General features: G+C 48.1%; 5 protein-coding genes across 10 annotated transcripts; 2 read left to right on the forward strand and 3 right to left on the reverse strand.

Moving 5' to 3' along the window:
- The first annotated feature begins 13,195 nt into the window (after positions 1 to 13,195).
- Positions 13,196 to 34,695, forward strand: LOC149348503 (uncharacterized). The gene is made up of 9 exons (XM_089585847.1): positions 13,196 to 13,288; positions 13,775 to 13,984; positions 15,344 to 15,569; positions 22,319 to 22,472; positions 25,058 to 25,170; positions 27,027 to 27,165; positions 29,505 to 29,675; positions 32,681 to 32,803; positions 34,486 to 34,695. Exons 1-9 carry the CDS (start codon positions 13,204 to 13,206, stop codon positions 34,693 to 34,695), a joined length of 1,431 nt encoding a protein of 476 aa, XP_089441973.1. The 5' UTR covers positions 13,196 to 13,203.
- A 4,694-nt stretch (positions 34,696 to 39,389) lies between these two features.
- Positions 39,390 to 67,689, reverse strand: LOC149348504 (uncharacterized). The gene is made up of 12 exons (XM_089541778.1): positions 67,560 to 67,689; positions 64,986 to 65,048; positions 64,031 to 64,037; positions 62,622 to 62,716; positions 61,493 to 61,612; positions 54,640 to 54,868; positions 53,130 to 53,289; positions 45,231 to 45,358; positions 44,105 to 44,231; positions 42,207 to 42,386; positions 40,921 to 41,049; positions 39,390 to 39,650 (listed from the first exon to the last, which is right to left on the reverse strand). The coding sequence occupies exons 1-12, from the start codon at positions 67,687 to 67,689 to the stop codon at positions 39,456 to 39,458; spliced, it is 1,563 nt and encodes a 520-aa protein (XP_089397904.1). The 3' UTR covers positions 39,390 to 39,455.
- On the reverse strand, positions 62,486 to 80,579 carry LOC149348505 (uncharacterized). Of its 3 annotated transcripts, XR_016292767.1 has the most exons (11): positions 80,512 to 80,578; positions 78,925 to 78,973; positions 78,456 to 78,569; positions 76,920 to 77,078; positions 75,059 to 75,230; positions 72,530 to 72,696; positions 70,866 to 71,008; positions 69,909 to 69,988; positions 69,217 to 69,377; positions 64,986 to 65,048; positions 62,486 to 62,716 (listed from the first exon to the last, which is right to left on the reverse strand). XR_016292767.1 is itself a non-coding variant. In XM_089588132.1 (9 exons), exons 3-9 carry the CDS (start codon positions 78,558 to 78,560, stop codon positions 69,304 to 69,306), a joined length of 882 nt encoding a protein of 293 aa, XP_089444258.1. In that variant the 5' UTR covers positions 78,561 to 78,569; positions 78,925 to 78,973; positions 80,512 to 80,579; the 3' UTR covers positions 69,195 to 69,303. The 3 variants fall into 3 exon arrangements, 2 of the variants coding, with proteins under 2 accessions (XP_089444258.1, XP_089444257.1); XM_089588132.1 differs by lacking the exons at positions 62,486 to 62,716; positions 64,986 to 65,048 and having other exon boundaries at positions 69,195 to 69,377; positions 75,059 to 75,212; positions 80,512 to 80,579; XM_089588131.1 differs by lacking the exons at positions 62,486 to 62,716; positions 64,986 to 65,048 and having other exon boundaries at positions 69,195 to 69,377; positions 80,512 to 80,577.
- On the reverse strand, positions 80,527 to 100,684 carry LOC149348506 (uncharacterized). 4 transcript variants are annotated; one of them, XM_089588134.1, is made up of 6 exons: positions 100,450 to 100,684; positions 91,014 to 91,166; positions 88,611 to 88,689; positions 86,064 to 86,183; positions 84,994 to 85,149; positions 80,527 to 80,625 (listed from the first exon to the last, which is right to left on the reverse strand). In XM_089588134.1, exons 1-5 carry the CDS (start codon positions 100,475 to 100,477, stop codon positions 85,092 to 85,094), a joined length of 438 nt encoding a protein of 145 aa, XP_089444260.1. In that variant the 5' UTR covers positions 100,478 to 100,684; the 3' UTR covers positions 80,527 to 80,625; positions 84,994 to 85,091. The 4 variants fall into 4 exon arrangements, with proteins under 4 accessions (XP_089444260.1, XP_089444262.1, XP_089444259.1 ...); XM_089588136.1 differs by lacking the exon at positions 80,527 to 80,625 and adding an exon at positions 81,772 to 81,992 and having other exon boundaries at positions 91,014 to 91,163; XM_089588133.1 differs by lacking the exon at positions 80,527 to 80,625 and adding an exon at positions 81,772 to 81,992.
- Positions 99,776 to 115,388, forward strand: LOC149348507 (uncharacterized). Its single transcript, XM_089588130.1, has 3 exons — positions 99,776 to 99,923; positions 110,222 to 110,414; positions 112,960 to 115,388. The coding sequence occupies exon 3, from the start codon at positions 113,030 to 113,032 to the stop codon at positions 115,208 to 115,210; it is 2,181 nt and encodes a 726-aa protein (XP_089444256.1). The 5' UTR covers positions 99,776 to 99,923; positions 110,222 to 110,414; positions 112,960 to 113,029; the 3' UTR covers positions 115,211 to 115,388.
- Positions 115,389 to 127,784: the final 12,396 nt, after the last annotated feature.

Below are 127,784 nucleotides of genomic sequence, written 5' to 3' on the forward strand. Positions count from 1 at the left end.
CAGAGCGGCGCGCAGACACCGGATGCCACTCTTCTGTTGTAGTGGTTGAGTGCAAGCCACATGCAGAACCAACTCTCGATGGATACAGCTTTGCAGGGGGCTAGTTGGTCGTGTATACTGACACTGGGGGGCGCTAGGTTCTGGACAAGGGAACAACACTCGCTCGTGTCTCGTGTTGTTCTCCTTTGTGTGTGTTGTTCCCTTGTCTAGAGCCTAGCGCTCCCTGGTCTCGGTGGATACTGAACAGCAGATATGGAATAGAAGTCCAAGCGTGCAAGGGAGGAGGTGGAGGAGGAAAAACTTTTATTTAACCAGTGGCAGATTTGTAGTACGTCGCCATCCTCTCCGGGCGGTGTCCTTAGTTCAGAGCTCCGTTGTTTGTCACTATTCTGCGCGCACGCTCGATCAGCTGTTGCTGGCTTTGTGGGTCTGTGCTGGACAAAGCTTCCTCCCAGGAAGACAACGCGGGTTGGAGGTTGGTATAGGTTTGGGGAAGTGTGTGTCTGAAGCTTTTTGTAGGGATCTGTTGGGGAGGGGGGGGGGAGGTGGTTGGAAGTGTGCCTATGTAGGGTCTGCAGTGTTCAAAGATGAGTGTGTACGTTAAAGGATCTATAGGCGGTGGTGTTACGTTGTCCCCTTCCTTTCTTAATCGCTGGTCAGATGTCCTGGCCTCTCCCCCTTTTGCCCGTCGGGACAGGTATCAGCGAGGGCGTGTGCGCGCTCGTTGCCAGGAAATGAGGCGTGTCCTGGTGTACAGACGATTCGAATAAGGTGAAGTTTGTTCGCGGAACACAGTTGGAGCCTCTTCGACTGTATTGCTCGAGCGCGTGTTTAATGAATCTGATATTCATTGGTCCCCTGTCCGGTTCGTGGCCTCTATGCTGGAAGCTTCTGGGTTGTTTGGGTAGCTTGCAGCGTCTGTGTAAAGGACATATGGATCTTCCAGAAATTTGAGCTTGAGCACCTCAACTCGGGCTTGTCAACGGCCGCCCGAGCGCAGGGCTACCGGGTCTGATGGTAAGGGGGTAAGGAGAGAGATATGCTTTTTTTCGGAAGGCGCTCTAATCCGTGAGTTCCGTGAACCTTCCGTGAAGCTTCGACTTAAATCTCGGTCTATAAAATGCAGTAGTAACTTCCCAGCGTCTCATCTAGATTGGGTTGGGTAGGCACCGTGTCGCTGCGTGCGGGGCCGACCGTAGCAAAAGAGAAGGGCGAAGTGCGCCACGCGCCTCGAGTTGAGCGTGCTCTCCGTGTTCAGCAAGAAGACCCCGTTCCCGGCTTGATTTCGCCGCTTCAACTGGTTCGCTCTACCGTGCCCTGGTTCACTTATCGACTCGGTGAGTCACTTGCTTACTGGTGGCTCCTTCGCACTCTCCTGTCCTCCACTGACTTGTCCACTTAGCCTGCGACAGACGCAGCGCAGCGCTACCAGCATCTGGCTGTAACGGTTCACAAATCTTTGTCTCTCTTTTGAGTGAAGGCTATGCGCACAAAGGCGTGCTGACCAATCAGAAGGGCCTTGCGTGCGACGAGTTATTTGACGATGCCTACTTGAAAGTCGCGCTTTTCAATCTAGAAACCGCCATTGGATGTGTATTTGCCAGCTGCAGTCTGTACAGACTGCCGGCTGCCATGACAGGGCAGAAGAATCTTTTGGATGTCAGCTTAATTGTATTCGCCGAATGACGCTGGTGAAGTTTGAAAGCGGCAACTCAGTGACTTGAAATTCGAACTGTCGTCTTCTACATCGTAAAGGCGTGGTATTAATCCGCAACGGCTTATTAGCAGCGATTCCTTGAAATGGTTAGTGGGTTGTTGTTGGAGATGATACCGAGAAAAATTGACGATTAAAACACCCCCCCCCCTCAATTTTTCTCTCTCTCAAAATTAGTCCTACAGTGGTTGACACCCTGTAGTCGTGTCAGGCGTTTTTAACTTATTTTAGAAACGATATTGCAGTCTAGATGAAGTGGCATGGGGTGGTGGATAGAAAAAGGTGGTAGTGGAATGGCATTTGGTTAATTGCTTCTGTTTGAATATCGCAGACGCAAGTAACTAGAGAGTCTGCGATATTCAAACAGAAGCAATTAACGGAAGTAGCTAGCGAGGTGGTCGAAATTTCTGGAACTCTTCACTACGCCGTCTCTCATAGCCTGAGTCGTTTTGGGACGTTAAACCTCCATAGAAAATAGAGGACAAGAAGGATGGTTTTCACAGGGTGCAGCGCTAGACATCAAATGAAGTTTTTCTACTTTGATTATTAGGCAGACCGAGCTACCCTAGAACATTAATGCAATCATATTTGTGAGGATACCTCTGTTTTCTTCGGCTGTCAAGAGCAAGCAGGTAGTATTTTTCCTGACCAAACATGTGAAATAACAATCGGCGATTCCTTGGTGGGAAGTCTGTGTACTGTGTGCAGTTAACTTCCATAAGCCCCCAGCGCTGGGTTCCTTGATATCCCGTTTTCCCATCTTTTCTGTTTTTGCGTGCTAGGACGTCGTGACTGTGAGCCATTCACACAGGGTGCCGATGTCCATTATTTAATACATTTTCATCACGCGCCACTTATTCCTTCTTACGTAGGGCAGTAGAGTTGTCAGCTTCAGAGCAAAGAAACTAGTTATTGTGCAGGCAGTTGCCTCTGCTTGCTCCGAACCACCGTTTCTTGAATCCAGCGCTATGACCAGAGGTCCTCGCTTTCATCGTGTTCTGTTCTCTGTAGCGAGAGCTACACTACACCAGCCACCTCGCCTCTTCGGCATGGTCGCACTTTCGCCATGGTTGCACCTCGGCTGTGGTCGCACCGACCTTGAGCGTTGCCTAGCAACTGCCGCAGCTGGCGCGCGTCGCCGCTCGGCGCGCCATCTGGCATGACGTCACTCCGCCGTTGCAATCGTCGTGGAGCAGACGCCACTCACCTCGCCAGTTGGGCGCATGCGTAGTAGAGGGAGAGGGCGTGTCGCTGTGTGTGTAAATATCACGGTGGAAGAATATACTAGGTGTCTGAACGACGGCGCCTTTCCAGCAGGCGATGTTGACGACCGTCGGCTCGTGTTTTCTGTGAGCGTCGTGAGATGGCGCTAGCAGGTTAGGGGGTCAGCGGGCGCGTGCATTTGAAGGAGAGGTAGGGATCGCTGCGCTTGTTTTTGTGCCACGTGTCTTTTTTTGCCCATTATATTTTCCGTCATACACTCATGTGTATTGCGTGATGGGTAAAAGCTGTTTCGTTCCTCGCTGCTCTACAGGATACAAATCCTGCCGCGAGAAGTACTCTCTCTTTTCAGCACCTAGGGATGACGAGCGGCTAAACGCGTGGCGACGCGCCATCCCAAGAAAGGATCGGCTTCTGCAATCGACAGACTATGTGTGTGAGCGACACTTCGAGCCTCACCTCGTGTCCAAGACTTGGACAGCGGAGCACAATGGACATATAGTGGCAAGCACTCATCGTCGCGCATCATTGGCAAAGGACGCCGTGCCCACGAGGTTTCCCGATTGCCCTGCTTATCTTTCTAAAACACTTCAGAGAAGAAAGCGGCCAGCCGAGCGACAGCTTCTCTCCCCAGCGAAAAAGAACAACGACTCAACGTGTGTCAGCCCCAGCTGCGACGAGATCCAGGAGTCTCACATGCCGGTACCAGTGCGTGGCGGTGGCAGCGCCAACGCAACTGAAATTCAAGACGAAGCAGGGCCTTCTGTGGCAGCCCTTACAAAAATGACTTTTGAGCTTCAGTTGACGCCTTGTTGAGCTCCTGTTGAATCAACTGGAAACCAACATGAACTCAATGTATGTTGAGCCTACTCAACACCTGCTACACGGAATTTTTGTTGAGCGCAGTCAAGAGATTTACTGTTGAGCAATTTCTGTTGGATTTAAGTTGAATCATCTCAAGGCAGCCGTTTCTAAGCCTAACTAAATGAAATCATTTCGACATCCATCGTGTAAACAGAACCTGATCACATTACACACATTAAGAACGCATGCAGCACCCGTTAAAACTCTCATAAACCGCTCAAAGTCATTTTCTTGCATAGAAAAAAGTGCACTATGCTCATTCAGGCATACCTACTTTGGAGGATTCGTATGTGCTCTCATAAAAAGGGCGCTTAATTAATGCTTTAATTAAGTTGTTTACGAATAAATCAAGGTCGTCAAATAATAGACCGTTGCATATGAACTTCATTACTTCTACTACACATAAAATAAATAAATATTAAGAGTAATAACTGACATAACTTTGCTGATCGGCAGGCCATAACCTGCGCAGGTCCGGACACCCCTGAGTAGGACTATATAAGGGCGAAGCCGAGGTTGCACTAAAGATCAAGATGAACTCCAGCTGTCAGTTCTTCCTATAGCCTCGTGTGCAGTACTGTCTCATGCTCTTTATCTGATGGATGTGTATGTATATGTATGGATGTGTATGTATATATATATTTATATACATAAGTGTTTGTGCGTATGTGTGGAGCGCTACGTCACAGGGGGTGATGGCTTCACGTTAACGAGAAATCGCAGCAATATGAATATACCGCCGAAAATTGCATTGGTAGTCGGTCCACCTGGCGCAATACGAATGCATTCCCAGGATTTTTTGCTGTTTTACCCCAGCCAAGATTCAGAATGGCGTGTTGATTCACTCCCGTAATTCCAACATGAATTCAACATGAACGCAAAGCAGAAATTTCATTGAGAATGCTCAACTCTAGCACAGTGGCCACTTTTCCAATGAGTTTCAACTCTGCCTCAACAATTCACCAACACTAGCCAATCCTGGTCACAACAAAAATTCAACATAGCATGTTGAGTCTGCTCATGAGAACTTCAACACTGTCTCAAGAAGCATTTTTGTAAGGGAGGGGCAGCTTCAACATTCGAGATGTTGTTTGGCGACCCGTCACTCGTATGCCTTCCCTCCAAATCATGGGGATACCATCGCATTGAAACTGATGACGCAAAGAGCATCGTATTCCTCGAGCTGACGCGCACTGGAGCCCCTCAGAAGCACTCTCCCGATTCGGCAATTGCGGTTGCAGAGCGAAACACAGCGGAAGCTTGTCCTCCAGGGAGTATAAATGCCGCAGGTTTGTTCGCCGCTCCACGAATTGTTGAGATCGACGAGAGGATGGAGGTCCAGACGGTGTTGATGGGCAGGTCTGTTGCCATTGAAGAGCTTCAATGGGCAAACGGTTTGGCAACAGTTGACGAGGTGAAGTCCTTTTTACAGCACGTGCAAAATGTCAAGCTTTGCGCTGGTGGGCCAAGCACTGCTGAATACCCCAAAGCAGAACCAAGGAGTGCCTTCATCGACTTTAAGGGCAAGTGGCGCCACAAGAAATGTGAATTCTTCTTGAGTGTCGGCGCGTCAGTTTGCCAGAAATGCCTCAGCCTGTCAGACACGCTACGGATACATCAAGCACGGGCACTAAAGAAAAATAACAGCTCGAGGCCTGCTCGCATTCAGTTTTCACGCTCCCAACAAAGCAGTGAGAGACTTGCCACTCTGCGGCGGGCAAATTACGCCTTGAAAAGATCAAAAAACCGCCTCCTTCACCGCTTTAAGGACCTTTCTTCACAGCTTAAGGAAGCCCGTGAACGCTTGCAAAAAATTTCAGAGGAAGAGCTCGAGACCAAGCTTTGCAATCTTGCGCTTCCAAGTGTGCAGCTAACTGCGATCAAGGAATGCTTAGCTGCAGCAAGGCTTGCAAACAAGAAAAATCGTCGCTACACTGAAGATTGGCTCCTAATGTGCCTCTTGTTACACATACGAAGCCCATCAGCGTACACTTTCCTACGAGAGAACAATGTGCTTCCTCTCCCATGTGTGACAACAGTGCGAAAAATCTCAGCATGATAAGGGTGAAATGTGGTTTTGATAGCAGGTTTTTTGCTGCATTTAAAAGAAAGATGGCCACAAAAGATGCGTATCAGCGGCACGGCATCTTGGTTTTCGATGAAATGCGAGTCTGAAAGGAAATGCGTGTGCATTCTAAATCGATGACCTATGTCGGTTTCAGTGACTTTGGTGATGGTGTGGGTACCAGCGATGACCTGGCAGACCACGGGCTTGTGTTTGCATTCCGTGCATTCGGAGACCAATATTCTCAGCCGATTGCAGTGTTCGCGAGCAAAGGACCGACGAAGGGAACCATGCTTGCGCGCCTTGTTTTAAAAGCAGTTTTTATGCTAGAGGAGTCTGGCGCTTTAGTTGATGCAGTGGTGTGTGACGGAGCAGCCACCAACCGCTACATGTGGAAAGAGTTTGGTGTAAGTGGCAACCTAAAATGCACAAAGAGCTCCTTCACACACCCTGTTGATGACAAGCGTAGCATATTTGTCTTTTCGGATGCTCCGCATCTTATGAAGTGTGTGCGTAACCGTCTGCATTCCCAAAAGGTTCTAAACTTTCCTGGTGGCCGCGTCCAATGGGCACACTATGATAAGCTTTTTGTTCAAGACCAAAAGCAACCTGGACACTTGCGTGTTTGCCACAAGCTCACACATGCCCATATTAATCCGTCGAACACGGAGAAGATGCGCGTAAAACTCGCTACCCAGATTTTCAGTCGAAGTGGGGCCAGCGGGTTGGAGTTTTACTCGCAAAGAAAAACAGTGGGACTGGAGAACGTTAAAGGCACGGTAGAATTCACCCTGAAATTTAACGATCTCTTTGACGTACTCAATCGCAATCATCCCAAAGAAGGCATCAGTGCAGGCAGCAAAGATCTCAGAGTTCTCGCCTCCTTCTTGTACTGGCTCAACAAGTGGGAGGGGGAAGTGGTGGCCGGAAGGATATCTCGAGATCATTTTCTGACAGAGCAGACTGCAGCAGGCTTGCGTGTCACTGTTTTGTCAGCTTTAGAGCTGACAAGATATTTGCTCAAACAGTGTGGCTTCAAGTACGTATTGACTGGAAAATTTAACCAGGATGTATTAGAGCGTTTTTTTGGGACAATCCGCCAAGCAGGCGGTCAGAATGACCATCCCTCCTTACCCACATTTCTTCAGCTATATAACATGCTTTCAGTGTATAGCCTGATCAAACCACCCAAGTTTGGGAACTGCGAGGTTGAGCAAGCTCGAGAAACACATATGCTTACGTTGGCTGATCTAAAGCTTGCGTTCCAAACGGACGGAAAACAGGAGACTCGTCTTCAGCAGTTAAAATGCAAACTGGATGGATTGGTTGCCGCGGAGGTTGAGTGTGATGAAGCGTTTGGTGAGGTATGTGCAGAGCCAGAGGCTGCTGACTGCATTGTGTATTACTTGGCTGGGTTTATGTGCAGAAAAATGTTGAAGAGCTCAACTTGCCCCGCATGCCGACAGAGCCTTGTTGAAGAAACTGAGGTCCATGCTCAGCCTGAAAGCACACTTGTGCAATGTAAGACAAGAGGTGGGCTACTGCACCCAAAACTCAGGATTTTTTCTTTGCTGCAGATGGCTGAAAAAGAGTTTCAGCAAAATGCCACCCACATAAATGCATATGAGGTAACAATTGAAGCTATGCCAGCAAAGCATACATTCTCGTTCCCATGTGAGGAGCATAAAGAAGATATGATGGCAAATTTGTTGCACTACTACATTGCTATGCGAATGACGCAGGTCTGCAAACAGACAAAAATTGACTCGAAAGCGAAAATGCAACATCTTAGGAAGCTTTCAAAGCTTGTCTAGAATGCCAAGCACGTTTAAAAGCACTGCAGTCCTGAATTTGCATGGGACATTGCGTTGGCATCGTCTGCATGAGTGTGAAAAAATAAAATCTGTCTTGTTGTGTAGCCGGTTGTTTTATGAGACATTTCGAGAGCACGGCCTTCAAAACTTTGCCTCGCGTGCCTGTACGCTTGTGGCGGCAAAGCAGAGGTGGAGACAGTGCATTTCGGGAACACGCGGCAGCCCGCAGTTTGCGTGGGGCCGCTATTTTCGCGCAGATATGGAATTGGAAAGCGAGCAACTACGTGAGCAATAATGCCCGACACAAAACCAAGCGGGAACCAACGATCACCTTCCGTTATCGAGAGCTAGCGTATTTAACATGCGTGGCTAGGATTTCTTTACATCTTAATAGCGCGTATTTGGAAACTTCTTTCTAAGAATTCTGCATTCCGCACAAGCCAGACTACTTTGCGTTTGTACAAGCTGAGCACTAGTATTGAAGAAAATAGCGCCAGAGCATGCAGACCACGAAAAGACAAGGACGAGACACAAAGCGCTAACTCACAACTAATTTTATTGAAACCAGGCAGCGCCTTTATATGGCGAAGTTTCACTGAAAAAGAGGGAGGAGGGCAGGAAAGGTAAAGATATCAAAGCGACCATCACAGCGAGCACACATGAGGAAGCGGTAACTAAAACAAAAAAGTTAACAAAGATTATTTAAGGGCGGCATCTAAGAATTCGAACTCGGATGAAAAAAGTGAAACAGATGGGGTGCTGACACACCTATTGCCAAGTTTTCTTATGTGAAAAGCCTCCAGACATTCACGTGCCTTCTTATCTGCGCTTTTGCCAAGAATCTTAGTCTGACTGAATCCCCGCCCCCAACAAGCTGAAAAAGCTGTGCCCCCGTATTTGCAGCTCAAGAAAGCGGGGTTGCCAGATAAGGCACGACTCTCCATTCATCATGTGTTCCGCAGGAGTGGTCTATGCTATCCCCTTAACGTGTGGGAAGACCTATGTCGGCCAGACTGGGCGTTGCATCAACGAGCGCTTGGGGGAACATGCCCGAAATTTATCAGATTTAAAGGATAAATATGCACATTTGGTAGCGCATATTATGGGTTGCGACGGATGCGAGGCACGATTCAGTCAGACTAAGATTCTTGGCAAAAGCGCAGATAAGAAGGCACGTGAATGTCTGGAGGCTTTTCACATAAGAAAACTTGGCAATAGGTGTGTCAGCACCCCATCTGTTTCACTTTTTTCATCCGAGTTCGAATTCTTAGATGCCGCCCTTAAATAATCTTTGTTAACTTTTTTGTTTTAGTTACCGCTTCCTCATGTGTGCTCGCTGTGATGGTCGCTTTGATATCTTTACCTTTCCTGCCCTCCTCCCTCTTTTTCAGTGAAACTTCGCCATATAAAGGCGCTGCCTGGTTTCAATAAAATTAGTTGTGAGTTAGCGCTTTGTGTCTCGTCCTTGTCTTTTCGTGGTCTGCATGCTCTGGCGCTATTTTCTTCAATTCAAGTATGCACCAACTCGCCCAAGAAGAAGTGTTAAATAGAGCACTAGTAAACACGCGGGAGATTCCACCGTGGTCGATATATTGGACGTTTATGAGTATCAAAGGACGCTTAGGTATGGATAGCATTTCTAAGCTGAAATATTCTTAAGCATACACCTAAGCTTGCTTCCAAAGGCTTGCCGGACGTTTAGTCTAGTATACAGGCATATATCGGGCAATTTACTTGTCATTCTTACGCGCGTGCGAATGTTTGTGGTGGTCCGCGCGCCGTGTCGCGTGCTACGGTTGACCCCCCAACGATCCACGCCATCTGCCGAGAGAGGCGTGAACTACGAGCAAAAAAGTCGCCGGCGCGGCAGCCTCGTTCAGACACCTAGTCTGTTTCTTCCACCGTGGTAAATATATACGGTTAGGCGTAGCGGGAGGCGAGCCGTTATGGAGAGCCACGAGTCGGCTAGGCTGAAAGAAGCCAGACTTCGGCGTCAGAACGAAACAAGGAGGAGACAGTGTGCCGAAGAGACCGAAGAAGAGCTCGTCAAACGTCTCGATAAGCGTCGTAATGACGATGCGGCTAGACGAGCTCGCTTAGCCTCCGACAGTAGTGATGGCCTGTAGCTCTCGCTACGTACCAGGTTTAACCAGAGCTAAGCCACAGCCAATTTTGAGCTGTCGAGCCTTACGAAGGGGCAGACTGCGCACAATTCACTGAACAAGGACCGATTTTTATCATTTTCAGGTTGCCAGTCTCCTGTTAAGCATGTCTTACGAGTCTTCCTACTTTGACCCTGCGGTTGGCGGCCAAGCTTACAGCCGGTATGGATATGAAGAGACTGCGTACGGACAGTCTACTTACGGTACAGAAATGAGCATGCAAACCCTCACGTCGAAACCTGAAGGTAAGTATAAGAGCAGCAGTCTCCATGCCCAAGGACCGAGTACCCGGTCTACCAGAAAAATTGACAACCTGTGGTCGACAAACCGTAGTTATAGCACCCTAGGATCTGCATCCGAGAATCTGCAAAACATAGACAATTAGTAAAAATTGCGAGGACACTTTGGCAACTAGTGTTGAGAGGCGAAAGCCGAGGACACTATGCCGTGACAACTTCCGGTGGATGAGACGTCACATCGTTCCCGTGGCTATATCGAGTTCTTCGTTATTTTGACGCAATTTTTACATATTTGACCATAATTAACTAATTACTTTGCAGTCATAAAACGTGGCTCCTAGGTTTATTTTTTCCTCCTCTATCTGATGCAACCATTCGTTTTCTCCTATTCTTTTATTTCCCGACTTAATACGAGTTAAGCGCTACTATAGGTGTGACACCCTCTGCTAACGGGCCAGAGTATGAGCCATTAAAGGCTTTCGCTTTAAAACTCCTCATCCTAACGACAGTAGGGAAGGAAGGGGTGCTATCAGCGTCAAGGGAAAAAACTGTGCCCTAAACTATTGAGAGATTTTCTCTCATACATCCGACTGCCGACTTGCCTTGCATGCCCGATCCAGTGCTAAAAAAATTCAGTAGCTGCACTGCGAATAAGAGCTGGGTATAGATCCCTTGGAAAACTTTTACGATATTTTGTTGGTGCATATATTTGTGCACGCAGAGTGAAATGTGAACGAACGTCTGAGCCCACATGAAATACACATGAGATGAGTCTTGGACGATGTCGATGTCCATACTGTATTAAAACGCGCTACTTCGTCATAAAACATTCAAAAGCCCTTTTGAAATATATTCGTTCTGCTTTTTCAGACACCAAGCATACGTCGTAAGTAACCCTGTATTGCTGCTTTGGTAAAGGCCAGGGGGAACTACAGAAGGAAGTTCACTCTCAAAAAAGCGAAAACCTTTTCTCGCATTCCGGTAGCGCCTCTACGCTTTGAATTCACTTTTTCTGGGCTTACGTTCGGAACAGGGCGTTAATAAAGCTAAGAAAAGGACAATAGAAAACAATAGCTGCTCTTGCTGGGCGCGGTGCAGAAAGGTGCAGAGACTGTTAGAGATTTGAAACTATCCCTTAATAAATAAATGCTGGCTCTTTCACTGCGACAGGCCCTGTAATGAGGCACCTATGTTTTCTGTGCGTAGCGACGATGACGTAGCAGCCCATTGAGCTTGGGAATATACGGAACCCTTAGAAGAGTTCATTCTCTAATTGCAAAATAGCACGTAGCACAGCGCTCGTCCTATCCACTCTGTATATGTGTTTTCGTCCTTGCTTAGCGCTCTGGGGCATTACATATATTAAAAATGAAGCAACTAACCCAGCAACTAGTTTTATTGCAGCATAAGTTGCTGTGCTGCTTTTGTTTCCTAAAATGCCATTGAACATACTTCCTATGTCTTGCAGTAGTCATCGTAACATGGCTGTAATTCTTTATTTTAAAATTCAAGTTAGACTTCTGGTTGCGGTGTTCTCGTTCTCGTGCCGAGCTCTCAGATGTGACTGCTGATGCACCAGCTACCTAACTCCAACGTTGCTTCATCAATAGTTAGCTCAGCTAGGCTGTAACTTTACGCAACGTATGAGCTGCTATTCCCGACTGACCTTACCTGTCTCACAGACAAAACCGCTACGTGGTACTGCTTAACCACAAGCTGTAGGACTCTAAACCTGAAAGAACGGAATCATGTGGGCAGGAGCCCAAGTCTGTATGCGGGAGAGTAGTGGACCAAACTTAAGCCCTTCCATTATATTTGGTTTGGTTTGGTTTATGGTGTTCAACGTCCCAAAGCGACTCAGGCTATGAGGGGCGCCGTAGTGAAGGGCTGTGGAAATTTCGACCACCTGGGGTTAACGTGCACTGACATCGCACAGTAGAGGCCCGCGCACTGTGCGATGTCAGTGCACGTTAAAGAACCCCAGGTGGTCGAAATTTCCGTGGCCCTTCGCTACGGCGTCTCTCATAGCCTGAGTCACATTGGGACGTTGAACACCATAAACCAAACAAAACATATTGGAAGGCCTTAAGCAACCCTGTAGAGCGCATGTGAGGACACTATGAATAAAAAGGAATCTATACAGTAACACTAAAGCATTTTTTTAGCAAGGCTGAGCCGCCGTAGATTGTTGAGGCTGTCTAAGAGAAGTACTCAGTACCCAATATATTATATTCATACGCAAGTTCGCGGACACATCTGAAAATACGCGAGAGCTGAGAACCTTACTCTATGCTCGTTCAGCAGCATCGAGTTTCATTGGACGCAAGCACTCTAGGAGTACTTGAGTCTACATATTGATTCATAGTCTTTTGGGAACTATGAAGCAGCCTTCTTGAACTTTTGGAATCCCTTGCGTTTTGTTTGGTTCTCTCTACTGTCTTTCTCAGACTGAGGCGTTACACTTCGACTCCTGCAAACATAATTACGTTCACTCAGCGTCACAGTCTCACAGGTTGCAGTTAAGTAGTACCACCCAGTGGCAAATAGTAACTTTATAAGAAAAGATGAGGGCACAGCTAAAAAGAGTTGGTTCTCCTAGTTGTGTGCCGCAGTCGATTACAGCAAGGTTCCTGGACGCCTAAGACAGCAGCTCGAATCCGCATGTTCGAAATAAATTTTTCCCCTTGCTTTATTTTCATTTTAAAAACAATGCAATACTTCAGTATATCAGCTAGGTGTGTATTACATTTAGGTTGCATTAGGAGATGCCTTCGAGTAAAAATACCCCTTTAAACAGAAATCACGAAGTTAACAAGGGTGAGGAAAGCCTCAACATGCTTGCCAAGGTTTCGACAAGATGGCTTGTTTTCGTCCTCTTGTCAAAACGTTGGCAAGCACACTTAGGCTTTTCGCTTCCGTGTTCGCTTTGTGATTATCAAAAATCATCTACCCAGCCATGTTTCAGCAGCAATGAGATGAGCCAGGGGGTGAAACAGGAAGTTTGCTTGCTGTACTGTTCAGGGAACATAATTACCCTCATCGAAACCCTCCATTCTTCTAGTGTGTTTGTTATCAGTCACCCTGTTACATTATTTGCTGTTTCCCCTCCCGCAGGAAGCGCCGAATGGCCGCAACCATGCTTATAACGTGCTGCTTAGTCGCCATCATTGCCCTTGCAGCCATCATCGTGCTGATGCTTCTGGTATTCGGTAAGCACTGTCTTGTCGCAGCACTGCCCGAAATGCGTTACTTCCCTTTCCATCCGTCACCTCATCTCTCTTCTTTTGCTTCACGCTTCCGCGCCTCTCACCCTTTCATTCCTCATAGCCCTCGTGACGTCATAAATGGTGAATACTACATACAATGCTTCACTCTAAGCACAAAACGCACTCCCTTTTATAAAAGGGACTGCGCTTGAGGACAGCTTACTCCCTGTTAGCTCCTTTATGTTTATATTTTACCATACCTAGCAAGCAGTGCTATACCACAACATAAGGTACTGCGATCTACTATACCGCACAATGCCATATGGAGGCGTAGCATGCCGACCCGCACCGCTCCACCACTGGCCAGGAGAACCCGGATGTTTTAAATCACCTGTATATTGCGTCAGTACCACGTGACCGTGGAGGTTCTCGCGTGTATAGTGATCAGTGCACACGTGACTAACTGAACAACTGCACCCCATGTACCAGGCACAGAGTTTGGCTTCGGCACCGAAAGCGTGGTTCCGGACGACACGGGGGTGCCCCCGCTGCCGTCCCTGTATCCCGTAGTGCGGGTGCCGGGCCGCCCTTCTTTGACGGTGACGGCGGCGACTCATACCACTACCACTACCATTACTACGAAGACGACGACTGACACCACCATCACGCCGACAGCGTCGACCCGGTCGCCTAGGGCAGGTCAGTCGGTGATGCGGCGGCAGTCCACCCACGCAATCGTACTAAGGGTTGTTGTTATTTCAACTCTCTTTATCCAAACACCTGGTTTATTAGAAGTGACGCTTTGGTCTTTCCTACGAAAAAGGGTATTACAGAGGCTTCCTTTTAATCTTGTTTCCGTGAAATTCGAAGTAATCTTCGGTCCTCTGCGAAGTCGAAATTTGAGAGTTGATGGCGTAACTTGCTCAAAAACATTGTCTGTCGGTCTGTATGTCTGTTCGTAACGGCGGAGGACGCAACTTCGATAGATGAGTGCCCGTAGCCGCCATGCCCGGGGTAAAATAGAGCAGTACTATTAGGCTGCAGGGCAAGAACGCATGTCGGCTGCACCTTTCCCGTCCCTCCTTCTACCATTTTTGAACTTTTGACAACGTACGCCAGTCCCTGTGTACATTGCTAAAAGCAGCGACTTCATTTAGCTACCTGGTTCCACGAAACAAATAATTTTGTTGCTCTTTTACCAGGAGGCCCTTGCGCCACTGAAAAATAATATTCAGGGATCCCGCTGATGATTATTGATTCCTGGCGCTCAGTGGCTGAGACTGCATGCGAGCGAAGAATAAAAAAATAATTCACGGCCTTTTTTTCTCGACAAAGCAACGCTATGTGCGAGTAGGTTGCCAGAAGCATTTGAAGCTAGTAAGCTCGCTTTGGATGGTTGGCGCTCTGTGACTATAATACAAGGAAATGACGTAGATATAAAACGACAGCTGACGACAAACAAATCACCACTGAGGTTTGTCCGCATCTGTCTGCGGTCTTCCGACTTCAGGAAACGTGGGAACGGCTTTGTTTAGTATGTTAAGGTAACGCTTGCACATGGACCTGTATCTGGTGCTTAATTTCGGTTCTCTCCCAAATTATCCAATCGCTTTATTGATACGACAGAAGCAGTTGCATCATCGGGAGAAAGATGTGTCTTCGTTCATAAAATTCGCTTGATTGGCTGGAGCGAAATGACGTCTCCAGACAAGCTAATTCCATTAGCTACAAGGAAGGGACGTCATCAGACCAAATAAATCCCATTGGCTAGAGAGAAATGACGTCACCAGAATGGATAATTCCTATTGGCTGGAGGGAAGTCGACACCAGATCGAAAGTGACGTCACTTCAGGTAAAAGCATCAACAGGTTCTAATGCTATCGCATTGTCAACGCATTAGGCGCCCTTGTAAATTTTTTGTACGTCCTCTTGGAAATGCATTTTAGTCGCCACAAAAGTTCGCACCACAAGGACTCGCTATAGACGTGTTGCACCCTGATGGGCTGGGCTAGCACACAGCAGCAAGATGACAATAGTTATTTTCACCAACTGGCGCAGTCATCGACGAGCAGCCCTTGGTCTGCACCATGGGCTCCAAGACCAGCTTCGGGCAGATGTTCCCACCAGATGGCCTCTGCGAATACATCTTCTTCGACTCTGTCGAGAAGGATAACCGCAACCCACTGGCCGCGCCCCCTCAGCAGTGGGGCAATGACCTGCGCATCTTCATTGCGTCCTATGCCCAGTACAACACCACGGCCTTCGGAATTGGCTTCGCCTATGAGTAAGTGGCAGCCATCTTGAACCATCGAAATTAGGCTACCCACTCGCACTGCGGTAGATCTACCAGTTTCGCTCCATCCCAAGGATGAGCATTGAGACGTCTAGAAGTTTCGTTCGTTTTGTGTTTTCCGAAAAGTGCCCTCACTGAGTACGTCCGTAATATTCACGTGCTCAGTATGAGCTGAAAACTCACTTCGACACTAGTATTAAAGGCAGGCTTAATTACTTGAGTGAGGTATTTCTTGATAGGAACTTTTGTTTTGTGTGGTTCTGTCTTCAACCTCAAATATTTTATTTTGTTTACATCTGACCCATTGTTAGAAAAACAAGAAAAGTTAAAAAGCTGATCTTTTTTTCCAGCTTTACCTTAGGGTTTCAAAACTACGGAGGTAGAAGGGTAGACGGCTAACCTCTACGCTTTTTTAGGAGTTTTTTTTTCTGCAGTTAGCAAAAAAATTTAACGTTTCAGTTAAAAACAGCCAAATGAAATATCGAATGCTATTCAATAATTTTGCTGCAGTTAAAATCAAGGAAACGGGTAGTAAAACAGAACAGACCACAATAACACCATCTGCCAGGCTAGTTGGTTGCGATCCATATGTATCAGTAGCGCGAACACAAAACAGCAAGAAGAAGAAGAAGATAGTACAGAGTGCTGTACTATCTTTTCCTTCTTCTTCCTGTGTTGTGTTCGCGCTGCTGATACATATAGGCCACAATGAGCTGTATGCAGTTGTTCCTGAGAAAAGGGTCTTAAATATATTGTTACGTGCTTAGCACGCACGGGGGGTTATTCACAGAGGGGATCGGTCGGAGCAGGATGGAAGCAGGAAGCCTACCAGCGTCCTTCAGCTCTTTCTCTTCCTTTCTCTCTGCTCGTCCTTCATCTTCTGCTTCTTCCGTCGAGGTTCTATGGAAGCACGTTACATTTCCCTCCTCGCAGACGAAGCCCGTCGGGCGAGTTAAACAGACCGCCGGGGATGGAATCGCTTGAGGCGGGCTACATGCACCACCTGAGACTGGCGTGACCGTCGACCACTAGCAGTTTGTCGCGATATAACGTAATTAACGTCACTAATGCACTCCAACACAACAAACGGTCCAGTGTAGTGGGATAGCAGTTTCTGACACAGACCACGCTTGCGTAGAGGGGTCCACAACCACACAATGTCACCAGGAACATAAGAAACTTCTTGGTGTTGGACGTCGTAGCGGTTCTTGGAACGCTCTTGCGAAGATAAAATTCGAACGCGGGCAAGCTGGCGAGCTTCTTCAGCTCTGCAAAGTGTGGTCGCAAGAGAAGGTTCGTCGTGGATGAAAAATGGTAGAATGGTGTCAAGGCCACAGCGAGGCGAGCGAGCATAGAGCAGGTAAAAGGGGCTGTAGCCAGTTGTCTCATGTTGCGCTGTGTTGTATGCATGAGTAACGAACGGGAGGACGCCATCCCAGTCTTTATGATCTGCAGCGACGTACATAGCAAGCATGGTGGTGAGCGTCCGATTAGTGCGTTCTACCACACCGTTCGTTTGGGGATGATATGGCGTGGAGTGGCGAAAACTGCAGCTGCTGAGGCGGAGAAGTTCTTCAACAACGTCCGCTGTAAATTGGCGTCCACGGTCGCTAATGAGAACTGCAGGAGGGCCGTGCCGAAGAATGACGAAACGAAGTAAGAAGTTAGATACTTCAGACGCAGTAGCAGCTGGTATCGCGGCTGTCTCACAATAACGGGTTAAGTGGTCTACGCACACAAGAATCCATCGATTTCCTTTCGAGGACCGTGGGAAAGGTCCAAGGAGGTCAATGCCAACTTGCTCAAACGGGGCTGTTGGAGGTGTGATTGGCCGCAGTTTGCCAGGTGGACTTGAAGTCGGCAGCTTAAAGCGCTGGCATTGCACACAGCTGGCTACATAGTGCTGGATGGTTGAACGCATGTTAGGCCAGTAAAATCGTTGCTGTGTGCGGTGGAGTGTGCGTGTCACTCCCAAGTGCCCAGACGTGGCGTCGTCGTGCATCATTTCAAGAACTGGGATGCGTAGGTTTTCGGGTACGACAAGAAGCATGCGTGCTCCTCCAGAAGCGAAATTCTTCTTATAAAGCAAACCGTCGCGAATGCAAAAAGTATTCTTTACAGAATCTTGAGCGGCATCAAACAAAGAGTTTAATGTTTGGTCTTTGCGTTGCTCAGTTCGGAAAACTTGAAGATCGGGGAAGGCTTGTGAAAGTGACGCCAAGTATTCATCAAAGTTGTCTGCGTCGTCATCAGTCGTTTGAAGCGGCAAACGGGAAAGACAATCGGCATCTGAGTGTTTACGGCCGCTTTTATGCACCACAGTGAAATTAAATTCTTGTAGGCGCAAAGCCCATCGAGCAAGCCGGCCACAGGGGTCACGAAGACTCACTAGCCAGCAAAGCGAGTGGTGGTCGGTCACGACGGTGAAAGCATTCCCGTACAGATAGGAGCGGAAGCGCTGTACAGCGAAAACAACGGCGAGACATTCTTGCTCAGTAACCGTGTAATTTCTTTCGCTCTTACTCAATGACCGGCTGGCATATGCTACCACGTGCTGATCGTGACCATGGCGTTGTATAAGTACAGCGCCGATACCGATACCACTTGCATCAGTGTGCACTTCAATTGGTGCAGATGGGCAGAAGTGGCGTAGGATGGGGCCCGAGGTCAAAAGAAATTTCAGATGTCGGAAAGCTGCGTCACATTCGCTGGTCCAATTGAACGGTGCATCTTTATGCAGCAAACACGTCAGTGGGTAAGCGATGTCCGCAAACCTAGCTATAAAGCGTCGAAAGTACGAGCAGAGTCCTAAAAAACTCTGCAGCTCTTTCACTGATTGAGGCACCGTAAAACTTTTGACAGCTTCAATTTTCTTTGGATCTGGTCGAACACCTTCTTTATCAACTAAATGACCAAGAACAATTGTTTCACGGTTCCCAAAATGACATTTCTTGGAATTGAGGATATTTATACATGGGAGGCATAGCGCCTGCCCTGTGCCCTTAAGCGAGTAGTTTGTAACCGTGCTCCATCCTGTATTCAAACAGCCGTGACCAAACCAGGTGACGAATCGTTAGTTCATGCGACTATTCAACACTAATGCTGATAATTGCCTTTCCTCATCATCTCGGCTGGATAAATATAATCGAAAGTTTTTCATTTGTGTCGCATACCTTGTCCTGTGTCAGACATGACAGAAGTCACCGAAACCAAGGAGCATAGGGGATGTCATTTTTCTGTTAAGTTGGAGCTTTTCATCTACACGATATTAATAAGCGCAGAACAACCACATGCCGCCGGTGGGACCCCAACCTACGACCTCTGAATTTCGCGACCGGTGCTTTACCAACTGAGCTAAGGCGACTTTATTCTTTACTGTACTGAGCTAAGGCGACGTCTATCCAATCTTCTGCTTTAGGGGGTACAAGCGCCACCCCCGTCCATAGCGGCGGACATAGGAACTTGGCCGGACAGTGAGGGCGGAAGCGGGGGGAGAGCCCTCTTATGCTACCTGTGGCATCAAGATTGCCAGATTCGAGGCCCTCATTATTAGTTCATCCGACGTTATCCGGATTTACTTCTTACGCTGTGCAGCCCTTCAGTGTCCGATGAACCGCTGGTCTTTATGTACACGTGTAACGCTGGCAAGAAATCATCGCTTTTGTTACTTTCTGGTCCTTCGCGTACACATTTCGTAGATGCCGAACATCACACCGGAGCAATAAATGAACCTCGTACGTTATTCAGTGAATCGATATCAGGGAAAGGAGCGAAAAAAATTATCGGGAGTGAATTACAGGCCGTCTTGGCGACTTGCAAGTATCGCCACTGTTTCTGTTAATATTGCGTAAATATCGTAAGAGTGCCCGATGTTAGCGTATGAAATCTCAGTCCGTACTGATAGTTTCTATATATGACCAATTCCACAATTCGATACGTTTCCATATGAATTTTATGGGGCCAGTATAGTGCCTATAGAGCCGGTATGGACTATATGGAAGCACGTTGGTTAATTTACGGACTCCACATGACGTCATGTACACTGTTTAGAAATCGTGTAGAAATTATGTTGAATTCTCATGGACTTCGTAGAGACTAAATATAGATTTCTATGTATTTTTACATAGGTTGAATGCGGCGTGAGCTTGCAGTGCGGAGGCAAAAGTTCGAAACAGGTGTCGTCACTTTACGGAGTCTACGGCAAAGGGCTGCGCTAATAACGGATACAGCAGCGCCCGTGTCTACAAGGGCGAGAACGGCGACGCCATCAACAAATACTTCGATAACATTGGCTGGTGAAGACGGAGGACTTGGGCAGTTCGATGGAATCGCAGTTCTTGCCTATGGAACTGCGGCTGTTAGTTTTCCTCCGGACGAGAGGGTGATCGCCGGCGCATGGGAGAGATAGATTAGCGACGGGGAGAAGGCGACCGGCGTGAAGAATATGAAGAGCGGTCATGATGGAAGGAGTCCGCAGTGGTGCCGGAGGGAACTGGTAGCGAAGGAGGCGCAGGGTCGTAGTGGAATGGGCTTGCCTCGTCCCGGAACCACGGCGTGTGTTGGCGACAAAGCCGGGCGACGTGGCCCGGCAAGCCACAGGCGTAGCATATGGGGCGGTTGTCGTGGGTGCGCCATGGGTTCATGACGGCACGGCGAGGCGGCAGGCGACGACGGATAGGTGCCGGCGGAGGTGGTAGCGGCGCGACAGATGGTTGGGACACATAGGCGTCGTGGCGTCGGGGTCTGGCGGCGACCTCAGCGTAGGTGAGGGGGGCAGCCACAGGCGGAAGCTGAGAGCTAGAGGGCAAAACGTCGGCGACCTGCTCTGGTTCGTCGCAGTGCGGGAGCGAGGGCTGGCGCATGGTCGCCAGACGCAGGCAGGAGGGACAGTTGGCGGGCCACCTCTTCCCGTATGAAGGCCATGATCTGGGGAAGCAGTGAGGCCGAGTCAGAGACCAGACTGCAGACCGCCGGCGCAGGAAGGGTCTCGTCGAGCACGCCGGGTCGGCGACTAGAATTCCTCTGCTTCCTGAGGACGTCATAGCTCTGACAAAGCTGAATGACATCCACCACTGTTTGTGGATTCCTGGCGAGCAACACTTGGAACGCGTCGTCCGAGATGCCCTTCAAAATGTTACTAATTTTCTCGGCCTCCGGCATGGATGGATTGATGCGTTTGCACAGGTCTAGGACATCTTCTATGTAACTGGTGAAGGTTTCAGTGGCGTGCTGAGCGCGAGCGCGGAGGCGTTGTTCTGCGCGCAGTTTGCGCACAGCTGGGCGGCCGAATACCTCCGAGAAGCTGGTCTTAAAGGACGACCAGGTAGGCAAGTCGGCCTCGTGGATGCGGAACCACAAGTTGGCAACGTCGCTGAGATAGAATAGTACGTTACCAAGCTTGGTGGCATCGTCCCACTTGTGGGCGCTGACGCGCTCGTAAGTCGCCAACCAGTCGTCAACATCGTGGTCGTCGGCACCGCTGAAGACGCTGGGATCTCGCTGCCGGAGCCCGCCAGAACAGATGATGGTAGGCGACGGGATGGGGGCTGTCTGGCTGGTGACTTCAGGAATAACTGGCGGCGGAGGTAAGGTGCGGCTACGGAGCTCCAGGATGAGGAGGAGAGGGGGATCTTACAGCTATCCACCAAATGTAAGATGGGGGTTGACTCAGCAGAACCTAGGTCGCTCTGCAATGTTCAGCAAAGGTTCAGCCAAACGTTCGGGCTGCGAGCGAGCTTCACACCTAAGGATCGTCGTCGTCTTTCACTACCACAGTTCATCATAGTGAGAGAGCGCGGCTGCTACACTACAGTATCATGGACTCTATAATCTCATAATTACATACGAGCTGCTCACATGAAACGTTTCAGTAGAGGTTGGCAGGATGAAGAGTGGAGATAGGGAGATACCCTCTCCACTTTCAGGGAAGATGAAGACGGGTGAGTGAAAGTAGGAGAGGGTAAAAGGAGAAAGCTGGGAGGCGGCGGATTTATTTTTCTTTTAATTTCACCCCGCGGAGCGCAAGACGTTGGTCAAAAAGAATCACAGTGTTGCGCAATGGATGAATTTCTCGTAGTATTTGTTCCGCGCAATTTTAATGGCCATCTGGTGAGGATGCTACCTGTGCAGGCAGACATGGAGGGGAAAATATCGCTCGCCACGAATGAAGGAGCAGTAGCGCGTTCGACAAAGATTTCTAGGAGAAATCGAAGCAAAAATACAAAAGTCGGAGCAGAAAAAAAAACGCTGAATTCAAATAAGACAGAAAAATATCTAAACTGTGAATTCAAACGGGAAAAGAGGACTATGTCCAGTCTGAAAAGAAGAAAATAGCAGAAAAATGCGGATGGGAATGTACTGCAGATTGCGGATTGCATTTGATGTTATTGAAAGCGTGGATTGACACCCGAAATTTAGTAGGGTCTGTGTATAAGTAGCGGTATTGAGTGGTAGATATTTGCTTTCCCTGGCTCATGCGTGGCACAAAAAATTTAGAGGGAGAATTTTTTAAAGGCGGACCGTCTGCCCTGATAAAAAAATTCGCGGCGTGGGAAAGCGGCTGCAGATATCTGAAAGAACACATGGTGTCGCTTATGGTTATTTGTGGTTGGAATCAGTGGTCTCATCGCACTCCTATCCCCATTAGGCTCACAGTAACTTTCCTTCGACTTTAATAATTCCACTGATGCAAGTGTGAGTAGCAGTACCATCCACACCTAGTGGTTACCGCCATGATGCAGCAAGGTGTTCAGTCTGGCACGGCAGCTGAATACGACCAATTCTTCGCTGCTGGAGCCCTTCTGGAGCAAGAACATCTTCCACTTCGGCATCTTGGACACGGCCACCAGGAATGCTCGGCAGGTTGACGTGGAGCTCGCCCTGCAAGTCTTGAAGGTAATTACCACGGCGACATACTTTTCGCTTCCTACACATCGCGCACACTGCATCAAGCGTGGGCCCATAAGTGTGTAGAGGAGAAACGGAGCGGGCACATGGGTCAGGCTGCGATTTCAGTGTGCGGTTCGTAGGCCGGAAGAGAAAAATTCAGGGGCCACTTTCACTATCTGAAGTGCGCGAGGCGGAAGCCTTTCCACGCAGATTTGGCTGCTACTGTGACTTAGATTGGCTAGTCATGACTAATTAGTCATGCATGAGCCATGGCTATTTAGTCATCCCTAACTAGTCGTGTTTGGTTTATAACTAGTCATGACTAACTAGTTATGACTGGTTAATGACTAACCTGTTATGACTGGTTAATTACTAGTTAGCCATGACTAACCAGTCATGACTAACTACTCATGATTAACCACTCATGGCTAACCAGTAATGATTATCTATGCATGACTAACATTCATGAATAACTATTCATGACTGGTTGATGACTAACTTGCCATACCTAACTAGTCATCACTGAGTAATGACTAACTAGTCATGGCCAACCAGCCATGACTAATTAGTCATAACTGGTTAAGGACTAACTTACCACGACTAACCAGCCATGACTAGCTAGTAATGCCTGGTTAAGGACTAACTTGCCATTACTAACCAGCCATGACTAACCAGTCATGACTTGTGACTAGTAATGACTAGTTGCGACTTCAACTTCAGATGTAACGATCGGACGGGCAGAGACATGGCCGCGAGTATGAGCGTTTTCGCCTTGAAGGAAAGATGCCGAGAGGGAATATTTGTGCTGTTGTGTGACTGGAGGCTCGCATACACTCAACGACTGAAAGTACGCATAATAACTTAAAGGGCATAATACAGTTCCTTGTAGCGTCAACGAAAAACTCTTCTGCAGTCGTATGAACTTTCATATCGTTTCCCGAGGAAATGTTGACGAAACGATCCATTGCGTCCGACCGGGTATCAATTTTGAATGATGCCTGCGATGTAAACATAAACCCTTCAAGAGCGCAAAGAGGGCGTAGAGAGCCCTCTAGCGCATTTGTTTTTATGAACAGGGCGTGCTGCCCAAGTCCCGGAGTCGATTTCGAACACTCAATTGGCAACGAAGGCACGTCCCCCACTCTCAAAGCATATTAACTTCATGAAGTTGGCAGTGGAAATAGTCTTTTAAACGAGGCAGTTGAGGTGTTAGCTCTATTTAGACGCGATCGACACCTAGGCTAAAATCTTGGCTACAAAGAGCGTCCTATGTTTTGAAGAAGGAATCTGTTTTTGTTGCCAGCCGTATGTATTTCGTATCTGTAGTGATTGAAATCTGTCCTAGGCTTGGGCAGCGTATCCCGCCTCTTCATGTCCAAAATTGGACAAATTTTGAATATTGACATATTCTAAGCTATTGTTGTGGAAGTATTGACGGTAATTGTCCGTTATTCCGATGTGAAGCAAATCTTTCTTTTAGAGCGTTTCCATCACTCGCATCGAGCACTTAGGAGAGCCATAAAATAATTGGCTTAGCTCGGCTATGCTAGGATATACGTAGCGAAAGCGAGCGCAGCGACGAGGCAAGCGGTGTGACGTCATACCAAACGGCGTCGGCGGCTCCGCGGCGAGGCGCGCGGTGTGACGACATGCCAGATGGCGCGGCGAGCGCGCGGCTTTCGCCAGCTGCGGCGGTTGCTAGGCAACGGCTCAAGGTCGGTCTCTGTGCCTCCTCGGAGCACCGCCACGGCGAAATCGCAAGTTCGTGGCCAATGTAGCTTTCGCTACAAAAAGGAAAGGGGGACACTTTTGACGACAGTAAGGACGTTAATAGCAAAATAATTCAAGCCTGCCGACGGGAGATTTGCGGGTACATTGATTGTTGTTGTGAAATCTTACAATATATGACAATATATATGACTCCTGCTTGGGCCTTAACGGCCTGCAGTATTGTATAAATAAATAAATAAATAAATAAATAAATAAATAAATAAATAAAACTGCGTTCATGAGTGCTTTATACAGAATTGTTGGATTGTTAGGATGATTGCTAGAGGGCCATTTACTCCATTTTTACTTTCTTACAGGGCAATTCACGTTTACAGTGTGCCAAGTGACAAGTTGGGACAGTGCCCTTTTGTTGAAGACCCGCAAGGCATTGAGTTATACTTCGTAGCGAGATAATATAGCGCAGAGTAGGACAGGACACAAGAAGACATGAACAACACGAGCGCTCGTGTTGTTCGTGTCTTCTTGTGTCCTGTCCTACTCTGCGCTATATTATCTCGCTATGATCATGCACCAACAAGCCAAAAAAGCTACGCTTTTGAACTACATTTATACTTCGTGTTCGTTTCGAGGAAATATTCATTGTCCAGAGAAAGAATGCCAAAGGTGTACCCACCTTGTCTAGTAGAGGTATCAGAACATGGTGTGAAAACGTCCTGAGAAGCGCAGTCCGTATTTGTGACCCTGTCTTGTGGTATTGCATTTAAACTGATACGGAAGACAGCCTGATGCAAGATATCCTAACGCTGGTGCATGCGACTCTTCAGTGATCGATCAGCTGACATCGACAACGAATTTTTCAGGCCCTCGACACGCATGCCGAGAAGCAAAGGCAACAGGGCAACCCGTCTTTCATATTCTTCGCCGGAGTAATTTTTGATGACACCTGGACCCACTTCTACGACGACAAATTTACGTAAGTAGCGATGCGACTGTTTTGTTTATACTTTGTCGCGAAACAGTCGTTGGAAACGTGGGTTACAGGAGACTACCTGTAACTAACGCCGGCTTTCAGGAATGCTTGGCCTAGTACGATGTCGGAGCGTTGCTCAACCGCTCATTGTTCTTCGTGGCAGAAAAGTGAACAGATCGCGTATTCTGGTCCACTTAACGTTCCGTATTTTGCATGCAGTGACCGAAGATCCGGACCACGATAATGAAATAATTAAATGTATAAGAATGAGGTGGAGTGAATTTGGCTGGTTCTCTGAGATCACGAATATAAGTTTACAAGTGTCCCTAAAGAAGAAACTATATGATTATAGTTGTTGGAAACAAGAAGGGTAGCGAAAGAGGAAATTATTATTAGGGCAACTCAGAGAGCTATGGAAATAAAATTGGTAGGTGTAACGTTAATGGACCGGAAGAACGCAGAATGGGTCAGGCAGCAAACGAGAGTTCGCGACATCCTAGTCGAAATCAAGAAGAAATGGGCAGGGACAGGGCATGTAATGCGAAGGCAAGGTAACCGATGACCGTTAAGCGTAACGGACTAGATTCGAAGAGAAATGGAGCGCATAGGGGAGGGTTAGAAAAAAGGAATAAGGTGTCCACAGCTGGCACACGACAGGGCTAAGTGGAGAAATATGGGAGAGAACTTTTTCTTGCACTGGACGTACTTAGGCTGAGTATTATTACTTTGCAGCACAAATCCCATGGAGAATTTTATGACTGGCATGTCCGAAAGACACTGCGCGTATTATGACATATATTTAGGCAAGTAGAAAACCAGATACTACTTTGTGCTCAGACATCGCGCTCACCTGATGCCAAATAACAAGCAGCGCTGAAAGCGGAGTACAACGGCAGTAATTTGGTGATGGAATTTATAATTTCTCCGCATCCTTCGGGATAATTCAACCATTTACCTCAGGCCAGTAATTATAAGCGTTGTCGCACCGAGGCTTTGTTTCTGTACTAGCATTTTTGGCTTAGTAAAACCAATAATTAAAGTAATATTAAAGGGGCTAAAGGCAGTCGTATATACAAGCGCTCAAAGAGAGGAATTTCGTATAGATGCGCCGTGATTGGAACGCTTGGGTTATTGGCCAACCTAAGTTGCTTAAATAGCACTCATGATATGAACCTCAACGACTTACATAACTTACATTTTACTTAAGAGCTCCTAATCCTAAAAGACACGACAGGTGACCGGCTATCCGATGACATTAAAGCCCAACTACCCGTGACAAGTCTACTTTTCTTTTGATTTGACAATGGCAAATTAACTGTGTCTAACCAGTCAGTACTCTCTTTATGAATGTCAGATTCACGTGGACGTTTCTGTAGCGGTGCTTTCTCTGAGGTCAGTAGGATGTGCGCATGCATTCGCCCGGTGCCGACGCCTTGTGGCAGAACCGGCATCAAAATGTAGTGGTGTTTCAAGACTGGTCACAAACTTTAGAATGCAGAAACTTCGCCTTATACACATCCTTCGACGATGACATGTTGACTGATACGCAATGGAGGACACATTACTTGCGGAATGTCCGTTTTAATTCGAGCGTTGCCACAGTACGTCAGCCCACTGTTCTTGAGCGGGTGGCCAAACCGCGCGATTGTGCGATAATGCAAAGCTTGAGTTAAGCATGTCTTCTGCTTAGGTCTCTCTTTTGGGACTTTCCACATTTTCCGCACAGTACCCGCTGGTAAAGTGAAAAGTTCACCGCTTATAACTTTTAGACTGAAGCCCTGGACACTTCCGACACAATGTTTGTAGCGTGGGCGAGCCCTGGACAATGGCGTGCGTAAACACTCGTTATGCATACGCAGGAACTTTTACAAACCAGACCTGTTCATCGCCCAAGGCCATTACTTCTACGGCGACAACACCCTTCCGGATTGTCGCGTCATGCCGCCTACAGCACTCGTCAGACCGACAGGGCTACAGATCAGTTACCAGCACGACCTGGTGAGAACCCAGTGCATGGCAATCACGTCATATTTGCTTGGCGTTTAATCGTTGTTGAGCCACTGCTGTGGCTTAGCAGTTATGGTGCTCGAATGCGGACCCGAAAAACGCGGATTCGATCCCGCCTTTACAAAAAAAGTTTTAGACAGTCTATAGAGTGTCTATAGACCTTTGTCTATAAAGTCTATAGACTGTCTATAAACAAATCCTAAAGAACAGTGTATGGGCAATACAAATGCCATAGACAGTCTATAGACAATCTATAGATTTATGGCCATACAAAAACAATATCTGTAGGAAGTCAATACAGTCAATAAGGAGTCAACAGACTGTCTATTGACCATTTTTATAAGGGCGCGGTCGCGGAGGTCGCATTTCGATGGGGGCGAAATCTTAAAGGTCCGTGCATTGTGCGATGTCAGTGCACGTTAAAGAACCCCAGGTGGTCGAAATCACCCGGAGCCCTCCACTATGGCGTCCCTCACAGCCTGAGCTGCTTTGGGATGTTAAACTCTGTAAAACCAAACCTTAGTCATTGCTGAAGCCATAACAGTATATCTTGGCGGACGCCGTCGGGGAAATTGTTTGGTTTATGTTTGGCTTATGCGGTTACGAAAGCGATTGTGGATATGAGGGATGCCGTAGCGGAGGGATCCGTATAATTTTGTCCACCTGCGCAACTGGCTGAAAGGCACTCCACGCGTTGGTTTACTCCTCCTACATCCGGAGGTGAGTTCAAGAAAAAATGGCGGGAGCCGGTGCGTTTAATTCGATACAATAGGGAAATCGACCCCATAAGACAATAAGTCGAGGTTTCTAAGGATGCTTGGAGCGTGTAGATCTAGTTCCCGTGGTAAAAAGACGAGCTCAGAATCCACTTTAGTGCACCCTTAAAAAAAAGATACCACCTATGTTGCTGGGTCATATCTCTCGCCCAGTACAGACGCAGATCCCCACCGGGAAGAGGACTTCAGAGTAAAGCGTGTTTTTTTTTCCTGAGACGCGTATTGTGACGCTGAAGCGCCACCGGTGTCACGTGGAAGCTTTTTTATTCTGCGAGTTATTTTTTCAGGCCGGCAAAAAAATTAGTTCACGCGAACGCTATATCGGTTCAAAGATTTCAGCCAGCTGTGCTCCGAGACTGCCTACGACTTCTGAATTGACACTTCGTTTCTGAAAGAAATAATTCAAATGTTTGGTACTGTGCGATGTCAGTGCACGTTAAAGAACCCCAGGTGGTCGAAATTTCCGGAGCCCTCCACTACGGCGTCTCTCATAGCCTTAGTCGCTTTGGGACGTTAAACCCTATAAACCAAACCAAACCAAAAAATACTGCACAGAAGGCCGCGTGGCTCATAATTGCCCTAAATTATTTTCACTGGGCTAGAGCACTCAGTATTTCCTACTGAAACGTTCCACACCAGTCGTTCATATGGAATTACGGGAGCATGGAGTCCATATGATGTGGAAAAATATATGGTCATCCATACGTTTTTTGTATGGAGTCCATAAGCATTCTGTTATATATCCACATAACTTCTATAAAAAGTGCATCACGTCATATGAAGACCGTAAGTTTCCATACGCGCTTTCCATAAAGTCTAACCGACTCCATACGCTTCATACTGCCTCTGTATAATCCATATTTCATATATATCATATATGGAAAAAATTGCGAGGACGCTTTGGCAACTAAAGTGTTGAGAGGCGGAGGCCGAGGACACTGTGCCGTGACGACTTCTGGTGGATTTGACGTCACACAGTTCCCGTGGCTATATCGATACCCAAATTATACATGTTTCGGGGATCTTAAATGTTAATTACGCTTAATTCCATATTTTTCCGTCTAATTTGACACAAATCTGACGTTTTTCTGACCATTTTGTGATAATTTTTACTATGCCGTGACGACTTCTGGTGGATGTGACGTCACACCGTTCCCGTGTAAATATCGATGTCCGCGCTATTTCGACGCAATGTCGACATTTATGCCTATAACTTATTAACTAATTAATCTACAGTCATAAAACTTGGCTGCTAGTTTCATTTTTTCCTTCCCTATCTGAAAAATCCGTTTTCCTTCTGTCGTTTTTAGTTCCCGAGTTTGACGCGTGTGACACGCTGTAACGGGCGACAGTATGAGGCATTAAAGGCTTTCGGCATAATATGGGGCTCGCCTTATGGAAACATTCGGCAGGGTACTACTGCTAGTTCCGAGAGCCTGCTGACTTTTGGATGCAGTGCAATGAAGAGTGAAATCAAACCGAGAGTATTGGTACTCAAGTAACGCAAGGCAGCTGAGAAACACGCAGCCGCAACTTATCCACGCTTTCGTCCAGACCATGGCGGTTGACACCTTTAGCAAGTTGTCAGCGCTGGGACAGCCAATGATCTGGGCGCTCTCGGTGACCATAAAAGGCCGCTGGACGACGCCCGTTCCAGGGAACGCCGACTTCCTTGCGGGCTGCGTGCACAACACAAGCGCCCCTTCCTTCGGCAGGTTTTCCGAGGTGAGCCGCAATTCTGGCGCCCTTTGGGTCCGGAAGCAATTGTGGGGTGTTGTCTCTATGTACACAATGATAGTTCAACAGCGCTCACACACACAGACCAAGAAGGAGACAAGACACACACACCAGCGCTAATGTGTGCGTGTCTTGTCTCCTTCTTGGTCTGTGTGTGTGCGCGCTGTTGAACCATTATTATGATCTACACCAACTAGCCCAATCTGCAGTTCTTCTATGTACACAACGGTGAGCTGTAAAAGGGAACATGCAATTAATAGTCATGCATCTAGGGAGGTGTTACTGAGTTTAAGGGAAGAAAATATTTTGCACATATAACCCCCCCCCCCCCCACCCCCCCAGTGTACTTCTACACTTAGAACAAAAACCGGCCTAGGGAGGAGCAGTGTCCACATTAGTCCTCAATACCGCCGTTAGTCCCTAAGTTACACTTGGGGGAAAAAAAACGGGCCTATGGGGGAGCAGTGTCAACATTAGTCCTCAAAACCGCCGTTAGTCCCTAAGTTTGCACATGGCACTACATTGGCCAGAAATGCGTGCCGTGCGCAATCTGAACGGAATAACTTCTGAGAAGGAAACTAACAGGGGTACGAACCGCATCACAGCAGCACGCGGAAATCGCGTGAGAAGATTTGGACTGCAATAGTACTCAATTTTTCGATGCGAAGGATGTCGTCTAAAGCCAGTGAGAGCATCGCCATTGTCCGGGCCGAAGCAGAATGACCCTTTTGCTTAAGAAAAAGGCTTCGGGGAACTGAAGTGACCGGCAACTGAAAAACTGCACCAACAGGTACTACGAGCTTGAATACGCGTCGAATGGGAGTTGTAAGGGCTAGCGTTAAGCAAATGGACGTAGTTTCGTTTCATTGTAGTTTGTTTGCAAATTTATGTGATGCTGCGTAAGTTTCGGTGACACTTAGCTAAACGATGAGTGGCAAACATTCCATTCCCCGTCATCGCTGCCTGCAAGTAACAGAAAACTGAGTGAACCACGGCCTTCTATATTGCTTTTCAACAGCCCCTAATGTGCAGGTGCTGGTTGCTACCAATAAGACCAACTTATCGACAAAAAAACGAAAACAACGATTTGTGGTTGTGAAATACCGGACGCACGGTATATACGGTGTGGCACTTTTTCAGCCAAAAACGCAATTTACGCCGTTGTGCATATGCTCTAAGACTTACGGTAGCTTGTTGCAAAAGCAAGAGAGCAAGGTCCCCATACTTTGCTCTAAACAGCAATACGTTCGATGAAACCGAGCGGTAAACCCAAGAAATGTGTGTGCTTCGTATATAAGGCTTTTATTTTCTGCGAATCGTCTGCTGTGGGGTCTTGGTCATATCCGCGCTCGGTTCCCAATCCAAAGGTAGTGAGTTTGAATTCTGTTATTGTCATGTACATTTCTCTATCCTTTGTTGTTATTATGTATGATAATTAAGTGCTGTCGGAAACTATCCCGCCCTAAATTGTGCTGGAAATCGCACTTCGTTTGCATTTTTTCTTTAAACGGCTGCTCCTGAGGACTAACTTTTGCAGCTCATACCTTGGGGACGAACATTTGGACCCTTTGCAGTTAGTCCCGAAGAGGACTAATGGTTGTGAAGAATCAGTCGCCGAAACGACTAACCGTTCGTCCCTTTTTAGCCCGTTTCTGCTTAGAGTGTATTCGTCTTAAAGATGCACTGAGCTCCATGCGTGAAGTGATTTTATTTCTCCCGTGATACACAGCCTGCAGACGTGAAGCAAAAATAATAATTCGCATTAAAGGTGCGTCACATTTATCACGACACTGGTGAATATGACGCGCCCTATGGACACCTCTTGGGCTTGAAAACGACAGCACGCCGAATCGAATCTGGACAGTGCTCTAACATTGGTCTTAATTGAAGTTTTTTTGTCTCATCTAGCTATGCACATGTGTGGTCGCGGAAACAGGCAGTCGCCTCTTTCTGAGGCTTCCTTCCTGGCAAAGCAAAGGAGGAGGAGGATAAAACATTTATTGCAGCACTGTATTGAATTTGGCAGGGAAGCTGTGGACGGACGTTGACCTGGGTGGCAGTCCCTATTCCGGGACGCCATTGGCTGCCGCCGCTGCCCGTGCTCTCTGCGGCAAGCTATGAGGATTGGGCCAAAACGCTAATTGAAACAAAAAATCGCTTCAAGCGCAAATTGGAGACCACCGACGGCACCCCGGCAGTAGACAACCACCTCTTGCACTTATGGGAAGCCAGCAGATGTCTAACTAAGAGATGGAAAAAACAAAAACATAACCGTAAGCTTAAAATTAGAATTGCCCAGCTAACAAAACAAGCGGAAGAGTACGCATGGTCTCTAGCCAAAACCAACTGGATATCTAAATGCGATTCCCTACAAGGAACCCTCAGCACGAAAGGTACATGGAGCTTCCTCAGGTGTCTCATTGAGCCTAATAAAACCAATGGCGAGCAGAGCAGAACTTTAAGGAGGGCACTCCACGACTTTCAAGGAACAGACGAACAACTCGCCGACAAACTGAGAGCAAGGTACTTATGTACGACTGTAGACGATGAGGAGATAAGGACATACACCGGAGAGGAAAATTCAAGGTTGGACGCAAAATTTACAGTCGACGGCAAAGAAAAGCAAATGTTTATCGGAAGCTTTCAACCCTACAAGCAAAGAGAGAAACTCCGTCCAATCTTTATTCCGTTTGTTGTGGTGATGCTTGTCCTGAAGCGGAAGACGGGTTTGTCTGAGGAACTTTGATTTAAAGTATATACTCCGTTTTACCCCTCGTGTGTCTTAAACTGTTGTTGTCAAAATGAAAATGTTCACTGGGTCACATTTAAAAATGGACTGCTCTTTAGCCGTGTCTCAGGCATCCGTGCGTTTATACATTTGTGAAATGTATAAATAAACCGACATTACTGCCGTGTTCATACGAGAGATTCAACCGTTTACACAGGGAAGGTGAATTGTGAGCGATTTTTTTGGTGTTCTCGCAATGTCCCAGATTTGCAAGAACTCGGGATACCTTCAGCGCAGCTACAGTCAGGCGTTCGATGCCATCCTGGCTGTCCATAGCACGGACAACGTGCTATTCGCCTACGACAACGAAGTAGGCCTCTGCAACAAGGTGAGATTGGTATTAGCTTTTATGAAATGTACTCAACGCCTGTTAAGCACATCTTATTCCTATGGTACGTGCGTTGTCGTTCATGAAGAGAAAGTGTTTAGCTTCCAGACAGCGATAGAAATGACCTTGTTGCAAAATTGCAGGGCCCAGGGAATAGAACATTGTCGCAGTTGCCTTTTTAATATCATTATGCATTCTCCGAAACGGGAGGAGAATATCGGCTTTGATGGAACAATCTACAGTATGCGAAGAAAGACATGGCGGGAGAATGTGTAATTTTGGGGCTTTAAAAAAATGCAAAAGAGGCAGTCTGCGTTTGTGAGTGAAGAGTGGTGGTGAAAGAAAGACAGAGGAAGAGTCGGCACAGTGTAATTGATTTTCATTGATGAAACTTCGAATGTTCCTCGCGTAGAACTGGTGAGCAAAGATATCTTAAGACAGATAAAAATGGCGATGTAGAAAGTGCACATATCTTTAATGCAAAACATCTGGACAGAACGTCTGGGCACCCTGCTGCGAACACGGGAAGTATTTTTAGTGCAGGTGGATTTATTTTCGGGGACATTTGCCTTTATATCCTGGCTCCTTGAATTGGCGTTTAGTTTGCACTTCCGAATTTTGTTACCTCTGTGTCTCTTTTTGGTTTATTTGCGTACTTTAGATTTCGGCAATGCGCCTGTTACTTCCATGGAGGAGGTTGTCTAGAAAGCGCTGTTACGTGTCACTTATTTTTGTTTCCTTTACTTTTTCGTATTTTCCGTTAAAGCTCTGATATCACGAGGCAGTTGATTGTTCTTTTTTTCATTTAAAAGCTCTTTAGTGGTCAGAACATTTTATATTCTTTTTTGGGCTTCAATAACTACGTTGATTGTTTATATTTGTATTTGACATGTTTCTTTTGCCGAACGTTTTCCATAGGTTTAGCGTTTTCTAGCATAGCCCGAACAATAATCCGTAAATATTACTATTCCGATATACTGTATGCGCGATATGGGAGAGGCCTTTGTCCTGCAGTGGGCGTAGTCCAGTTGATGGCGATCACTATTCCAGTAGAGGTTTGTTAATTAGAGAAAGAACTTACCTAGGGATTTATTTAGATGGCAATTTTCAAGGGAGTACAAGAACATGAAATCTTGTAAAATACGAACACCATCTGTGTTTGGGAACTTAATTTTTAATGCAATTCATGTTTGGGAGATTAATTCTTATTTTTTAAGTTACATATATCGCTATCCTATATTTGGAATTTTATCAGGGTGGTAATTTTTATTTTTTAAGTTATAGATACCGCTATCCTATATTTTGAATTTTAGCAAGGCGTTAGAAAAAAAATATCAGACAGAATACAACGAGAAAGCACGAATAAATGGTGACTGACTGAAGCAAAGTAACAAGGGAACTGACGGAAAGGAACTGATTAGTCGCCACATGAGCTGAGCTGTTTTAACACTGCAAAACACTAGATACTTTCGGATTCCAACGCGATGAAAGAATCTCCTACCTCAATTCGTCGAACAATTTCCTCCTTTAGTCAACAAACCCCTGCAAAAAATGCTAACATTTCTTGCCTCCTTCCTTTGCTATGTTGGTAAAGGAGGACGATACAAGAAGTCGCCTGCCAACAACAAAGGTTTGCGAACGATTCGACTGAGGGTTTCAGGTTCTTCCTTTTTCCTCGGCAGCTGTGCGCCGTGAAGACCCTTCACCCGGCCTTGCGTTTTGGCCTCGCCGTGTACGACCTGGAGTACGAAGACTTCCTCAACACCTGCGGGGGGATGAACAAGTTCGGAGCCTTCTCGCGGCTCCACGCTGTCCGGGGCATCCTCAACTACTTCAGGACTTCGTTCAGCAGTGCTGCAGCGGCGGTTGGCTGCCACCAGATAGTCACGTGACACTCCCTCGTCGACTGCTGGCTACGGCACTGATGACTATTGCAGATTAAAACTGTTGAATTGAGCGATGAATACGCTTTCTATTGTAATAAAAATAGACAAGGCGAAAAATTTCAAAATGATGATTACATCTGTGAAATGAAAGATTCTGCGACACATACGTGATGGCCAGAACAGCAGCTTGGGCTTGTTGGTGATCCATTTCGAAGAACAACGCAAAAAACATAGACAGGACACAGAGAATAAGAAGACACCACGAGCGCTGACTTACCTGAGGTAAGTCAGCGTTCGTGGTGTCTTCTTATTCTCTGTGTCCTGTATGTTTTTTGCGCTTTTACTTCGAGATACATGATGGGCTTAAGTCGAAGACTTAAATTGAACGTCCTGTACAAAGAAATCTATATTTTTAGAAAAACAGCAGTTTCAGAGTAGATATTAGTGACTAGTTAGCCACCCAAAATAGCATTTTTATGCCACCACAAGATTATAAAGTGCAATGGAATCATGATGAAAACAATATGATGAAAACAAACTGATATGATAATGACTTCTCGCGTTTGTGTGTATTAGCGAACCATGACTGCCGCGCCTGATGTTGATGAGAAAAACGAAGTACCGCTGTGCTGCAAAAGATAACTGCTTTTCTTTTTGCGACTTGCATCTCTGCACTTGCTTACAAACCCCCTTTCACTTTTCCAGCGACCTAATAGACCTCCAAGCATTTCACCCCAGGAGAGCCCAGCACCAGGACGAGGGATTTTTTGTGCCTCTTATAAAACAATGTTTAGTGCGTGATCAAGCTCTCTACAGCATATCAATGGTTCTGCCAGTCTGGGATGCAGCTATGGACACCTTGTTCCAACTAAGATAAGCAGCGCCGAATGCAGGTCCCGTATGCGAGCACAGCCCCGATTCCCGTCCTCGCTCGCGAGACACCCTAGATGTGTGCTTTAGGATTTGCACATTAAACAACTGCTGAGTCAGCAGTGCATGTCATGAGTGCACCATAAGTACAATGGAGTGCAGCTGACGGGCAAAACGTGCACATAAACAGTGATTAGCGCCTTTATGTGCACCAATCCTTTCTCTAACCACATAGAATCTCGAACCAAACACTACCATTGTCGCTCCGTAACCAGCACTTGCATGCTGGTTTTAGTTGGTTTTATGGGGTTCAACGTCCCAAAGCGACTCAGGCTATGAGGGACGCCGTAGTGAAGGGCTCCGGAAATATCGACCATCTGGGGTTCTTTAACGTGCGCTGACATCGCACAGTACACGGGCCTCTAGAATTTCTCCTCCAAAGAAATTCTAGCCGCCGCGGTCGCGATCGAACCCGCGTCTTTTGGGTCAGCAGCCGAGCACCATAACCGCTCAGCCACCGCGGCGGCGAGCACTTGCATGCATAGCATATTTACGCTGTCTTGTGCACAAAGAAAATTTGCGTGACACTAATGTTCTTTGACACTGCGTTTCCTCTCTGCGGTCGCCTATGGCTGAGCTACCGCAGCAGCTGCGCTCCAAAATCGCATTACCGATAAGAGTAATCGTCGCAAAATTTTTGCTCCTTTTGTTCTGTCTTTGGCGACTACGTTCTTCGTTTCGATGTCTACCGCGTAGGCGGGCTGTTAACCGAAGACGTTTCTGCATAAAGCAAGTAGCGAGTAGTGCTTGTTTTGTACAGTTCTGTCGTCGTTTGTTTTCATCTGCGCTTTCAAAATTCGGTGAGCGCACAAAGTAAGCCACGAAATTTTTCTATCAGGAATCTGCATGCGTTCCCGGGATCACTTGGGTGCGTCGTTAGAAATCGCAATACCAATGGAGCTTCCCAACTCGCTTCGGCGAGCGCGGCTTCGGCCGCTCATCTGTCTTTTGAGCAGCGTCCGCTCCGGCGGACGCAGTTGTTGTTAACAAGCGTCTTTTCTTCCTTTCTCTCTTCCTCTGATCTTTTAACACCTTTCTATCTGCACGTGGCAGCGGTGATGGCTTGGCTCGAGCCAGTAGGCAGTCCCGTGCAATTTCCTTTTCTTCCTTCTCTCAGTCACGACGACAACAACAACAACAACAACGACAACAACAGCAGCAGCAGCAGCAGCAGCAGCAGCAGCAACAACAACAACTATGCTTGTTTTGTCTGTCTCGTAGTATGTATGCCAGCAACCTTCCTCTAATTAACTACCCGGTGCTTGGGTGGGCCATGATAATTCGAGTGAAAACCTGTTGATCAGTGTGATTCTCTAAGTGTATTTAATTGCTTTTATTTATTTATTGGAAATACCTGCAGCGCCCGAAGGCATTATTGCAGGGGGGATGAGGATACATAACAGGAGATTAGGCCGGAAAAAAAAAGAGGAAGAAAAAAGAAAAAAAAAAGCAATACAACAAGGCATGACACAGCAAGTACAAAATGAATGAAATATGAAACAACAAAAAAGACATGACGAAAAAAAAAAGCCAACTGCGCACTCATACATCCGACAGCAACGCGCGGAACATAACTCAACAATTTCAAGGGGCAGGCGATTCCAGTCATGAATGGTAGATGGGAAAAATTCGTTTTGATAAGTGTTAGTTTTGCATTTAATTTCTCTAATCTTCCACCCATGGTCAAGTCTGTTTGACCTGAAATGCGGTGGAAGTAAATAATTTTCTTTATCTATTTTTATTTTTCGGTGAAAGATTTTATACAGCATTTCTAACCGGGAGTTGGTACGGCGTTTCCGTAACAGCTCCCATCCCAGCGTTAGTTTAATGTTAGTAACACTGCTGTTAAAATCATAATTACTTGAAACAAACCGAGCGGCAAAGTTCTGAACACGCTCAAGCATGTCTGTTAAATTTAAAGTAGGGGGGTGCCAAACAACACAAGCATACTCCAATATTGGCCGAATATAGGTAAAATAATGAAGCTCTTTAACTTTTAGTGGTGCCATTTTAAAATTTCTTCTTAGAAAATTTAGCATGCCATAAGCTTTAGCAGAAACGTGCTCGACGTGCTCATTCCAGGTGAGATTAGACGAAAAGTAAACGCCGAGGTATTTATAGTTAGTAACTCTGGAAAGTCGGGTAGAATCTAGTTTGTATTCAGCCAAGAAAGGGTGATGCTTGCGCGTGAAAGAAATGAACTGACATTTTATTGGGTTCAGAAACATCTGCCACTTCAAACACCATTGTTGTATGCGGTCCAAGTTGCACTGCAAATGACAAGAATCTGAAGAACTGTTAATAACATGGTAGGCAACACAATCGTCAGCATATAAACGTATTTTACAGGTCATATATTTAGAAATGTCATTAATATAAACTAGAAACAGCAGAGGTCCTAAAACAGACCCCTGCGGTACCCCCGAAGATACAGGAACATAATCAGACTGGGACCCATTAATCAATACACGTTGTTTGCGTCCCTGCAGGTAACATTGAAGCCAGTTTAGAAGGGAAGTTGGAATCTTGATCAAAGATAATTTATACAGTAGTAAATCATGAGGTACCAAATCAAACGCTTTCTTGAAATCTAAAAAAATGCAATCCGTTTGTAGACCCTTGTCAAATGATGAAAAAATATCATGGCTAAATTCTAAGAGCTGCGTCGAACACGAGTAACCTGATCTGAAACCATGCTGAGCTTGAGTGAAAAATTCATTTGGTTCCAAATGCTTCATCAATGCGCTATATATTATGTGTTCAAGCGTTTTGCAACTAATACTTGTAAGCGAAATCGGCCTGTAGTTAGCAACTATGTTTTTAGGACCACCCTTATGAATGGGCACCACGTTAGCGTTTTTCCACTGCTGGGGTATTATTCCTGTATCTAACGATTTCGAGTATAGAATAACTAAGTAATGAGCAATGCTTTCAGCACAGACCTTCAAGACATGACCGGGAACATCTTCGGGCCCGCTTGCCGAAGACACCTTTATGTTATTCAGCAGGTTTAACACACCGTTGTATGTAACTGTTAGCTCAGGCATTGTCTCTTGCACATGGGCATCCATGACTGGCATTTCATGATGCGAGTTTGCTGCGAAAACACTTAAAATAATCATTGAAACAGCATGCCTTATCAAAATCATCAGTTATAGGTTCAGCGCCGTTATTCAGTGCCGGAATACCAACTGATTCACGGCCATTAACTTTAAGAAATTTCCACAGTTCTTTTGGATTACTCTCAATTTTAGCACCTAACTCATTCATGTATCTTTTTTTCGCAGCTTTATTTTCAACTTTTATGTCTCTTCCAAGAGCACGTACCTTTTCAAGAACTTTTGCGTCCCGGTATTTTTTGTACGTGTTTAGGAGACGACGCTTTTTCTTAATCAATAGTTTAGTTTCCCGAGTTACCCACGGCTTGTCCTTGCGCCGCTTAGCTGATATGTTTTTGAAAGGAACATATTTGTCGATGAGCACATCAAGCTTCTGCTTAAATATGTCCCACAGCGCAGTAGCATCGAAACGCTGGCTCATGAATATGACGTCTTGTAAATAGTTGGCAAGCTCGCTAGATAGTGATTAGTAATCACCTCTATCATAGAAGAAAATTTTCCTTTCGCTTTCCAGCTTACCCGCTTTCCAGCTGTTGTCTGAAAGTTGTGGACGTTTATGCATAAGTAAAGAAATAAATTAATAAATAATAAATAAATAGTAGACTTGCACGATAGTATATTAGAAAAAAGCAAGAGAAAAGAGAATAGGTTCGAGGTCTAATGCGGACACGTTTCCTTCTTTCAGTCCAGCAGTAGAAGCAATCGAGATTATCCCGTTCAATCGGGTGATTCCGCCGTCCCCGTGTCGTTGGCCAGCAGGAGCTCCTTGAAGCGGTCCGTCAGCCAGCGCACCCCGGCCACGCGGTCGAAAGGCCCGTACACGCTGCCGGGGCACTCGTCGTGCACGTCTTCGAAGTCGACGTCGAAGAGCGCGAAGCTGAGGAGGGGGCTCGCGTGGTGGGCCAGCACAGCCTGCGAATGCGCGCGTACGCAGATCAGAGCAAGGCAAAGAGAAAAACGAAGTCGAACTAGGCTGAAAACAATTTTTAAGGCGAAAGCCTTTATGGCTCATACTGTTGTCTGTCCGTTAACAAAGCGTGTCACACGCGTTTAACTCGGGAACTAAAAATGATATAAGACAACCAATGATTGCTTCAGATAGAGGAGGAAAAAAGGAACCTAGAAGCCAATTTTGATGGCTCTAGATTAATTAATTAATTATAGCCAAAAATGTCGAAATTGCGTCGAAATAGCGCGGACGTCGATATAGCCACGGGACCGGTGTGACGTCACATTCACGGGAAGTCGTCACGGCATAGTGAAAATTGTCACAGAATGGTCAGAAAAAAGTCGGATTTGTGTTAGATGGAAAAATGTCTAATTAAGCGTAACTAATACTTATGATCCCCGAAAGGTGTATAATTTGCGTATCGATGTAGCCACGGGAACGGTGGGACGCCCCATCCACCTTGAAGTCGTCACGACATAGTGTCCTCGGCTTTCGCCTCTCAACACTTTAGTTGCCAAAGTGTCTTCGCAATTTTTCCTTGTTTTTACTAACAGCCACACAAGCCGGTTTCGGCAAATTCAGTCCTCTTCAAAGTTATTCGCCACCTTCCTGAGCTAAGGATCTAAAAGTTCAGCTCTCCTCATCGGTAGCCGCGGCGCTTTCTCCAAGTCAGTGAAAAAAAAAAAAAAGCGCCGCATAGTGTGAATGTAGTATGGGAACGTAAGGAGCAGAATTTTATTCTTTTTAATCGGAAAGCATTATATGGCTCAGCGGCAACAAAACCCGGCAGCGTTTCTTAGCAGCAATGACCTGAAAACTCCCTGTGATGTCACCATCGTTTCTCATGACGTCAGCAGTAGACCATTAGATAGTGACATCTGCAGTAGAGAAAAAGAAATTTCTTCCGAAGGCGCGGGACACTGAACCAAGGACCTTCAGACTACGAGGCAAGAATACAATTTATAAGCCACAAAACCGCGTAGCTTATTGGCGAATAAAGGTTAGCCTAATGTATGCGTTTCCTTATGACTGTATGCTAATGAGCAGGTATGTCACTGGGAAGGAAGGAATCTTTAATGAACCTCGCAAAAGTGCTTACGATAAGAGACATGATTGGCCAGAGCAACTGCTATGGCCAGTCATGATGTGTGCCGGTATATTTTGAATGGAATTCCAGCAGCAGAGGTCTCTGCTCCATCTCAATGTCCTGTAGTCCGTATGCGCTGCACGTACCTTCTTCGTTATAGTCTGCAGGCTGTCGAAGGTGAAGGTGAGGCTCTTCTCTTCGTTGAACGTGTAATTAATGAAATGGCCTTCGTCAATGGCCGTAAGATTGTCTCGGTAGTCGGGGTGGCTGCAGACCTGTAGAAAAAGTTGCAGGCATAAACTGACGCTGTCCCCGTAGAGAATACACATGCTTCATCATTGCGTATGCGCTGAGAAATAACACCATGCCTTCCTGTGAATCGCAACTGAAGTATGGTGGTATAAGGGCAGCTTAACTGGAAAGAACAATGGCAAGAAATACAAAACCTCTTCTACGCAGTCAAGAAACGGGTTCTTGTGCTTCTTCGTGCATGTTAACTTACAAGGCAGCTTAGCTTGTAACATCACAAATATTTTTCCCGTTAACAAGCTAACCTGTAGAAAGAAGCACAAAAACCCGTTTCTTGATTGCGCAGAAGGCGTTGTATATTCCTTGTTATCTTCGTGCGGTAAAGTCTACATAGGCCAAACCGGGAGGTGCTTAAATGAAAGGCTACGCGAACATGAGAAAAATATAAAGATGGCAAAAGAAACCTTGCAGGGCAAGGTGCGGATTGCGAGCCAGGTGCATGAAGTCCGATTTTCAGTCAATGCAATGAAACTAGCAGGATTAGAAAGCATCCAACACGGAGACCATGCAAGCTAAACAAACAGGAAACTGGACAGACAATTGTGCGAGCCTTCCCTCGGTACCGCTGTCGAAGAAAAAGGTGGCTTTTCTTGATGGCGTGGGCAAAAGTTTGAAGGTGCGGTGGAGTGGGAGATGCTCTGTGGTTGCACTGTGCAAAGTTATATTCATGCTATCGCTGTATATAGACCTGTATTTGCACTGAATAAAAAAAATGCTGTGGCTTAGCTCAGCTAGCCCAGGATATACATAGCAAAGGATACGTTAGGCGCCGAGCACAGCATGTTCGGCGCCTAACAACTATGGCAACCGGTTGCCATGATTACGGCACATGCGCAGTACTGGCCTGGGACGACCGCCCGAAATGCTCTGGTGACTAGCATAGTGTAGCTTTCGCTACAAAATAAGTCGAAAGTTAGCGGCAGTGATGTCCTCTTCGTTTCCTTCTTGTGTTACCAGCTCTACGTCTGTCGTTATGGTGGCGCATGTTTACGACAATGAACGGCATCGACGCGCGCAGTGTAGCACCAGTTAACTAGTGCGAACTCCGGAACCTAAGTAGCATCGCTTTAGATGCGCTTTGCCTGAAAGGCTGAGTGAAATGACCGCGCGAGCGAGAGTATACCTGGGCGTAGCTGCCCAGGGAGCCACTGATGTTCACTCGGCAAGGGCTGCCCGGCGCAAAGTCCGAGTCCTGGTCGCCTTTCGTAGGCGTGTACCAGAAGCCCTTGAGCGAGAAGGACACCGACACCGGGAGGCTCAGGTTCAGGTAGCCCCGCTCGGAGAGGAGCTCGACCGTGTCACGCTGCACAGTGCCGATGTATATAAGCCGATGTTAGTACGGTTGAACACAGTAGGAAAGAGGATGGGGGAGTTTGAAGTCTCGAAGGGAGAGCTTGAAAAAGCGAGCGAGAAAGGAAGACAAAAATATAGCTTCCCTTAAATTTATGCGAACGATACTGCACAACACATGAACGCGTCGCGAAAGCGCTTTGTATGGAAAACAGAGGATATTTATGGCTTGATGCTAATAGATGATACTTGGTAGAAAAGCATCCGCGTATAGCCATAGTGGAGGTCTCCGGAATAATTTCGACCACCTGGGGATCTTTAACGTGCACTGACATCCCTCAGCACACGGGCGTCTTAGGCGTTTCGATGGAGGCGAAACGCAAGAGGCGCCCGTGTGCTGTGCGATGTGAGTGGACGTTAAAGATCCCCAGGTGGTCGAAATTATTCCGGAGACCTCCACTACGGCACCTCTTTCTCTCTTTCATCTTTCACTCCCACCTTCCTCCCTTCCCTTACGGCGCGGTTCAGGTGTCCGCCGAGATATATGAGACAGATACTGCGCCATTTCCTTTCCTCAAAAACCAATTTTTTTATTATGTATTATAGTCGATGCTGCTAGTGGTGAAAATTTTGACGCGTAGACTTAATATATGAAGCTTCTCCAGGTCTGTTTTTGGTAAAGCGCGATCAGGGCTCTGGAGTAGTGAATTTCAGTGGTTACGAAACCAGGCTTTAGAGCGCGAATATTTTCTGTGCTTGTTTTGTTGTAATTAGGAGATATGTGGCATACTTGTGGGCTCAGGCACGACCGTTTCGTGGAGATTGATAATTCTTATCTTTTCAGGCAATCTTTGTAGCAGAACATAGGTGGTCCAATAGCTTAGCCTTCACTTGAGTATCACCGAGGTCTTGGAGTTGAAATATTGGGAAGGTAATGCGAATTAATTCGCATAAGTGTCGGTAAACACGATTGTAAGTTGGCGGCTTAAAAACGAGGCAGAGACCTTAACTTGGAAGTTTGGCGTTCAAAGCTGATATAGACTAAATGTCCTTCGAATATGCACTTAAAAAAGGAAAGAAAATCAGGATGATTATTTTTGTAGAACACATGAAAAACTAGCGAGGCATGTGGCGACCGCCACCAGTGCACTAAGACGGTACTGGCGTATATGGATGCATCGTCACGAAGATTAGTTAGGACGGTAGTTTAAATGTTTAATTTATTGTTTTGTGAAACGGACTCTGAGGTCTACATCAACCAATTATAGTTGTCAGTAAAAATTTTTCCTGTGATATTTACGGCAAAAGCCACATTTATTGCTGAGAAAATATCATTTAAAATTATTTCCGCTAGTAAATTGAAATTTCTGCCACCCTTACCGGAAAGAACTGGTTGCCACCATTTTTAAGTGAATGGCGGTTTAACCTGGTTTCTGGCATCCGCGTCCCAAAATCAGTTTCTACGCACGAACTTCACTTGCGAAATGGGCCGTTGACTGCGACACCTTTATTTCGTTTTCTGATTTTTTGCAATTTATAAAAGCTCCGTTTTCGGTGCATGGTTTTTTTTATTATAACGCGGTAACTTAACCAGAGAGGCCGACTTCTGTTTCTCCTTAGAGTCACTTTAAGACTTGGGGCCGGTATGGCAATTCGGTGTAGCTGTAACCAGACAGACCATCAAGCTTTCATGACTGGGATTGAAAGAAAGCCTTCGGCCTCGCCACTCACAATGGGATGTTCGTAGCGCGAGTACTTGTGGTCCCAGCTGGTGGGCCCCGTGATTCGGCACGGGACCTCGGGGCCCTGCGGCTCCCTCCGGTGCGTGTTCGCCACCAGCATGTCCACCTTGAAGTCCCTGCGGAACGAAAAGGCGAAGGCCGTTGGCAGTGCCGTAGTTGCGTGATGAGTAGGTTGTACTCTATAGACAGAGAGAAATGTTGGCTAGACGTATCGACGACCGCACCTAGATCTGTTGAGACCGAGCACAACAGCATGCGCATTTTTACGGCATGCTCAACGACCACTAGTGTGTCGTCTAGGTTGCGCCTCTTGTAAGCTTGTGGCAGTTACTGCTTTGTAGCGATAACTGCATGCAATTCTCTCCGGCTTCAAAATAGAGGTACCGTTGATGTAAGCATCACCGTAGAGCGTCATAGAAAGTAATTTCTGCGTCCTGTAGTTGGCCAAACGGAACGGCACGTCATGGACCCTGACATCACGAACTTGGCTCAGTGCTGTCATGTGCGTTTAATAGAGAGGTCCGTGTCTCACTTTCCCCGGACAGGGGTTCAGTATGTATCGTAGTTTTTCTCCTTCATTGATAGTCGAGAAACAGTGAAAAAAGAAAACAACGCTGTAATAGGCATAGAGGTGGGGCTAAAGGTTCGCTAAACTCTGGAAGCTTTTTTACTCACATCCTCTTAATCTTATCACAATGAATGAATTCTGAAATAATCATTAACAATGGCATATAACTGATTATTCGACTGATGTCATTTTGCGTGCCAAAAAAAGCCTGGCAACCCGTGGAATGGCGTCGGGTTAATTTGAACCACCTGAGCTTGTGTAACATGTGCACTTTATAGCATGGGCACCTTTGCGCCTCTATGCCTTTGTGATGCCGCCGCTGCAGCTCGGAGAAAACATGTAAGCTTGCGTTCACGAGACAAACGCTGCAGCCCCTCATCCATACCGGCGACTAGCGAATACCACCTGATAGCTGGCAGCCAAATGGTGCACGACAGTGAAGAGGCCAATGTCTAGTCAGGTGGTCGTACTTTTGCTACGTTCTGCGCTGCCACGTAAGTTAGCTAAAGGTGACGTTCTAACGTGTCGACAATGGCTAAGAGCTCACATGATAATGTCGTTGATTAGGTCAACCTGCGCCTTCGTCTGGTAAGGCGTCATCCTGACACCGAACACGATGCCACCCTGGAGGTACTGGGCGTCGGCGTCTCTTGCCCGCTGCAACTGCCTCAGGATCTAGAGAAAAAATGTGCTCTACATGAGCAATCACCCTAAAAAAGAACCTGCAACCCATGAGTTATGCAAGCGCCCACACTCTTGGAACCAGTATGCGCTTAAGCGGTGCGTTATGGAAAAAATGAAAATTAAGGTACTCTGTATAGCATATAGGCGCGAAGTTTTGTCACGTTTGTTTGTTCATGCGTGAGACCGCGGACGCGCGGCCAAGATTACTGCCACCAGCAACTCCTTCTGCGCGTTGCTTGAGAATGTTGTAGCTGCCTTCTGCAGATAAGATCAAATTTTTGTTGCGAAAGCAACACTACGCGAGTCGCCGAGCCATTTCGTGGAGCTGACGAAAGGCCATACTGCGCATGCGCGAGGAGCAGTGACGTCACACGGCGCACAGCTGGTGCGCCGCTGGCGTCGCTGCGCGGGTGACTCAGAGGTGCCGCCTCGCTCGCCAGTTGCGCATGCGCAGTAGCGGCGCATAGCTAGCGTGCCGGGGCCACCGCCGCTGCCGCGCGCTCTCCATCGCCCATGGAGGAAGGAAAAAGAGAGGAGAGGCCGTCACGTGAAGCCGGAAACCAGCTCGGCGCCATCTTGTCCGGACAGACGTCATCGCATAAGTTCCGCCCTCGATTACTGCGCGCGCGTTTCAAAGCCAACGAAGGAGCGTGCTACTGCAGGGGCACAGATCCCCGCGCTGGTGGCGCTTGGCTGCTTACCTTCCGGTTTAGGGCGCCCTATGCCGGTGTTCGTCAGCGGAAAAGTTAAAAAAGCGGAAATACCCATGTGAGACAGGCGGCTACTTTCAGTTAAAGCTTCGTACTGCGTCGTCTCCGCGCCGTTTCCAACTGCTCGGCCCTGGTCACAATTAGTAGCAGCCGAGAAAAATACTTATCTCAGCTCTTGCAAGCGCGGGAAGTGACCTTCGCTTTCAATTACTGCGGTGGCCCATCTTGCGGTGGTTATCTGCGGTGGCCCCCCTTTGGCAACGCCCGTCCCTGGGACTCTGAAGTTGAAGGCTGCATTCGATGAAACTAGTATACTTGCTTGTTTAGCTCAGCGCTCGAAATTAGCCTTCACCGGGTGAGGTGAAGGACACGCGAGAAACGTGGGCCCCTCGTCGCGCGAAACCACACGACGGCCACCGATGGACGCGTGTTCGCCAAATGCAGCCGGTACAGCCAGCGATGACAGCGCCGCCCACCGGCAGGTAGCAGCCACATTAAGGCTGGTTATAAATATTCATTCAGAACGAGGGGTTGACGTCGCCGCTATGGCGCAGTGGATTAGAGGCGCGTGTTGCGTATGAAAGGTCGGACGTTCGACTCCGCTCTCTCTGCACTGTAATTTTATTGTTTTTTTCATTTCATTTTTTTCCATTTCTTCCCTTCTAGGTCGCAAATCGTGATGCTTAGTGGCATATAACGCCGTTTAAGAGGATTTATTATCCCTTTTAGGTAAGCATTTGTGACAATCTTCAGTCACCGTGATCAATTCACCGTGGTTTCAAGCCATGTGGCTGTACAGGCTGCAGTTGGCGAATACGCTGCCCGGGAAGGGCATTCGTCCGGTATCGAAAATCTCCCTGTTCCTCAACTCTTGTAAGCACGGGAAGTGACCGTCGCTTTCAATTACTGCGGTGGGCGAAGGAAAACTAAGCACACGCGAGAAACGCGGGCCCCTAGCCGCGCGAATTCCACACGAGCAGTGGTGTAGCCAGAAATTTTGTTCGAGGGGGGCACATGTTTCATTTATTTATTGGAAACGAAAATAATGGAAACGAAAATAAATGTGGAAACGAAAATAAGAGTGCCCATTTATTCTTCACCGTCGCACGGCGTATGGCACTCCTTTTAATTCTATGCACAGTTCACCCCATTATTAACAGACCTTTTTAAGTCAGTTTACTTTTTAATCCTTTGCATTCTCCTCAAATGAATTGGTATCGCGAAAATAAAAAGTGCTTTTTTTTAAAGGACCTGCAGCCGAGCGCAGGTTTGCGTATGGGGTTGAAGTTTTGACAAATGTCATTTGTTGGCAGTTGATGACTTTGTTATAGGCACCCTGCACCCGCCAGGCACCGCCACCGTCGAGGCTGCGTTCAGCTCCCCCGCGCGGCCAGTTTCTCGTCCCTGACAGGAAGGCTCGCCCCGCGACAGCGATGGGATGGCATCTGCTAGCGGCTGCCGCTGTTCGTAGAGGCGGGATTTCGACCTATGCATTCATGAGGCTGAAAAAGTCTTTCGAGGAGCGAATGTCAGGAAAGGAACGAAGCTTTTTGAAGCAGGCCATGTACACAATGTGAAAGACGTGGTGTCGTGCGACGGGAGCGAATCTAGCTCCCCGGTGCATTGCGCAGACAAGCATCACTGCGCCACCGAAAACGATCAAATCAACGCTAAGAAATATTTCTATCTAATACCTGTCAGCGCTGCACCCACTCAATTTTTTTTTTATGTAGCTATCTTCCCGTAGACAGCGTGTAGCCGCCAGCTGCAGTTGCAAGGCAGGCAAATGTAAACACGCTGCTGCCGTTGCCGTGTTTTTGGAGCGGTGTGAAACGCTCTCCAAAACGAGCCACCTGCAAGCCGGGGGTGTTCCTGCATTTAGAAAGGCTTACCCTGAACTTTTAAAGGCGGCCAGGCGGCATAGCATTGAAGGTAATTAGAAAACTGCAGTTTCTGAGCGAACGGCGCAAACCTGACTTCATAACATTCTCGTTTGTCGCACCTCCGGTGTTCGATGTGGAATACCCTGTCCAAATTACGCCTTGAAATGATGTGCCAATTGCGTAATCTGCCACTCATATTTTCTCTTTTTTCAGCAACTGCCAGGCCATTATCGCTACAACACGTGCGTCAGTATTTTGGTGATATGAAATGTGGTGGTGGTAGTGGTTTATTTAAAAAAAAAAAAGTGAAGCAAAACAGTGTTGCCAGCCGCGGCAATTGGTATCTAATATCTTAAGCACCCGAGCTGCAGCCGGCGGAAATGAAAGGGAAAGGGAGAGGATAGTGAGGAAAAGTATAGACGGGAGCGACAGCTAGAAAGGATAGGGGAGAGCTTTGTACACTATTTACAAAATACAAAAGTAATCAAGTTCGCGCCGCTCGCGCGCTAATGTCCAAACATTGTCCGAAAATAAGTGCGCGCGAGCGGCCACTGCGCACAAACACAAAAGATGTAAACTCTATGTACATAGCCGCGCGCACACATAGCGTCCTGTCTCGGACTAAATGAACGATGTTTTGCAAGCAGAAGGGAATGCGAGCTGCGGCGATGCGCCTGGGCGCACTGAAACTCCTGCGGAAAACAAAGCTTTTTGACTGGGATTCTGCAAAAAAGGAGTATCCTGGCTATTTCATGCAGGATTCTTGCAGAAAGCTTGTGCTCAAAAAGCAGAATTTCATTGCAAGGTTTGTTTAATTTCTACGCATTTAGTACAAGTGCCCTGATTCTTCGACATTAGGATTTATGATTATTGTACAAAATTATCATCCAGTCGTTCAAACGTGGAGGCAAAGATTTATCAGGAGCATGTTGCCGTTGCCCCTGAAAACGTGCCTTTACTGTCGAAAAAGACGCTCGACGACAAGGCGCAGTGGAAGCGAGCAAGGATTCCGCGCATAGCTGAAACTAAGGTAAACGATTCTTTGCAGCGCAAAATTTGGGCTTCTTCCTCTGGTGTGACTGCGGGCGAGTTTCGGCGTGCCTTTTTGAGCCCACATATTGTTGACAGCCAGGTCAATGGCCGAAAATCGTGGGTGCAAGAAAAGGGAAGGGTTCCCAGACCATTAGCATTCCTCCGAGTCTGCTGAATTTGCCATGAGTCAAAAACCTGTCTAGGAGGTAATGCATGAGTCAAGTAAGCGTCTTCCGCATGGGTTTGACCAATGTTTGACCAGAAACCGCGCGCGCATGTTGTCCGTCGCGAAGGGTGGGCCGTCTCCCAATGTCGCGTTGGAAATCCATAAAACCTTGTCCGAGGCGAATTTCTATATGTATTATTGCATCCTGCAACACAGCTATGTGTCCTGCTGTTGTTATGTGCCATTTTGAGCTCGGGAAGGAGGCGCACAACTGCTTCACGACGGCGCGTGCAACACAGCGAGAGCTGTGAGGCTGCCCCCGCCTTCCTGACAGGGACGCGCGCGCCGCCGGCAGTGGCGCGCGCGTCGCGCGGGAGTTAGATGCGCAGGGTGCCTATAGAGCAGAAGCTCTTGTGTTGTTGTATATGATGTGAAAATATTGTAAATAGCCACGTTTTTTCGTGCGAGTTGTTTTTTGTGAGAAAATAAATGTTTTTTTACAAATGAAGTTCTCGGCATCCTGTGTGCATTCGTATCTTTATGTAGATATTGCAGTGAACAAAACTAACCCTTCGCCTTTATTAAAGAAAAAAAATCTCTAAGGTATTGTTTAAGCGCAGGGTCTCTTTCTTTTCATTTTTACCGGCGGCGTATAACAGGGGCGTGCAAGCATGCAAAGCGAGCGCAGCGGCTTCCTTTAAAATATCGCCCTCCACCGATGTCATGGCCCCCGCTGCTCACACAAGCGCAATCGCGAAAAACGAAAATAGTTACACTAACACCAGTGACGATCACTAGAGCGTTGCAAGAGCACGCCTAATAGCAACGAGGTTTCACTGCCGATGGAAACGGGAGCGCGAATGGCACACGCACACTGCACGCACAGGACGCGAAACGTCCGCGCAATACGCCGACGACCTCTCTAGCGCACGGCGTATTGAATCACTGGTAAACGAACAGCGCGAGTGCTCCTCAGTAAGCAGCGGCGGTCTCCCGACGGCTCCGAGCAGTGACGCAGTTGACGAAATGCCCGTGCGATCGTGGTCGAGCACGTTGAAATCAGTGCACGCAACAACGAGAGTTTTGCAGCGAATTCCGCCTGAGATATGAGTGAACGGCGCCAACGTAAGCTTGTGAGCACGATCAAAACCAAACTCGAGCAGTTGAGAAAAGTACGCCGCACCGCAACTGCTACGCCGCGGTCGTCTGCTACCGCTCGGCTTGCAAGCAGAAACTACGACGCCGTTGCTAAGCTGCCCGGACTAGGTGGCCTCCCGATCGCGAAAAAAACCACGTGATTTCCTCCACATTTTTCTCCCATGGTGTTGTGTGGAAAGGGCCTCTCCTCTCTTTTTCCTTCCTCCATGCCATCGCCTCTCTCTCCCTCCTCTCTAATGCATAGTAGCGGCGCTCAACTGGCGTGCCGGGGCCGCCGGAACGCCAGCTGTGCGTAGTGACGTCACTTTCTCCTCGCGCATGCGCAGTATGGTCGTGCAAGAGCACGCGAAACGGCGAGACTGTGGGCAATGTAGCTCACGCAACAATATATGGCTACGCGCAGATGTCGCTTTCGAAATCCTCCGGGTTTAACCAGAGCTAAACCACAGCCAATTTTTTGTGACCTAAATTGAGTGCGAGCGAGAGCGGCGGTCAATAAAGTCTTCGTTGATTGCCAAGCTCACTTCCCGCTGTAGCCGCCGCCGAGTTTCTTTTTGTGGGAACAATATCGCCCAATAAAGAGTTTTGTTTGAGAGCAATCAGCTGCCTCCCTTTTGCCGCACTACTGACTCACCCACGCGACAGCATTTTAAGAAAATTAGTTTATTGTGGGATTTTGACGTCCCGAAGCAACTCGAGCTACGAGGGACTCCGTAGCGAAGGGATCCGGATTTTAACGCGCGCTGGAATTGCACAGTAAGCGGGTGTTTCGTTTTGTTGTTAGTCTCTAATGAAGTATGGCCACCGGATCCGGGATCGAACCCGCGACCTCCGAATCAGCAACACAATGCCAAAGCAGCTAAGCCACAGCGGGGTTAAGAAGTGACTTCACGCACATTTTCTTTTGCGGTAGTGAAATGGCTCTGTACGAACGACTGTGGCTTATATGTAGACAAGATGCGAGCTAAAATAACTTTTTTTAGTCCACCCATTCGCGCTTAACATTTACCTCGCTTTAATCAGAAAGCGGCCGCCGGAGAACAGTATGAACACTGTCCTGGCATTTCACGTCTGCTATTACGGTACCTCTATTTGATGCTCCTATTGGAACCTGTTTACTGACATTTCACTCCAGTATTCTCTAATATTTTACTAAGCACCTTTTTTGTTTTAACTCTTAATTTGAACTACAACAATGGCTGCTCAGGGTAGTTTACCCATGGGTAATTACCAGCATCGTTGGCGTATTACACAACAACACCAAAATCCAGCTATTATTACCATCATAAACACCACAACGACGCCCACTGCAGTGCATTGATTTTTTCCGCTTATCAGGGGGAAGGAGCAGTACTGCTATGGTTATTTCTTCGACTTTCCACTGGATGGCCAGATGTCTGAGAGTTTACTGTCAGTTTGTTACCGGGGTTTTCTGTTCAATACTCCATTTACTAAGAATTGGTCTCAACGTTTGAGTACAGACGTCGATAAAATTGCCTGAGCGGGAGATGTGGTGATGGTGCTGTTGGTCTCCTTTCTTATCTGAATATCATCGTAATATGAGAACCTCTTGAACGGCGCTGTTGAGAACTGGCGCATAAAACCATCGCGCAATATTGGCGGCAGCAACTGCTTTTAGCTTTTGAAGGCTCGAAAGCGGCCAGAACGCACGACTTTCCTGAGCGGCGCCATTGCCCCTACTCTTCGACTTCCGAGTTTCCGAGTTTGTGTACGTGTTTGAGCTTGGCCTTGCTGTGAATAATGTATTGGTGGACCGTCGAGTTTGGATATGATTTTGAAATTCACATTCAGAAGTCGACCTATGCACGAGTAAACACAGTATCTTGGCTTTAAATAACGTCCATGGTACCGATGTTGTGTTGTAGATATTTGAGCGTGAGTGTAGGGTGAATTCCCGGTGAAGCCGCGCAAAACGATTGGCAGGTAACGGTGGGGCAAGAAATACCGAACTGCGCAGGGAAACAGAAGGTGGTTGTTCACATCACTTATAATGCATCAAACCAATCGGATCATAATGAGGATGAAAACTTTTTACTGGAACAAAAATCAGTGCTCAGCCAACCCGTTCCGGGAGTCCAATTGGGTCTTGCAGCTGCTCTAGCTGGTGAACTCCTACTGAACTTTTGCATCTCAGCACGACAACTCATTAGGGCACATTGTTTAGGTGTAAGTATTTCACAACTTTAATTCCAAACCCAACCACACGGAGTTCTGTCGAAGTTGTTCTCGTTCATGGCCCCTTCTCAGTTTCTCTATTCTTTTCTTCTTCTACCTGCCTCCCGACTCCTAGGTAGCGCTACTGACCGGAAATTGACAACCGAAATACCTAAAAACTAATAATAAGGCTTTCCGGATCTCTTTCCTTCCGTCAACTGGGCCTTAGGTGACATTTCAGTAGACGTCATGTTTTACAGCATTGCCTGTTAGTAGATCTTACCCAAGTTTTACTGCAAGCAAAGAAAATAAAAAAAAACAAGGGTGCGCTAAGGCTGAAAAAAATTAGCGTTATTCACTCTTCACCGTTCTTTGTTCTTTTCCGCGTTTTTCCGTGCGGCGACTGCATATGTCGCTTATGACGCCTTATGCCATCGTCAGGAAACATTTTCGCAGTTTTTCTAGTCTTACCCCACATGCGAGGCTTAGCGTGCAGCCCGGGTATCCACTGAAACGGCGACCATAACTACTGACATCTGCATACCATTGGTCAAACGAGTTGCTCGCGTTACCGTACATGTGCTATCGTACTGAGGCAGGAAGGTAGGTAGGAGCGGGAAAGTGCTGAGTATACTAACGTTGAAGAGATCCAGGGTGGCCTTGATGTTCTCCTCTGCGGAAGACTGGGACGTGTCGGCGTTTAGCACGCCGAAGTGGAAAATCCCCTGTTCGTGGAATGGGGCAAGCGCTTCCGTTCCGTTCGCACCTGACAGCACAGCTTCGGCGACCTTGGCGTATCTACACAGGTGAATAAGACGCGCAAGACGCACGGCGCCACTAAGAAAAGCAGTGGGCGATGAGTAAGGTGAACCGTACAGAGGCTTCTGTGGGGTTCATTTTCGCATAGATTTATCATCTCATTTATCTTAGCCGCCCAAGGGCGGTCCGACCTCTAAGTTCTGTGAAGTGTCCAGAGGCACAAAGTACACTGTGGCGCTAAGCACACGGTGGCATTAGGCACTAGGAGGAATTCTCAAGAGCAAGGTGCTCTATTGGTTGGAAAAAAAAGAGCGTTTCGTCTGTCTTGCGTACATTTGTGCGAATCGTAACTCTTTATGCCATTTTCGCACACTGGAAGGGATCTTTCACACTGCAATGAATTTCACAGTATATAATGGTTAACATGGGCCTGACATAAGCCACATGGATTCCAAAGAAATCTCTAGGTGCAGAGGCGAAACCCAGGACTACAGCCTTATCAGGGCGGCCGCCTTAAGAACATAGCTGTCCACATGGCTAGCAAGCATACAGCGGGACTAAGCATCATTAGGAGACAGCTAGAGAAGCAGGTAAAAACAAGTTCTGCTGGTTTTGACCCTTGTCAAGATTGAAGTCTCAGTCATGGTTTTACAACCTTTTCCCGAAACCTTCATGCCCATGTAGTTCGCATTTTTGGGGCCACAAAGCATAAGACTTCATCCCTTGACCAAGCATGTCACAGTCACGGTGCCCTGAGGCGAAATAGGCGCCTCCTAATTCTTAATAGTCAGATCACATTGATGAGATGTAGGAAGGGCAGCAATTCAATTTTCTTTTATGGCATGGAACAAATGAAATAACAAATATTACTGCTATTGGCGGTGAACCTGCACTACTACTGACTGCTGCAACCACGACTAAGACTATATCGATATCATTTGTACTAGCACTACTACTACTACTATGTACACTACCACTAACAAACCACTTTCAGCACTTCTACTACTAAGACTTGCCACCACTGCTGACACCTCGACTACCAGTACTATTATTGTCCACCGTTGGTACTGCTCCTAATATATAGACCGCGGTAAACTTCCGTTATAAAGTAAGGCTTTTAAAAAGTCGACACGTGGTATACTTTTTTTCTGCATGTTTTGCATATTCCAACCTGTTTACGGTATGTTTTCCTGTATTTTCTTGTTCTATCAACGAGCTTTAAAGTTGCAACAACACTTTCGTGTACAGAGTGCATAATCGGGCCCGGGTGCGACTGTACAACTCGTTTCAGTGAGGCCGATTATGAGCATGACATCAGGTCCACGACGCATGCTCCATCGTGCAGGTTGATGCATAATAATAAGCGTGTAATGAGAACAGTGGACTCACTCGAAGTCGAAGGCGACGCCGAACTCCGACCCCGCCCTCTCGCCGGCGCGCCGCATGAAGTTCGAGAGCCGTTCGCTGGGGTCTGCGCCCAGCATGTCGCGTTCCTGATACCCGAGGGCCTCGTAGAAGATGATGGAGCAGTAGCCGATCGGGGGCAGCACGATCCAGTCGGAAAGGCTGTCGGCGCCCAGGGTGCACAACACAGGCATCGGGTCGCAGATCACGTGGGCTGCGACGGTGAATAGGGAAAGATTGAGATGAGCGCACATAGCGAATACGGGCGACAGTAATAGGTCAACTTGTTACCAAGGAGAGCAAAACGGAGGACAGAAACGAGCAAGGAAGTATGCAGAGTAACCATTCTGTGAGAGCTGCACAATCCTGATAAAGCAATACATAGCGATTGCCCTGTACAAACACAAGGTCCTATTGATTTGAATATCCGCCACATATGCTGAAGGTGCGGGAGTTTATCACCAATGCCTTCGATACACCCGGCATTAAAATGAGTACAAGCTTCCTCCTGACATGGGGCTCGGCTCTCTTTTGAATGAAACCTTTGGGAAAAGAGCCTTTAATGAAACCATTGCCTGGACGAGTCGGCGACTGTTTCACCGTCGAAAAGCTTGAGGCTATTTCTTGCAATAAACCCTAGTTTGTGTCTCTATCCTTTGCGGGGGTTCAGTAGTAATCGCGTTCGGCCGCTGGTCCCGAGGTCTTGGGGTCGATTGCCGTTCGTGGTGGCCGCATTGAAGAGGAGACAAACTAAAGAAAAAACTACGCGCTTTTTTTCTGCGCGATGTCAGCCTCTATAGAGTAAAGAACCCAAGGTTGTCTCAAATAATTCACAGCCCTCCCCCGGCGTCCTCATAGCCCAGGTGTAGCTTCGGGATTGTAAACCTCTTCATACCACATATCATTTCTGGTTTCGCTTATACGCCTCTTGGCAGTTTGCAAAGTGACAGGATTCGAAGGCGCATGCTCTTTTCGAAGCAATTTACACATTTATTTATTTATTTATTTCGTGTACCCTCAGGGCCAGAGGCATTATAGAGGGGAGTGGTTACAAATATTTAAGAAAAAAAAAATGTACAGTGCAGCAAACTAATTAGTAATACAAAAATGATTGCTCCTAGTTATACATTATTAGCTGTTGGGTTCTTGGTGTGCTGGTTAATAGTATATAATACACAAAATACACAAAATACAGCGCAGCAATACAGTGAAAAACAAACAAACAAACAAAACGCTCGTACAAAAAACAACAAGAATATAGAATTAAAAAAAAAAGATGATGCTCCTACTTATACAAAGTTTTCTAATGCTGTTTTGAAGCGTTGGTTGTCAGTAATGGTAGCGGTAGATGCAGGAAGGTGATTCCACTCAGCAGCTGTGCGCGGAAGAAATGACTGAAACATGGCATTGGTTTTGCAAAATGGAATTCCGACTTTGTTATTGTGATCTAGCCTTGATGAAATGTATTGGGGAGGGGAGATCAGTTCGTGGCGAAGTGAAGGATGATAAAATATCTTGTGAAAAAGTGAGAGTCTAAGGGCTTTACGGCGAGATGCTAAAGATGGCAGGCTGAGATTTAATTTCATTGCAGAGATGCTGGCAGTTCGGTTATAATTACATACTATAAAACGAGCAGAATTATTCTGGACCATTTCTAATGAGTGAATTAGGTTTTGTTGAAAGGGATCCCACACTGCTGCAGCATACTCTAGCTTTGAGCGGACCAGTGTCTTATATAGAAGTAGTTTTAGGGAAGAAGGTGCCTTAGAGAAATTACGTTCTAGATATCCCAGCATGCGATTAGCATTATTAATTACGTAAGAAGTGTGAATGGACCAAGTGAGGTTGCTAGTAATATGGATACCAAGATATTTGTAAGAAGGAACAGGATCTAGAGGGACATTATTAAGGTAATAGGAAGGTAGCTGGCCGGATGTTCTTGATACACGCAGAAATTTACATTTTTTGATGTTTAATTCCATTGACCATGATTGGCACCAAATACAGATAGCGTTAAGGTCTGATTGAAGAGAAGATATGTCATCGTCGCAAATTATTTCCCTGTAGATGACGCAATCATCTGCGAATAAATGAATGTTAGAGGAAACACAAGAGGGTAGATCATTAATGTAAATTAAAAAAAGTAGAGGACCAAGTACCGACCCTTGAGGTACGCCGGACTGTACTTTACTTGGCTGCGAGGTTGAGTCATTAGCAGAAACAAATTGCGAACGGTTAAAAAGAAAGCATTCGATCCAAGCAAGCAGTTTGGGATCAATGTTAAGTTGATGTAACTTAAACATTAGAAGGTTATGGCATACTTTATCAAATGCTTTCGAGAAATCTAAAAATATACAGTCGGCAAGTGAACAGCGGTCAAGGATGACGTTTAGCTGATGCGTGAATGATACTAGTTGTGTTTCACATGAATAAGTCTTGCGGAAGCCATGTTGCGATGGTGAGAAAAATGAATTAGATTCGAGAAAGCTAGCTAGATTTGAGGCAAGGACATGTTCTAGAATTTTACATGGGATGCAAGTGAGCGAGATAGGCCGGTAGTTAAAAGGACAATGCTTGTCACCTGATTTATGGAGTGGGATCACCTTCCCTACCTTCCATTCAGCCGGCAAAGAACTTTTTTCGAGCGACTGCTGGAATATCTTTGTTAGAAAAATGGAAGAATAACAGCTCGTGTTTTTCAAAAATTTCGCGTTGATTAAATCGTGCCCAGGAGCGGAAGATGGTTTTAGAGATGAAATTATTGATTCGATGCCTTCTGCTTCAATGGTTATGGGAAACATTGCTGGATGAACATTGTTGTGCGTAGATTGGGGCGTAATATTGGTAGTTGAAGAAAAGTTGCGCAGGAAAACTTCGTTAAGTACAGACGCACATTCGTTAGCTGGAATAACATTGGAAGAGCTGTCAATCAAGGTTATCATGTCATCCGCTTTGGGGTTAATCACACGCCAGAATTTTTTTATGTCGGTTTTAAGCATTGATGGCAGGGTATTATGAAGAAAGTTATTCTTTGCTTGTTTAAGCGCGGTTAAATACTCATGGGCTGCCAGTTTGTATTTAGTCCACCGTGTTATGCTAACAGAACCTTTCGCAGATTTGTAGAGACGCTTTTTTTTATTAGACAAGCGCTTGAGACAGGTGCTGTACCATGGAGCGTTATGGTTACAGACAAGGGTGCGAAGTGGGATGTATTTGTTTGTTAATTCAGCAATTTTGGACGAAAACATATTCCAGTTAGACTGAACACTACGGCAGTCAAAGTCTTGTAGAAAGACGTCAAGGAAGACTGATAACTCAGTATTAATGGCTTCAAAATTAGCTTTTGCATAATTTCGAAACGGTTTGAATTTTTTAACGGTTTTTGGTCGCAAGATATTCAAGTTGAATGAAAGGGCCGAATGGTCGCTCAAGCCGGGTAAGTACGTGATGTCGGAAACAAGATCAGGTTGCGCTGTTAATACAAGGTCCAGTGTGTTTGCGACAGATTCCATAATTCTTGTAGGCTGCGTAACAAGTTGTGAAAACGAAAAAACAGAGCACATTTCTAAGAACTCATTGGCTAATGAAGAAAAAGGCTGTAAGGTTGGAGATCCAGTGTTCCATACTATATTTGGTAGGTTAAAATCGCCAAGCAGAAATAAAGGTAACGTGGGATAACGGCATGTAACGATGTTAATGATATCATGTACCTCATTTACGAAGTTAGATGAATGGTTTGGGGGGCGGTAACAAACACCAATGATTATCTTCTGGTGGTTTAGTTCAACGATGGCCCAAACCATTTCTAAGTCAGTAGATACATGAATACACTGGGATGCAAGATCTTTCGAAATGGCTAAGAGCACGCCGCCTCCCTGTCGCATTGTTCGGTCACAACGATAGAGTGAAAAACGATGAGCGGTCTGAAAAAGTTCGTGATCTTGAACCTGTGAATGCAGCCACGTTTCTGTAAGCACTAAAATATCGGTATTGCAAGTATCTAAGACGGAAGTTAAGGAAGCGCGTTTATTCATGATGCTACGAATATTAGTAAAAAAAACTGATACGTGGGACGCGTCTTGTCCACTTCCCCTCGCGCTTTCCTAACTTGGGACGTGTTCACAATCAACATGCTCGCCGCTATCTCGTGGTTCGTACGCGGCATTTTCGCTGATGGTGTCTGTTGCCGGGTCATAGACGAACTGTTTTTTATTCATGACTAGTTTAGTGTATCTTAACTGGAAAGTACATGGTTGGGGCTGGCTTTTAGCGTACTCAATGAGTTTTTTTCGGGCATGGCGTGTGGCGGGCGAAAAATCTTCGGAAATAGAGACATCATTTTCTTTTAGCTTTGCTCGCGCGGAAAGTACTTTGTCTTTTGTTTTCGTGCTGGCGAACTTGACAACAATTGGGCGACACTTATCGGGCGTGTAGCGACCTATGCGATGGGCGCGTTCTATTGCTGTGTCAGGTAGGCTGTCGATTGCTTCGGCTAGTGCTGCCCTTACGTTCGACTCCGACTGTTCCCATGATTCGCGAGAATCAGGGATTCCATGAAAAATTAAATTATTGCGTCGAGATCTATCCTCAAGTTCGTCAACACGCAGTTTTAAAGAGTCGAGCCGATTTGTCTGGACCTGTGCTGACACTTGAATTCCAGCAATGTCATCATCGAGACGGTCTAATACCTTTGTTTTTTCTTCAAGATTGTCTAACCTCGTCTGGATTGCCTCAATTTTGGTCTCGATGTTCTTTTGACCAACCTTAATTGCCTTAACGTCGCTAACCAACTCGGCCTGGCCCTTAGCGGATTCTACAGATCGTGCCTGGAGGTCCTTTAATAGCCGAAAAAGAACTTCCATCTGCTCCGAAGGATTGGCGGGCAAATGTTGCAGTTCAAGTAATGCTTCAGTATTACGCGTGGTGGGCCCCGGATTAGTCTCTACATCATGTACGGCTGAACAATGGGCCGGGCCAACCTTCTACCAGTTTGAGGATCCCGTTGGGTAACCGATGGCTGTTAGAGTTTACCCATCCCCTCGCCAAGCCTGTCCGCTGCCTATAGTTCTCGTGTGTCTTACGCCTCGCACTTTCCACCTGTCACTATTTTTTACCATTTAGTCCAATCTAAGTGTGAATGGAAGCTGCGCGATTCGGTATTGGTTAATAGTGGTGCACCATTGGTTAATGGTGGTGCACTAAATGGGGCTTGTCTTTAAACAGCGCTAAATGTCAGTATGTGTCATTTTCCCGTAAACGTCTTCCCGTGAGATCAGATTATAATTTGGACGGGCTACCGCTTGAAAAGGTTCAACATTGCAAGTATCTAGGGGGTCTATTTTTCAGAAAATTTGAAATGGAACCGACACATAGAATATTTAACCTTAAAGTCATCTAGAACGCTTAACCTCATGAGACGAAATTTTCGTAAAGCCCCCACAAAAGTAAAAGAACAGCTATACGTCACTAATGTTCGTCCAGTACTCGAGTATGCTTGTGCGGCATGGGACCGTCAACCGTCAAAGCTCTTACCTTGTGGAAAAACTTGAACACATCCAAAACCGCGCTGCCAGGTTTGTTTCTGGCAACTATAACTTCGGTAGTAGCATCACATTAGTTAAAGAAAACCTTGGGTGGAAAACACTGGCTCACCGGAGACTAACCGCAAAATTTTTTTCCAGATATACTCTGATCTCACGGGAATAAACAAGAGCTTGTACATTCTACCTCCACATTTTACCTCTGAACGCCGTGATCATAACTTGAAAGTTCTTGTACCGCGATGTCGAACTGATTTGTTTCGTAATTCTTTTTTCCTCATACTTCTTCACATTGGAATAGGCTTCCCAAGAGCATAGAACAATGTAAAACGAATAAACATTTTCACTCTTTCCTGGCGGCCAATCTGTCGTAGAAGCTTTCCACCCCTTCAGAACTTGTTTTCTCTGATCGCCATTTCAGTGATGTGTTACTATTTTTATTTTAGACAAATGTGCCTTATTGTTTATTTTCAATATTTGTGACATGCTCATTTTAGGTATATGTCTACTGTTATGGTCTCCCCTGCTATAATGCCCCTGGGCGCTGCAGGTACTTGTATGAAGAAAAAAAAAAAGAGAGCACGAAAATATGTTGGACGAGGCGAATAAAGACAGAGGTCGAATTCTTGGCGGAATCCAGTCTGCACCTCTAAATTGTGTGTTTTCACCTCTGGGACAGACCTATTTTGGAATTTACTACGGCCGCCTTCCAAATGATCAAGGGGCATCGACACTGGCAGGAGATAAAAAATTCTGCGTGCAGTGGCAGTTTGATGTTTCGTTAAATGGAAACTGAAAATAAAGCTCGCATGAAAGTTAGTCTTTCAAGGAAAAAAAATAGGTGCTTTTCGCCGTTGGCAGGGCAGCGAAAAGCAGCAGCACTACGTCGAGTAGAAATACCAACTAAGAAAGCGCAGCCTATTTGCAGTAACTAATCCCGATCACATGTATTCTACATCGGCCACTATAGGCAGAATATAAGTTTGAGCCTTTACAAAACAAAATAATATTGTACGCAGTAATTATAAGTGCTCACCTTGAAGGCAGAAAATTTATGCTTGGTTGCTTGAACTCAAGGTGAAATATTAGCAAGACCAGTTAAATCATATTCACCTACCATCCCTGTCCATGAGCCGATGGATGAATTTGGAGGTCTTGCGTTTGCTTTAATTAGCCCCAAAAGAGGAAACGATAATAATCTAAGAGAGCATCGGAGGCCTCATAATTAGATATTTTAAGACACAATATGATCCTCGAGCGCGAAATACAGATAAGGGTTGCTTGCTTGTGAAACCCACGTTTTTCGCAGAGGAGCGGTGCCCGTTGTTTCAGGCGTAGAGCACTCCTCGACGTGGTGCGGGCCAAGTGATTGCCGGCTTGCATTTCTGAGAGGTCGGATCCGGACTGCTGGAAAAAGCCTGCAGCACCAAGACGCGGGGACGGAGTGTCATCCGCAAGCAGAGTGGCAGTTTTTAGCCTTCCACACTGAATTGCACCCGCCACGAACATTGGCGATTTGTACTCTTCAAAAGAAAAAGTCTGAACATACCAACTGTAGAGTCCAAAACTAAAGTGTCCGGAGAAAACATTCATGCATGTGTGACACGAATGCAAAAGCTCACTAGGTATGCTGGAAGGCACTGTTTTACTCTATTTAGCTACATCGAAGCAAGCACGGCAACTTTAAAAGATTCATCTCTCCTCCCCCTTTAGCTCACTCTAAATCACATCCCTGATGTCATTATGATCGAAAGTTTGGAAGGAATATTTGTGCAGAGGTTTTCCTGCGGATTCAAAAGCACCGCCGTCGGTGTGATGTGCCACAAGAGAGAGAGAGAGAGAGAGAGAGAGAGAGAGGGAAAATAGACGGAAAGGCACCCTACACTTGGGGAGGGGAACAAAGGTGAAAAAACAAAAAAGAGTGGCAATGAAATGAGTTTTTCAGCTGTACATCGACCACCATGTCAAGGGGACAGAGGGCTCGCAATAAAAACTTCACTTCAAGATTATGGACGGGAATACAACCCAGAGTCTTTTAAGCATCTTAGGACTACTTTCACCACTGTCCTTTGTGTGGAAGGTTGTGTCCAAGGCCCCAGAACCTTGTACTCTGTTAGGGGACGCGAGTCCAAGTGGTAGAGAGTAGCAGTCAGGAAACCGCGCTCTAAAGTGACCAACTGGCGCCCGTTCAATTTGATAGATTTAGTAATCAGTTTAATAGATTGGCGGCAAGTTCGGCGTAGCAGCCACCATGTGCGTAGGCCAGAAAAGCGAAGAAACTCTGTGCGCTTCTGTGAATCGTCGGCAACAACCGGAACAAAAGGAGTGTACGTGTTAGCGACGAGCGAAATGCCATGATTAAACTTTTCACCGCGGACAAAAGGCAGCTCTCGAAGCCACCGTTTCTTGACAGCACCGCGTTCGCACCTTGCAAGATGAAGTAGTAGGCGACGAACATGCTGCCGAGAACGGTCAGGGTAAACAGCCCGACAACGACCCGCGCGATGCTCTCACGAGAATACCTGCATGCCGCCAAAAAAAGAGAGCAGCTTAGGACACTCCGGTGAATGTGGTAGATGCAGACGTTAAGCAACAGACAATCTGCATGCCTAACATTAGCGCAAGGTTCTGTTGGCCAGAAGTAGCACAGCTAGAGCAGCAAGTCATTGACTAAACTTGCAGTGCTTCAAAGACACGAACATATACGGAGCAGACAACTGTGCCTTACCCTACGAAGACGTTCGTGTCTGTCCGCGTCGTTCAAGCGTTACAAGTTTCGTCACGACGGACCAACTCGCCCGAATAACAACCCTGAAAAAATTAATTACAATTAATCAGCAGGGTGCGTCTAGTTTCTTGAACCAAGCGTCTGAATAAAAAACGGCCCGCTGTGGGCGGCTAAGAGAAAAGTAATCTAGCTATACATGCAAATCTCAGTATGTGAAAGCATGTTTTGAGGTGGTAGACAAAGGTCCTTAGGACCCGCGTTGCCCGTAATGGCACAACCTAACTATAAAAACCGTAGTGGGCGTTTTCAAGAATCTTAACGCTCTTGCTGGGAGCAAGGTACATGCACCTCGTCGAATTCTTATTTTAGAGAACCGGCACACAGCCATCTTTCACAGTACTTGCAAATGCGCGGCAACCACAACGCATTCAAGACCCGAGCCTATAAAGGATGGGTGGGATGAGCATAAAGGTATACATCAGAGAAATATTCTGCATTTTCTCCGGCTTGTAGCCATTCAAGCTTGGCGGAGCAAAGTACCGAGCCGCCACACACTAAATGTATATTATTCGTGTTTTAAGTTGAAACTCCCCTCCTGTTTCGGAAGATCTCCGCTCCATCATTCCAGCTTTCTGGCTTTGATTTTCCTTTCCGAAGACTTGCCTTCTTTATCCTTTTGTTTGTTTGAACCTCACGCCTTTCTCATCCGCTGCTGAGGATTACCCTCTGCTCTTACAATGAAGGCTACACCGCCCGTACGTCACACAACGGCCACACATCGGGGACGTTCTACGAGTTGTCCTTACAAAAGCAACAATTTTAAAGCAAGGTCACGTAAAGAACACACCACGCGTCTGCCTTTTGTTTATTTTGTCTTTCTTTCTGCTTGCACTGCAAATGATCAACAAATTGTCAGTCCCGACATTCTTGAGAGTCGCTGAAAGTTTGCAATAGACAGACCAATCTCGACTTTTTTTGAGAGTTTGAGTTGTTATAAATTTAGGACGGTCTCTTCGGCTGAGCGCACGACCGTTCGCAGTGCGATGTATCGGTAGCGCACACGCAGCTATCTATTAAAATGAGGTTCAAGCTGGAAGTAAATGCTTACATTTTGACTGAAATGATGAAGGAAGAAAGTGTTACAGAAAATTAATCGCTTCTTCTTCTAAGCAAGCAAGGATACTGTTAGCCACAATAGACACAACAACGCCACCATATACATTAACGCAGTGCCTACAACCATGTGAACAGTGCAGAAAGATCGGTGAAGCGTTCTATATCCCATGCACAGCGAATTTAGGGTTTTCTCAAGTCTCGTACATTTAGCTCGTTTAATGTGTATCGAGGATTCATCCAAGGTTGTCCAAGAGGTATTGCCTTTTCGTGGCAGCCCTTCACAAATTATTTTGACGCATTTCGTGTGCGATACCTTTTAAGTTATGTATCCTTGATGAAATGAAGGAAAGATATCGCGTTGCTGAAGAGTGGTTAAGCTTATTGGTTACTGCGTTCGGCTGATGAGCAAAAGAACATGGTATCGAAGCGTGGTGGTTGTGGCCACGTTTTTTTTTTTAATTCAAGCGAAATACAGCTGTGTACATTGCGATGTGAACGGAAGTTAAAGAACGCAAGGTTTCCGAAATTACCCGCTAGCTTTCCCCCACAGGGTGGTATATGTCTTCCATTCATTCCCTTCTCCACTTCTTTCCTTACGGCATGGCTTGAACGTCAATCCTGATAGAGGGCGCTGCAGCGTCCTTCCTTGCGTATAAGCAATTATTACTACTTAAGTCATAAATTTACGTGCTTCCTGTACGACCTTGAGGGGTTATGCTCAGAAATAAAACCACTGCCGATGATAATGTTTGAGCAGACCGCGAATGACAAAGTGCGGAAAGTAACAAACTTAACGACGTAACAAAAGAAAGCCAAAAGAGAGAGAAAAAAGATACAGCTAATAACGACCAAGCCGACTTAAGAAAGAACATTGTAATGGACGAATGAACCAATAAATATGCAATTGCAATCCTTATTTTAAGCTCCTCTCCCTTTCGAACACTTACGATCTTCCGTCAGTTCAAGGTCTTGCAGAGCTGTCTCACTGTTCCGTCGACCATAGTGGAGATCTGCGAAGACCACAAAAAGAAAGAAAATGAAATCAAAACAAAAAAGCTGCCTTGCATCGTGTTGGAGAAATTGTGGGGCTCATGGAAGAGTTGTTTTAAAGCACCCTTGTAGAAACATGTCTAACGCTTACCAAAAAGCTCACTGCATGGGCGTTTCACTCATATTTACACCAAGTTTTGGTGGCCGTAATGATGGAAAGTGTACTGAAATGACTATGTATTTAAAGGTGCGCGTTAGTTTTCATTGAGTTCGCGTTTGCCCATACTTCATCTGTCACGAATAACTCAGGCTCGTGCGAACCTCTTTTCGAGCTGAATGAATTCACGCCGTTGGTAAAACGCCAGCTTCAAGGGACACCAGAGTGAAATAGCAAATTCCATAAGTGGCTACGAAGGATGGATAGATTATAGCTCTTAAACACGACCAACGTTTCTTCTTCGCAGAAACGAGCCTGCGTTGCTAAGAAAACTACAAAGGAAATTGCAGATATCCTGCTTTCACAGGCACTCTTTCTCCGGTAAGGTTATGTCATTGTTATGATGTGCCTTCGCTGGAGTCCTCTGGCCACTCAAAGGTACCTTTCTGAGTGGTTCCGAAAAATAGCGGTTTTGAATTTCCTTCATACAACGGCTACAACCGGCGCACTGGCTGAGTAGTTCTAGTGCTCGGCTGCTGACTCCAAAGAACGCGTGCGCCCGATGCCGCCCGCGGCGGGCAAAATTCGATGGAGGCGAAATGCCAGAGGCCCGCGTACTGTGCGATGTCAGTGCACGTTATGAATCCCAGGTGGGTGAAAGCCCACGGCAAGATTCCACTGGTTACCTCGGCGACCCAAACAAGTGGTTTACCTGAATTATCAGCGCTGTTCTCCGTTGACTCCATCGAATCGCTAGGGGACGGCGGGATTAGCTGGCAGTGAGAATCCATGTTCCTCGCTAGAATAAGCCTCGGAATGAGCAGCGAGGGAGGGAGAGGCATGCGACCAGGCTACCGGTGAGCGATCCACCAGGAGCAGTAACGATGATGATGATGCCCCAGGCTTACTGGCGCCTGCCTCGAGATCTGAGTGTTCCTGGCCGCTTCTTTTTCGTCTCCTTGTGCGAAATGCTTTTACGTTCTCAGTGGCGCCTGACATTTGCCGGCGCATGATCTTCTCTACTGAGCATGCCCACGCGCAGGCGCAAAGTGGATATTTTCACTCCGTCAACAGTCATCATCATTGTCATCATCATCAGCTCGTCCTATTTGCTCTTCGTCCTCTTCTTGTTTATTCGTTATACCACTCTTTATTCGTTATACCGCCATCAGCCTAATTACGCCCACTGCGGGGCAAAGCCCTCTCCATGCCTCTGCAGTTAACCCTGTCCTTCGCCAGTTTCGGCCACCGCATCCCCGCAAACTTCTTAATCTCATCCGCCCTGATAAATTTCTGCCACCCCCTGCTACACTTACCCTCTCTTGTAATCCAGTCCGTTACCCTTAAGGACCAGCGGTTACCTTGCCTTCGCAGTAGATGCCCTGCTCAAGCAAGGTCGTCTCTAAGCATTTTTAATTTTCATATTTGTCATAAATTAGTCTGCTTTCGTTGATGAATGCTATAAGGGCTCGAGGCTGAGGCCCGGGTATCCACAAGCGTGTGTTTGTCGGCCTGCTTGGGTGTTAGCCCTGTTTGCGTAGATGTCAATTGCGTACAGACTGATGTCCGGGGAAAGTTCCCAAAAGTGACACATCGCCACCTTCGTGGCGCAACCGAAGAAAGGAAATATTAGTGGAGTGGTCTGCGACCCGGATATGCGGGACGCTCTGACCGGACATGAACCGCGCCCATTGTAATTCTCCGCAGTGAGCACTCCTCATGGCGAGTTAGACCGCCGGAAAGATTACATCTAAGCGATAGAATGGAAGCACGCGAAGAGCGCCGAAGAGGTTCCTTCTCTAGAAAGTCTGTCTCTCCTGCGGAAAGCTTCAGAGATTGTAGCAGGTGTGTCTCATTCAGTGAATGAGAGGTATTATCAGCTTCACTGACGTTGGGTGTGGTGCGTCGAGGGCACGGAAATGATTCCACTATGTGGCTGACATCACCCACAGTGTCTAGGGAATTGGCCACGTGTCGGGGAGCCGTAAATGCTGGTACGTGAAGTCTGTACAGAGAAGCCTGCTCGGGGGCAGATCTTTAGGCGGCGATATTGGGCACAAAACGTATTACAATGCTTTTAAGGAACGCCGCTAGAACCACCATAGTGAAGCTTTCTAGAGTTACGGGAGGTTTCGGTTTGGTTTGGTTTATGGGGTTTAACGTCCCAAAGTGACTAAGGTTATGAGAGACACCGTATTGGAGGGCTCCGGAAATTTCGAGCACCTGGGGTTCTTTAACGTGCACTGACAGGTTTCCTGCAAGAAATGCGAGAAACTGATCGATGCTGGTTGCGTGACAGTTATTCACAGAATTATTAGAGGAGGTGGTGGTGGTTTTGAAGCAAAAAAATAGGTCCTCGAGGGTGGGATCCTACTTGACCAGGAGTCCACGTGGCTAGGCTTCAAGCCATGTTTGGCCAGCTGTGTGAGCAGCTCGCAGGGCGGCCTCACATGAGAAAAGGGGGTGGGTTTGGGATGAGGTGTACTGCCACGGGTTGGAGCCATTCCCGCAGGTAGTGCATGAGGGCGGCCTTTGTCATCCCGCATCTGGAGCAGAGTGGCAGGGTCAAAATAGCGATGGAGGAGGTAGGCCTAGATGGAGCAGGTTGTCTGAAGTTGCCGCCAGTATGTACTTGTGATTCCAGTGTACAGTGAGCATGAGAGAGAGAAGTGGGCTGCATGCGTTAGCGCTGACAATGTTGTGGCAGGCACGCGGCGTTGCTGCAATAGGTCGCAGCGTTCATGGGGTGAAAAAACTCTCGCTATCAACCATTAACTGCCACCTGCCAGGGTGGCAGCGAGGGTGCGTTGCCTATCGAGTGTCCCCTTATAGCTGCCCGATATGCCGTCTGAATCTTGTACCGAGTAGCGATTTGATGGTATGTGGGTAGAGAGGCCGCGAAATTTCGTGGATGGGCTTGGGCGTCCGACCTTCTGGTGTTCGGTTGAAATAGCTCTGGGCTCAGTACGAACGCGAAATTTGCCGAGTATCGAGGCTTGCGCGGGAACGCACGTGATTATTCTCTGTTGGGTAAACGAGCCTCGAGGTGGTGGCCGCTCCCTCAGCCTCTATACGGTTGGTGTGGAGGGTGGCTGCGGCCCCGATGGTGCCGTCCTCGAAGGCAGCGACAGCGGTAAAATAGCCTGGATGGATATGTCACCGTGTCCATGTAGTCGGGTTAGGCTAGTTACGAGACAGCATTGTAGGTGCCCGTTGGGAGTAAGTGATTGGTGCTGACTGTGGTAGGCGAAGTGCAGGGGAAGCGCCCAATTGTCAACACCGCCTTGTGTTGCCTACTGCCGCCTGGTGTCCTTCGCGGTTATTCGTCCCTATTGGACGGTAATTATATGGGCAGACGTACACATCATTAAGACTCCTATAATTTAGCAAGAAGAGCCTGGCGTTAGCGACTCTGGTGGCCGGTGGTAATTTCTGCATGCTCTATACCAACTGTAAAATGTGTCTTAAGGCTACACTGCCGATAAGTTTACACGGATGACAAACCTCAGGTTTAGCTGCTAAGTCATGTCCGTTATGTGGAACACCAAATTGATCACGTTCTATTATGATCAATATATAGGGACGCAAATAAGTAGGCGAGTGGACAACTGATTGATAAACTTTACGGACAGAAATTAGGATTACGGTAGTGTTAACAGGAAGAGCCAGGCGTCAGAGACTCTAGTGGCCGGTGGTTAAAATTTCTGTGTGCTCTAGTCGAAGTATACAATGTGTCATAAGACTAGACTGCGCTGCCGCGGTGGCTCAGTGGTTATGGTGCTCGGCTGTTGACCCGAAAGACGCGGGTTCGATCCCGGCCGCGGCGGTCGCTTTGGGACGTTAAACGCCATAAACCAACCAACCGACTAGACTGCTGATAAGTTTACGCGCATGACAAACCTCAAGGTTAGCTGCTAAGTCATGTCCGCTATCATGCGGACATCAAATTGATCAGTTTATATTATGATTAATAGTAGGAACGCAAAGAAATAGGCGAGTGGACAATTGATTGATTGATGAACTTTACTGACAGAAATTGGGATTACGGGTTGCGCGTTAAGAAGACGTTGGTGAGGGTAGTAGAGGTTGGCACTTCTTGATCCAGGAGTCCATTGGCCTCAGTTGGGGCTCGGAACCTCCGTACCAGCTTGAGCTGACGCTGCGGTTCCAGATAGGCCAGGTCGTCTCACAGCTCAAGAAAAGGAACACACAAATGAGTATCAACACAAGCAAGAAGGTTAAAACATCTTACATGGTTGTACGGGAATACTAGAAACGTTTTTCTTGTACGCAAAAAAGGTTACTGAAGTGATGAGAAATTTGCAAATGAAGTCCCCGATTTCCGCAACCATTTACACAGGCACGAAATGACAGTGGGTCATTTTTGTGACGTTTTGATGCCGACGAATGAGGCGAAAGGCTGAAACTCCCCGCCAATCTCAGAACGAACGAAACCAAAACCGCTTTTCAGCCCACAACAGTGGTAAAGATTTATCAACAGATGGTGGGATAGCATTGTTCCCCATAAGGCTCAGTCTATCACGCTCACTGGCACTGAAGCGGAAGCTACGGAGCGAAAAGGTCCTTTTCATATAGTTTTCTTTTAAGACTTCGTATATTGTCAGCATACATTTCAAAGGCACATTAACGGGAGTTGACAATTTTCAACGCTGAAGGCAAAGAAAAAGCTTTCGAAGATCAACGAAGTAGTAATCAAACTTACCACGAGTTCGGTACGGACAAGGCAACCGTAGTGACGAGTCCCGCTTCGTACAGGGCGCACATCCAGAACGCCGATGCGTGCTGCGAAAAACATCCATGTAAACCAATGAATGTTTGTCGCTGTTTACGAAAATGCATCTATACTCTAGAAGAAGAAATATTTAGGAGAAATTACTTAGTTTGAAATATCTCTACGACTCTTTTGTCATCTGATTAGTAGCAATCCAGTACCCAGATCGGGAACAGGCGCCGCCACATGCGGGCAGGTAAAGGGCTGGTCAAAAGTTCTCGGGACACATGGTCTGCTTTTGAGGCACATAGTCGAGCGTTTGCTACATCCCCGCAAGGAGCGCTGGTAGCCTTGATTTTGCTTGAACGACCAGTTTTGAACCGACGCCTAGGCATGGAAAAAAAATAAATTGCGAGGACACTTTGACAACTAAAGTGTTGAGAGGCGAAAGCTGAGGACACTATGCCGTGACGACTTCCGGTTCGCGAGTCAATTGAATTCTTTATTCGTGTTTTTATTGGACGCTGTTCTTGACAGATGTCCTCCTTGGCGTCGAAATCACCCACAAAGTTTTGCCCGACGTATTAATCACGAAATGTTTCGGCTATACTACGTATTGCTGTCGTTTGTTAGCACCTACGGCCGGAGCTTTTATGAACTACACACTTTGTGGCCACCTTCGCTACCACTATGACCCGATGCCCATGCACGGTCGACCCCCCCCCCCCCCCGCGCTGGTCACGTGACCGTGAGAGCTCGACGTGACAGGAACGGATGTTCATTGCCTCCGTACCGGAATTCTCTTTACAACAATATTGCTGACAAAATTCACCTCCCGGTATGTTAAGACAATAGCTGCATGCCAAGCATTCTTCAGTGGTAACGACAGTTGGCCAAGTGAGTGACCCGACCGTCTGGACAGAGTCAACCCTTCCCTTTTCTCCTCACCTCTTTGTCTTTGTTTCGGACCATCGCCATTGCGCCGACATCTCTTCTTCCGGCTGCACCCACGTGACTACTGCACCGCCCACCCCGTCTGCACAACTCATCTGCTTCTGTACCGATGGTCCCATCAGCCGAGACTGCGCCTGCTGCGAATGTACAAAGGCAGACATGCAGATTTCATTCAGCGGCCACTACAGCGTTACAGGTGGGGACAAAATTCTAGGAACAGGAGAAGAATAAAAGCTGCATTTCTTGGCTGTCTAGAGGTGTCGCCACATATCGAGCGTTGCGGTGTGCTGGTCTGTGTGTAGTGCACCACATTTTGCGCCCGGCGAAAGAATGTGCGAAATTTTTTCTCAGATGCGCGCCAGCTTTGGACTATACTACTTTAGAACTGCAGTTGATGTTGCGAGAGGGTTATTAAAGCTCCTCAAAACCCAGAAATTCTACCAACATTGAAACCAACATTGAAACATTTTACAGGAAATGACGACCATATGTAGATAATGTTGCCAGAGAAAAACAGAAACAACAATCAAGTACACGGGCATCGTAAGACTCATGGAATGAGAAGGTGATGCTCATTGTCAGGAAAATATGAGGTGAAAGGCATTCCATTCTATACAGTTCCGAGGAAGAAGCTATTGTGACGAAGACGAAGCTGGCAGTGGCGCGGGACGGAGCGCTCGCGCTAGGCCAGCGGCCATTAAATCATCTCTTTTCCATGGTTCATCACGTCTCATTCTTCGGCTGGCCGCCACGTTACATTTGGTGTGAGGTGCTGGGGTCCCTTCATCGCCATCCTGGTCCCGGAGCTTCGATGTCCTGCGCCTGCCGTGGACGTCGGCCGTGAGTGCCTGGTCCGCGCCGCCCGGCCATGCCCCCGCCCGCCGGAGCTGAACCGACCTCGCCGCTCACCCCAGCCCCGTCCCCCGCCCGGACCACAAGACACGACGACACAAGACCCCACCGACCCGAGACCCCACCGACCCGAGACCCGACCGACCCAAGACCCAAGACCCACACGTGAAGACACCGGCCCCCTGCCCCTGCCGTCCGGTGCATCCACGGACCTCGGCCGTCAGCTCCTGGCACCCTCCGGCCCGGATGCTTCGTGGACCGGGACTCATTCTCTCATCTTTCTCATCGTGGCGGCCAGCACTGCACCATCGTCTACATCCTGTTCAAACCCCCACTCAAGACCATCGCCATTTCGCCGTCTGTTCGACACCGATCGGGACGATCGCTCGGAGGCCCCGGGTAGTGTGACGAAGACGAAGCTGGCAGTGGCCCGGGACGGAGCGCTCGCGCTAGGCCAGCGGCCATTAGATCATCTCTTTTCCATGGTTCATCACATCTCATTCTTCGGCTGGCCGCCACGTTACACTATTTTTAAAGGGTCCCATTGCTCGACCTGTGGGGTGGCTTTGGGGCGAGGGGTGATGCAAGGCCAACCCAGCTCTTGGTGGCTACCTCTTGCTGAGATCGGAAACTCTGTTTCCAGGGCGCAGAGAGAAGCTATTACCTTCTTGCGTGGATTCGGGTCATTTGACGCAGGTAGATGACCGGAACTTTCTCATCCGCATCATCATTGTGTCTCCGGTAGTCACAGTGAGAATTCGCTACAGCACACAGCGGGAGGAACACTGAAGCGGTTTTGTCCTCACCTTAGATGCCTCCGCCTTTAGACAGGCGCAGGTTTCCTCCTGGCTTACGCGAAGTGGTCCCCGCTGCCTGCAACTGATGCAGTGCCTCCTGCTGGTACCTCCCGCCGGTGCCGGAGAGGAGGCGATCCAGCCCAGCTTTGGCTTCCAAGCAGGACACAGAGCCCCGGCTGGAGAAGGAAGGGAGCGACGTTAAGTAGTATGTTGGGGAGGAAGATATGTAGCTTAGAACAGGCACTCTAGATGGGAGGCCTATTGTGGAGGGAGGAAATCAGAACGGCATATATATAGGCTGCCGATAGCAGCGAGGGAAGGCAGCGCGTGTTAGGCGCACAAATGAGAATGGGATCATTCCACGCCAACTGACTCAGACTGTGCGCTCGATGATCATAGATTTTTTTAAAGTCATCATCGATTTGTTTAACGGAAATCATAGTTTATCAGATTTTTGTGAGAAACGGAAAGATTGAAAGGCGATCAGCAAAGGAACGTCAGGAATTGCTTCTTCCATTGAACTGCTTTCGATTAGTAATCACTTTGAATAGTATAAACTACGAAAGTATCAAAATTGATACTAATAGAAAGCAGTTCTATGGGATTGAGTAAGAAAATGAGGTGCAGTGATAAGTTTATAAAATGCATTGTGGGATGGCTTGTATAAACCTAAAGCTCAGTGAAGCATTGCACAGTACGCCATATTTGAACAGTACGCCAGATTTGAAAGCTAAAGGGCTAATAATACGGGTGAATGGGAAGTTTTTGTTACATTAATGCGGTGACTTTAGAGGACGCCTGCCAAAATGAAACTGCTGGAGTCAACGGCATAGGGCATTCGATTGGGGTTTTAGCACTTGGTATAGGAGACTTAAGAAGCCTGCAAAAGCATGCGACGAGAGCGTGAGAAGAAACACAAACGAGCGCCATCTCAACGAACCTGCCCTTACAGTCTACTCAGTGAAACGCGGCAATATTAGATAAATTGACCATCGATTATAGATGGCCCAGGTAAACTTTTGGTGGTGTCCCGGACCAAATTTTGGAAATCACCTCGGCCGAATTCGGAGATCGCCATCGTGTCGGGCAAGCTCAATTATGGCCGGACATCGAGTCTGGTCCTAATCGGGCAAGGCCAAATTTTGGGGGTGGGTCTAATTTGCTCCGGGGAATCAGTGCGAAAGCACGGATCTGTTCTATGGAGATGACGATGAGCGGGCGGTGCGGCCGGAGAGAGCAGATGGAAGTTGAAGACGACGACTCCCCGCAATGCATAGCGTAGCAGTGGGGTGCAGTTTAACATGAGGCATGCCACCACGGCAACGACAAAAACATGAGGCGTGTTCGGCTGTGGCGATATGCGTAGAGGTCTCGCGCAGCGTCCTGTAAAGCTTATCCGTTCGCGCCGCCGTGGATTGCGCTCCCATTCGTGGATAGTCTACCTATTTTTTCTACTACCTAAGGGCATTTTGTCCTTGCCTAGGCTGAAGGTCAATTTATGAGAGCGGACAGCTTCCGCGGTGTTGAGCGCGGTTGGTGCATCGAGTAGAGCTGTCGCTCTGAAAATAAACATTCAAATTCAACCAGCCGCCGCGGTGGCTCAGTGGTTATGGTGCTCGGCTGCTGACCCGAAAGACGCGGGTTCGATCCCGGCCGCGGCGGTTGAATTTCTTTGGAGGAGAAATTCTAGAGGTCCGTGTACTATGCGATGTCAGTGCACGTTAAAGAACCCCAGGTGGTCGAAATTTCCGGAGCCCTTCACTACGGCGTCTCTCATAGCCTGAGTCGCTTTTGGACGTTAAACCCCATAAACCAAACCAAACCAAATGCAATCAATTCCTAACACATGGTGCACACGTTGAGGCGGTCGCACGGATGTAGCCGCTAAATGCGCGCTTTGGTGCAGATTTCGTGCGCCGCACGTAAATATGTATATTGAACTTCTGTGAAGATTACGCTCCTTAAGTGTAACGGAGTGGATTCCAAGAGAAGGCAAACGTAGCAGGGGGACGGCAGAAAGTTAGGCGGGCGGATGAGATTAAGAAGTTTGCGGGGATACGGTGGGTGCAGGTGCCATAGGACAGGGTGAATTGCAGAGAGATGGGAGAAATGTTTGCCCTGCAGTGGGCGTAGTCAGCTGATAATGATGACGATGATGAAAGATTAGGCTGACGAGAGACACGCCTGAAGGGTTCTTAAAGCAAAATGAAATGAATTAAAAGACGGCTAAGGCTAGACAGACACGTGCCTGAGGAGGATGCACTCATGAACGACTCGCGCAGTCTTAATACTTAAGACTTCTATGTCAACTGGGCGTGTAATGATTTGCGCGAAATACTCACTCTTCAGTTCAGCGGAGATTGGGCCATACGTTGTAAAACAGCGAGTCTTTACTAGTTTCTGCTCCTGGCCTATATAACAATACATGAAATATTAAGAGATCAGATATTCTCCGCTTGTTATCCTCGACGCATACTGGAACTCTTGCCGTGTGTTGCGCCACGCAAGCCTCACTGACTCTCAGAGCGCCATACATACCGGTCCGCCGACGGGCTTCTGCAGCGAAGCGTGGTCGCTGCGCCTCCACCCGTCGTTTGGGCTTCGACGAGGGGTGTGGTGTCCACCAGAGAACACAGCTGGCATTGGACCCGAGAGAGCTGCGGCAGTCAACTTCTCGGGGCCGACTGGCAGCCTGTGGCAAGTGATCGCCCTTTCAAGAACCGAAGTGAAAAATAGAGTCAGTAGGTTTTTGATAACAGAAAGTTCGCCAGTAATTCAACTATTAGTTTGCCCTTCATGATGATGGAATGATGCAGCGTCAACCAATTTGAATGCAAGTAATGAACCACAAAACGAATACTACATCACCACCACCCTCATCACCAGCCTAACTACGCCCAATGCAGGACAAAGGCCTCGCCCGTAGATCTCCGTTACTATTCACGACCAGCGGTTATCTTGCCTTCACATTACATGCCTTGCCCAAGCCCATATCTTCGATTTCGACTAGGATGTCATAAACCCGTGTTTGTTCCCTCAACCCACTCTGCCCTTTCCAGTCTCTTAACGTTACACCTGTATTTTTTTCCATAACCCGCTGCACTGCGGTTAACGTGTAAATACTACACACCAGACAATTGATACTGCGCTGTTTATGTACGAGGGGGTACCCAAAAGAAACCGGACTAAATTTTTTGGTCGGCAAAGCTTCTGTGGTACCGCGTTTTGCCACTAGGAGCGCATAGAACGAACATTCCAGAGTCAGTAAGCCGAGTGCCGTCGTTGAAGGAGGTCAGACTAGTTTAGGCAGAGTTTTAGAGTGACGACTGTTTTGTGTGAATGTCGTTTTTGCAATGGCTGATTTTCGTGAACAGCGTGCGCCGGTGAAATTCTGATTTTTGCTCGGAAAAAGTTGAATGGAAACTCTTGAAATATTAAGAAAGACGTACAAGGACGATGCTATGGGGGGAACTCAAGTGTTCCTGAATCGAGTCCTGAATCAAAGCAACAATCATGCCAATGGAAAACTCCAAATTCACCTCGCCTCAAGAAAGCTCGTCAGGTGAAACCAAACCTCAAAACAATGCTGATTTGTTTTTTCGACGTGAGAGGAGTCGTCCATTGAAAATTTGTTCCGCAGGGTCAGACAGTTAGCCAGGCTTTCTACTTGGATATTTTGAAAAGATTGGGCAACAGTGTGCGGTGGAAGCGGCCAGATTTGTGGCGGTCGGGTGACTGGTTTTTCCATCATGGCAATGCCCCTGGTCACACAGCGCTGTCTCAGCGACAATTTTGGACCAAAAATGGCATGACCCTATTCCTCAACCCTCATACTCTCTCGACCTTGCCCCGTGCTGCTTTCTTTGTTTCCTAGAATGAAAAAAATAGCTGAATGGAAAGCGTTTCGCTGATGTTGCTGAGGTGAAAAACGACGGAGGCACTGTCAAGCATCACAAAAGATGAATTTAAACAATGTTTTGAAAAACGGAATGAAAGATTCGACAAGCGTATCATTGCAAGTGAGGAATACTTTGAAGGAGATTGAAGGCCTGTGCTTAAAATGTGAACAAATAAGTTCAAACAAAAATAAGTCCGGTTTCTTTTGGGTACCCCCTCGTACCCATGTAGAAGGAGTGCCTAAAGGGAAGTGAGGAAAGTTGTTGCAGTGGACATGTGGGCGTAGGACGAATCCTCGCTCCCGAAAATTTTAACGCATCCCCATCCACACTCATACGAGGAAAGGGGATACTACTTGGTTTGAGTGTGCGCATTAATGCGCGCAAAAAAGAATGAAGTTTACGCGTGCTGTTTTATCTGCAAAATTCATGGCGCCTCCTGCCAAACCAGACGGCATTAGGTGAACTGGCGCCATCTCGCGACGCGTGGAGGAATTCCTCACCTTCTGCCACGAAGGGTGTGCGCGTGCACTTCGGCTGCTGCACACCGCAGCCGCCTTGGAGCCGACTTTGGAGGCGCCGCTGGAAGTCGCACCCGCTGACGTGACGCTGTCTGTGCACCGGGAAGCCCATTCGAGTGGCTTCCGAGAAAGACACCCAGTCTGGCGGAGGATAGAAAAGAAGCAAAGATTTCAACAAGCGACGCTGACTCAGCCGTTTCGGCCCTATAAGAGAGACTGACAACATCGTGGATTTTTCGCCGCTAATTATGCTTAGAGGAATTCACTTAGGCGACGTATATTTGTAATACCTAAGTACTTACTCACTAGCGCCCAGACACGCCGTGTTGGCTCAGTAGTTACGTCGCTCGGCAAAATTCCAGATGCATGTGTACCGTGCGATGTCAGTGCACGTTAAAGAACCCCAGGTGGTCGGAATTTCTGGAGCCCTCCACTACGGCGTGCCTCATAGCCTCAGTTGCTTTGGGACGTTAAACCCTAATAAGCCTAAATCACTGGCGTCCACACGACAGCAGCTTTTAGAGCTGCATTGTAAACATAACAAGCAACTAACCTTCTAGTATTCTTTTTTCTTCTAGGCTATAATAAAGTTTCAGGATCCTGAAGCAGCATGCACCCTATGAGCGAAACCTCAGTGGAGGGCTCTGAATTACTTTACGCCACCCAGCACTCTTTCCGTGCATTGACGACGTAGCAAAAGAAAAAGATTTTGCGTTTAGCCCCTATCTAGCCCCTACTGAAATGCGGTCCCTGTGAGAGGGATTTCAAGCCGGGGCCTAGCGCTCAGCAGCGGAACGCTATAGACACCCAGCCTTGCTGCTTCGGTCCATTTGTGCCTTTTGCTTGTAGCGTACATGTGCCAATTGTGAAGAGCTTGTTTAGTACCGGAAATACGAAAAAAAAACTGAGCGAAGCGGGTAGGCATTTCAGCATTGGTGCTGTCGTGGCGTGGCAGGGATTGCGCTGCCCCCACGGTTTCTCTCATGGTCGACCGTCACTCTAAACCACACAAAAAACAAGCTTTCTGATGCTTGACCAAGAGGCAAAACGACCACGAGATCTTTCGCTTTCACTAACCGAAATCGAAAATGAAAAACCCCATGCCTTAGGGTTACGACAGAACACGAGAAGCTCCTCGCCAAGCGCACACGTCTCGCATGCGTACGATTAGGCGGATTAACCGTCAACTTTGGGAGCGGAAATCTCGAAACACGGGTGCGTTACGGGCAGTCCAGCATGCGCAAGAGTTAACCTGTGACTGCCTGTATGTTTCCGATGAAATACGCGCATTTATTGCATAAAAGGAAGTTTATGAATCGAGCACATACCACGCGCATTTCAACAATCGCGAATGCCCGTCTTTCGCCGGCCTGCCTCACAAGTTTCACAGAAGTCGATGCCCATCCTGTACGAGTTCAGGCCAGTACACTGCGCCTCAAATTCCACCCGTTGGAGCAGGAACGATGGACCAATGGGCGCGTCTGCTGCGTGGGCAAAGCGGCTGGCAGACTTCCTCACCTTCAGCATGTCTTCTTCAGGTGTGGGTGCATTGCGCCCTCGTGACGTCGTCTGTCCAGTCACCATAGGCGCGCCTTGCTCAAACATTGGTGGCACACTCGCCATGGACTCGGGCTGCACATCCAGAGTTAAAGAACAATGTCATCAAAAAAGGTTTTTACTGCTACATCAACGCTACTGGCTACAACTGCAATCAAATTTAAAATGTGGTGTTTAACGTCCCGAAGCGACGCAAAAGGCTAAGAACGGTTTAATCGAGAGTATCTAGTGAATTATAAGACTACCTGGTTTTCTTATACGTGCGCTGACACTGCAGGGCATGCACGCGCCTCTAGATCAAAAGGATGGAGAATTACTTCGAACAGACATTCGTATATACTATACTGGAGGCTCTATGATACGGCGTCACGAACGAGTTGTACGCATCAAGGCAATACAAATGCAAGGTCCACCAAAGTCATCAACGTACCAGTCATGGTGGTCCCTCCGTGAGGCTGACGTTAGGTAGGAGCAGTTCTCTGCAGAAGGCAAGATATGGTCTTAACAGCTGTGTTAGTTCACCTGCATTAAACACACCCAGTAGCGAGCACTGCCTAAGCTTTTCGCCCTTTACCAGGTCTGGAAGGTAGCCATACAGAGGTCAAGGGTAGAGAAAAGTAGCCCACTGTTTTCTTTCGATGCCAGATTTGTCACAACTGGCCTGTAAACCTGTACAACACACCATGCCATGGAGGAAAATGGTTTATGTTCATTTTCTGCAGGAGGTCCCTGAAAACCTCAAATGGTGACGAAATTTTGCCGTCCAGCCGCAATCTCAAGTCAGCAATCTAAAGTCCTGTCTCGGAACTGGCACAGATTTCTTCTGCTTCATATTGTTCCGATGTTCGGTTTATGTGAACGCAATCTGCGTAAAAAGGCTCTCCAACGGAAATCGGAAACTGGAGCTAAAAGGGCCTGATAGGGAAAGGGAAAGGAAATGGGTCCCCTCATCTATGGCAGGTTGCCTTTTTCAAATAGTTGATCCTGACCAAGAAAAATGGAAAAGCTGTATGCTTATTAAAACTTTCATGGTATTTAAAGTGGTAAAATGGGGTCATACTCTGAGAGAAGCGAAGGATGAAGCATGTGATATTCATAAAATTTTCGAAATGCGTGCGAAGATGCGCTTAATAAAAAGGTTGACGGTCTTATATATAAATAAGTACAGGTTAAAAGGATATGAACTGATAGCAGGCCACTGCTATGCTCCCAACAGCAAGCGGATGTATGCTAAGTGTATGCGTCCGTGTGTATGTGTACAGAATTTTCACGCATTTGCGACTTTCTGCTCTCGGAGGTTCGCCGTTTAATGCTTAATGGAGCTTCCTTCGCTGGCTCTCAGGGAAGCCTGGAAACTGCGCGTAAGACATGCCAGGAGGGCGACGCCAGCAACCTCGTAGACAGTAACTCTATACAGCAACGGCTGGAAGATCTGGAGCCAAACGCTTATACGCCTTCAGGCGTGTAACAGAACTGGGCGAAGCTGGTTAGCGTTGCTTTACTTCTTTCTAACAGAGATCCGAAAAACAAAATGCCCAACGTAATAATCACATCTCACCACAGAGTTGTTTCGCGCCTGTTCCAGGACTTTCACTTCCGTTGTTGCAACGATTAAGCTGAGCATGGGAAGCGGATATTTAGAATAACGGAAGCTCAGAGAGATCTACCGAAAGAAAAAGCTTGTTAAGTTTTGACCGCCTCAATATTTCACGCGCACCCATGCATGCTTATTTGATTAAGTAAAATCTCACACTAAGTAGCCGAGTACTAGAACACTCTTATTTGACGATTTGCGGAAACCTGATGCGAGTGTTCCGCATCGGATTTTAGATTAGAACCAGATTCCGAATATCGTTGAAACTTGGATCAGCGGAAAAGACTTACACAGAGAAAGGAAACGACACACACGGATATGTCTGGGCTTGTCTTCAGTTCTTTAGTTGTGGCATTCAGACCATGTACGACGGAGTCATTTTCGCATTTCTGCGTGGGCAAAGCCATAGGCAGTCGTCCTCACCTTCTTCCCTCAGTCCTTCCGCAGGGCTGGGGCAGTAGGGGGCTGCTGGACGAAAACCGGGCGTCGGCGGCACCCACGTGGCGATAACGCTCCAGGCACAGGCTGGGGCTCGAGCTGCAAATCAGGGCCACATAGGACGTTAGTGGCCCAGCTTCAGTGCACTTGTCGGTTATTAAAAAAAAAGGTGGTATGGTGCCGCATGGTACGTTACGGGAGGGTATGGTATGGTATTGGAGGTTTCACATATGGTATGGTACGGTACAGTATGGGAGGTTTGACGTCCAGGAGCGACTAAGGCTAGAAGGGACTCCGTGGTGGTGTGTTCGAAATAAATTTGAATGACCTGAGATGTGTAATGGACAGTGACATCAAACAGCACATGTGCGCTTTTGAATTTTGCCTCCGTCAAAACTCTGCCGCCGAGGCCGGACTGAACCCGAGTCATCCGGCTCAGAAGTGGAGCGCTCTAGCAACCGAGTGCTAGTAAAATAATTATCTATTACAGCTTGCACATAACGCGAAAAAACCGTACCACTGTTGTGCTCTATAAGTACAAACTAATTACATATACGTTAAGCCCTAGATACCACAAAGTGAAATTCCATTGGCTAATACAGAGGAAAGACGAGAAAAAAATCTATAATCATCATCACAAAGTAGGATTGCCTTACTGACAATAGAAAGCAACAGGTTAGGATATATGCATGAATGACAACACCACGCGTTTACTCGTGCGGGTAAAAAAGCGGAAACTGCCGTATGTTTAAGGAATGTAGTGCAGATTGGTTTATAGTATTCATCAGTATCATCAATGTGAACAAAATATTCTGGGGTCACCTGAGCAATTCTAATGATGTGTGAATGCAAAAGCATTGATACTTGTCGCCGAGTCTGTCGCTCAGTTGATGTCGGGACTTGGGGGGTGAACATTGTTTCGCTGCACGCTTCGCCGCGTTGCGACTTCGTCAGCAGTGACCTTGCCGCCTCCGTGCACGCTTTGCTGTCAGCTGATGATGTAAACGCGAGTGATTCAATTTCGAATGATAGGACTGCATAAGCCGCGCTTACGTGAATACGACAGTGGGCAGCGTATTTCCTAGTGTATCCCGCACAGACGATACGCCACTGTGTACATGTACCACATTAGGTCTGTCGGGACGGTGACCTGTTGTCCAGTGCACGCGAGGGAGGGGTACAGCCGCCCCCATCTTGAGCGCAGCCTGCTTTTGTTATCCACCTGAGAGGGTACTGTACAGCTACTGCAGGAAGGAGGAAGAGGGGCGCCTCCAAATCTTTTTCCGTACATCACTAAAGTCGACTTGCCTTTCTGGATCGAGCCCTGCTTTGTGATGGCCTGTAGCTGCAGGAAAGGTGATGACGTCATTCGGGGGCCGCATTCCTGCCCCACGGTTCTGCCACAGCTTTCTGCTGACGGCTGGGTTTTTGGCGCATCTAATTAGTTGATGCTCCCGCTTTCATAGCTGAAAGAAAAGTCCAAGCTGTTGCTGAACCGAGATTTTTTGCGCCACGACGCAGCACGTGGTCAAATGGCACGAAAACGAACGAGTCCGGTCTATTAAGCACCTCAGGAATGGAAGCACCGACATTGATGATCGTTTGAAAATGGCACTGATGCCTCCCTACGCTTTGCCCGTGGAGGCGTTCCAGGCACGGGAGTGAAAAATCTTATAGCTATGCCAGTAAAGTTCCGTCACAACTTTGTACCGCACGACTCTTCCTCTTCTCGGTAACAAACTGCGTTAAGTGGCCCTGCGGACTGTAGCAAAGTGGGCTGCAGCACTCATTTCTTCTTGTTCCCATCCTTCGGTAAAACATGTCAAAATAGATTACAACTGGGACTGCAGCACGTCCTCCTAAAGTCGTCAGATCTGCTTTCCGTTCATTGGCTGTTGCGCGTGTTACATTCCAGTTCCTCCACATCCGGATGCCACTTCTACCTGATGCCGTTTACGCTGCTGCTGCAACTGTGGCGGTCACGATTCTTGTCAACAAGTATAATGATTTTTATTTTTTTTAAGAGGTAAGAATAGTATAATGTAGCAAACAGACACCGAAACACCAATTAGTTGCACTCGTTCCTGTTCACTGACGAAAGGAAAAAATGTCCAAGAGTGTGCTTCCGAGATATGCAGTGGGGAACTGATAGCAGAACTGAAGCTATCACTTTCCGTAGGCCGGGGAGAACCTTCGTCACCACCTTTCTTGGTGCTTTTGGTGCGACAGCACTGCTTAACGTGGTCCTAACGATGAATATAATATTGATGATTGGCCTTGAGGGCGACCATGGCAAATCAAATAAATAAACATTGCCCGACTGGACTTTGAAGCCTGCGCTTTGAAACTGCGGTGGCGTCAAAAGATTCAGCTTCGCTTGCCACTGCCCGAAGGCACGCGCGCCGATGGTAGCTTCGAACGCTAGAGCATATGGCACATTTACGCCCAGCGAACTTGTATGAATGCGTCCCACGAGTGTGAAAACAGAGAAATAAGTGTGGAAAACGGAATCGAGAAGTGCCATTAAAAACTTTTCTAAGCGAGCATGCTCAGGGATCACCGTACGGCGCACCCATTAAACGGTACAAGCTGAGGAAAGCAATAAGACAAGTGGCTATAAGTTACTGCATCAAGAGCGGGCAGCCATGTAAACCACATTTCTGTCACGGTCGCTGGATCGCCACCACGTCGGCTATGAATGCAGCAGCAGGAGGAGGACTCCATTTCACTTTTGACTACCTCAGTCGGGCACGTGAAACGCTCCTTTGGGAGGCCTGCCTTTAATCGTGTCGTGTTCGCTTGTACTAAAGCCATGTAAGATCTCGCATCATAGAGTTTCTTGCTATTACCTAGAGGGAAAGCTGGCACCCCATCTATGGGGGTTCAGCCACCATTGGCGCTCTAAGCTACTGGTGAGCTACTGACTGCGGAACCACAACTTTTGGCCAAAAAATAATGCAAAAATAGACGTTAATAATGAAGATTGCCCTAGCAATCAATGCCGTGTCTATAAATTGCAACAAACGAACGCAAAGCTTGCCAAAAATAAGAGGTGACTAGCTGTACTATTGGCCAAGTATTGCACGCTGCAGCAACTAACACTTTGTGCTTAACAAGCGCATTAAAAAAAATATATAAAAATGTTTTTGCTTAACACTTTAAGAGTCCTTTTAAGGGAATTTCGAAAAAAAATGGTGTGGTTTAGCTCTGGTTAAACCTGGTTGGTTGCGAAAGCAATACAGTGTTATGCTTGGTCACATCCACGTGGCTTCATTCCGTTTAGCTTGCCTAATCCCAGCTTCTGAGCTCGATACAGCTCGTTTAGCTGCTTCGGCTTCTCGTCGTTTCCGCAGTCGTTCTTCTCGTTGTTCTTCCGTTTCTTGGGCACGTTGTAACCTCTTTCTTGCATTCTTCCTAGCTTGCTTGGCTGTCGCCTTAGAGTTAAACTGTTCCGAAGCAGTAGAGCAACTAGATTCAGATATAGACACTTCGTCGGTGACTTCCATGGCGAGACTCCTCGAGGAGTGCGGCACGACCGGCTCGTCCTGGCTGCTGTGGAGAAAGCAAGCTGACGTCACGCGTCGCCATAGCAACGGAGAGGCTGACGTCACACCATCTCTGTTAGGCGCAGCGGCGGCTCCTTGAAGAGGATGGGGGTCCCCGGACCACGCGACGAGCGGTTAAACCTGGTGTATACAGTATTGCTTACGCAGTAAAAAGAGAAACCTTTTATTGGCGTCGCGTGCTGTTGCGTTTTCGCCACTATGGCTTTTGCGCACTACGTACGCGGCAAAGGCACGCACACGGAGAACAGCGTTTTCGGAATTGCAAATTTCAGTAATGACACTCTGTGTTCCCGAAAAAAATCCGACTGTCCCGCGTTAGGTAGCTCACCGGCCCATGATGCTTTGAGCGTCCATTATGGCTAAATACAGTGCCGTCAGCTTGTAATCGAAAGAAACTCTGTCTCACATAATGTGCTTCACGTTTACATCTAGAGGGATACAGTGACCGCATCTTTGCTTTCCTTATTACCTCGATTATCTCAGAGAGCAGGGCCATAAGCTATTCAATTTCACTAATGGCTTTGTTGGTGTCCAATTTTTCGCTTTATATTTCTACAATTCCGCAACATGATACCGCCCCTTAGAAAAAAAAAAGCAAACTGGTAGTGAGGTAGTTTCTCTGAAAGAATACGCCTTTCAATTGCACTTCATCCCAGCCGCATATCCTCCTTGACATGAAATAAACACATATCGCTCGTTCCTATATTCGCAATCTATAAAACAACCTGTACGGAATAAAAAAAAAAGTAAACACCTGCTCACTATAAATAATAGTGTATGACAAGCAATCCTCGGCATCAACAGCGTAATTAGAGGTTGGAGAGAACGCCAGCGTTCTTGAGCTGCTCACTTCACACCCATATCATTCATAGTGGGCCAAATTATAAGCGGTTCTGCTCACCTCTGAGTGGCGCCTTAGCTCGCCCCTTGGTTGAACCGGCCAGGAATCGGGCAAACTTCTGCCGGCACCCACACGACGAACGAACGTAAGGCGGGCTATCACCGCGCTGGCCCTCCGCATACGCACTGAGGGTTCGATGGGCACAGGCTCTTGCTGCTGCTGAAGGACAGAGTAAAAAGGTGGGTATTGAGATCACAGCGAGTACCGCAGACTCTACAGGTGGCAAAACAAGTGTTCGTAACAAGAGTTTAATTCAGTTTCAAGGGAAATATCACATCCGGATGCCATTCAGCTACAAAAGAAGGCGTTATCTATATATCTGCAAATGTGAGGAGCGTGGACCGTTAGAGGAGACAGCAGGTGTCTTCTGCGGTGAGAAAGATTTGGCTTCGAGTAAAGATGAGACGAACGCCGGCAATTACGTGCATTAGGCATTGGCGGGGGTCTCCGTTTTCCTGTTTAATTCAGCCAAAATTAGGGCGATGCGACGCACACACGTGCCATGCAGAGCCTACTAAGAAGATAATTTTTCGAAATCGACTATGCTATCAGTAACATGTGAAATTAACGCAGACAAATACGACTGAAAATAGGTGTGACAGCTGCGCGGTAACGCTGTACTCGACTATCACAGACATCTACTGTCAAGAGGCGCTGAGCTCATCAACTCACATTTTGTTTTGCTCTTATTGCAGCTGCATTTCAAGAAAAAGAAAGAAATTAGAGTGGCAAGAGGTTAGTCATTTTTGGGGGTGAACTGGCCTACCACAACCAGTGACCCCTTTCGGGGCTAGCTACTCAGGAGCGCTTATGCCCTGAAATAATCGGTCGGAGTCTTGACCGCGGGCGACTTCTCCTGGAAGTCAGCATCTCGACTGAGGGGAGCGTTGGGTTCGGGTGCAAGACGGCTCCTTCACAGGAAGCAACGTGGACTGATTGATTGAAGACTTTATTTAAACTGCGATCTGAGAAGTAAATGGCGCACTTTGGGCTAAGCGAAAACTGCCGCTTTCTTCGGCTGAGGCGGAGACGAGTCTAGAAACAAACAAAATTTTCGGAGTCCTCCTCACATGCAGTCGTCATCGTCACTGCTATCATCAAGTCCACGGTGGCGAATAAGCGGCGGCACCCACGTGGCGACAGCAATTGGCCCTTTCTCAAGGCTGCCTCGGCACCACAGCCACTTGCTGCTGCTTGAAGAAATGGTTTCAAGATAGAAGCAGAACATTACTATACGTCCCCTCTGTGCACAAGCAAGCATCCCTGGTGTAAATACAGTCCCCGCCGCGATGGCTCAGTGGTTATTAAGGGGAAAGCCTTTAATGGCTCATACTGTCGTCCGCTAATAAAGCGTGTCGATATTGCCACGGGAACGGTGAGACGTCACATCCACCGAAAGTCGTCACGGCATAGTGTCCTCGGCTTTCGCCTCTCAACGCTTTGGTTTCCAAAGTGTTCTCGCATTGCATTTTTTTTGCGCTCGGCTGCTGGCCCGAAAGACGCGGGTTCTACCTCGGCCGCGCCGGACGAATTTCAATGGAGGCGAAATTCTAGAGGCTCGTGTACTGCGCGATGTCAGTGCACGTTAAAAAACCCCGGGTGACCGGAAATTCCGGAGCCCTCCACTACGGCGTCCCTCATAGCCTGAGTCGGTTTGGGACGTTAAAACCCTATAAAGAAAACGTGGTTTAAACATGACCGCAGAAGTTTCCACAACACGACCTAGCCTCTCAGAAACTCTTTCCTTGCAGCCTAGAAGCGCAGCTTTGCAATGGGTGTAGCGGTGTGCGAGTCGCCAAGGGAAAAATGCAGAGGATATCGTTCTGCTCTGTGGTTGAATGTTTAGACAGAAAGAAAAAAAAAAGGTTTTCATTTTGTTGTTTTGAGGGCTTAGTTTTAGGCAGGTGTGCATACATACAACTAGAAAGGGTTCAGGTAAGCGCATTAGCTGTCTTTTTATTTTATGAAGGTTTAACGTCCCAAAGCGATTCAGGCTATGAGCGTCGTCGTAGTGAAGTGCTCCAGAAATTTCGACCACCTGCGGTTCTTTAAACGTGCACTGACATCGCATTGACATCGAAGAATCGCTTCCATCAAAATTCGACTGCCACGGCGGGGATCGAACCCGCGTCTTTCAGTTCAAGCGCCGAGCGTCGTTGAGCCATCGCGGCGGCCGCACCAATTGTCATATAGCTAGAAATGCTTATAGAGACAACAGGAGCCGAGGATCATGGAAGACAGCGAAGGGCACATGTTCGAACGAGGGGGAAGCAAATCTTCGCAGAGTAGAAAGACAAAGGTTTCTTGAGGGGAACACCACCTTAAAAAGAAATTTTCAACTGCTTGCTCGACTGCTTAGAAACTCGCGGGGCTATCACTGCTGCGACCATCTCTGCCAAACTGGCAATTATTATATTAGTTCACATTGTGCCAGCTACATGCAGTATTTGCAGGGCGTATTAACTATCTTGATTTCTTTGTTGCGCGCTTGTGCAGCGTACACATCAGCAGTCTTGTTGCCACTAATCGTGAGGTGGCGACCCAGCAGAACTTTAAAATTTATCTGGCTTTTGTTAAAATCCATAAAACATTTTTAAATAACGGTACCAGTGCATTTTTCTATTTGGGACCTGTGCGTAGACTTAGAGAATTAGTGCATGTAATGCTGTTTTCTTTGATATTTTTGTACACAGACGGCACGACGTAAGTAACCAGAACTCCGGGTCAAGCGAGCTCCGGGCCAAACGAGACTTGTGCAGAAGCTCGACCAAGCCCTTTCGATAATCTCCCAGGTGGTCATGTGAAGACGTGGTTTTGAAAGCGGGCGTTATCGTGGAGAATTTAGAGAAAATCCTGGAACATCTTTTTCAGTGTGCTATACCTTTTTTGGACTCGGCCTATTCCTTGCAGTGAGGAATAGCTGCCTTCGGTAACTTTTTAATAACGCGACCTTAACGTAATGAGCAGCGAATGCCTTTATTTCTAAGTTCTGAAGGAACAACACGCACTACAATTATTTTGAAGTACTCTGCGTCGGTGCTTGACTGTATAGTGCGCGCATATCGTTGCCATCAATTGATCCCCATTAGGAACACCTTGCAGTTTCTCTCGAGGCCATCATCTGTTGCTCTAAATGTGTGCCTACTGCGCCGCAGGGTTCTTTTAAAGTATCAGCTGTAGTCTAGAGCTCATTTCGTGAAAATGTCCTCACTTTGCTCTGTTCCAGGCTGCTTTTGATTGGCGAGATGCCTGATATTTTGAACTACTATATCCTACTACTAACTCCTGCCCAGCTGCTCAGGTGAGACAGTTTGCTAGACAGATATGAAAGCAGCTCGACCGTTTCTGAAATTTGAAGATGAGTTGTTTAATCAAGGACAATCTCCTAAGATGCCTAACAGACCCGGACACCTAGCGGGGGTCGATGAATATAGGGGTTTAACCCTCATTCCACTGTCCGGAATTAAAGGCACCAAAGCAACCCATGAAGTGCCGCCCCTCTGGATTTCATTGTCAGATTACTCGGCTGGAATTCAAACTCCTCCCCTGTTTATCTCTCTTGTTGCCTTTAAGGCAACTAAGTTAGCCTTCCAGGCTAGTGACGTCCACACACTTACCCCCTTCGAAGCCAGCGTAGCGTATTGGGGCAGATCAGGCGACTTGAAAATGCCTGCACATCCAAAACGCCGATGCGGCCTGCGAAGAAGAACACGCATGCACACCGATGTTTACGATCATGGGTCTGTACTTGAAACGAAGAGTTATTTAGGGCAACTTGTTCCCAACAACACAAACATACCTAATTTTACTTGTAGCAAGCCAGTAACCAGATTGGGAACAGAATATTTCAAACAGATGCGTGTGAAACCGAAACGATATTAGTAAAGAAATTTAATTTCACTGGGGTCATACCGCGCAGGCTGGAATAGATATATACGACCTAATTCTGAACGCAGTATGAAGGGTTACAGAGTTCATATTGAAGCACTGAACAGCGGATGCAAAGAAAGGCCACTCCCTCACCGAGGTCGTGTTAAATAAACATTTGACGCCGGGTCATACGCACACAAAGGTACACACTTCAAGGGCATACTACCGTCCAACTTTATTATTTCCCACGTCAAGAATATGTGTTATTTCTTCTACGTTTCTCCATGTTTCGTGCTTTTTTAAAAAGTACTACGTAGGGAATAGCTGACTACGTATTGAATCTGCTTTGCGCATCAACCACAAGGTTTTAAAAAGATGATATAATTTTCGCTCTTTATGTGCAGCATTGTCACAGCGATGGACACTTAATAAGAATTTTAACCGACTGTGAAAATAATTACGTTCAAAAATATTAAAGTTCCCAGATTTGCTTGCAAGAAGGTAGCATCGGTAAATTAACATTGAAAAATGAAATTCATTCTACGGATTCCATGGTTTTGTCACATTGCATTGATAATGTTATAGTTATGCCAGCATAAAAACCTGCTTCAAACGTTTCTTAGACTTGCCAGTTTAATAGATAATAGACTATACTGTTTGGCTTTTGGTATGAGGTCGCTCTATACCAGAGATTTAATACGTTGATTTCAGAGGGACGGTGGGCTTCGACCTCTCCCCAAGCATTTAAATGTGGAGTACACGAGCATTGATATGGTAGCGCGATGAATGTTGGTGTCCGGTGTAGCTGCTAACAGGAACCAAACCGTAGTGCTTGATATATGTCAGAGGGTTTATACTGTAGGTGCTAACCAACGCGCGTGTACCCAAGCTACCCAGTCGGAAAAAAAAACTAGAGCATCGTGTGAAAAATACGACAAAATGTTTTGTCGTTTTTTCAAAAGAGCTACTACTGGGGCTAGTTGGAAATACATACTTGAAGGAATTGGTGAGCGCTAAGAACCACGGAAGCGCTTCCTCCTGTGTGTTAGTCCTTTTTCCGTGGTTTTTAGCGCTCACCAATTCCTTCAAGTCGTTTTTTCGTAAATAGAGTTTTACGGTTGCTTTGTAGTATTTTTCAGTAGTGCTGCAGTTTTTTGGGGAGTACTTTTCTGTAGTCAGTAGTTATGCCTTAATTTTGTCTAATAACTACTTAAACTTCTGTTACAAAAATTTATATTTATACTAAATGTTTATAGACGAAGGCAAAAGAAAGTGTCTTATGGCATCAGAAAATTATGTTAATTGCGTTCTTCGATTTGGCCAGGCAGTCATCTGTTATTTTATTTTTTCATTTCTGTGTATGCCACCCCGAAGGGACCCATTGGCTATGCGTAGGCTGTTGCGGAGCGCTCCAGAAGAATTCCGACAACTTGGGATTCCTGAATGTGCGCTGCATTGCACAGAATACGGACACTTCAAGAGTTAAGCACGTCGCTTCATGTCTGCCCTCTTCTTCTTCTTCTTCACCTCTTTATAATGGCACATACCCACGTGGGGGGATTGGCCAAGGTATAGTGGTATACATAAGGAAAGTTTCATAGGATTACGACAAAATATCGGAGCCAAACGTGAATTTTGAAAAATGTATTCATGAAAAACGACAAAAGAATATTTGAAGTGAAATAACAAAGAACATTAACACCACTTCTTTCTCCTTCCCACCGCTCTACGCCGTGCAAGGGGCTATGCTAACCGAAAGGCGAGGTTTATGTCTGGTATAAAGGATTTATTCGCACGCAGTACTCCGCTTTAATTATCTTCAACCACAATGCAGAATCAAATAAAAAAAACCATCCTTGCACAAGCTGTTAACACCACTGAATGCGGCAAATAGGCTAACGCACTAAAATTGAATAATAAATAGCCCGCAAGTGCATTGTAGTGAATTACTTTCGTTGAAATCGCACTTTAGCCTGGACATTACAGATTGACATAGAAAACACCGAAACATATTACTCCGGCGATCAGTGATGTCAAGCTTTCTTCGGCGAATCAAGAGCACTTGGTAAGGAAAATTCCATACCCGCTCCCCCTAGTCACGTGACTCAAGTAGGCCTGGGAACGGCCGAGCTGTTCGCAGACCTCCTCACCTGATGGCGTGGTCGGACTGCCACCGCTGCCTGGGTGCCGAGAAAGCGGGCCACAGCTTCCTTTGTAACACCCACGTGACGAAGCCGCAGGTGGACTGCCGACCCGTGCGCCCTCTGCATCTGCACCGAGGGCCCCACCGCCAAGGCCTCCTGCTGATGCAAGAGAAGACAGACAGAACATCAGTGAAGGGCTCCGGAATTAACGACCACCTAGGGTTCTTTAACGTGCACCTACATCGCACAGTACACGAGCCTGTAGAATTTCGCCTCAATCGAAATTCAGCCTCCGCGGCCGGGATCGAACCCGCGTCTTTCGTGCGATCAGCCGAGCGCCGGAACCACTGAGCCACCGCGGCGGGTATAAAATAGGAGGATGAATTGGTATGTGCCATCATAAAATTTTCCAGAATGTTTGTGACTGTGTGTTTTGCAAATCTGACAGGTTAAAATAATATTGTTACGTGACGGCAAGCCCGAGGACGACAGGACTACATGGCACATGGCGAGGATTGATCTAATGGCGGCGGGTCGAGTGCGGGCGCTCCACGCCGCGCCACTGGGCACTCTGTCGTGTTCTAGTCCGTGACACTACCCGGGGCTACCGAGTGATCGTCCCGATCGCGCGAACTAGGAGAACGGCAGTGGCGATGAAATAGAGGACGTGACGATGGGCGTGACAGGGTGGATGAACGCATAAGAGAAGAAAGTGCAGGGCTTGCCGCCACGATCAAAGAGATGAGCAGATGACGATCGATGAGCGCTGGTCCTGGAAGCTTCCGGGCTACAGGTCACCTTGAGCCGACGGCCAAGGTTCATGGGCGCACCAGACGTCATGGGCAGGGGGCTGTGTGCGCACGTGTCTCTGATCGGTCGGGTCGCGTAGGGTCTGGTCGGCGGGATCAGTTCGTCGGGTATTGTGTTTAGGGCGGAGGACGAGGTTGGGGCGAACGGCGAGGTCAGTTCCAGTCAGGCGGGCTGGGCACAGCCCGGCGGTGCTGACCGGGAACACAAGGCTGTCTACCATGGTAGACGCGGCACGCTGAAGCTCCCAGACCAACATGGCGATGATTCCCCAGCACCTCACATCTAATTGTACGTGACGGCAAGCCCGTTCTCAAGACACGGCTAGACGACAAAGGAAGTTAAGATGCTAGTCAAGGACATTATTGGGCCCTCCTCAAATCAGAGGGCATCCCCTGTGGTCCTAGTTAAAAAGAAAGATGGTACTTTGCACTTTTGGATCGATTACCACTAAAGACGTCTATCCATTACCCCGTACAAACAATATCCTTGACTGCTTTCATGGAGCCAACTATTTCTCATCTATCGACCGTCGTTCCGGCTATAGGGAAATCGCTTTGGACGACATCGACCATGAAAAAACGGCCTTCATTGCTCCCGACGGTCCGCACCAGTTTAAAGTAATGCCGTTAGGTCTATGCAATGATCCGGCCACTTTCGAGCGTATGATCGACTCACTTCTTCGAAGATTCAAATGGTCCAGACAGTGTTGGACACATCTTTGTGTACTTTTAAATGTAAATAAAGAATTTGAATTTGATCAACATGTCTGTGTTGCCTCGACGATGTCATGCACGACATCGTCGAGTATGTCACAGTGCTCTCACAATTAAACTGGATGCCCCCGAATCCTGGACTTGTGACCATTTCAAGACACAAAGGGAAAAAAATGACCGAAGACACTTTGAAAATCCTAAAGTGCGCTTGGCGAAAGCCTTGTGCTCAACCCACCGCCGCTTCCCCGAACCACACGGCGCGTGGCGGACTTCCCGGATGTGCGGATTTTATTAATAAAGTCTCTGGCGACTGCGGTCGCTTTTTTGATTGTGGTGTTTTAGAGCGCAGCTCTTTGGCGCCCGTTTCGCGGCGTCACCGTCGCCGTTGCCCGTTCGGCGTTCATTGTGTTCACTGGCGTTGGCGTTTTACACTCCGATCATTTTAAGGCGAAAGCCTTTAATGCCTCATACTGTCGTTAGCAGACGCGTCGGCAGCCGTGTCGACAGACGCGTCGGCAGCCGTGTCGGCAGCCGTGTCGGCAGATTTGTCCGCCTTTCGGCGTCACTGCTTAAAACGAAACTGCGCCGAGTGTGAGAATCGAATCAGGGCCTTTGGCATTTGAAGCGGAGACGCTACCACTCCGCGACGAAGGCTCACGGTTCCAGCATGAATAAAGGCGCATCTAGTGAATGCATGGGCTTCGTAAATAAAGTAAAAGGAGTAAAGTCAAGAAAAGGAAAATAAAAAATAAAAATAAGAAAATAAACAAAAATGAAAACAAAATAAAAATAAGATGTGAAAATAAAAATAAAAAACAATAAAATTAATAAAAGGAGCAAAAAAATAAATAAAAACAAAATATGAAAAATAAAAAGTAAATAAAAACAAACAGTGGCCAGGAAACTCTTTCGCCTTGCAGCACTTTAGAGAGCCAAAGTGTCCCCTGAATTTTTTAAGCAAAGGAAGTGTGCAAACTGGCTGTCTGGGTCACCGGACGCCTGAATCGCGCTGTTGTGTTGTTGATGCGGCCGTATGAGCCGCTGCCTACCAACCGTCGCGATGGACACCCGAACCGCACCATACAATAAGGGAGAAAGTGGGAGTGAAAGAAGAGAGAAAAAGAAGAGAGAAAAAGAGGGGCCGTATAGTGAAGAAAATGAATTTCAGGAAAGGAAAGTATGGGAGAGTTTGCGCCGCTGCACGGTGAGGCCACAGCTGGCACGATTCCAGCGCAAGGACGGACACCGCGAGCACGAGCCATGAAAGGCTTTCGCCTTAATAGCGAAACACGACTAGAGTTATGGTGTCCTGCTCATTTGAAAAAAAAAAGAAAACATTTAGTCAAAGAAAACATTTAGTCAGAGAATTTACACTGAGATCTCAGCAAACAAATGACAGAATGGTTCTTAGTAGAAACAAAGTCACGGCCCTCCACTCTGACGCCAGCACAGTAGAATGACGTTAAAAGAAAAGAAAAATTGCGAGGCACGCACAATTTCCACCTAACCACAGGAGGGAAAGCAAAAATTACCCGTTTGAGAATTAGTAGTGCACTTACAATAAAAGATATCAGAGGGATGAGTTTCCCTCGCAGCATCCAGCAGCTTGGGTAGCGGCGTTGGGCTGACACGCCAAACACCAGAGAGCACGTACTGCGCTTCACAAGGCGCGCACGGTAAGAGATACCAACACCAATGAAAAGCCATACGGATAAAGAGTCTCGCCTAGACGCATGTGATTGCGAGAAAACGTTTTGTGCAATTTCGTACCGGCGTCTGGCCTGCACCGAACAGCGCCATAGGACGCGGGGTGCAGATCAGTCAAGAAAGCGTGGTCTACGTCTCACTTCGCTGTAGATAACAGAAATTCCGTGTTGCGCGAGAGACGCACCCATTTCATTAGGTTTCCTCACGGCGGCGAACCTGTGCGCCACAATCGCGAAAACACGCGTAAAAAAATTCAGCGGGCACATTGACTGTCTAAAATGCGTAGAGGCGAAAGCGTTTTCCGCACCTTTGCTTCAGTGGCACTGGTGACGTCACCACTGGATGACGTCCCACATAATTAAGTACTAATTACTAAATAATGGCTATTTACTGACTAATGACTAAATACTTAGCAGTGACTAAATACTCGTTTAATGCTAATTAACGACGCTTAAGCTTCGCCTTTAGAAGTAGAACGTAGGAGAGGATAGGATAGAATAAACTTTATTTGCTCTATTTTGCAAGTTATTACGGTCGACAGAGGTCGGCGCCCCTATTCCGGGGCACCGCTGAGTTTGGCTGCTCGCTGGGCATGGATGACCAGTTCTCTCTGGAGAACCGGGTTGCCGCTGGAAAGTAAACTCTCACACTGTTCCGCACTCGGATTTTGTATTCTATGGAAAGCCTCGTTTCTTTTGCATTCCCACGTGATATAATATAGGGTGGGTTTGGCCCCACACCATGGGCATATGTCCCTGTACTGATCCGGGTACATTTTACTTAATATATGTAAGTTCGCAAAGGTTCCCGTTTGCAGTTGCCGCCAGCATACGGCTTCTTGTTGATTTAAAAGGTTTTGTGGGGGAGGATACTTTGCCCTCATTCCTCTGTAATAATTCAATATCTCCGAATACTCCGGGACTACCCGGGAGAACTCCTCATGGGCCACGTGTTTAAGCGCTCGGATCGTGTGCTCGCGAGCTACTTCGTCGGCCCTCTGGTTGCCCTCGATTCCAGTGTGTCCCGGTATCCAGAAAATAGTGTGTCTGGCTGGTTCTTTGGGAAAGTCTGCACGGAGGAGGATGAAAACACCTTTGAAAGCAACGTTTTTGAGGAAAGAAAATGGAACAGTAATTATTTGTCACCTCGGTGGACACCTGAACTGCACCGTACAGTGAGGAAGTTGGAATGAAAGAAGGAAGGGGGGCCATAATGAAGAAAAAGCAGATTGTGTTTGAGGAAAGGAAATTTGTATTTCTCACATATCTCGGTGGACATCCGTCATCCGTTTGATGACGTCAGCTGCGCTCGTCGATGAGTGACCTCAGGCGCTGGATGTAACGCCGAACGGACGGAGGATTGAGCCATTAAAGGCTTTCGGCTTAATGCCTCGCTTCGCCGTCTTACATTCAATAAAAAATTCCAACCCAATCCAATCCAATGTAATCTAATCTAATCCAATCTAATGCAGTCAAGGTCAAATGAAGGTCAATGGTGGTCACCGCCGTGGAACGATGGTGGTCACCGGCCGCGGCACGGCAAAGGCGTGAAAGTGCAAGTTGTATTGCTTTCGCAAAAAAAAAAAATCTGTGGCTTAGCTTGGTTAAGCCCGGTAATTGCGAAAGCAATATCCGTACGTACGCCATGGTACAGCTCGTAGTGTAGCTGGTGGTGGTGCTTGTGGTTAGACTTGTGGTGATGCATCGGTTATACAATGCAATCCAATTCAATCCAATGCAATGCAATCCAATGCATTCCATTCCAATCCAATTCAATCAACTCCAATACAATGCAATCCAAACAAATCCAATCACATCCAATGCAATTGATTCCACTCCACTGCAATCCAATCCCATCCAATGCAATCCACTGCAATCCACTGCAATCCAATCCCATCCAATGCAATCCAATGCAATCCATTGCAATCCAAACCAAACCAATCCCATACAATCCATTCCAATCCAATCCAATTCATTCGACTCCAATCCCATCCCATCCAATGCAATCCAATCTAAACCAATCCATTCCACTCCGCTCCAATCCAATCCCGTCCAATGCAATCCATTCCATTCCAATCCTATTGAATCCACTCCACTCCAATGCAATCCAATCCAATTCATTCCACTACAATCCAATCCAATGTAATCTATTCTAATCAAATCTAATCTAATCGAATCCAATCCAGTCCAATCCAATGCAATCTAATCTAATCCAATGTAATGCAATCAAGGTCAAATGAAGGTCAATGGTGGTCACCGCCGCGGCGCGATGGTGGCCACCGGCCGCGGCATGATGGTTGTCACCGGCCGCGGCAATGGCGTGAAAGTGCAACTAGTATTGCTCTCGCAATAAAATTGGCAGTGGCTTAGCTCTGGTTAAGCCTGGATATAGAAGCGAAAAGCTTTAGGTTGCGCTTGGTTTGACGTCATGGCTGTCGCAGTTGGCGCACAATGCACTGGGAGCACCACGATAACGGTGCAGGTGTTCGGCCGTTCACACACTGCCTGTGCGGAGGCGGAGATAGAAATCGGCGCGGTTAAAATTCAGGGGGCACTTTGGGTCTCTAAGTGCTGCAAGGCGAAAGCCTTTGCTGGCGCACTTTTTGTTTTTATTTACTTTTGATATTGTAATTTGTTTCCCTTTTTACTTCCAATTTTTGATGTTTTCTAACTCAGGGACAGCGGAGGAGGCGGCTATCGCCATGGCAATGGCCAGCACCAAAGCAGTCACCATAATTAGCGACTCCATGGTGGCTATCAACAATTTTGCGCGGGGTATGATCTCCCAGGAGGCAGAACGAATATTAAGACATAAAGACTGGGACCAAAGAGAGGTGGAACTAATATGGGTGCCGGCACACTCGGGGAACAGGGGAAACGAGTTGGCTCACAGTATAGCTCGAGGTTATGTCAGCCGAGCAGTGAGCCGGGTTGAGTCCCCAAATTTCACGAGAGATGCATTCATATCATTTCACGAATACACCAATCAGTTTAAACTGGAAAGGAGGATCTATCCGCCACCAGACAAAAAGCTCGACAAAAGCCAGGAGGTAACGTGGCGTCGGCTCCAGACGCGAGCCTTCTTTAGCCCGTCGAGACTAGCACACATGTATCCAACACAATACAACGCTACTTGCAAACAATGCGGCGAGATAGCCGGATATGACCACATTTTATAGAGCTGCAAAAAGGCGCCGCCACCGGCGGACCTACTACCAGTCCCTTCTCTAGAGCGGTGGGAGGCTATACTGGCCAGCTCAGACCCGTTGACGCAAGTCCGGGCCACTGAGTGGGCTCACAAGGTCGCCAAGAGCCATGGGCTCGAAGCCACCTAGTATAATGCCCACTAGGGCTCAGTGCTGACAATAAACGTTTTCCAAACCAAATTTAGTTCTTGCCTTACTGTCTATTGTTTTTTTAATTTCTAATTTCTAATCACAGCTTCCTTCATGACAATGAAGAACTATTCGTGGAGTGTTTCTTGAGGAAAGAATATGTGTGAAAAATAAGTCTGTAATTGTACTCACATCTCTTGCTCGAATTGTTTGCCTCAGTCTATCGAAAAGCTGTAACAGCTGATGTGCTGCGCCCAAATTTCGCATTAGAAAGTTACGTAATCGTTGGCAATTTTGCTGCAACTACCACTACGACTAAGACCACGACTACGACTGAACTGTGGCCACTACGACAGCTGCAACTACCACTACGACTAAAATGACGCCAACGGCTTTTCGACCGAACGAGCTGTATACGCTCTCGCGTAATAGGGTTCCGTAACATGGAGCACGCGTCGGTTAAAATTGACCTTCGTAATATGCATACCCTTCGTGGCACAATCAGGGAGACGCGTATAAGAGTGGCTTTGCCGTATCGAACACTACATAAATTTCTGTGGTGCCAGAAAGGCGTTTCAAATAGGGCTCAGCAACACGGAGCACCCGTCGTAGAACAGTGAAGAAGGCGCGTTTGAAGTGGCAATTCATCTTATGCAACGCATCTGAAAATTGCACGAGGCGCCAGACTGGCAGCTCTTGAGAAGGGCGCCGATAAACGACGAACGCGGCGAGACGCAGTCAGAAACGCGCTGGATTTGTCATGTTGAACACGGTTGAATAGCCTATGGAGCTGGAGAGACGCGAGGGCCTGTTAGGGCACTGTTCTGCGGTGCGCCCGTCAGGGAAAATTCACTGAGACGCCGTCTTGCTTCATCGCGTCGAACACGATAAAAAAAAATTCAGCTACACCAGAAGGGCTCCCAGTTACTACAGGAGTCGTTAACTCGGGGACCCGTCGTGGCAGAATCAGGGATGTGTGTTTGAAGCGTCGCTTCGTCATATTAAGGCGAACGTCTTCAATGACTCATACTGTCGTTAGCAGACGCGTCGGCCGCCGTGTCGACAGACGCGTCGGAAGATTTGTTCGTTTTTCGGCGTCACTGCTTAACCAGGGCCTATGGCATTTGAAGACGAGACGCTACCACTCCGCCAAGAAGGCTCAAGGTTCGAGCTTGAATAAAGGCGCATCTTGTGAATGCATGGGTTTCATAAATAAAATAAAAGGAATAGTCAAGAAACGGGGAAATAAAAAATAAAAATAAGGAAATAAACAAAAATTAAAACAAAACAAACATAAGATATGAAAATAAAAATAAAATCAATACAAAGAAAAGGAGCAAAAATAAAAAAATATGAAAAACAAAAAGTAAATAAAAACAAACAGTGCGCCAGGAAACGCTTTCGCCTTGCAGCACTTTAGAGAGCCAAAGTGCTCACTGAATTATTTAACACGATATGGATCGAGAGACGCCAGGGCTGATAAGGTGCGGTGCGCCCAGCAACAGAAAATTCTATGCAACGCAAGAGACTCCAGAGTACGTGTGGCCCTGAAGACGCGGCCTAATTACTGAGTACTAAAAAAATTGCGCAGAAAAACGAGGACAAAGCAAAGAGAAGACAAGGACGAGCGCTTTGTCGCCGTTTTTCTGAGCAATTTTTTCAGTATGCGTATCAACCGACTAGCCCAACTTTCTACTCTCCTAATTACTGAGACGCACTCTAGGCCCGACTTCGTCACCTTGAGCAACTAGCACACACAATGTGACGCCAGACGCGGCTTGTTCATAAGGCTTCTCACAATGGCCCGTGTACTGTGCGATGTCAGCGCACGTTAAAGAACCCCAGGTGGTCGAAATTTCCGGAGCCCTTCACTACGGCGTCCCTCATAGCCTGAGTCGCTCGGAACGCTATACCCCATAAATCAAACTAAACCAAGCTTCTCAAGGTGGAGCGTCTGTGTTTGACGGAACCAAGGCCTAAGCGTCGCTTCGTCGTCTCGAAGCTCAGATCTTATGCGACGCTAGATACGCGTCTGATTCGTAGGGCTCGATAACACAAGGCGTCCGGGTGTGGCGGAACCACGGAGGCGCACTCCATGTCTTGCTTCGGTGCATCGAGCAAGGTAAACGTTCCTGTGTGACGCTAGACATTGCCACGTGGCCACGTACTAGGACCTGCCCTCTCTGGCACAGTCATGGAGACGCGGCATATGTATGCTTCGTTGTCTCGAAGCTCAGATTTTATGCGACGCTAGATACGCGTCTGATTCGTAGGGCTCGATAACACTAGGCGTCCGGGTGTGGCGGAACCACGGAGGCGCACTCCATGTCTTGCTTCGGTGCATCAAGCAAGGTAAACGTTCCTGTGTGACGCTAGACATTGCCACGTGGCCACGTAGTACTAGGACCTGCCCTCTCTGGCACAGTCATGGAGACGCGGCCTATGTATCGTTTAGGTTTTCTTGCTTTGTAGGGTTTTACGTCCCTAAGCAACTCAAGGCATGAGGGGCACCGTAGTGCAGGGCGGCGGAACATCGCACAGTACTACATGCGCCTCGAGCATTTCGACTCCATATCGAAACGAGAACGCCACGGCCGAAATCAAAGCCGTGTTTCTCGGGTTAGTGGCCGAGCACCATGACCACTAAGCCACCGCGGCGGCCTACTTCGTCGAGTCGAACACTGCAAAAACGCGCGTCACGCGGTTTGTTCATGCAACCCCGCATGAAGGGGAACTCGTGATGCAACCCCGCATGAAGGGGAACTCGTGAAGCTCCTTGAAACATAGAATGCAACGCATATCTGCAGTATTAAACGGAGTATTTGAAAGGAAAACGCTTTTTAAAGCACTCCACATATCAAAAGTGTAATGTACTCACCACTGAGCGCTGACTGGGAATCCTTCATATCTTGGAGTCATTGATCAAGGTCTAGTGGACGGCTTCCTGGCACAGGATATCAGGCGTCTATGGGCGGACGGCGTTCCCGAAGAACTACCAGAGGAGAACTCGTAGCGTCAAGTACGAACGTTTGTATACTGACGACCACCACCCCTCGCGTTCTTACTTTTATAGCTTCGGCGTTCGACGAGGTCTCTTCCCTTCCTTCTCGCAGAAACCTGCTGGTGATGATGACGATGTGGCTAAGCCTCCTGTCGCTGTCTTTGAAGAGCACCTGGCGGCCAAGCGGAGAGCAGTGAACTCGTGTTAATTAGTTTATGGTTTATGGAGGCTTTAACGCCCCAAAGCGGCTGAGGCTATCAGGGACGCCGTAGTGGAGGGCTCCGGAAATTTCGGCCACCTGGGCGTTTTTAACGTGAACTGACATTGCACGACACACGGAGGGTCTAGAATTTCGCCTCCATCGAAATTCAACCGCCGCGGCCGGGATCGAATGTTACACACAATGATTCCAGTGATACTGATGGCGTACGGACAATACATCATCAGTTTTGTCAATGTGCCATAAGATTTATGAGCAGTGCCCTGTCTGCTCCGGCATCGTCGCTGTTTATATTTATTACGTCACACCTTGTATAGCTCGTTCGTTCGAAAAGCCGTCGTAGTTGTTGGCACCGCACGACGGAAAAAATTGTATCATACCAACCATCTGCCGCAGAATGTTCCGGATGTTGGCACACGATTCAGCGTTTCGTGCAGCATAAACTTACTAGTTACGAGCCTAGCTCACGGCAGCGATTCGAACCGACGACCTATAATCGAGGGCTACTGATAAAAAAAAATCATATTGCGCACAGTTCGGGTGTCCACAAATACAAGTGAGAGTGTTACTGTGTTATTTATTTTATCCAAAAAAAAAAAACAACTTTCGTTTTCTCAAACTGTCGTCGCGCCGAACTGTCGCGTTCCAAACTTAAAGGCGAAAGTTAAGCGGCCTCCAAATTTTTCTCAGCATCATTAATAAGGAATCCGCGTGCAGTGTGCAGACCTTGTCAAAAGTTGAGTCCGAAGGGGTTTGCCTCTGTACGTTGCTGTGTGGCGCGACAGAGTTCCAAATCTCTTAATGTTAAGCAGAGCAGAAAACAGGGCGAGGCGACTGTGATTCATGTCCACTGGGCACAAAAAAAAATCACAGGGATACCTAATTTCATTACAAGTTGGAAATGCGATTACTTCACCGGAAGTGCTCCCTTCAGCAAATGGGCGAATTTTTTGGCCGGCGATGCATTTTGGCCCCATAGGTGCCCAGGCGAAGAAAACGACAGAACCATGTCGGAAATACGAAAAAAGACGAAATATTTTGTCGTTTTGTCACAACGCTGTGTTTTTGTTTTGTATAGTCGCATACAACTCAAACGCAACGGCTTTTTCCCGTAAGAGGACCCCCTTCCAACCTGTGCCGTCGCAATGCAGGGAGCGGCCTATCCCCATCCTAGAGGGAAGGGATTATCCCTTTTCATCTACCACTCCCTGCCTTGTCTCACAGTAGGGTCATGACAAATAGCCGACGCCATTACCTAGTTGGGGTTCCTTTTACCGGGAAAAACCGCTGCTTCTTAAGTTATATCCGACTATAGAATTGTAGTGATTTCTGTAGTGATTTTCAGTAGTCTGTAGTTGTGCACTACTTTTCTATAATAAGCACAGAAACAGATGTAGCTGCAAGTTCATGAGCAAAAACATGCAGAAAATTTGTTGTAAAGACAAAAAATGTTCGGTTGTGTTTTTCGCCTGGGTCTTCTAATGTTGCGCGTTAAAAACATGGTCTCGAGGCAGAGAGCGCTTGTGTTGTGTACATGTCTGGATCTAATTGTCTGTGTTTCTTGCGCTCTGTAAATGCTACTCTTGACGGTGCGAGGAACTCCCGTCCTTTTCCCTCCGAAAGTTCTGACTTCCACGGATGCGTCAAGGGCCCCGCTACGCTGCTTGGAAATGGGCTCCAATAGTCAGAACTGATAGCCTGCTGCATCTAACCAACTCAGTGAAATGTCGTTGAATCAATTAACAGCTGACCTACCGCACTCTGTCGACTGCCGTAGCAGCTTGCAGTATACGTCACCACCGCTTTGAACCACAGATTAGACACGTCTCGGAGTCATTTCAATTCATTATTTCAATTATCGCTACGACGCTGGAAGCAACTCCGGCTCAGTACCGCATGCAGCAATCGCTGTAGAGAGAGTCCGGGCAAATAATGTTGAAGCCATTGAAACTCGTACACCAGAGGACGCCAGTCAAGTTGACATTTACTGCGACTTAATAGTACACACAGAGTGACATCATGAGTCAGCACCATCGCCGGCAGTAGGTGGTGGTGGTGGTGAAAACATTTATTCAGAACAGGAGGTGTTTGGATCGGCCCGTAAGGGACCGATCCTTACAAACACTAGGTGGAGGTCCCTAGTTTGGGACCCCAGTGGCGGTAGCCGCCGCCAGGGCGCGTCCGACTAAGGCTTGTTGGGCCTGTAAGTCGTGGCAACCGAGCAGGGTCGCCTCCCAGTCCTCCCGGGTTGGGTTGGGGATAGGGGGAATGGCCGGGTTGGAGGGGCAGGCCCACACCATGTGATAGGTGTCCGAAGACACCGCACCACAGTGCGGGCAGTTGCCGCTAAAGGAGGGGTCAAAATGCAGCAGCAGGAGCAGCTGTGGAAGCATCCCGTGATGTTTCTTCGCACGTACCCTGACCGTCGTTCTTCCTGGAGTCGCTTCCACGTGGCGCTGACGAGACATCGTCTTCAGTCGAGGCAGAGCATTCCGGGAGCCCTCCAGGAGCTTGTTCGGACGATGGTTCGTCTCGTGCAGTGACACAGGAGCATCCCTGGCGATGCGCCGACACGTCTTCGACGACAGCACCCGACGTCGGCACCCAGGAAAACTTTCGCCGGGGCATGCGACGGCCCGTGTACCACTCTACGCTGTGGCACCAGGCGACGTAACCGCTCAATGCAGTGTCCCTTGCCAGCGTGCTGGAGTCCAGTTGCGTTAGGTCTATGTGGCTGATCGGCACCCACACGACTCGACAGGGAGGCACGGAATAGACAGCGGCATCTTCGGCCGGAGGGGTTGAAGACATGGCGGGAACTGGCATGGCTTAAGCAGTCGCCGCACGTGTTCCGTTGATAACAGAGCGCTGGCTTCTGGACAGTGGACACAACTATCAGACAGTTGACGTGGAAGTGGCCTGGCTTCGAAGACCCACCCGGTTTTGTAGCCACGCCTCGGCGGCTTTCGCCAGTGTTATCAGTGGGTGACTCACAGTTTTTGCTGGCGAAGCATGTCACAGACAAACCCCTATAGTGAGATACAACTGAAGAAGGAAGGGGCACATACCGGTGGTCGATTTTCAAGACCCCGTAGTTAATCCGGTTAAACCGTCGTTATCCCCCTTCCGTGTGCCCCTCCCTGCGATTTCACGCTAGCAGGTCCAAATAGGTGGGTCAAGGAAAAGAATCGGTCGATGCCATTGGCTGCAAGGGCTCCTTTGAGTTTGTTTTTTTTTTGCATTTTTTTTTGCATTTTTTTTTGCATACTTCTTCCTGAGAAAGCTGATTCAGGGAAAGAAGTGACTTGGTTTGACAGGTGATAGGATTGCCCGTTCGGGGTAAGGGGTGCTTGCATCCTTAAACAGGGTACCCCACAAAGCGTTGGAAAGGGAGCCGCTTTTCCAAGAAAAGCATTCGTGGTGATAAGACGACAGCTGCCATGTAAGGGTTGGAGAAATCTGGATTAGCCACCGTACAAAGCTAGAACTCTACCATGGCGGCTTGAACTATTTTAGGGGCAGAAATTAGATGCAGCGCCCTATAGACAAGCGTAATGTTTGTAAACAAAGGTGGCGCTGCGGACGGCAGCGACGCGGGGTGTAGGCAAAAACGTAGCATGCTACCCCGCGCCAAGCGATGCTGCCTCCGAAACCAACTCGCCTGCGTGCATATTTAAAAGCGTGCGCGTCGCTTGTGGTTAGAAACATTTCTGTTGGTGACCAGAGAGCAGTTCAGCACTTTTTCAACCTGTTCGCCAGCCGGAATTATCTGGCGAAGCGCTGCATAGGCTTCCTTCTGCGCTCCTGTGCTTGGCACCAACGGCGCGGCTACGGCGGTCGACTAGGTTGGCTGATGAAATGAAACCGAGAAAGCTCGAGGTATACAGGTCTGCAGTCTCAACATCTGAGGCGATACAGCATACCCGATCGCTAAGTGCATGAAGAAGGACGACGGGAGGCAGCTTTTTCCCGTGATGAACCTTTGTGATGTGCCTGCCTGCTCTCCTGCAGCCACTTCACTGTGGAGAACGCCGAACACTACTGGACACTGAAGCCATGCAGTTACTTTAAATGAGTCATGAAAATGCGATCTTCACTGGTAATGTCTGAAAAAATGCTTTTTTATTCGCTTGGCTTTAAGAGAGGTGCACAGGCGAATGGATAGAAGTTTACCTCGAGCTAGAACGAAGTTACGTTTGCTCTGCAGCGCTAAATATTTTAAGCCATTCTGATTGCAGGCCTTATTCTGCTTAATAACTGGTTTTTGGTCTGGTATTTGCGGTTTTCGCCAGGTTCTGATTGACCAGTAATTGTAAAATTCAGGTAAAATGGGAAATAACACTGCATGATTTTGCCGATACCTTAGCGACATTTAATCGTTTTCTTGGATAGGTGGTGAAAAAACGTACAAGTTGAAGCTCGTGGAAGCGAAAATAGAGAAAAAACTACGCGCGTTATATTCCTACTACCGGACTACAGTGCTGCTTCAAACGTCGCGCTTAGTGGCCCGATGAATGCTGAAGGCGACTGGCAGCAGCAGCTGCCAGTCCCCTGCGTTGAATTTACGGTCACACCCATATGGAGTGTCGAGTCCTGACTTCTCATAATGAGAGCCCGACAGAACGCGAACAAACTGCAGACGTTGATTCTTGCACTGTTCGCCTCGCGACTGAAGAGCAAACATGCGGATTAAGGAACGAAACAGCGCAACTAAAACGAAGGACCAAGAAAAAGAGAGACACGAACACGCACTCTCTTTTTCTTGGTCCTTCGTTTTAGTTGCGCTGTTTCGTTCCTTAAAGATGCAATATCAACTCGCCCACTATGCTATGATGCGGATTAAGAGACGCAAACTATCATATTTCGATGCAGAAATGCAATACTAGCCGCGCAGCCGATCCGTCGCCGAACTTTTGGGCCAAAGCGATGGGCCAAAGCGAGGCTTCGCATCGCTTTGACCCATATCTAAATGCGATAAACTTGTGGAAATGTGTGCCGCTGCCTTTCTTCAGCATTGCGGTGCAAGCACCCACACCACAGCTTGCCGGAATATTGGAATATTGCAAAATGCTTTCAAAAACGCTCAACATGGCATACCCAAGGCACATGGTACCCGCTTTTGCCTACACAACGAAAGTCACTGCTGACTACAGCGCCGCCGCATCTCCGTGACGTCACGGCCTGACGCTTGTCTATAGACTTTAGGAGTCACAGAAAACCGCCTTCACGACCTACTAATTTATCTTATTGACTTTAGCTTGCGAATGACCTAGTTTAGCTTATCGATAACAGTTTGTAGAGTGGGAGATAGTTGACGATTAAGCTCCCCCATGTTCTTCACACAGCTCAAAATCCAGTCGCTTTGAGGGTCGTGGAAAGGTCTATGGATGTCGGCATCCAAATTCTGCCTTCAGTACGAGCTGCGTCGCGCCGCTGAAGGGTTTGTTGCTATACAAGGCAAGGTAGCTGACTTCCAGATTTCTGAAACCCGTCTAAAAAGCCCCGCACGATTTTTTAACCCCTTGCAATTTTTTTTCTTTTTCACAGAAAAGCTTTTCTTAACCGAAACACATGTCGACTGGGAGGTGTTTGACCGGAAAGCATGAAAATGTGTTATTATTATTACGTTATTTATCACCTACTGCAGGCAAAAATATGGCCAAGCAGAAGTGGGGAACACCAAGAGACCTACATTGCACGTGCTAATACTAATACGCCTTAAATGGCATGCACAGCAGAAGACCTATATGGAAGCGACATTTTGTTTTTCTGTCACGAATAGCCCTATTCATGTGACGTCATTTGAAGGGCCAGGCTATGCAGGAAACTGCGGCGCGCAGCAACATGGTGATCGCGTCGCATGTCACATTAGCGGGGTCACCCGGTTTTCCTGAAAATCCGATAATGACCCCGACCCGCCGGTTAGAAGGAGGGGGAAAGCTTATGCTGGCGCCATCCTGTTTATGTCTTCCGGCAACCAGGGTAAGCTATGGGCATAGTGAACTAATAGTACTTCATCACTATCATCAGCCTCACAACGCCCCGTACAGGGCAAAGGCTTCTCCCATATCTCTCCAATAACCCTGTCCCTTGCCAGCTGCGACCACTATCTCCGCAAATTTCTCGCTGTATCTCGAAGACTGTATCTCATCCGCCCACCTAACTTTCTGCTGCCGCTGCCATGCTTGCCTTCTCTTAGAATCCACTCCGGGTATAAATAACTTAAGAAAGCAGCGGATATTCCCCATCAAACGACCCCATTCCAGCCAATGGCGTCGGCCGATTCTCATGACCTTGCTAGGGTGACAATGCAGGGAGTGGTAGATGATCGGATGATCCTTCTATAATCGGAGATACCCCTCTCTCCTATGTTGCGCCGCAACCTGCATGGTCACGCTAGCAGGGTCATGAGAATCCACCGACGCCATTGAATGAAGGGGGTCCACTGCGTTCTTGAGTTGTATCGAACTATAGTACACTGTACTATTTAGCTTGCAATACCCACCCCTTCCCTCCATTTAATCCTAAAAGCTTAACACAAGGCAGCTTTTCTTCCGCGTCACGTCAGCGTCTCGTTGCCGCTAGGGGACCACAGCAGAGAGCGGCCAAACATATGAGGACAAACAAACCGGCTTTTCCAGACAGAGGTGGGGCGAGATCACCGGTAAAAACCCTCTATTATTCCCTCTCAATAGAGAATCGTTCTATCAATCGGCGACAGGAACCTAATGCGGGGACAAAGGGGATAATTGCGCGGGAACAGCAGCCACGCTCTTGCATTCGCAGAGTCTGACAGCGCCTATGGCGGGTACCATGCCGGGTACAGAAGCAGCGCGGATTAATCCGGAAATCGGTGCCAATGCGCGGCTAGTCATTGGTCGTCACCATTCTCCATCGACGAGTTATTTCCGGAAGCGACACAGCTTTCATTTAGAAACATTATGTAGTTGTTTTATTTCTTTATACCCCAAATTCCCCCGTGGGTGTTACATGAGGGGTGGTTATAGCAGTTGTTCTTCAAAGAGTTGTTTTAATGAATGCATTGCAGAGTGGTGGATGCGCAAGATCAATTGCGTTGGCAGGAAGGCGATTACAGTCCTTTGCTGTCAGGGCGAGGAAATCGTTTAGGTGCACGGTGTTATGTGCTTGTGGTGGATAAACTGCTTTACTGTGATTCAAACGATGAGAAATGGCGTGAACAGTTCCGTCAGTCACCGCTAGGGTACGAGTTTTTTTGTGGGTGAAAAAGATTTCAGTTCGTTTCATTTCAGCTGGCGTGGTGTTACGATATTGCATTCTTTTGTAACGCTCATTTACAACTAAGAAGAAGATTTGATGCTTCTTGTTGGTCTACCAAGAAGCAAGGCACCGATAGGTGGCCTTGTCGTAGAGCATCCGCCTCGCATGCGGGAGTTGCTTGGTTTGACTCCCGTACCGCCGGGAACTCACCGTTTTTTTTTAATGGATACAGATAACTCCTGGCTTGGTGATAAGCCTTAAAAGGAGGTCAAACCTTGAAAAGGTTCCAATAGTGGATCTGTGCTTGGTTACCTCCAGAGGACACTGGGCGGCCCTTCCTGACCATGCGCTGCATTAGGGTACCTCGATGGGCCAGTATCGAGGCACACTAGGCGCCATCTATATGTAGTGGTGGCAAACACCTATTATGGGCGTCGCTGGATACCTAGAGGTAAAATAGGTAGGATCGAACCCCCCCCGGCCTGGCTCTCGGCACTTCGTGTGGGGTTGCAGCTTTCGGAACCCCCTCAAGCCTGCACCACAGGAGGTCCTAAAGCCTCGGAGCCTACGGTCCGTTCTGCAGGTGGGAGTAGCCGAAGTGCCATCTGTGCGAACCCACCAGCATAAATGGATGCAGATGTCTTCTCGGCGGGTTCTCGGCCATTTAGGAGGCTTTATTTGGTAAGGGGGTCTCTGGTGCTCTATCCTAAGCAGGTTGTTGGGGAATATAATATTATTCTTTATTTGACTTCTCTGGTAGAGTGCATATGACGTCATTATATTCTTACTTGCCACGGAACTGTGTCCTGTCCACTAAGCGAGATGCTTTCCAGTGAGTCAGTTACGTCATATGTGACATCACACAACACAAGAGGGAAATCCTTGCCTATTTCCCAGCTGAAGCTTCAAAGCCTCAAGATGTGCCCGTACCAGCAGCCCAAATGTCAACTTTGCTTCAGTTCCAACTTTTTCTTTTTGTCGGTGCATCCTCCTTCGTTTCCTGCAATGGACGGCATGACGAAGCAAAGCGCGTTCCTACAGTGTCGCTTGGCCATTGCGTATCGCTCACCTAACATCTTAGTGCCAATATCACACTGGTTACCACTCTTTTTGAGCCTTGTTTAGTTCCTTCTGTGCATCATTTGCGTTGAAGATTTTCATCCACTTTTGTGCCTTAATGGCGTAGCTCTCATCGATAACATTGCAGGTGCAAGTTCACCTGGTTATCATTGAAGAGCACCCTTGCCTTTGAAAAGCACACGCTATGTACACATGACTCTGTGCAGTGTAGTACACTGCATGCATTGCAACGTTTATTGGAGGACAGGTTACGCATGTTACGCAGGTGAGCCTGTAAGAAGATGGGTATGAAGCAGGTTAAGAAGTAATAGGCCCCAAATGAAAATAGTTTGGTTTGGTTTATTGGGGTTTAACGTCCCAAAGCAACTCAGGCTATGAGAAACGCCGTAGTGAAGGGCTCCGGAAATTTCGACCACCGGGGGTTCTTTAACGTGCACTGACATCGCACAGTACACGGGCCTCTAGAATTTCGCCTTCATCAAAATTCAGCCGCCGCGGCCGGGATCGAACCCGCGTCTTTCGGGCCAGCAGCCGAGCGCCATAACCACTGAGCCACCGCGGCGGGGCGCAATGAAAATAGTATAGGGTATGTGAGACTCTATGGGAAGGCATTTGTGCAGTAGTTGCAGCCAGCGTTTCGCGTGGGATGACTTATTTTTGTTTTTGTTTGTCCCCACTAAGACAGCTATAGGTTTCGACAGCTCGGTATCAGAGTTTCCACAAGATAGGGGGAAGCAAGATTCGGAACACGACGAAGATGGCGTCTGCTCAGGCCGTTAGCTGCGCCTTTCGTCAAAAAAGAAAAAAAAAAAGATTTACAGCAAGATAAGTCCAGCGAGGAAAATTAATGCATGACTCTGGTAAAGCATGTACTTCTGCGTTTTCGCTGTGTCGGAATGAAGTCCGATTGAAAAAAGAAAACATAATTTCGACAGGATAGGCAAACCAACGAAACAAATCGGAAAGCTAAGCTGACGCTGACAAATCGTACCTGCCGGCAGCTTTGCAATCATTCCTTGCTGCCCGTGACGTGTTCGTGACGCGTGCATTAACCCTTCGCGATAACCGGTGATGCTGCGGAAACAACGTTGGCTGGAACCTTCTTCGCAGGGTTGAACAGTGCCGCTCGTGACAAGTGGGCACTTATTGCAGTGGCGGCTCGCGGTGGGTGAGGTTTGAGAGCATTCGGTACTTTCCGCGCCTGTACCGAGGAAGCCGAGGCAAGAAGGACCCGCTTTCGACCGCAAGAAGCAGGGTACCAGGGCCGCATATACTGCTGGAAGAGAACCGAATCAACGACAAGGTTAGTGTGCCCCTTCTCCTTTCTTTGTTCGTCTTCGAGGCCTACAACGTCCGTGGTAAGCGCAGTCGTGTAATGCTTCCACCATTTCTCATCCTAGTTATATACTTCTGATATAAGTACACTGATGAAGGATGGGCAACGGGGCAAGTAGGTAATATTTAATTGTGGGTCGTACAGCGCAATACAGACGGAACGAAAAAGTAGAAGACGACACATACTAGGACTCGCCTGTGTCGTCTTCTACTTTTTCGTTTCGTCCGCTGCGGTCTCATTTTGGTAGAGGCGAAATGCTAAAGACCTGTGTACTGTGCCTTGTCAGTGCAAGTTGAAGAACGCCAAGTGGTCGAAATTGTCCGGAGCCCTCCACTACGGTGTCCCTCACAGCCATTTGTCGATTTGGGGCGTTAAACCACGTAAACCATAGCCTCTGTCTTTCGCCCCTTTCAAGCTGTACCGCCCACACTGATAACGATATGCACACATTAGCACAGCAGACGGCTTAATATTTGACATAATGTTTGACAGCTAAATATCGGCAAGCTGTCACTCTGCACTTCCAACTTTGTTATCATGCCTTGTCTGCACACTGCCCTTAGGGCACCTATACTTGTGGAGGAGGGTCGCTGTTCACGGTCCTCGCATTTTTCAGCATACTACATTGTGGCACAACGATAAGTAGCATCTTTTTACAGCTTTAGGCTAATTTAGCTAACTGACATTTTGATAATTTGCCTTTGGTAATTTAGCTTACATGTCCCCGGTTTGTAACGCTTTCAGTGCCCTGTTTTCATTTCTCCGCGATAGCTATGAAAGATATCTTGTCTGAGAGGTTCCGCCACCGCCGTGTTCAACGTGTGCATAGCGATGGCTGTGCGGCCTGTCGGGAATCCCGCAAAGCATAGATGGGTCGCGTCTGCCTCTTCCCGTCCATTTTGCTTTACCCACGAGCAGCGCAGTAGCCACTCGATAAGATTTTTAGAACTTCAATTAACTTCTCGTGGCGATAGTTGTTGCTTTTTACTTAGAAATGGGGAGTTGTGGTTGCCGTTTTCTTCTGCTGCCTGTCGTCAAGAGTCGTCAAAAGAGGAATTGCAATGAATTCCTTTCGCAATACACTGCAAAAGGTTGTCACCGCAGCATACACAGCATAAAGTTTTGATGATCAGGATGAGCGTTTGGAAGCTGTCATTTTTCCAACGTCCTTTCGAACGCTGCGACAAACTTTGCTGCAGAAAAGTCGAACTTTCAAAATGGCTGACTCAATAGGAAATAAACGAAAAAAAAAATTAAGGTAGTGACTTATATGCACAGGGCCTCCCACGGCATCAAAAAAAAGTTTGTGTGAGGCAAGACGTTAACGTCATCTTTTCTGCGCCACGCAAACTTTCAAGCCTTTGTTCTCGTGTTGCGCGTGGCAGAACCGGACCACCTGTGTACGACGCAGCATGAAAACTGTTAAATAAAATGTGTGACACCTGTGGTGTACAAGGTCATCCTGACTTCTGGACAACTTTACATCTGCCAAACAGGCCAATATTTGCCACGTATCATTGTAGTGTCCGTTCATTCGCGCAAGGCCGCAGGAAAGGGTGTTATCATTTTTGTTCGTGACGCGAGAAGCGACCGGACTAATCTCGATTGATCACAGCCATGCCGAGCTGCGTCTACGTGTTTCCAGATTACTCTAGATCATCTCGACCTGTTATCTCGAAGTTTCCTTGCCAGCTTTAAATTGAACGATGCCACGAGCAGCGGGCATTCATAGTTCGACGACTGACGAGCACGTTTGTTGCTTACGCCGCCGGCGAGTGATTCAGTTCCTTTGCGGGCGCAAGTCAGCCCCAATAAAGAGCTTCGTTTACAAGACTTCTTGGTGTCTTCCTGACCGCTGGACTGCCGTCACTACAACGTGACATTACCTGATAGGCTGTGGGAGCACCACAGCTCTGAACTCCACTGACGGAGAACACCTGCCTTGCCAATGCCGGAATTGCGGCTGCTACCCGTTGTTTCGCCTGGGTATAGATAAGGGCAAGGTGGAGCGCGAAATTCTCGAAGCTTATCACGTCACCATGCAAGGTGACAATTGTATCAGCGCGGTGAACATCTCTGATGCAGCAGAAAATAAGTTTCCTTTCGCTGCAGTACTAGCGCCTCGATTTTCTGCCAGCTGTTGTTGATTGTGTATGTTTTTGTTGTGCTGCTCATGCTCAGCTGGTTTTCTTGGGAACTGGACTTACTTCATTGAATCAGAGTCGATTGTTTTAGTCGCAGTCTGTGTCTCGTCTTTTCTCTCCTTCGTCGTTTTGCTGGTTTATTTCTCCAAGGGAATGAGGCCGTGGCTGGCAAGGGGCAGGGTTAATAGAATAGATATGGGAGCTCTGTCCTGCAGTGGGCGTGTTTAGGCTGATGATGATGAAAAAAGAGTGCAACAAAGCAGGGATGAATGGCTGTTTCTTTGTGCACGCTGGCTGCATAATTTTGAAGTTGAAAACATGTCGGCATGTTGTGAACCCATTACAACGCATTGTCTTCATTTGTGCAGGTTGAAAACGACATAAAAAGGCCATCAACCGAAGGCTACGTAGAATTTACGGTGCGTACGGACCTGCGTCATGGCGGCCTCTCGGGAAGTTCCGGCAGCTGGACCTTCAAGCGGCACCCCCAGCCTCGTACTTGGCATCCCATGCACTCGAAACAGGAGCCGGCTTTGCAAACTGCTTCAGCGCCTGACAGCCTTCAACAACATCCTGTGGCATGCAGGCCTACACCTGATGGAAGACGAGCGCGACAGTCTCGGGGACGTGAGCGTTGTCATGGTTCCCGAAGCTCGTCGCGTGTGCGCATGCTCCAGTTCAGACGACGACTGGCCCTGCGATGCACTGAAGCTCCTGTACCATCTGTTCACGGTGCACAGTTGCATCGTGGCTGTAGAGATAAACTACAGCATTGCGAACGCCGATTTCCTGCTCACAGCCTTGGCGAGGATGCGCAGTCTGAAAAGGCTGAGCATATCTGGAATCCCCAGTGACAAACCAGACACCATTCAGTGCCTCGGTGACCTGGTCACGTCTGTGGACTTCATTGAGGAGCTCGTGTTCCTGGAAGGTTACTGCCCTTTCGAAGCCGAAGCGACTCTTCCTGTTCGCCTGCTGGAACGAGAAGGAACCGCGCTCACGACTCTGGACGTGGCCAATTTGGAGATGAGCGCGCATCTAGTCACACGCCTGATTGCGGCTTTGGCCAGGAATAACACCGTCACGGAACTTGCTGTGGGAGCCTGCGTCTTTGGTTGTGCATCCACCGGATCTTCGGAACTGTTCGCCGGATACTTGGACAAGGAAAGCGGGACACTAAGGAAGCTTACTTTGCGAGCGCCTCCTTTCAGAAATCGAACCGGGCTTAAGACCATAATTGAAGCAATCTGCAAGAATAACACATTGGAAGAGCTAATCGCTGATTGGAGCGCAGCGGTTGAAGTAGAATACGTGCTCTTCTCTAAAGTGGTTGCCCAGAACAAAAGCCTGCGTACTTTAAGCGCGCCATGTATGGCGTCTTGCGGCGATTCGAAGCCGACGGCACTTCGCGCTGAGTGTTTTGCTGGGATGAGCCGCACTGACAGAATCCGCCCCTGGCTCCAGGCACTGTCTTCGAACCGCGTCCTAGCGAAGCTGACCATCGACCTGCACTGGCTTACGCGAGATGAATGCCGTGCCTTCTTCCAGGCTGTCGCTAATAACCCATCCCTACAAACCGTTACTGTGCGGTATCTTACGGATGACTGGCATCTGAGGGAAATATGTCTTATGATACGAAACTACGGCATAGCGCAAAAGGTGTTCATCCAGAACTACCACCTGGGCCGCACCACTGTGCAGACTATTTCGGAATGTCCCGAAGTGACCACCCTCACGCTCAGTCCTGATCACCTCTTCCAAGCTGAGCACTTCAGCACTGCGTTCGAAACACTGGCTACCTGCAGCCACGTGACCTCCCTTTACGTCCACTGCAATGATTTCTCGCCGTTGATCTTTTCTGCATTGACCGCTTACGTAAAGGGCTCTTCCGTGCTCAAGAACGTCGAGTTCTATCTTGCCAGTGACATGGAGACACCGTGCGAGGAAATGTACAAGGAACTCTGCCGCTCTGTGAATCGTTTGGTTGTAGCATTGTCGGCGAGCGTCGGCATCAGAAAAATCGTGCTGGAACTGCCGTGTTTGCACTACACGGACTGTCAAATGCTGGCCGACGCCGCCTTGAAAAGCCGGTACCTGCACGAATTAGTTCTCAGCACGGTTGACGACACATTCTGTAAGCTCTTTCTGTCCTACCTCTTACCGAAACTGGAGCAAAATTACACCCTCCTCTATCTGAAACTCGTCGACAGCAAACCGCTTGACGACGGGATGGAAACCGTGCAGGACGTAACCAGGCGCAACGCCAGCCTCGTTAATCGGGCCGGGTGCTTCGTGATGGGTGATCACGGAGCGTACTGTGCGCGTTCCGTGGAACTTGTCGCCCATCACCCGAAGCTCGTCGAGGTCGTTCAGAGTCGAGCAGGTGTAGACCAAGTAGAAGCCAGGGGGATGATCAGACGCGCTCTGACGCTTCCTTGCCTCATCAGTTTGGACGAGTACATGAAGCTAGTTGGAGTCGTCAGACACCGCGTTGTGTGCCAGGTACCGAGTTTTGCGTCTTCTGAGAATAGTAGTAGCATGCAACTGGACATGTTGAACTATGACTGCTGGTTGCACATACGCAGCTACCTAAAGGTAGCGGACGTTGTACAACGTTGACGATCTGATCCTGAAAGACCGGCCGGAGAAAGATTTGAGAGCAACATTCGGTGAATCGTCCACGGATAAGTTGCAGAGTAAAATATTTCAATTTTGTGTCTAGTGCCTGAAGCAATGCTCAGTTATCCTTTCGAACTGTGATTTATGCATTCAATGGAGGTGGAATAAAAAAAACATTCCGGGGAGTGGATGAGCATGCGTTGAGTGTGGTCACCTGCCACATGATATTTGACGTTTAAGTGTTTTATCACTAACGGCCCGTTTTAAAAATTGTTTCCGTGACGGCCCTTTACACCTCACTGCTTTTTGCGCTTTTATCTTGTTCATAATCCGTAGCCCATCTTTTATCCATTGACATTACTACTCGGTATTCTGGTGGTCGCAGAGCTTCTTCTTGATGTACCGCCCTCTTCATTGACTGCATAATGTTAGTGCCTCCGAAAATAAAATTCATTTGATAGCCAGCGTCTGTGTGTGCCTTCCTCTGTTTCTGTCCCTAGCCTCATGCCTTGCGCTGTATATTCGCCATGCAGAGACAACTAGCCCGTGAACTCTTGTAGAATTCAAAGGGACTAGCAAAAAGCTAACAGTGCACTACATTGCCTCCATACGGGTATAAAGTAACGCCGTAGAACTACGCAAAATATCTCTGCTGATTGAGTTTTCGTGGTGGATTGATGGGGTGAAAACGCGTCCTCTGCTGCTTATTTACAGTAAACGGTACGCACTCACACACTTTGGAAAGACGCTTAGGATGAGTATTTACACACGCTGTGCTAAATAGAATTGTGCGATGAACAGAAGAATGCAAGATACAAGGTTGAAAATGACAAATAAGTATTTACTACGTGCATGCGTCGAGCGGGACACTCCAGCCTTGAAAGAGGGATCACCCGAATGGAAGGGGAAACAAGAAAAGCGGCGCAGCGTAGTAAAGAGCAAGGCCCGAGACGACACCGCTTGACAGTCGGATCTCGGCGCGCCAAATGGCCATAAAAAAACAGCAAACCGCTATCTAAAACTCTTTAGAGGATAACATTCGCGTCAGTGGCATTATTTTAGAGCGCAGCTCTTTGGCGTCCGTTCCTGGGTTTCGCGTCGTCGTCGGCGTCGGCCTCATAACCAGCTCCGCCCCCCTTTCATCCCCCCAGCGCTATCGGCGTCAGCGGCATCAGTCAGTCGCTGCTATCTCTTCCCTCCTCCCTTTATCGTGTTGTCCGCTTGCTGCGCGCGCTTCTGCCCCCATCGTTTGCCGCTGGGTGTACACGCCGCCCCCCTCCCCCCTCTTCCTGCGAGTCTCCGGTTGTCAAAGCGCCGGCTCCAACTTAATTCCTTTCTTCGCTCCTCCTCCAATGCAACCCATTTGCGGTGGCAATCAGAGAGCCAGATCGGTGGTGGTGGTGGTGGTGGTGGAAAACATTTATGTACAGGTATAATACAGGAGGTTATGCATGAGCTGACCCAGAGGGGGTCAGCCCTTACAAATACTAGGTGGAGGTCCCTAGTTCGGGACCCCAGTGGCATCGGCCGCCGCCCAGGCTCGCGCGACCAAGGCCCGTTGGGCCTGCAGGTCAGAGCAGCCGAGCAGGGTCGCCTCCCAGTCCTCCCGGGTTGGGTTGGGGTGAGGGGGGATAGCAGGGTTGGAGGGGCAGGCCCATACCATGTGGTAGATGTCCGAAGACTTCTCCGCACAGTGCGGACAGCTGCCCGAGAAAGAAGGGTCGAAGTGTTTCAGAGCTGCCGGGCACAGCAAAGTATTAGTATACAGGCGGAGCAGAAGCCGCTCCTCCGCCTTTGACAGACCTTTACACGGGCGGGGATAAAGACCATGGCCAGATTGATAGAGTAAAACGATGTCTTTGAAGGTTTAAGCTGGAATAAATTCGAGTTCCTGATCGTCAGGGTCGGAGGGGAATGTCCGGTGAGAGAGCGCGCGGGCGGCGGCGTCAGCTGCCTCATTTCCCTCAAGGCCCATGTGAGCGGGAGCCCAAACGATACGCCGGTGCGCGGGGTCACCGGTGTAGACGCTGTTTTGAAGAATGCGGTAGGCTAGATACGGTACCCAGCCCTGCTCGACGTTCCGACATGCCCCTCGCGAGACGGAAATAATTGTTTTTGAATTGGAATCAGATGCAGCCAACGCAATGGCGACCTCCTCCGCGTGTGTTATGTTACGGGCTCGGAAAGTAAGGCCGTTCACTGTTTTGGATTGGTGGACGACTGCGGCTGTGTACCATCCCCCATGGTGGGGGCCTGAGGCATCCACGTAGAATACGCCGGATTTCGATCCATAGTGGCGGGCCAGGGCTTCCGCCCGCGCCAGGCGCCGGCCATTATGGTCCTCACGGTTCATGTTCGCGGGAAGAGGGCGCACGTGGAGGGCGCATCTCCACTGGGATGGAATACGTACGCGCTCTTCCATGAGAGTGGTATGTTGGATGTGTAGCCGGGCACGGAGGCGGCGACCCGACGATGTCTTCGAGAGACGTGTGTATTGGTTAGTCAAGTGGGCTTCCCGGAGCTCCCGAAATGTGTTCACCATGCCTAGGCCCAGGAGGCGCTTGTTGGAGGTGGTCACGGGGAGGCCTAGAGCCCGCTTAATAATTTTGCGGAGGATGACTTCGAGTGAATCCTCGTCTTGCTTCCGCAGGTGGAGGTACGGAGTCGAATATAGAATTCGACTGGTTACAAATGCATGCGCCAGCCGCAAGGCGTCCTTACATCGTAACCCCCCGCGCTTGTTAGAAACCCGGCGGACCAAGCGGCCCACCTGGTCCCCCACCTGACGGAGTTTGGCCAATGTTGTTTCTGACCGTCTGTCTTGATGTATAAAGAGCCCCAGTACCCGGACTTCGATATTTTCAGGGATTGGACCTGTCTCAAGAGACAATGAAATTTTGGCTGTGCACTTTGGTGAGGGGCGTATGTGCACAAATTCGGTGGCGGCGGATCTGTATATGTGCACCACCCGAGCCGAAATTGCGAATACGTGTGAAAAATAAAAAAAAATCTGTGATAGCGCATACATGTGTTGCTCGATTTCTTTGCCTCAATCTATCGGAAAGGTGAAACAGCTTATTTGCTGCGCTCAAATTTCGCATTAGGAAGTAACGTAATCGTCGGTAATTTTTTTTTTCAATCCAGCTACCGCCTCTCGACAAATTGTCACCTATTGAACAACAAATGAATGAAAGCCACAGATACAATCCAATCCAACAGCCGCAATTACTGCTTCGTGCCCCACTGCACGCGAACCATAAGAACAAGACCATTGGAGCAGCACTTCGTAATCAGGAGCCGTTCGCAGCGGGCTACCGGCATGTTCGGTAATAACGTCAGTGCAGATTGGTAAAAAGAAGCCCGTTGACATCGAGATGGGCGACTCACGGAACTTGTGGACCGCCGAGCGCATAGATTTCCTGGTGCGTCTGGAGTCTCTGAGACCGGTACCACGTCAGCCTACGCCAGAAGGACAGGGTCTGCATGATCTCAACACGCGAGACTCCAAGCTTGCCAGCCGCGTCCGCGTCGAAGACTGCGTGGTGGCGCTGGCAACAGAGGAGCTGCAACGTCAACTGTGCGTCGGTGTAATACAAGCGGGTAAGCCGCAACGCGCCGTCATCCTTGGTGAGCATATCTACGAGGACGAACTCCTTCTAGCCTCCCTGCAGAGGTCGCTTCCCGTGCGTGTCCGCGTCCTGCGTTCTCTTTGGTGCTGGAGCTGGGATGGCTTCGAAGGAGTGTACCTCATGGAACTTGACGTCTTCATGGCGTTCTTGGCTGAGGGGCTCACGTGGACAAGCTATGTTCCCGTCCTGATTCTGCATGACTTCCAACACTATCTGGACCCGCGGCACCCTTATCGGAAGATCGTTCTTTTGTTTCAAGACTGTCGAGAGCGAAAAGCGTCCTCCACAATGCGGCTACTTGCTATTGTGGATAAGTTGGAGGTCTGCAATCTCAACGCCCTTGAATCAGAATTGTAAAAACTGCGGACGCCGCTGGCGTTAACGTGCTGCCTCGGAACTGCCTCCAGGCCTCATTCTAAGGACGTGGTCGTAGAAATCTGCCCAATTAGTCTGCGTCAACGGTTCATAGATGAAGGTGAGGTTGGTTGCTTTGACGGGCAGAGTATACAGGACCTAGACATGACGATTCTACGTCGTGGCATTGCAGCTACGTGCCGCCGAGCCGAAGATACGGTCCTGTGCACTCCACGGATGGACGTTCGAAATTTCTCGTCACATTTCGGGAGGAAGCTTATGGAGGTGAAAGGCAAGGCGCTCTTGGATTATGTGGAAGGAAGGTCTCTGGCCTTGGTGTCGACTGGGGCTTCGCAGCGCACGTTGAAGGAGGTGATCTACGCACAAGGGTCAGTGGCGATTATCGAGAAGCCAGACGACGATGCTCCCGAGGCGCCGGCCGTCTTAGTAGCCACGATGTGTGATGTGCCGACGCTAGCCGTGTACCGCTGGGACGCAGTGTTGCTCTGTGACCTGCCTTTCGGCGTTGCATGTGACCCGCTGTTCAGGAACGCCAGGCGGAGAATATTTCTCACTACCGAATTTGAAGCCGCCGCGGTGGCTCAGCGGTTATGGTGCTCGGCTGCTGACCCGAAAGACGCGGGTTCGATCCTGGCCGCGGCGGCTGGAATTTCTTTGGAGGAGAAATTCTAGAGGCCCGTGTACTGTGCGATGTCAGTGCACGTTAAAGAACCCCAGGTGGTCGAAATTTCCGGAGCCCTTCACTACGGCGTCTCTCATAGCCTCAGTCGCTTTGGGACGTTAAACCCCATAAACCTAAACCAAACCGAATTCGAGCAGAAGGCCTGGCGGCAAGCTCTGGAGCTGCACGACGACCTGGAAGTGCTGCTGAATCGCGTCAGTGAGTAAAATCAGGAAATCTTCAAAAAATTTTCGCTATTCGTATCGTGCCGGGATTATGTGTAGGAAAAACAGCTCCTTGTTCTATTTTGTTCGCAGTGGTGTGGAAACTATGAGCTCCGAGTTACGGCTTCGATAAGTGTCGGATTTAGCATCTATTGGCAGCAGTAAATACTTCTCGCCCCCTTGTTTTTCTTGGCGTCAAGGCCACGGAATGTAGAAATGCATTCTATGGCTATGCAGCCTGGATTTTTTCCCATTTTTTGGCCACATCTGATGGCAGCACCTATCACCAATCCCTAACCAGTGGGCTGTGGTCATCGGAGGCCCTGAGGGCCAGAAATGGCTTGTAAGCAGGGCCACCGTAGGAGCTTCGGCCATGGAATCTTGAAATAGGGCCTCCAACCACAGGGTTCATACCAAATTTAATCAATAAACATTTTCAAGCAAAACAAGAGCCGCACACTTATCAGATATCCACACCATACATTGAAAAGAGAGGTCCAAATGCTCAGCTTTTTGTCTTCGATACCATTCTCCTTAATGAGCGATGCTGTTACAAGGGAAGATGAAAAGGTTGAATTTGTGCGTAGTATTTTCAGCCCCACAGCTGTAGCGGCTTACACCAATATGGGTGAGTAGCTCAAAGTCATGTTTTACAGTTGGAGCTTATAGCGCTACTTGAAAAGGGGCTCCTGGGCATGAATATTACATAACCGTTATAAGCCCCAGATTAAGCATGAACACCCAACTTATACGGTCGTGCTCGTGCCGATGATTTTTGAAGCGAAAAGGTTCACTACGAGGGTTGGAGCCGAGCTTCGCGTATGCCTCATGCTGCGACCGAGTGACGTCACGGAAAGGAAACGACGCCTGTCTCTCATGTCTCGGTGGTCACCCAAACCGCGCCGTAAGGGAAGGAAAATGAAATGAAAATTGGTTTTAAGGAAACGACTGTCTCATATATCAGTGGACACCCGAACCGCGAAGTAAGGGCCTTAAGGAAAATGAAATGAAATGAAAATTGGTTTTGAAGCGAAAAGCTTCACTACGAGGGTCGGAGCCGAGCTTCGCGTATGCCGTATGCCGCGACCAGGTGACGTCACGCGCAACGCAGCCGCGCGCTACTGCGCATGCGCGTCGCCTTCTCGCTGTCGCTACAACTGCGTGCTTCGCCTCCTCGCCCACCGTTTGACCTTTCGTTGCAGCCGTGTGTTGCCCGCGTCGCAGCCGGCAACCCTCCTCTCCGCATTCCTGCGGGCAGTTTTAACCGCTCCGATTTCCGTCTGCTCCTCCGCCACCGTACAGGCAGTGTGTGGATGAAGTGGACAATCTTCTCTCCTGCTGGGGTCATCGTCTTGGGCACCTCTCGTACCGGGATGGTGGTAGGCCCAACTGCATCATCATGCCACCCACAAACTTCAAGGACCCGAGAAGCGTAAAGCCAGATGTCGGATACGGTCACACCCTGGTAAGCAGAACACGTGCAACGAAACTTCGCTGCTATTCGTCGGTCGCAGTTTCACCTCCCCTGCAGCATGGTTTCAGCCAGTGATACCATGACGTAATCAGGGACAGACTGGGCGTAGCCAAAGCTTCTAACAGCTAATTATGCTGCGAAAAAGATACCCCTCAGATCGCCACCGGCTGGGCTGCCAGTGTTATGGACCTTAGGAACATAAACACTTTAGTGCAGTGGGGTCGTGCGGGGACCCTGGGGCGTGCCCCGAATTCCTTTTGCAATAAAGTTTTCTCTCTCTCTCTCTCTAGTCATAACTAGAAGACATTGGGATATACATGGCGATATAATTCACTCGCATCTGTATGGTTCTTTGCAGCATGCTGGTGCCGATAGATGGGTGTTGCTATTACGCACGACTGTGTCGTCTCTTTCTTAGTCAAAGCTACTCAGGCTATGAGAAACGCCGTAGTGAAGGGATACAGAAATTTCAACCACCTGGGGCTCTTTAACGTGCACTGACATCGCACAGCATACGGACCTCTAGCATTTCGCAACCATCGAAATTCGAACCCGCGTCTTTCGGGTGAGCAGTCGAGCGCCATAACCAGTGAGCCACCGCGGTGGCGTGCGAGATGGCATTGATCGTGAGGCAATGACCGTGATGTTGTAGGCAATTCTGTCTTCATCATCTGCTTCTTATTCGAACGTACAACGGGCGATCCGCCAACCTATTTATCCAGTCTGAGCCCAAACCTAAGCAAAAAAAAACCTCATTGCTCGTTCAGTAAAATGTTGTTCCTGAAAGAGAGGGCTCCAATGCTGATCGATGGCACTGCCAGCGGTCCATTGCTTCCTTGACTGCACCTGCTAATCAGTAAAATTGGAATCATTGGGCGGATTCTGCTGTGTTGGGGAAAGAACAGCACGGTTCACCGCCGGTCTGGGGGCGTCATCCAAAAGGACAGCATGCGAGCCCCTCCCGCGATCATACGAATTTAGGCCTCACAAAAAAAGAAGAGGAACAGGTGTTCACATGTAGGCCTTCTGTTAAGTTCCTTGATCAGATTATGTTCCTGGCCTGTCTAGCACTTCAGAGAGCGATGCCGTGGGCGCTGTGAGGCCGCAGCGTTCGGGTCGACTTCTCGGTGTCGGTCACCATGTCGGTCACCGGTGGTACAGTACCAGCAGTGCGGCCGTCGTGCCACCTGGCGGCGGGAGTCAGCTGTACTTCTACCATGGATGGATGGATGGATGGATGGATGGATGGATGGATGGATGGATGGATAGGAGCGCCCCCTTTGAAACGGGGTGGTGGCAATTGCCACCATGCTCAGCTTTTCTTGCTTTATTTTTTTTCTTTTCTTTCCTTATTTTTACTACAGCTGCAACGGCAGCGCCACCTACGAGCAGGAGGCAGCGGTGCAGTCAGTGAGCAGAGCACTGCCCCTTGCCTTCACTTCCGGGTTCACGGGGTGTAAGGCTATACTGGGCAGACAAGGACATTGAGTGGAGTCGTTCTAGGTCGTTTCTACATTTCTGAAGCCACAGGAAAAGTCCAATGTTAGGCTCAGATTGGGCATACCTAAAGAGCTTTTTCAGGTGTAGTAAAGATCAGGTTCTTCTTCTGCTTCTTTGCACCATAGGTGCCCCGCCAGAGACGGGTTGGTTTCAACTCGAAGACTGAAGCTCTTCGCACCAGCGGTGCCCCGTCAGAGACGGTCTCTCGATGATTCGAGACGCAGGGAGGAAGGGAAAACTTATGTACAGTTTATGTACAGCAATTTACAATAGATACAAGTTTAGGCACTGGAGAGACAAATTAAAAAAAGGAAGAGACAAAACAACAACAAAAAGGCGGAACTGGCTAATACTAGGGGAGGCCCCTAACTCGGCGTTGCCGAAGATGCGTTGCATCTGACCTCAGCGCAGAACCCTGCTTCCAGCTCCGGGGCCCGGTTTTAAGGCCCTAAAGGCCCGGCCCACATTTCGTAGCTTCCAATCATATTGTGCTCTCAACATGATTGGTTCTTCAAGAGCCTGGCCAGCCCTCCAGCTGCCGTAAAGTAGAGCACTCTCTCCACCACAAAACAAAAACAAACACAAATAGACATCCGTGCCAGCACGTGTGCGAATCAGTACCGCGGGTGGGGGGACACCCGTATACCTGCCGGCGCGTTCGCGAGCGGCCGCGTTCCAAGAAAGGAGACGCTTCGCTTTGAGCACCCCCAGCCGCGTTCCGATGACCCCCGCGAACGCTACCGAACCCTTACACGCCCTTCCCAAGATTCTACAAAGGGCTCAAATGCCACTTTTAGAATTCTAACAAAGGGATCGGTACGGGTCACAAAACCACCCTGTGGGTGACATACCGCAGCTACACAAACACTGGCACGAACAAAACCAAAAACAAAAAAAATGCACTCGGGCACCAACACAATATTACGCAAAATGCACACTTAAATACACACAGTGGCATGCCTGCCGTGCGCCGTAACACAGCGTCCAAGTTGGTGCGTTGCACCCAGTTCGCCTGCATGCACGCCGTCGTCCTGCTCGCGAATGAGCACACAGACACAGACACTCGCGACTGGAGCGTTCACAGCACTCGCCCAATGCCCACGTGAGCCTCCTTAGTCGCACCGAGCGTCCCTGTGTACATTCGAGCCACCACATGTTGTCAGTAACACAATTAACGCCTAAACGGTAACTCACTCATTAGGCTGGCGCCACAACGGGGCGCGAACTGAAAAGATGGTGCCCTCCAGGATCAAAAACGTCCCGGGTTTTGATGGGTCCAAACCCCTCACTACACGACGCACCTGAGGGCCCGCTCTCTCTGGCGCGCCGGTACGAACCGCGTGCTGCGTAAGGAACATCTCTCTTGCCGAGTTCAGCTGTAACAGTGCGGCCGGCTTTGCTGAACATAATTTGGCGTACCGCAGCACGGAACGTACTGTTCCACGCGCCGACATTCACTGTGAAGGCTATGCGCCTGTCCCCTGGTACTTTGGAGCGTTTGGAGCTATTTGCACCGTTCCTGCACGGGCAAACATTTAAATCGCCGCTCCCTGCTTGATAGACGCTGGCCGGCTTCGTGGCATCGTCTGCTGTACGAGCTGACTCGCCGTCGCTTGACCCGAGCTTGCCTTGCGGCAAGTCGCCACTCATTTCCGGGTACTCAAATGACCTGGCCAGACACACATCGGGTGCGTTCCACAACTGTGTGGCGCTCTGCCCGGTCGGCCCAGCAAGCCCGCCTCCGTTCCCTGGCTCGCATGGAACGCTCTTTCCATCAATGACGCTACGGGGCCCTTCATGCCCTATGACCGACACAGTGTGCGGTTCCAGCAACGCTAGACTTTCTCCTGTCACTAGGTCCGCGATCTGACATCTGTCGTCGCTGGCCGTTCCCTGCTGAGCTAAATGCTCTTTTCCGCAGCTTGCTTGAGACTGCGTTTTTGGAATTGTGAGACTCACTTCCAACAATCCTGAGCACGCGTCCGCGTCCCTGGTGTCATTTGGGATTGAGCTAACCTGAGCGGCCGTGTCGTCGGCGTGCGCGTTCACCGCCTCTGATACCGCGACGCTGCGTTCCGTCAGGCTGCTTTCTTGAACTGCGACTCCAGCTTCGCAGAAATCTGGCTCACCCTTTACCTCTGCCCGGCTGTCCTCTTGACCTGCGCCCGGCAGGCATATGCCGTTGCCTTCCCGCACTGGCGACCTCTCTGCTCGTGACTCGGAGCAGTTCTCCCTGGCTAGTTGGCTAGCTCTCCTAGACTCCTTGATCTTAGAAATCTCGAGCTCTACCTGCTGGCGTCTCGCTTCTAATACCCCCAAGACATACTTAACATCCTGAGGTTCTTCCTCGCACAGCGGCGCCTTTCCTCTATTCACTTTCGCAAGTTCAGCCTGAAAGTACGCTAAGCGCGCCTTTGCTAATTCCACTTGGTACCTCACATCGAGTGAGGGCCGGCATGGATAACTCTCCATACCGCCGTCTGTATCCCTCAACTGTCCTGCCGGCTCGAACACAGGGACGTGAACAATGCGACCAAGGAAACTCACGGTTTCGATGCGTCGATCCGCATTGCCAGCTCCTTGGCGTCGGAGTCCACCTCCACTTTCACCGCACGCTGCGATGAGCTGTCGGACGCCGCTGGTCCTGTGCCCGCTGCTGTCGCCTTGCTGCGACCCGCCGGTGACTGTCGAGTTCTCGACGCGCTGCCTCCTTGACCGGACGCAGTCCCGCGTCGCTGGACACCTGCCGTGGTCCTTGCGTCCTTGCCGCCGTGTCTCCGCAGGTCCGTTCACGAACGCTGACCTGTCGCCTTGTCGTCACCTTTCTCCCTGCCTTGTCTTCTTCCTGCGCCGTCTTCCGATGGCCGCAGGATCCTCGTCGACTGCGCCAGTAAAGATCAGGTTCTTCTTCTGCTTCTTTGCACCATAGGTGCCCCGCCAGAGACGGGTTGGTTTCAACTCGAAGACTGAAGCTCTTCGCACCAGCGGTGCCCCGTCAGAGACGGTCTCTCGATGATTCGAGACGCAGGGAGGAAGGGAAAACTTATGTACAGTTTATGTACAGCAATTTACAATAGATACAAGTTTAGGCACTGGAGAGACAAATTAAAAAAAGGAAGAGACAAAACAACAACAAAAAGGCGGAACTGGCTAATACTAGGGGAGGCCCCTAACTCGGCGTTGCCGAAGATGCGTTGCATCTGACCTTAGCGCAGAACCCTGCTTCCAGCTCCGGGGCCCGGTTTTAAGGCCCTAAAGGCCCGGCCCACATTTCGTAGCTTCCAATCATATTGTGCTCTCAACATGATTGGTTCTTCAAGAGCCTGGCCAGCCCTCCAGCTGCCGTAAAGTAGAGCACTCTCTCCACCACAAAACAAAAACAAACACAAATAGACATCCGTGCCAGCACGTGTGCGAATCAGTACCGCGGGTGGGGGGACACCCGTATACCTGCCGGCGCGTTCGCGAGCGGCCGCGTTCCAAGAAAGGAGACGCTTCGCTTTGAGCACCCCCAGCCGCGTTCCGATGACCCCCGCGAACGCTACCGAACCCTTACAGGTGTCATTTCCAGTCCTATTGTGTGGCTGTAAGCCTTCCTAGAAGATACGATACCATTAAAATTACCGCGTGCTTCTCCAGAGCCTCAGCTTTCTTGGGTAAACCGCACTAAACTATTACATTTTTTGTGTTACAGAATGCAAAAATTTTACGCAATCGCTTATTAAAGCAAGATGCAATTTTCAGGCCTCTCCTCATATCGTCAGAGAAGTGTGGAGAAGGTCGGCTATGAGGTCACGGACAATGAGATTTCAAATTTCCGCGACCTTCAAAGGCATCCTGCCTTGCGTCGTCGGAGGCCGCCGAACAACACGCCACGGGCCTTCCCTTCGATAGCATCTACTTTCTTCCTTCAGAGCCTGCGTTTATACGTTGGAAATACACCGACGCGTTGTCATGGGTACCCGCCAGCTCTTTGCGTTGCGAAGAAGGCTGGAAGTCGTTGCTGCTTAAAAAAAATGATTTCACTACTAATTTCTCATTGCTGAACACCACATGCTCATAATAAAGAACACATTCCCTTAGGTCTGTCTCGGTTGTAGTGACTGTTGGTTTCGTTCAAACATATGTCATAACGAATCCTTCATGCCCCTGCTGTCTGCTCACCTGATGTTGGGCGCATTGTTTTTGAGAGATGCGATATTAGCGATAATATTTTCCCCCTTATTCCAGTGCAGAAACCCCAACACTATAAAACAAAATCAACTTATTCGAGTAGCATGGAGTCGTGAGCCTTCAATAAATTTTCGTGCTGGTATGCGCATACCGGGACCTCTCGTACGCGAGCAATTTTGCCTACGATGGCGATGTCGAGGCCGAAATTACTCGTGACCCACGCCAGGAGTATGCGCTGACTTTCGGTAACGAGTGGACTTTGCGGGAGACGGTGAGTCATGAAAGAATGGTTGTTCCTGTCTGGAGGGAGAGGGGAAGTGTTCGAAGACGGGCCTTTCGTCCTAAACGAATTTCTAGTCGCGATTGTTGTGTTTATTCGAATGGCGTGTGAGAACATAGGTTATCTTGATCCAAGCAGGAGATTAAAGGCGCATCTTCTGAAGCTTTCTTTTTAATTATTAGGACTACTTGTATTCTTTACATATTATGCTCGCCTATTGTACTATCTTTGCGGTTACAACTGTTATTATGCAAATGA

This window comes from Amblyomma mixtum, chromosome 4, assembly GCF_055824585.1.
Source record: "Amblyomma mixtum isolate Tamu chromosome 4, ASM5582458v1, whole genome shotgun sequence".
NCBI lineage: Eukaryota > Metazoa > Arthropoda > Arachnida > Ixodida > Ixodidae > Amblyomma > Amblyomma mixtum.

Excerpts from the sequence above, each read along its gene's own strand:
- LOC149348503 (XM_089585847.1), top strand. The coding sequence starts at position 13,204 with ATGGCCGCAACCATGCTTATAACGTGCTGCTTAGTCGCCATCATTGCC. Across the intron at positions 22,473-25,057 it reads TCGCCCTGCAAGTCTTGAAG|GCCCTCGACACGCATGCCGA; the intron begins GTAATTACCACG and ends CGAATTTTTCAG. Across the intron at positions 25,171-27,026 it reads TTCTACGACGACAAATTTAC|GAACTTTTACAAACCAGACC; the intron begins GTAAGTAGCGAT and ends ATGCATACGCAG.
- LOC149348504 (XM_089541778.1), bottom strand. The coding sequence starts at position 67,689 with ATGGCTCCAACCCGTGGCAGTACACCTCATCCCAAACCCACCCCCTTT. Across the intron at positions 45,359-53,129 it reads CCACCCTGGATCTCTTCAAC|ATCCTGAGGCAGTTGCAGCG; the intron begins GTTAGTATACTC and ends TTTTTTCTCTAG. Across the intron at positions 42,387-44,104 it reads CGCGCTACGAACATCCCATT|CGTGACACGGTCGAGCTCCT; the intron begins GTGAGTGGCGAG and ends GGCACTGTGCAG.
- LOC149348505 (XM_089588131.1), bottom strand. The coding sequence starts at position 78,560 with ATGGCGAGTGTGCCACCAATGTTTGAGCAAGGCGCGCCTATGGTGACT. Across the intron at positions 71,009-72,529 it reads TAAAGGCGGAGGCATCTAAG|CAGGCGCAGTCTCGGCTGAT; the intron begins GTGAGGACAAAA and ends GTACATTCGCAG. Across the intron at positions 69,989-70,865 it reads TCCGAAACAAAGACAAAGAG|CACGCATCGGCGTTCTGGAT; the intron begins GTGAGGAGAAAA and ends TGTTTTTCGCAG.
- LOC149348506 (XM_089588134.1), bottom strand. The coding sequence starts at position 100,477 with ATGAAGGATTCCCAGTCAGCGCTCAGTG. Across the intron at positions 91,167-100,449 it reads TTCCCAGTCAGCGCTCAGTG|CAGGAGGCCTTGGCGGTGGG; the intron begins GTGAGTACATTA and ends CTCTTGCATCAG. Across the intron at positions 88,690-91,013 it reads CAGTCCGACCACGCCATCAG|GCCGCATCGGCGTTTTGGAT; the intron begins GTGAGGAGGTCT and ends TCTTCTTCGCAG.
- LOC149348507 (XM_089588130.1), top strand. The coding sequence starts at position 113,030 with ATGGCGGCCTCTCGGGAAGTTCCGGCAGCTGGACCTTCAAGCGGCACC.